Source organism: Dermochelys coriacea, chromosome 6 (assembly GCF_009764565.3).
Source record: "Dermochelys coriacea isolate rDerCor1 chromosome 6, rDerCor1.pri.v4, whole genome shotgun sequence".
Classification (NCBI taxonomy): Eukaryota; Metazoa; Chordata; order Testudines; family Dermochelyidae; genus Dermochelys; species Dermochelys coriacea.
The window spans coordinates 46,931,565-47,036,776 of record NC_050073.1 but is presented as its reverse complement, the minus strand read 5'-3'; the positions used below and the strand labels follow the sequence as shown (position 1 = coordinate 47,036,776).

Below are 105,212 nucleotides of genomic sequence, written 5' to 3'. Positions count from 1 at the left end.
CTTGTGCTCTGGTATGTGTGGAAGTTGGAACCTACTACTAAACTGGTGTCCTGGAGAGAAATTCTAAGAGGAGCAGCACAGAATTCACAAGCCAGGGGGAAGTGAAGCTAAGATGGCTTAAAGTGAATGTTGCACCATCCTGGTCCTGAGCTGCTCTGAGGGCTGGAGGGGCCCCCCAAACATAATTTAGTCTTAGAGGCCTGTCTAAGTTTTGGCACCCTCCCATGTCTGCAATCTCTACTCCCAATACACCTCTCCTGCCCCAAACCCACCCCACCATGCTCCCTATGCCAGGACTTACAAGAGGGCCACACATGGGCAGCCTTACAGCTGTCTGCCTCAGTTTCTGCACCAAACAAATTCTTCCCAGAAGGAACCAGGGCTTTTAAGTCCCCTTTACAACACACTGGCCCTTTACTTGGTATAAAGGGACCAGAGCTAGAACCAGCCTCTCATTTCTGGTGTATAGAGAGTGAATAAATGATAATAGATCAATTTTATCAAGGTGTTATTCCATGGTCCATTATTTCAGCATGAACTCTGAACATGCCTGGTATTGTAATCTTATTTTACCTTAGACCCTTAAAGCTACACAGGGCAGGAGAGCTTAGTTCCTTCTTTACAGCAGTGTTAGCGATAGGTAAACCGAATAAGGAAGAAATTAGATGCCCCATTCCATCAGCAGTTCATACACACCTGTCCAGTTCCACAACTAAGCTCAATGTGAACTATTTTTTTCAGAATCTGCTTAAATCTCTTCACTTAAAGCTAAGCAAATGTTTACATATCTTCCTGAATCAAGGCCTAAATGAGATCAGAATTTGGCCTTTTTACGGGAAAAAATAATACATTTTATTTTGAGCAATCCAAAAGAAACAAACTGCTAAAATATGTACAAAAATATATATGGTTTTTAACTTCACAATTCTATGTTAAAATTGCTAAAACATTATTTTCCCCTCAAAAGGTTATGGGGGAATAAGCAAAACTTCTAATCGTTTCTGGATTTCTTTTCAGCAAGTTTCTGTCTGAAACAAATTTTTATGGTTGAACTAGAAATAGGGATTAGTGAACATTATGGAGTGTAGTTTTGTGAAATTTTAAACAACTGTACTGAGCTTTACAAGGTACTCAAAACCAATTTTAATTCACAGGTCTTATTTCCCTGAAAGTTAAAATACATGCTGTTTTCCAGAGATGCTGCAATTATTTGAAAACATTTGTTTCCTAGGTAGAGGAAGGCCTGTGCTATGTAAAAGTAATAGAGGAACTTTCCAAAAATATAGTCTGGCACAATGAGGTTCCTATATATGGCATTAAAACTATGTCTACTTTTTATGAGAATTTTTTTCACTCCCCTCTTTGTTCCTTATGTCCTAAATTTTTCACTTTCATTTTATCATTGGATTTTCTTCTCTGTTCCTTTTTTTCTAAGCAGAACTCAGTGATGTTTAAGTCAAACTTTCAAACCTCCATGTTCCAGTGGGTTCAAAATTAGATAAAAGGGATTCACTTGTCCGCAGAAAATTTGAGAAAAGGTTATAATATAAAATGGTGACTTCCCTTTAAGCAGTGCAAATACCACTGTTAGATATTCTCCAGGTCAACATGGAATACACACTGACTGTAAGGGCAAAAGTAGAACTTCATTGACTTCAATTGCCTTTCCCCTTGAAAAAACAATCAGCGTTCTTGAGGACAGAAGGCCACCTCTGACTGAGGACACTTTTGATAAACAGCAACTTTTTATCATCACTACTTTCCAAAAATCGCAGTACCGGAAAATATTCAATATTCACAGCTGACTTGAAAGTGAGCAATGTACATGCATACAAAAGTGGATTTTCATTCCATGTTAACTGGTAAAACTCCATAATTCCTCCATGAAAAGGGAAAAACCAACAACCACAACCTGCCTTAGCCTGCATAAACTTTAAAAACATAATAATAGGTGCCAATAGGACAGTTCCAGAAGCCTTGTGTTAAGCACTGGGAAAGTACATCTTTAACAATAGCTTTAAATAGAGATAATGAAGACAAAAGTATAATCTGAACCATATTTAATGGGCATCATTATTCGTCTTTGCCAAATTCACACTCTGGTTTTCTTTACTTTCAGTAGGGAAAGCAGTTGTTCTTAACAGCAGACGTGTACTGGGTATGTCCTACTTGCCACCTGGCATAGTAGTAACTAGATGAGCTGTGAGTGGGAGAGATTTCACATTCAGCTTACAAACAGGGGGAGGAAAGCTCATTGGGAAAGATCAGTTCAGTTTTTTTTGCCTAGAATTACAGCATGTTCAAATATCAAATGCTAAGTACCAGTTATGGGGAAGGGACTTTCCTAGTGAGTAACACAGAGATTTCACTCTCACTGCACCGCTTCTCTTAACTCTCTCACAAACTTCTTGCTGCCTAAAGCATTCTCTCTCCCATCTTAATCACGTTAAGCTCTGTTCCCCAAAACACCTTACTCCATTAAAGTGAATGGGAGACTTGTCACTGACTTCAATGGAGGTATGATTTCACCCCGGGCAACTTCAGGTTTCAACATCTTCCCTACATCAGAAAGCTAATCAGTATCCAGATCTATTCCTGTGTCTATATTTATCTAAATATAAAGTATCAAATTTAATTCAATCTAATCGCCTTCAACTAGAGTAGTAGGAGCCATTAGTAGCTTACTAAGATGAAGTAAAAGCTTTTGGCTGCAATATTGAATAACTTCCTCCAAGAAACCAATTTAAGTCAAAATAGTCCCCACAACTGCTGGCTCAATTAAGTTCTTTGAGGCTGTCTACACTACAGGGGAAAGACGATCTAAGCTATGCAATTTGAGTTATGTTAGTAGTGTAACTCAAGTTGACATAGCTTAGATACTGCTGGGTCCACACTACGCTATGTCGACGGGAGAGCCCCTTACTCTTCTTCTTCCGATGGAGTACTGGCATCAATGGGAGAGCAATCTGCGGTCAATTTAACGGGTCTTCACTACGAACACCACAGCGTTGATCTCCAGTAAGCCCTAAGTCTCCTGGGTCCCACAGCTAATTCTGAGAGGGAAATAGTTACTTTCCTGAAGCCATAGAAAGGCTAATTAGGCACTCCCCTAACCAAGGGGCAAGACTCTGTCTCTGCACAGCTCCATTACTCTGTAGTAATCAGGGCCCTGGTAATGATCTCCTTGGAAGTCTCCATCAGCATGCTAAATCCTTCCAAACTACTTAATACAGGGGTAGGTTCGTGTTACTGTCAAATTACACACACAAAACATCCCTGAGATGCCAGAAAAACCATAGAAATATCATACTGGAATTCCAATTGCCACTGACTTTGTGGAAAATATTTAAAACACTCCCTTGCCATAAAGCTTTTTAACATAATGTAACCCTTCTCACTTCTCTGCTTCAATAAACCGTTCTTTATAAATCATCTGGAAAACATGGGTGAAGTCATTGATCAGAAAGAGAGAGATTACAGCCACCTCTCACTCTTAATACACTCGGTGTTTTAGATATTTCCATGAAATTCAAGTATTGGCTATATTTCTTATATTCAGCATTGTCTGAGGTAATTTAACACCATATGCTGCTTACAAGGCTGCCCTACCCTTGCTTTTTCTGAGTTAAACCTGCCCCACTGGAAAATTAAGTAGTGCCAGCAAAAAATATCAGGCCCATGCACACACCAAATCTGTCTAAGTTAGTTGAATTTCACTGGTGTGACAAAGATGTAAGGGCTTGATTCCATTAGGTGCTAAGCCCCCTCAATTGCCACTGACTTCAATGGGAGGTCAGCATCTTACAGGATTCAGCTCTAGGTAAGATGAGAATTAGACTCATCATCTAATTTCTAGAGAAGCCAAACCACCCATTTCAAACTGGCAAGCTGACTTTTTTCCCCCAGATGAATGAATGCTTGGAAACCCCACACATAATGTTAGTAAAGCATGCAAGAGTACAGCTGGGTGTAGCCTAGCATTTACAACCAGGTAAATAGACTTGTGGCTCATTGGGACAAAGCAAAAAAAACAAAAAAAACCCCTAGTTAATAATAATACCAATCTTATCTTTTCCCTTAATTTAGAATCAAATTTATTTTTGGAAGCTCAATTTACTTTTCCCCCCATGTTTCTGATTACAATTTAGAGATGATTCTTTCTTCCTTCTAATTAATCTGTTAATAAATATACAAATATACCGAGGGTGCTCTGTAGTAAACAAAAAAAGTCCCCAAACAATAAAACCTCACCTCAGTACAAACAATTGTTATATGCATGAAACTATAATACAAATTAATTACACGTGACACATGACATCTAATATGAATCACTTTTGCATATATAAAATAATGGCACTGCTTCTGTAAGGGAAATTGCATGCCACCCTATCAAAAAAAAAAAAACAAAAAACAAAAAACCCCCTCCAAAGAAGTCAAATCATGATGTCCTTGCCATACTAGATACTGAAATTGAGTAATCTGGGAAGGAGATGGCAAATTTCCCCATTAAATATCTGAATACGTATACTCCTGTTTAGAGTAAGAATTCTAATGTGTAACATGCCAAAGCCTGTACTTAAAGAGGTCTTTTCAGAGACCCCCTATGTTCAGCTAGGACTCAAGAGGTGAAGAGGCCTTGTTCTGAACCTCTGCTTTGATCAAATTTTATGCACAGTGCCCATTTAAATGCATCCTTCAGGAGACTGACCATTCTGATTTACAATGGCTGATGGAAAACACTGTCAAAAACTACTTCAGGAATGAAAAATGCCTGAAGGAAACAAATCTCCCACAGCATAACTGAGTTATGTATGTTCATTACAGGATGAGAATGTTGACATTGGACCATATTTACTGATGATGTAAACAGGTATAACTCCATTGACTTCAAAGCGTATGATCATATACAGCCCACGAACGTGTGACTTTCTATGTGTGAAACATCCCTGTTCAGTGGGCCAGCACATATGCCACTTAAGCAGTCAAAATGAGTCATGCTTTGCTGGCCCTCTTGCACAATTTCACCTATGGCAATCTGCCTGAGAAATCTTACCATGTTACAATATGTCATTAAACAAACACTTATGGTGAGCTGCTAAAGATCTACTTTGAGAAACACAACCTCAGCAATCTCATGCATAGTGGTACGAATAAAGCACAATATTAGACAATTCTAGCTGAAATTTTAAATTGCTTACGTTTCTTTAAAAATGAAATTAAAATAAATGATTTTAGTGGGCTCGTCTCAGTTCATTAAGGATCCATGCTCAGTGAATGGGACTATTTTGCTTAACTGACTAACCATTTAACAATTCCCATCCCCTGGTGCATAGGGTCCTCATTGATTATAGTTACATAATGAATTGTTTTTACTTAGATTTTTCCTTGAAGTGAAGTTAGATAGACTATTGCTGGTAATTCGATTTCTTGCTGATAATATGCACAATCAATTCAGTGTACCTTACTGCACGCCATCTTAGTTTACACAAATACTTTACATAAATACTGTACAAAGGAGACGGAAACATGAGGCAATGCAGCTGCAGCTATTTTATGTTGTTTGAATAGTTTTCTTTCATTTTCTTTGATCTTTATATAGTTTTCCAACTTCTTGTTTCAACAAGTAAACAATATTTCTCTTGGCATTTTTAATAAGCAGAGTTTAAACGAAAAGATGGATGAAATGGAATCCAAAAGAGAACATCACATAATTTTAATTAGACAGTTAAAATATCAGCAAGATAATGTAACATGCAATAATTATTGGGAAAAACAGGTTGTGCTAACCTCACATCTTATGATAATATCTGAGAGCAGGGATAGATAGAGCCCTATTCTGCAAGAAACAAAATATTGCCATCTTTTTGATCATTTCCTACTTTTAGGTTTTGAAATATGTGTTTGAGTTGTGGTCACTGCATTTATTTGTCAACTTAAATAACAAGGTTCGCTAGGGAACATACTCAAAATATGATTGATGGGGGAACAGCAACAGACAGTTTTGAAACTGAAGGGTAACTGCACAGATTGTTAAGATAATAAAGAACAGACATTTATTATGTATCAGCTCAAGTTTTCGTGTCTTTTCCCACTCGCCCCAATAAAAATTATTGGCATTATATATCCATGGGCGTTTAAAAAAAATAGAGATAAATAGTTTTGTCCTTTTGGGGTTCTCTCATTGTAGTCCTAGTTGTAATCATTCTAAACTGTCACAGTTTGCCTATACCTGCAGATCCTGAATGCACCTGACAAACTCCTCAGGGCTGGAAGGTGATTTTAAAAGATTCTGGTGTAATACAGACTCTACCAAAGCCCTTTTTTTCTTTAACTCTATTTTTCTCTAGACATTTATTACCATAAATGTCTTTGAGATGAAGTGACTAGATATTTCTGTATTTCCACTTAGTGAAGGTGCTGCAACTGGAGAAAATATGATTTCAATTAGCATCCCTCCTTACATGTAAGTGTCTTCCAGGTAGGAAATGGGAACTGCCAAATTTATGCAAGTCTTACGTGCTTATATCAGAAAGCAATGCCAATTTTTAAAAATTTGGACCTGACTTTTAAAAATATTAAAAAGAAGAATAAAATGTACGCTTAATTATGCTCAAAAGACATCAGTAGCACATTGCATCTGTGAGTTCCAGGCCCAGTTCCATGTGATTTTGATTTTCCCAACTCTCGATCTACAAGGTGGCCCAACACTACTACATCCCAGTCTTCATGTTAGCTTCTTGCTGATTTTGTGTTTCATCTGTGGTCAGGAATTCATCACATGGTCCTGTTCGATTATCTGACTGTTCTTTATGTACCAAGTGCACCATTTCTTGAGATTTGCTGGCTTCTCCATTCAGTCCACCCATCTTCTTGTCTGACACTGACCCTTTGCCATTGTTAATCACTAGCTTTTTCTTCTGCCCACATCTAGAAAAAATAAGCAATACAAATGGAGATTATGGAACTGGGAAGCACAACATACAGAGTAGATATTCTAGAAAGGGGGCAAAGGAAATAAAACTTGAGTTTGTCAATGGAGAAAAGCTAAAATATAATACATAAAGCTTTTGTCTTTAATGGATATATTAAGTTTTTCTGGTGGGATATCCAAAAGTATCCACCACTGTCCTTATTCTGCTCCCATTGACTTAAGTGGGAAGACAGTTCTTTTGAAAATCCCATCCTTCATATATTGCTCAATTATTTTTAGAACTAGGTCTGAAGGTTCAACATTTGGAACTGGTAATATTTCAGTCCAGGGTTCCAGCCTATCTACAGTTATCTCAGAGGATCATTTTTCTCTTCTGTTCTCTTTTTAGTGTGTCTGGACTGGAATCATGCTGACCATGCTATAGAAGGGGTCACAATGCTATCATCAACAGTTTAGCTTGTTAAAGGCTATATTGAGGATGGAAAATAAAGACTGGGCTTAGATATTATGCCTCAGATTCTTAGCTACATCGTGGATGCAGCTAAGGGTGAGGTCATACATAAGTCATTTGAGGCTTTCTGATCCTGGTTCTATGCTGACCAATCCCTCATGTACTTCTGAGCAGCCTTAGTACAGCTACAAACTATATCTGCAGTATTGCCCCAAGGGGTTGATATGTCAGCTGACATTCATTATAATGCATCAGAACTCTGGAAAAAGGGGGTGGGAACAGTCACTGCTTCCCCCTAACACATCCCTGTGTTATGCTGTAGGAGGAGTGGCATAGAAGCTAGCTGTGCTGGTTCTGTACCATTCAGGGATATCTCATGGAGCTGGTTAAACTGGCTTTCTGGTTATGTTGCACAGTTAAATATAAGATGTGCACAGTTAAATATAATTAATTAAAGACATAGACATGCAGCACTATTCTTTGAAAACAACTACAATGTTTATGCAAACATCTTTTAAAATGCTTCCTGCTTTGGCTAAGTGAATTCCATTTGAACTACTAATTTGGCAGTTAAATTATTTCTCCATCTTTAGTCTGAATCAAGTATATATGTATATATATATTTTTGTCAGACAGACATACGACAGCTGTTTTAGCCAAGGTGACAGAGAGCAAATCCGCCTTGTCTCAATTTCACTATGTTTACTTTATGCAACACATGTGAGCAAATTCAGCCCTGAATTACACTCACACAACACCAATACAGAAAATAGTATACAGTAATGGGATTCCATGGGATGTCAGGCAGAGCATAATTTCTTTCCAAAATGATATCTAAACTGTGCTGCATTCTATCACGGATTGTGGAGGAAAGGACCCTCCACATGAATATTGTGGAGGGGTTATTCGGACTAGAAAGGTGGATTCTTTACATAAAATATTCATTCATTTTGTTGGGGCTCCACAACCCAGGTAGGAATTGTGAAAAAAGGAAAATTTAAATAAGATCAAGCTATTCCCTATTCAACAAAATGATCTACTTCTTTGGTTGGAATTTCTAAGACATTCTGTGTCACATAAACCTCCAAGCTAGAGAGGCTCAGTTTCTTGAGCAATGAATCAAACATTTCAGTGCTTAGGCAAGTCAAAGATTTCTTGTGAAAATTGGATTCTGAAGCATTAAAATATATACTTCCTGGACCCATCCTGACCAGTGTGTATGAGGAGGAGACTGAAAATATATGTGATTGGTTGGTTAAAGTTCAATTAAGTATTGGAAACACATCATAATTTAGCTGGTCATTAAAAAATATATGTGTGAAAGCCTTCCAAATTCTATTTTCTAACTCTGAAACAACCCACTCACAAAACCTTCAGTTTACTCCATCCTGCTTTTCAGCAAAGATCTCACAATAAAGTTGCTATTGTGAGATCATAAATTACTATATTCATATTTCTAAGACTTATAATTTTTGGAAAATAGTCTACAGTATACTTATCAGGTAGTATAAATTACTGTAAGTAATTAAAACTAACTTACACTTGTCAAATAGATGAGCAAAAAGTTACCCATGCTTTTTTTTTTTTAATAAAAACCCTGTATTTATTAACGTAAGGCCTGATCCAGTGCCCCTTAAAGTCAATGGAAAGATTCCCCTTCACTTCAATGTATGTTGGAGCAGACCCCTACTTTCTACTTCACAAAATTTTCCTCCCAGTCAGTACAAATTAGCAGGGGGCTGTGCACGTGTGTACCCACCTAGCGTTACACTGTACATATCATTTAAGTCCCTGAATTTCAAAGTAAAAAAATATGTTTTTAATCAATAAAAGCAGTTCATAATTTATAGCTTCCTGATAGAATCTGTCCAGAAATGAAACAAACAATCAATTTGTATTTGATCATGGACGGACCTGTCTGTTTCTATGGTGATTTGCGGGGGAAGGGGAGGGGGAGAAGGCAGTCTCAGTTTTGTAGACATACCAGAGTGACACAAATCAATAAACCATAACATTCACCTATAAATTTCTAGATCAACTAACAAGAGGGAGGTTGTAGATTCTTGTGTGTTTTACCATGTGACATAGCCTAAAGAAATTGCTACTCTAAACTATCCAAGGAGCACATTTAATGTGGATATAGTCATAGGACCATAACCTCAGCTGGTGTAAATCGGCACCACCTCTGTTGACGTGAACAGAACTATATCATTTTACACCAGCTGAGGACCTGACCCTCAAATCACAGTCTGAGTTCACCCAATTTGTACTTCCCTGCCTCATATAAGCCTGCTTTAGTCTGGTGCAGGGTCTAATCAAAGGTTCCCTCCCTCCAGCTTTAATTTACACTATGGTATCCTGCTAGTGGAGATCGCATTTCAATATCTCCTCCCTATTAAGCATCACTCACTTTCTTGGGCATACAGGCCCCAGAGGTGAGATAATCACTGCTTTCGAGGAGGGCCAGTGTAAACCAGGAACAAATTTAGCTCCCTTTGTACTATGACAAAAGTGTATGAGAATATTTGCACTGATCGAAAGTTCAGGTTTAATATAAAAGTGGTAATTTATTACCAACAAATATTAGTAACTGTTCTGAGGTTTACTAAGAGAAGAAAGACAGTCTTGTGTTTAGGACTTAGAGTAGGGAGACCTGGTTTCCACAGACTTCCTGGTTAAACTTGGGTAAGTCATGTCACCTTTCTGTGCCTCGAAAGGCACAGTTTCTCCATCTGTAAAATGGGGCAAATAGCATTTATCTATCTCACAATGGTGTTGTGAGGGTCTTTTCACTAATGTTTGTAAAAACATTCTGAGATCCTCATATGGAAGGTGCTGTAGAAATGACAGTATAAGCTAAAAGAACAAGGAAGAAAAGTAGTGAACTTGACACTGCCAAGGAATATTCTGAATACTTAAAAGATTTCTCCTAAATTGTTAGACCCTTTGCTTACTACAGGGTTTCCCTCAACCACTCTTAAAACAAAGGTCAAAACTGTGGCTCATGTCAGCCAAGATCCAAAGGACCTCCTTCTCCCTCCTCCCATTCAATTCTTCTCCCAGTTCCAGCCTTCTAACAAAAGAACCTTTCCTCCAGGTCTCAGCACCAGCTTCAAATTCCCCACAGCAGAACCCCTTCATAGTATGCTGGAGGGGCTAGGGAATTGATTCTTTGCAGCTGATCCAGCACGGCAAACTCCTGCAATCGGGATTGGCAGTTGTGACCTTTCCTTTAGCTAGTGGGAGCAGGTGAATCCTGTCTCTAGAGTCCTCTGGATGGGGTATATACAGCTTATCACACAGAGTAACTGTACTCTTGTGGCCTATGCAATGCACATCATCGGCTTATGTTTAGTTAATCTGGGGACCAGCTTGTTATTTACTGTACATGCTTCTGTTCACATTCATCTAGCATATTATTAACTTTCATTAACTTCAGAAGAAGCAGGATCAGGCCATTAGTATGTAAGACACAGAGAGAAATTATTACCTTACTCTGCCATGCATAAGTTCAGTTTTTGTCACTGTGAAAACGAACAACAATAATGACCCACTGATTTCAATAGTGCTCCACCTAAGTGCAAGGATTTACTTCACAGTGCTCAGCACAGGACCAGAGCCTCAAACTTCAGCAATGTCTGATAACTACTGTTTATTACAAAAGAAGAGGTGTGCTGTTCACAGAGATTGCCATTTTGGCAGAAACTCTTCTCTGTACTTTTCCAAAGCTACCAGAAACTTCACAGATCTCCCAATAATAAAGACAGCAAGGCAGCATGTTCTCCAACAATGACCTCCTCTAACCAAAGCTTGAAACGGGCTTCCTTACCTTCTCCGACTGTTGACAGCAATGCAGACTGCCAGAATCAATGTCAGTGCCAGAAGAGAAGCCACTATGATCAACCATTCTGTGGGTGGAATTGGGAAATAATTTATCTTCTATTCTAATTTGCAATTTGACACAATAGCAGGAACTTGGACACTTTTGCATTCGTTTACAATACACCTCTCCCATTATTGTCAGGGTTTTTTCTAATATGCAAGGATGTAAATATAATACGGTACTAACACAAGAGTGTAAGTAATACTGTGCCAAGATATTACTGATAGTTACCGAGCATGTGAATGAGAAATATATTTAATTATGCGCATGTCAAATTAAATGAAACTGTCACTGACTGTTAACTTCTGGAAACTCTATACTGTGAGTCAGTGATTGGGCCAATAGAGAGGGAAAGGATTTGCATTAGTCATTTACTTCTTCAGCGGGAGAGAGGGGCCTGGTTTTGAGATATCTGAAACAATATGCAAATAGAGATGACTTAAAAGCAGAGTGGAAGGTCTACACTTTTCTTCATTTTGCCATTTAAAGTGAGATCCTAAACTTTGCCCTCCATTTTTGGTTTCAGAAAAAATGGACCATACCAGCAGCAATATGGAAATATGGAAACAGAAGAGAAAGGCTTTTTTGTTTGTTTCCAGTAAATAAATTCCCTTACACTGTTTACAATCCAAACATTGCATCATAGAGCTACTACATGAGAACCTGACAATGACTGTAAATTCTGAGCTTGATTCTGAATTCATTTACCCCAGTGTAAATTGAGAGTAAATCCACTACATCAATGGAGATATACCAATGTAAGTGAGATCAAAATTAGGCCCAGCAGTGATCCTTTTATGGGATCACTTCCATTGATATTGTGTTAGGCATGATACAATGGGAGTAGAATCTGGTATGATATCTTTCTAACACATAATCATACACATCGTAGACAATACATTAGAAAGAGCATCTGTGGCATATGCAGAATCTCCCAGTGCTCTAGATCTCTATTTTCACCTTTCCATCTGTCCTGAATATTTTGCTTCAGAGCTGAAGAACTGAATGCATTGACAGGAGTGTGGATTAGCTATGATCTCCTGTAATAACCTCTTCATCTCCATTTCTTTAATTCTGTGATCAGCTTGCCAAAGGCAATCGCTTCAGATACTAACCTGGTATTTGGGCTGATCTCGGCTGTGAAGCTATTTTTGGTGATGTGACCTGTCCAGATGGATTTGCTCTTCTGCCACCATGTTTGTTAGGTATAGAACCTAGACAACAAAAACATCCATTATGACCAACAAGCCTAGAGGATATTTAACAGGAAGCTATACATTATAGACATGCCCTTTCACAATTAAAAGGATGATATGACTACAAAGTTCACCTTGAGTCCAGAAAGAAAGAGTTTACACTGCAAAATCTCAGACTAAAGTAGCATAGAAAAACATTGCACAGCCCACAGCTCACCAAAATACGTTCATAATCAGTATAACTAGGGCTGGCCTCATTATCTTGAATTATATGATTCATTTTTCTCAACAATAACATGTTGTTGTTTTTGGGCGGTTTTCACTTTTCATCATGCTACTGTTTCATGGGTTAAAATGTGAAGCTGGTCAGGAAATTTCCACAGAAAAAATGCTGTTTCATTGAAATAAAAATGTTTTGCAGAAATGTATTGATTTTGATGAAATTTCTGACAGTAAGGTTTCTGAGGTCCAGGAAGGACTGTCTGGTCAATTCGAGAGAGACAGAGACAGAGAGAAACTGAAATCCTGACCTTTTTGATCCAAAAATGAAGGTTTCAACACAAATCTGTTTCATGAAAACTTTCTAAAGGTTTTGTTTTCATTCCAATATGCAACAAAAACAAATTTGAAAACCTCAAATGTTCATGAAACAGAATTGTCATTTACTGGCCAGCTCTGATAGCTACTATCATGAAGAGGTCTCAAACTTCAGAATGTTGTTTCTAATGAAAGGATTGTCCTCTACCACTTGCAAATAGATCCCTTTGTCTTTTTATCACCATCATGCAGCTACAACTATTTTCTGGCCTTATATTGGATGGGACTCTGCCCTTAAACAACCAGTGGATATGCTGTTGAGCAAGGTGTGAGGTACTCTCTCCAAATCGGGCCAAGCACGCGGTCCTCTCAGCATTCTCAAAGCCTTCTGTCTGGGGAGCAAAAGAAGAACTGGATGTACTAGGACCCAAGTGATTCCATGATTTCATGAATCAAGTGGAGTCAGCCACACAGACTGACCAGAGTAAGTTTATAATCCATGCTATATGTGGATTTTACATTGGTATTGGTTAGCCAAATCAATCTGTAAGGTCACAAACATTGCTATATTGACATCAACTGATCACACTATAGAGATAGATACAGTGGATTAAGCTTGGAGCAGGTATCTCTTTCATGCTGAACCACAACATCACTGTGTCAGTTGGTGTTGGTTTTATAAAATGGTCCTTCTAGACCCTCGGCACTCTGTTTAGGTATTGGTATGGTTACAGTTCTCAGAGGTTTCATGTTCCAGAAGTGAAGCCCTCTGGAAGACAAGTTGTCTTGACATTGAGTTGTGAAGTTGGATTAGGTCTGCAATTCAACCATATACCCCCACTCTGACCTATTTCTCATAAAATAACATTTGCTGGGCCATGCACCGATCAACTTAATTCTTGAGTATGGTAACATCTTGGCCTTCTCTATCCCCACGTTGGTGCCAATTTCCAGTCAAGCCACCCCGCCACATACACCTATAAACCCTTTGAATTCCTCATAGATTCTCCCTTGTCCTGTTTAAACTTTCTCTCACCTTCAAGGCACTTCACGACTCCTCTCTGGCCAGAATCTCTGACCTCATTTCCTAATAATAGCTGGCAAACACAGAACTAAGAAGCACATTTTTTTTTCTGCTGTTAACAGGCTATTCATGAAACCTCCAGATGTTTTTACTTATGTCTGATGGGCTACTTCGTGCTATCTCATGGGAAATTCATAGCTCAGCACCAAGAACTGAGCACTGAATTTAGCATCTGGGAGAGCTGACCTGGTCTCCAAGAAAACAGACAAAGATGGTTAGACTATTACTGCGGATTGTGTACCCACAGACTTCAAGAGACATAGTTACCTGATCAGGGGCCCTAGCATGATATTCCAACCCCTTTGAACTGAACAGCTAACTTTTGTTTAGCAATAAAGCCCAGATAGTAACTAAAGATTTTAGCTGTCTAGAACTATATAATCAATACCACAGAAATAGTCACAATATCTAGGATTCAACTACGCAACTTAACATCACAGGCCCAGATTATCCCCTCCATAGGAGACACTTGCAGGAAGTAGATAGACGGGGCTCTAGAGACCTCTGTGAGGTTCACCTTATGACTTCTTAATCACATTCTTTCTTTGTGAAGAATCAAATATGTATTTGGATTTCTTCAGTGCATGGTTTCACTATCCCACTGTGGCTTTTGGGCAAAAGATCAGTCATATGTATGATGTCAGACCACAGCTGAACATGACTATAGAGGGAAAGCAAGTCAAAACATGAGGTATAGCAGACTGAGCAAAGAATTTCTTCAGAATGAGCCTTTAAATATGTTCTATTAACACATGAAGTGAACTTTCTTTGTCATCCCATTCATGCTTCGCAGGGCCCATCTTATGAAAAAAAAACCCTTCCTTCCCTACCTCAATGTGTGCACACATTTTCCACTGTGGTAGAGTTGTGACCTAGCATTCGCTCTGCTTTGTTATGATGCCACAGCACTAAAAGAAACAGACGCACAGCATGCCATGCCGGAAAAATGTTGGGAAAACGTGGGCCTCATGAACTCTGTTGCTCCGTTAATGTCACGTCCTTGATTCTGCTAAGAATCTAAGCAGATGATCCTAGAAAGTTACCTCTGCACCAGCTCTGTCTGATTTTACATAATTAAAAAAGGAAAGGAACCAAACACTTCTACACAGTGTTGAATGTATACACAGTAAATTAGGGAGACGGTCTAATAAAACGGGGGACTGGAAGTCAGGAGACATGAGTTCGCCTTTGCAAGTTACACATTTAAATATTACAAAAAAAAATAGCAGTTTCAAAAATATATTTATTAAATTTATAATACTTGAGGCATCTATACTGTGCAAAATTTAGCCTCTAAAGGCAGTTTTTTTATCTGGTTTATTTTGCTGAGTTTGTATCATGTTGTTCATTAAGATCTGAAAAGACTGAGGGCTGGGTTCTGATCTCACTTAAACCAATGTAAATAACACTTCCTCCACCAAAGCCAATGGAATTATGCCAGTGTAAAACTGGTGTGAGATGAGAGTAACATCTACAACCTTTAATATAACCCAGCTAGAGTCCAGAAACTATAGAAATCAAATCAGTGTGTCTCTACCATAGAACCAACTCATTTTTCATATTCCAAGCTCCTTTCAAAATCAAATTAAAAAGTTCATTTGATGAAAATTCTAACTCTTTTAAACTATTAATGTTTCATGACTCTCTTCTAAAATACTTTGATGAGAGATGTGGTATTAATACAAGTTCATATTCTTGGTTGTGTGCAACAAATGGCTGTAGGTTGTTGGACATAGTCTCTGCTGGCAAGTCTGTATTAACTTCTATGGAATTATACCAGCAGGTAATTTGGTGCAGCATGAGTAAGAAGGTGTAGCATTTAGGAAAACCTTAGCCTCTGGGTTGATAATTTAAATGAAAAGTACATTTGGGCATACAGCCTCTTAATTTAAAAAAATAATTACTTGCATGTTGCAACATGGAACAACAAAATTTACAGTGTGATCAATGCATGTTATTTCTTTATGCGAACTAGTTCTATCAGAAACAAGCTTTTAAAACTGAAGCAGCTGAGAAATGAAAAGCCTGTTGCTTCCTAGCACCCATAGATGTCAATAATCACTGATGGGTTACTTAACAGCAAAAATTACTGGGGAGGGGGGGGAACCCATACTGGAAATTATCTTCCATGGTACATGTCCATAATATCAGGAGGGTGGGGTGAAGGCTGGTTGGAAAAAATGCTACTTTGCTAGCATTCAAAATAACTGCCGTTAGATGACAGAAAATAAAATAAATAAAATGATCAGGAAGATGGAACAAAAATGTTCTATGGTTTGAGCCTTTAGTATAGAAAATACTATCTCCACAGCTTGACAATAGAACACTAGCAATTGCAATCAGATGTTTTGTTATGCATTTATTTCTCTAAAAAAAGAAAAGGAGTACCCGTGGCACCTTAGAGACTAACAAATTTATCAGAGCATAAGCTTTCGTGAAGTGAGCTGTAGCTCACGAAAGCTTATGCTCTAATAAATTTGTTAGTCTCTAAGGTGCCACGGGTACTCCTTTTCTTTTTGCGAATACAGACTAACACGGCTGCTACTCTGAAACCATTTATTTCTCTGATATTCTAGAGAGGTTTCCCAGAGTTGGTGAAAGGAAGAAATGCTACTTATCTTCTCTGAGAAGAAAGATTGCTGGAAACACGAGTGTTAAATCATCCCACTCCACATAGTTCTACAATTAAAACACTTTCTCTTTCATGCACATTGGTAGGAGGCTATTTTCTAGCTTTCAAAACTCCAATTAAAAGAAAAAACTTTTGGATCATAACATTTCCCCCAATACTTTACAAATTTACCTTTATATCCGGAGACATTAAAAAAGGGGTGAAGGATTAGATACAATTATTGTAATTCATTGTTCTTACTGGTGGCTGTAGAAGCTGGTCCTCTGCCATGTCCACTTTCAATGTCAGAAAAAACTCCAGGTATCAAATTATCAATGGGATTGTTTGTGGGATATTTGTCTTCATTATCCCCTCCAGGTTGAATGCTCGGTGCCAGTGGATCTTTAGTTGAGTCTTCATGTTTGATACCATCATTGGAGACCACTGCTGTTATGATGATGCTTGAATCAATTTTAAACTTAATCTTTGTAGAACCACCACCATTATTTTCCTCTATAACAGGCCTTGATCTTTTACATTTTTATTGTATTTAGAGCTTAAGAAGAGAAAAGAAGAGCGGGTATGCCGCTTTCTTTCACATTGTCACTGGTTTCTCAACTTTTTAACTGACACCCCCTTGCTCTTCCTCAGGGTTCTGATTTAATTTAGAAGAGTCTCAGTGACAATGGACACAGAATCAAGACCACCAAAAAAATACAGCCCAAAACAAACAAACCCAAGAGCAAGAAGCAGCCAGGAGTGATTACAGATGCTGAGCATTGGAACTATGTCCAATAAATATGGCAATTATTTTTTCTTTAGAAATTTCACTAATTTCTTTTATGTTCTTGTCCTTAAGTGATACTGCTTAGAACAGGCTTCAGTGACATAAAAGGCGCATGCAACATAAGAAGGTCTGATGGAATGGCCTGGAGAATTTATGATATTGCAATTATTTTGTAAAATCCTGTCCCTGATCCTCTAAACAGTGCTCTTCTATAAAGAGGTTACTGGTGAGCCACAGGAGCAAGCCATCAGAAAATCTCACCAAAAACACCATCACCGCACCAGATTTATATCCCCCAATTACAAGCACACCAGAATATAAACTCAGAGATGGTAATCTAAAGGTTAACAGGAATGCAAGATCAAAAATGAGACTGCTTGGCATAACCAAGTTGTACAACTTGCAAAATGATAGAGTAGTAAGAAGAATGATTATTAGAACACCTAGCATTACCTAAGGAGACAAGGAGAATAGCCCTCATGCAAGCTCATTATGTACCAATCCAACAACACAAAGAGGAAACTCTTAACACAAAAAGAAACAAGTCAAGAATAAACTCAAACAAAAAATAATTTCACAATATTACAGAAATTTTTGATTAGCTGATTTCCTGTAATCAGGTACAACAACATGCCACAACTTATTAAGAGTTATCAATAGACTTTTAGCATATTATAAATAGTGAAATAACAATTAAAACTATCTCATCCAAAAAAGAAGTAACAAGACTATAATTTATTATTCTTACTGGTACCTGTATGAGAAGATTCATTTTTATGCTCAGTTTCACTTGGAGGAATAATTCCAGGTAGCACATCATCCCTAGAGGTAGCTATGAGATACTTGTCTTCATTGCCCCAGCCAGGATGAGCACCGTGCAACAATGGATCTTGGGTTGAGCCTTTATGTGTGGCACCATCACTGGAGACCACAGCTGTTGTAATGATGGTGAAGCAATTGGGAACTTAATATTTGCAAAAGCAATAGCCACGTTAGCCTCATCTTCAGTGTTTGCCTCTATGCCTGGCCTTGCTCTAAAATTTCTGCTGTATTTAGAGTATCAGAGGATAGAAGCACAGAAGGCTTTTGATCCACATTTCTCACCTTTTCAACCAAAACTGTTGGATTACTATGGTTTAACAGAACCCTAATGATAACGGACATAGAAGCCTGAGCAGGGAAAGCAGAAGTATCTACTTGTCTCTGGAACTCAGGTCTGATCTCAGCCAATGGGAGAAGCCATCAGATAAGCTCACAAATACAGCAGTACTCATCAAATTTATTTCCGTAAATCAGAATGTCATTAAAGCACAACGAGACAGAAAATATTTAGGCTGCTGGTAGTATAGGATTAAAAAAATGGGATTTGGGAATTACCAGGCTCTATGTTCAACATATGTCTAGCAACCTGACCTGCCAAGACATTTAGGGTTTTCCCTGGTTTAGGTGAATCCCTGGTTGTCATAGAATAAGGAGAAAGCAAAATATACGATCAAATTCAATTCAAGTCTTAGATTCACAAATACATTTTTTAATCTTATTTTCACTATTCAATATGGTCTAGTCAGCACACAGAAAAAGCTAGAGGAAAGTCCAATATACAGACCCAGAAAAAAACAGAGAGAAGAACATTTAAAAAATAAAAATTGTTGTTCACCTGATTCCATGCAATAAGGTCAAAAAGATATACCAATACACCTCTTTGCTGAGAATTTAGATTTCCCACAAGGTATGATAGTGAATAAATCATATGCAGAAGAAATAATGTCTCATTACACACAGGGTGGTAAAATAAATATAATTCAGTATTCTTACTGGCACCTGTATAAGACTCATCTTCATTTTCAGGTATGACATAATCCCTGGAGGTATTTATGGGATATTTGTCCTCACTGCCCAATCCTGGTTGATTATCTGGAGGCAGTGATTCCGTTTTATATTTCTACTGTATTAAATTTGTAGGAGAAGGAAAGCAGAGACCCTCTATTTTGCTCCACATTATAATTGGTTTTCTCAACTTTTAACCAACACCATCTTGCTGTTGGGCACTATGATTTGGCTGAACTTATCCATGCTGATAACATAGATAGATGTCATAGCAAGAAAAGATATCGCAGCAGCAAGTTGCCTCTGTAATCCAAGTCTTATCTCAGTTACTGAGTTTGAGGACTGACCATTAATATGACAGTGACCAATAATTTTCTCATTTGAGATTTCACTTTTACCTACAAGTTATGTGTGAATCTTATTTTTCATTATTCAGCAAGCTTTAATCAGCATAGGCAGAGAAAACCCCAATCCATCAACTCGGAAAAATGCAAACAAGAAATCACAACCTAGGAAATTTTAGACAGCTGATTCCATGCTAATGATTATCACAGTACCACTCTAAACCAAATTTTATCAATAGACTTTCAATAGAGTATCATAATGAAATTACACAGATGTAGAAGTAGTGTTATTCCTTCCAAATAGGGAGTAAATGGACAATAGGGTGGGATTTTGAAAAGAATTCAGCATTGGTCAAACTCTTCTCTTGTCAAAATAAATAGTAAAATGCCTACTGATTTCAATGAGAGCAGATTTAGGACAATGCAGAGTGCTTTTGAAATTCTCACGCATAATTAATTATTCTTTCTGGTACCTGTATGAGAAGATTCCTTTTCCTGATCATTTTCACTTGCAGGAATAATTCCATGCAGTACATCATCCCTAGTAACATTCGTGGGATACTTGTCTGCATTGCCCCAACCAGGATGAACAGTACGCAGTAGTGGATCTTGGGTTGAGTCTTCATGTTTGGTCCCGCCATTGGAGACCATAGCTATTATAAAGCAATTGTGAAATTAATACACACAGAACCACTCTTTATATTATTCTCCTCTTCAGTTCTTCTCTGTAAAACAGGCCTCGTCCTTTTATATATCTACTACACTTAGTAGTATAGAAGGAGTATAAAGCTTTTGCTCCTCTTTATTATCTCAGTTCAGAAAACTGTCCCACTGACATCAACAGGACTTAAATTCACACTTAAATGCTCTTCTGACGCAAGATACATCAGTAGTTTTCTAAACCTTTTTACCAGCACCATAATATTTTTCAAGACTGTGTCTTGGCTGACCATAAACGCAGTGGAAATGGGCACAGAAGCAAGAACAACAAAGAAGAAGTAGCTCCAAGAATTTGGTCCCATAATTCAGGTTTGATCAGACACTCAGAATCAGGATTATGTCTCATTAACAACAACTATTAATTTTCTCTTTCAAGATTTCACTGTTTTATTTAGTTACACTCCCTCCAGACAAGTAGAGTCTGACCATGGGTGGGAGAAAACCTGCTTCTGTAATATAAAGGGCACATAACAACATGTAAGAAAATGATGGTATGAAATGGCCAATATTTAATTTGATATTCCTGCTGTGTTTAGGCGATGTTGTAGCAAACATGTCATCATGTGCTTACTTGATTTCAGTGAGAGACTACTCACATATTCAAAGTTAAGAATTTTGTTAAGTGTTTCCTGAATTGGGGCTTTAGAGCATAAGAACAGAAAAGCAGAGAGGACTTTCTATTTTCGATAACATTATCAACATCACTGGCCATGCTCCTGTTCAGGGGCAATGTTTTCAACAGAAATCCTCTGACAACAGAGGAAAAAGCAACAGTGAGAAGAGAAGAAATAGCAGCATCAGCTTGCCTTTGTAACTCAGGTTTGAGCTCAGTTACATGGCATGAAGACTGAATCACAAATATGGCAGGGAAGAATAATTTTCTTTTTTGGGGATTTCAGTGCTTTATATACATTACAGTGCTTGTCTCCAGACAGGCAGATTCTGACAATTGAGACAAGCCATTTCATTTCAATTTTCTCAAATAAATACATCCGATGAAGTGAACTGTAGCTCACGAAAGCTTATGCTCAAATAAATGTGTTAGTCTCTAAGGTGCCACAAGTACTCCTTTTCTTTTTGCGAATACAGACTAGCACGACTGCTACTCTGAAACCTGTAAAATATATGAGTTATTTTAAGTATTATCTGAATTGTTTGAACTAATCCTATTCTGATTACAAAAAGAAAATGAGTACTTGTGGCACCTTAGAGACTAACAAATTTATTAGAGCATAAGCTTTCGTGAGCTACAGCTCACTTCATCGGATGCATTTGGTGGGGTTTTTTTCCACCAAATGCATCCGATGAAGTGAGCTGTAGCTCACGAAAGCTTATGCTCTAATAAATTTGTTAGTCTCTAAGGTGCCACAAGTACTCCTTTTCTTTTTGCGAATACAGACTAACACGGCTGCTACTCTGAAATTCTGATTACAGTTTGTCTCGTTGATATGCTCAGGGTTTAACTGATCACCATATTTGGGGTCAGGAAGAAATTTTCCCCCAGATCCGTTTGGCAGAGACTCTGAGGGTTTTTCACCTTCCTTTGCAGCATAGGGCACGGGTCACTTTTGGTTTAAACTAGAGTAAACAGTGTATTCTCAATAACTTTAAGTATTTAAATCATGATCTGATGACTTCAGTAATTTAGCCAGAGGTTATGGGTCTATTACAGGATTGGGTGAGTGAGGTTCCGTGGCCTGAGATATCCAGAAGGTCAGACAAGATGATCATGATGGTCTTTTCTGGCCTTAAAGTCTATGAATCTATGAAATGTTTGTGAATATCAAACCACATGACACAAAAAATAGTCAATAATCAATGACTCTAAGTCACATGGTGTTCTTTCTGTTTCAGGGGTGGATCACAGAATCTTTCAAATGATGGGTCAAATGAATAGCAAATAATAAATGTCCAGTGGGAATTTTCAGGTGAATAATTATTCGTGCTAACATTTGTTAATCCTGGTTTATTCTATTCAGCAAGCACGGAGAAGCCAAAGAAAATATCAACACCTTTAAAAAACCAAAAGAAAACACAACAAAATAATAAACTGAATAATCAAAATAAGCCAAAAAACAGGAAGTTTTGACCTGATGATTCCATGCAACCAGGTCATATTGACATACTAAACTGAGCTTTATCAATAGATTTTAAACTAGGTATTATAGTGCTTATAGGGCCAATCTCTGGAGGGATTGGGGGCTCTAAGTGCTACAACAATACAAGTAACAAGCTTTAAGCTTGCTGGAGATTGTCCTAATGAAAGTTGGCAATAGCAGAAAAGGTCAGAGTTGCAGCAGTGGCAGAACAAGTAACAACAACAACTTGTACCTCTCTCACTCATCTTTGATAGGTGCCAGTTAATATGCAGAGTCTGTGGCTTCTGGATTCATATAAGTGGAAATTATCATTTTTTTAGATAGTATCTCTAAGGCCAGAAGGAACCATCATGATGACCTCCTGCACATCAGCAGTGGATCTTGGGTCGGGTCTTCATTTTTGGCACCTTCATTGGAGACCACAACTGTTATAAAATGGTTGAATCAATTTTGAACTTAATATCTGCACAACCACTTACACCATTACCGTTACTTTCAGTTCTTGTCTCTTTAATGCACCTTTTAGGAGTAAAGTCCTATTTAGTGATCTGCCATATCAACGTCATCTCAAACATCCATGTCCAGGACCCTGATAAGGATCCGTAAAAGTGGATGTTGCCCACAACCTTTTGATTTTTCATTGTACCGGTTTCACTACCGTGAAGGTGCTTATATTTGTGCTACACAGAGAGGTTATTTTGCTGAGGCATTGTGGGAAAAGAGGGAAGATTTGAAAATTAACATCATAGTTTTATTCGTAGTTGATGACACAGACAAATAAACCAATCATTGAGGGAATACAGAATGTGTCCTACAACTTCTTAAATAAGCCATTCTTGAACCACAGAGAAAAACAGCCAGAAAAGTCCACGAGTACCACTACCATATCAAAAGTATAAACCACCAACCATTTCACCAGATAACACGATTGCAAGGGCAAGTTAAATGTGATTGCAGAGTAAAGGGAGAAGGCACTTTACAAATCCATTTTGTAAATGATTTCCACTGATAAAATAAAAGTCTGCTGCACCGGATGCAGTTAGGTACCCAAGCAGCAGCAGAAAGAAATAAGTAGGAAAATCACACCAGAGAAATTCAGACAACAAAACATCCCACCAAGCATAACCTTGAGTCAAGAAAGCAGCACACAAACAAATCACACAGTAAAGTGTGTATTTTGGTTATTTTAGATTTTTTTTCTCCCTTCACTCTCTAAGCCAGCACAATGTTGTCAGCAATCAAGACACCATAGAGGAGGCATTTTCCAAACACACAACCTTCACTAAAAAAATTTAACTGTAATAATACAGTAAAAATATATCACACAACTCCATATTTAAAGTATTATGAACTGTTTCACTTGATATCATCCATATGATGTTGACCTTCTCACAGGCTAGAACAAGCTATCAGATGACAGACATTTCATGTGTAATTAGCCAAAGAAACTGTTTCTAAGGAAAAAGAACACGTACATAGATGCAGGAAGTGCCTCCATTTTGCTGATCTTTGAGATTCATTTGGTTATTGCTTCCAACTATTAGTAGTGGTGAGAGAATCAGGTATACGCTCACAACATAGGACCTGGTGGTTACTTTTCTGTTCAGAGTGAAGCTGGGATTTTGGGATTGAATGATCTTGAGGATTAGCTTTTTGAAATTCATCAATCAAATTTTTGAAAAAGTGTACAAAAGCCACAACCCAAATAAAGGTTCAGTAGTATCTAACAACACAGAACGTGGAGCTTTTTCAGATACTCAGGTAGTAACATTTCCCTCTACTCTCCTTTCTGAACACCTGTAAGAAAGCTCAGATTCTGAAGTTACTCTTACTGAAAGACATATGCCAAGGGTTGGCATAGCACCATCAGTAACACCATATAGGCCAAATCAAAATATGATTCTAAAGGCCGAAACTCTGCTAATGAAATCTGAGCACTTCCCTCATCCAAATATAGCAATAAGCTTTAAATATCATCTTATAGTATAATGACTTGGATGTGAAAGTAACAGTATCTCTGCTACTACTGGACGAAAGTCCTAAAGTCTTTATGCTCTTGATAGTCAGTCCATAGTCTGGCAAAAGTCTCTTTCACAAAAAAGTTCACTTTGCAATAATGGACATTAGGGACTAGACCCTCAACTGGTTTAAACTTGCATAACTCCATCATGGTCAATGAAGCCATGCCAATGAGCACAGGCTGAGTATCTGGGCCCAGAGTTTGGCCTACAAGGAGATAAAATGATTAGAATTCATTATTCTTACTGATACCTGTAGAAGTATATGTGTTGCGTCCTATTTCATTATTCACCGTCACACTTGAAGAAGAATGATCACTTTCCTTTGCAGAGAAAAGTTCAGGCTTCACACTATCCATAGTAGTGTTTGTGGCATATTTGTCCTCATCTTTGTCCCCTCCAAGATAAACATTATGCAAGAAAGGATCTTGGGTTGCATCTTCATTTTTGGCACCTTCATTGGAGACCACAACTGCTATAAAAATGGTTGAATCAATTTTGAATTTAATATCTGTAAAACCACTTACACCGTTAACCTTACTTTCAGTTCTTGTCTGTTTAATGTACCTCATAGGAGTAAAGCCCTATTTATTGTTCTACCATATCACCAAAATCTCAATCATCCATTTCCAGGACCCTGATAAGGATCCCTAAGAGTGGATGTGGCCAACAACTTTCTGGTTTTGTGTTGTACCGGTTTCACTATTATACAGGTGCTCATATTTATGTTACACAAAGAGGTTATTTTGATAAGGCATTGTGGGAAAGAGGGAAGACTTGAAAATCTACATCATAGTTTTATTCGTAGTTGATGATACAGACAAATAAACCAATCATTGAGGCAATATAGAATGTGTCCTACACCTTCTTAAACATGCCATTCTTGAACCACAGAGAAAAGCAGCCAGAAAAGTCCATGAGTACCACCACCATATCAACTTTATCCTCCAAAAGTATAAACCGCCAACCATTTCACCAGAAAACACGATTGCAAGGGCAAGTTAAATGTGATTGCAGAGTAAAGGGAGAAGGCACTTTACAAAGCCATTTTGTAAATCATTTCCACTGAAAAATAAAAGTCCGCTGCACCGGATGCAGTTAGGTACCCACGTACCAGCAGAAAGAAATAAGCAGGAAAATCACACCAGAGAAATTCAGACAACAAAACATCCCACCAAGCATAACCTTGAGTCAAGAAAGCAGCACACAAACAATTCACATAGTAAAGTGTGTATTTTGGTTATTTTAGATTTTTTTTCTCCCTTCACCCTCTAACCCGGCACAATGTTGTCAGCAATCAAGACATCACAGAGGCGGCATTAACCAAACACACAACCTTAACTAACTAACATTAACTGTAATAATACAGTAAAAATATTTCATACAACTCCTTATTTATAATACTTTGAAATGCACACTGTTTCACTTGATGCCATCGATATGATGTTGACCTTCTCACAACCTAGAACAAGCTCTCAGATGACAGGCAGTTCATGGATAATTAGCCAAAGAAACTGTTTCTAAGGAAGAGGAACATGTGGATAGATGCAGGAAGTGCCTCCATTTTGCTGATCTTTGAGATTCACATGGTTATTGCTTCCAAGCTAATAGTAGTGGTAATAGAATCAGGTATACGCTCACAACATAGGACCTGGTGGTTAATTTTCTGATCAGAGTGAAGCTGAGATTTTGAAACTGAATGATCTTGAGAATTAGCTTTTTGAAATTCATCAATCAACTATTTGAAAAAGTGTACAAAAGCTACAACCCAAATAGGTTCAGTTGTATCTAAGAACACAGAATGCAGAGATTTGTCAGACTCTCAGGTACTAACATTTCCCTCTACTCTCCTTTCTGAACACCTGTAAGAATGCTCAGATTCTGAAGTTACGGTTCCTGAAAGACATTTGCCAAGGGTTGGCATAGAACCATCAGTAACACCAAATAGACCAATTCAAAATACAATTCTAGGGGCCGTAACTCTGCTAATGAAATCTAAGCACTTCCTTCACCCAAATTTAGTAATAAACTTTAAATTACATCTTGTAGTATGATGACTTGGCTGTGAAAGTAACAGTATCTCTGCTACTACTGGACGAAAGTCCTAAAGTTTTTATTCTCTTGATAGTCAGTCCTTAGTCTGGCAAAAGTCTCTTTCACAAAAAAGTTCACTTTGCAATAATGGACATTAGGGACTAGACCCTCAACTGGTTTAAACTTGCATAACTCCATTATGGTCAATGAAGCTATGCCAATGAGCACAGGCTGAGTATCTGGGCCCAGAGTTTGGCCTACAAGGAGATAAAATGATTAGAATTCATTATTCTTACTGATACCTGTAGAAGTATATGTGTTGCGTCCTATTTCATTATTCACCGTCACACTTGAAGAAGAATGATCACTTTCCTTTGCAGAGAAAAGTTCAGGCTTCACACTATCCATAGTAGTGTTTGTGGCATATTTGTCCTCATCTTTGTCCCCTCCAAGATAAACATTATGCAAGAAAGGATCTTGGGTTGCACCTTCATTTTTGGCACCTTCATTGGAGACAACAACTGCTATAAAAATGGTTGAATCAATTTTGAATTTAATATCTGTACAACCACTTACACCGTTAACCTTACTTTCAGTTCTTGTCTCTTTAATGTACCTCATAGGAGTAAAGCCCTATTTATTGTTCTACCATATCACCGTCATCTCAATCATCCATTTCCAGGACCCTGATAAGGATCCCTAAGAGTGGATGTGGCCAACAACTTTCTGGTTTTGTGTTGTACCGGTTCACTGTTATACAGGTGCTCATATTTGTGTTACACAAAGAGGTTATTTTGATAAGGCATTATGGGAAAGAGGGAAGACTTGAAAATCTGCATCATAGTTTTATTCGTAGTTGATTGGCATAGCACCATCAGTAACACCAAATATGCCAATTCAAAATACGATTCTAGAGGCCGAAACTCTGCTAATGAAATCTGAGCACTTCCCTCACCCAAATTTATTTATAAACTTTAAATAACATCTTGTAGTACAATGACTTGGATGTGAGAGTATCTCTGCTACTACTGGACGAAAGTCCTAAAGTCTTTATGCTCTTGATAGTCAGTCCTTAGTCTGGCAAAAGTCTCTTTCACAAAAAGTTCACTTTGCAATAATGGACATTAGGGACTAGACCCTCAACTGGTTTAAACTTGCATAACTCCATCATGGTCAATGAAGCCATGCCAATGAGCACAGGCTGAGTATCTGGGCCCAGAGTTTGGCCTACAAGGAGATAAAATGATTAGAATTCATTATTCTTACTGATACCTGTAGAAGTATATGTGTTGCGTCCTATTTCATTATTCACCGTCACACTTGAAGAAGAATGATCTCTTTCCTTTTCAGGGAAAAGTTCAGGCTTCACACTATCCACATTAGTGTTTGTGGCATATTTGTCCTCATCTTTGTCCCCTCCAAGATAAACATTATGCAAGAAAGGATCTTGGGTTGAATCTTCATTTTTGGCACCTTCATTGGAGACCACAACTGCTATAAAAATGGTTGAATCAATTTTGAATTTAATATCTGTACAACCACTTACACAGTTAACCTTACTTTCAGTTCTTGTATCTTTAATGTACCTCATAGGAGTAAAGCCCTATTTATTGTTCTACCATATCACCGTCATCTCAATCATCCATTTCCAGGAACCTGATAAGGATCCGTAAAAGTGGATGTGGCCAACAACTTTCTAGTTTTGTGTTGTACCAGTTTCAGTATTGTACAGGTGCTCATATTTGTGCTACACAAAGAGGTTATTTTGCTGAGGCATTGTGGGAAAAGAGGGAAGACTTGAAAATCTACATCATAGTTTTATTCGTAGTTGATGATACAGACAAATAAACCAATCATTGAGGCAATACAGAATGTGTCCTACACCTTTTTAAACATGTCATTCTTGAACCACAGAGAAAAGCAGCCAGAAAAGTCCAAGAGTACCACTACCATATCAAAAGTATAAACCACCAACCATTTCACCAGAAAACACGATTGCAAGGGCAAGTTAAATGTGATTGCAGAGTAAAGGGAGAAGGTACTTTACAAAGCCATTTTGTAAATCATTTCCACTGAAAAATAAAAGTCAGCTGCACCGGATGCAGTTAGGTATCCAAGCAGCAGCAGAAAGAAATAAGCAGGAAAATCACACCAGAGAAATTCAGAGAACAAAACATCCCACCAAGCATAACCTTGAGTCAAGAAAGCAGCACACAAACAAATCACACAGTAACGTGTGTATTTTGGTTATTTTAGATTTTTTTTCTCCCTTCACTCTCTAAGCCGGCACAATGTTGTCAGCAATCAAGACACCATAGAGGAGGCATTTTCCAAACACACAACCTTCACTAAAAAAAAGTAACTGTAATAATACAAAAAGAAAAGGAGGACTTGTGGCCCCTTTGCGACTAACAAATTTATTTGAGCATAAGCTTTCGTGAGCTACAGCTCACTTCATTGGATGCATTCAGTGGAAAATACAGTGGGGAGATTTATATTCACAGAGAACGTGAAACAATGGGTGTTACCATACACACTATAACTAGAGTGATCACTTAAGGTGAGCTATTACCAGCAGGAGGGGGGGGGAGCGAAAAACCTTTTGTAATGATAATCAAGGTGGGCCATGTTCCTCAGACATTCTTGTCAACTGCTGGAAATGGCCCATCTTGATTATCACTACAAAAGGTTTCCACCCACTCCCCCTCCCCCGCTCTCCTGCTGGTAATAACTCACCTTAAGTGATCACTCTGGTTACAGTGCGTATGGTAACACCCATTGTTTCATGTTCTCTGTGTATATAAATCTCCCAACTGTATTATCCATTGAATGCATCCAATAAAGTGAGCTGTAGCTCACGAAAGCTTAAGCTCAAATAAATTTGTTAGTCTCTAAGTCCTCCTTTTGTTTTTGCGAATATAGACTAACACGGCTGCTACTCCTAAACCTCTAATAATACAGTAAAAATTTATCACACAACTTCATATTTAATTATTATCAAATGCACACTGTTTCACTTGATGCCATGCATATGATGCCGACTTTCTCACAGCCTAGAACAAGCTATCAGATGACAGGCATTTAATGGATAATTAGCTCAAGAAACTGTTTCTGAGGAAGAGGAACATGTGGATAGATGCAGAAAGTGTCTCCTTTTTGATGATCTTTGAGATTCATTTGGTTATTGCTTCCAAGCTAATAGTAGTGGTGATAGAATAAGGGACTAGGTATACACTCACAACATAGGACCTGGTGGTAACTTTTCTATTCAGAGTGAAGCTGGGATTTTGAGACTGAATGATTTTGAGAATTAGCTTTTTGAAATTCATCAATCAAATTTTTGAAAAAGTGTACAAAAGCCACAACCCAAATAGGTTCAGTCGTATCTAAGAACACAGAACGTGGAGATTTTTCAGACTCTCAGGTACTAACATTTCCCTCTACTCTCCTTTCTGAACACCTGTAAGAAAGCTCAGATTCTGAAGTTACTGTACTGAAAGACATATGCCATATGTTTGCATAGCACCATCAGTAACACCAAATAGGCCATTGAAAATACGATTCTAGAGGCCAAAATTCTGCTAAAGAAATCTGAGTACCTCACCCAAATTTCGCAATAAGCTTTAAATAACTTCTTATAGTATAATGACTTGGGTGTGAAAGTAACAGTATCTCTGTAACTAGTGGACGAAAGCCCTAAATTCTTTATTCTGTTGATAGTCAGTCCTTAGTCTGGCAAAAGTCTCTTTCACAAAAAAGTCCACCTTGCAATAATGGACATTAGGGACTAGACCCTCAACTGGTTTAAACTTGCATAATTCCATCATGGTCAACGAAGCTATGCCAATTATCACCAGCTGAGAATCTGGGCCCAGAGTTTGGCCTACAAGGAGATAAAATTATGACAGTTCATTATTCTTACTGATACCTGTAGGAGTATATGTGTTGCGTCCTATTTCATTATTCACCGTCACACTTGAAGAAGAATGATCTCTTTCCTTTTCAGGGAAAAGTTCAGGCTTCACACTATCCACAGTAGCGTTTGTGGGATACTTGTCCTCATCTTTGTCCCCTCCAAGAGAAACATTACGCAACAAAGGCTCTTCGGTTGATTCTATACGCTTGGGATCACCATGGGAATCCACATCTGTTTAGGGTATGTTTGAAATAGATTGTGAACTTAAAATTTGCTGAACTGCCACTCACATTATTCTCAACTCCTGTCACAGTTATTTCTGCAAGAAGCTGGGAAGTTATATATGTGTAATGTGCAATGGATAGGAGAAAAGAGTAAAAGGTGCCCTCTGGTTTAATCCTAACCAACAAGATCTTCTTTTGTTCAGGAAGTATGATTTGGCTGAGAAGAATATCAATGGTAATAGACCACCCATATTTGTTTGATAATTGCAAATATTTTGTTTTCTGAGTCACCAACCACATTTTCTCACTATTTGTTTATATTGATTTTATAACAGACATTTGATAATGGAAATGTTCAAGGATTTTTTTCAGCAGGGTAGCTGATATTTTACATGTGGAAATTCACTTAGGGAATTACAGATGTGTTCAAGAGGCATGATTTTAAAGTATGCCAGTGATATGGGGAAAGATAGATAGATTAGATTAGATTAGATTAGATGCTAACCCAAATGGATATAATCCACATGATATAGAGGTGCTTAAATCCATTCGAAGTAGACAGTAGGAAAATACCAGGCACTCCGGTAAGCATTGGGAATGTTGATTGGCTGCCCCATAACATCAGTGTAGTTCTTGTACTTCCAGGAATTCCATCAGAAAACTGAGTTTTGTATGAAATTATTTAAATATTTTACCCCTGCTGGCACTGTTGGGACCCTGCTTCTTTTGATCTGTATTGGACCACAAAGAGTTAAATGAAGAATTCCAGGTATATGGTGTGGAGGTTTCCAGAACTGCAGCATGTCAGGAATCCAGAGGTGCTAGGACAATGGATGTCTCAATGGAGATATGTATATTTGCTGAGCCACCACACACACTCGATTAGCCATTTGCTTTTCTTTCCTTTACATCAGTAATATATTATTAATATACATAGTGTAGAAGAAAAGCATTAAAGACGGATGCATAGCTTTTACTGTAGTATCACTAGTTTTCTCATCCATCCATTTGCATCATACCACTGTTCAGGAGCTGTTGTCTTTCTATGAAGTTTCCCAGTGATATGGGGAAAAACAATAGCAACAGAAGAATAAACCATAGCCAAAACAGTGGCAAAACTAATGCAGTAGTTGTAACAACTTGCCCCTCTAACTCAAGTTTGAAGGATAATGCTGCATCAAATAACATGAAGGATCTGAATTTGGATAATGCATCGTCGCCAAGTGCTAATACTAAGCTCAGAGATTAGTGTGAAATGTTCTGTGGTTGAGCCAGAGAGCTATGCAGTCAACAAAAAGTCTGTAAGTAATATGCCACCACCAACTTTAGCCAAAAGAGTTAAAATCTACCAATAGTTCAATACCAAAATTAGGAGGAATCTGAGCACAAGATAAGGATAGAGACCTCTGGTATTAATGCAGTTTATAAATGGTCAGTGCAAGGTGATCAGAGACTAAATACAGCTCTTAGTTGCAATGGGACACAATTTTTCAACCATCACTGAAATCACAGAAGGCAGAAGGCGTAGTAAGGATATAATAAATAGTCAGCACAGAGAGAGATGAAGCAATAGATCAATAAATAAATAACACCAGAAACTCCCAAAACTCAGGCCAATGAAGAGAACAAAAATCCCAAAGCAAACTGAGTTTTTCATTAGGCATTCTTTATTGAATGCCTAATGAAATCCCCTGCTGAAAAAAGAACCCACTGAAAGTCTCTTCACACACCTAAACCAAGTTTACAAACATAAATATCGATAAGATCTTTAAAATGAACAACAAAACTTTTTACTGATAACCATAATTGAGCTTTTTATTTTCAACACCTATATTTTCCTGTCTTCTCCCAGTAAAAAATAAGCTTCATCTCCTAGTTCGTGGCATAAAGTACTGAGAGTACAGGAGAACTAATTATTCGATAGATGATCATTACACTGTTGTAAATATTGCACAGTAGATAACTGAATACACAGATTTACAGCAAGGATGTTTCATCTCTTTATTCCATAAACACTGATAGACTATAGCTGCATTTCTGGTGGCACCTGACAGATTTCTGAGCTATCTGGGCTATGTGACTTATTAGCTTACTTGTGCAAATGACACCAGATGCCACTCTTTACTGAGGTATGTCATTTTGCTTTAACTATAGTAAGTTAGATAAAACTATTAGAATTCATTACCCTTATTGGTAACTGGAGGGTGCTGTTCCGTGTCATCATTTGTGTCCCATCCAGAGTGTAATGGATCTTGCAGTGAATCTTCATCATCTGTTTCATTTTCTTGTGAATCCTCATCTGTTGCAATGATGTTAAACCTCCTGTAAACTTTTCATTTGCTGACCCACCACCATCATCACTCAAATAATTCTCATCTTTATTCTTTCTTGCCTTTATAATAGGCTGTACTTTTTTAGAGATTTATTTAGCAAAGAAGAAAGAATGTGATACAGGTGCATTCTTTGTGGAAGAAAATCTATTGCTGTTTATGATTATTATTATTATTATTATTATCTTATTTATACCACTTATGTTTGAGCACCCCAAAATGTGCCAAAAACTCATAAAACAATTAGAGACATGCTCCCTTCCCTGAAGAACCCACAATGTAATTCTGACATGACACAATAAGTGAAAGTCATCTCACCCTCAGCCAGCTCTGGGTTTTCAGGTCATTATGACATCTGTTGACATCATGATTCTATTTAGCAGGCATGAGATTTCTGTATTTTTTCCCATCTATAACGGACCAAGGGGCCATTAAGGCAAAAAATATTGTGTGCTGCTAACAATGGGGGTCAAAATAAAAAGGAGCATAGAATCAGGGTTAAGTGAACACATAAACCTTGCAGAGTTTCTGGGAGTGAACAAGTGATGTGCCAAAGAGAGATTTCTAAATCTAGAGCACGGGAATAGCAGCGGGCATGTGCCTCATCAGGAAGAGTCTACTTAGGTGTTCTCATTGGGGAATGTCACTTCACTCTTTTCCAGTGTGGACTTGTGCCTTCCAGACACAGTCCTGCTCTAAGAGAGTAGACTTTGAAGGAAAATATATTATTCTCCCTTATGGAGCATTAAGAAGGCTGTTTAACAGCCACCAGACATCAATAGGCCATTATTTGAATTGTAAAGTGGCTTATTACTTAACTTATTAGATGTTCTTAATCAAACTCTAGTAGTTAAAAAGACATATGATTTACCCTTAGTTGCTGTGGTTGGATGCTGCTCCTTGTGATCTGTATTGGACCACCACCAAATGTCAGGGGACGGATTCCCCTCGTGTTGGGTGGAGGTTTCCTCATGTGCACCATGATGCGGGTTCACAGCTGTTAGGACAATGGTTCAATCATTTGTGATTTTTTTACTGGCTCAGCCACTACCCAAAATATATTCAGCTTCTGTTCTTTTCTTTTCTATACCCAATATATCTCTTTTACAAATATACAGATTGCAAGGAAACTGGAGCAGAGTCAAGTGGGACTCTGGTTTGTTGACAGGTTAGTTGATTTTCTAATCCACTTCTTCCACATCATCCTGGTATTGGAAGGTAGGTTCTTGCTACAGAATACCACAGTCTTCATGGCAAAGCAGCAGCAGTAACTGAACAGGCAGAAGCAACAACTTGCACTTTTAATTGAGGTTTGACTATAGCCAATGAACTTACAGGATTTTCTTACACTAATCCATATACCTGTAGGTGGGGCAATTAATTTAATTTTGTAATTGTAGCCTTTTTTTGCTATATTAGAGAATTAGGTAGTTAGCCAATTCAGGAACATAGAGAGGGAAAATGTAATTTGATCTCATTCCAGTGCTTAGTAAAATACTTTGTAAGTATGGCACATCCCACGTTTCCTGTTAAAGGTGCAGTTATTGAACCACAAAGAGATAATGCTAAAAAAATCTAGTAACAACACCAAAACCATACTACAAAGCTGAAATCTATAAACACCTTCACCTGAAAGTAGAATCATGCCAATAATAAAATGAATGTGTGTGCAGAATTGGCATCAATTCATGTGTAAAGACTAGTACAAGAAAAGAAAATAGTCTGTCCAGAAAAAGATATAATGACCTAAATTTTCAAAAGTTTCTAGTGAGTTTGGGTATCAATTTACAGGGGTCTGATTTGTATGGGCAAGTGCTCAGCACTTTCTAAAAATCAGGTTGCTTTAAGGTATCTAAAAATGGAGAAACCTCACATCACCAGTCACTTTTGAAATTTAAGGCCAAAATGCTCAATTTCAATAGCCCAGATTACTTACATGCCTGTGAAATCACCATAGAACACCAAAGAAGTCCACACAAATTGCATGGGTGAGAGTGAGAGCAGAGTTGGCCAAGCATGTGGAATGTACACTAAACATGGGAACAGAGAGATATGAAGCAAAAGGAAATTCCAGACCTTAAGGAAAGAAAAATCCCAAAGGAAACTGAGTTTGTGTTAGTTTACAATTTTTTTCCCTTCATGGGACAGAAGTTCACCATACTAAACTTCAAGAGGGTGACTACTCCCACTGAATTCCATGGGACTTAAGCACATATTAAAAGTTAAGCATGTGCATAAATGCTTTGCTGATTTGTGGCCTAAATTTGTGATATTATTTCATTATCCTTACTGCTACTTGGAGGGTGCTGTTCCTTGTCATCACTGTTGTCCCCTCCGAGGGAAATTACCGGTATTAAGGGATCCTGTGTTGAGTCTTCACCATCTGCACCATCATCATGTGAGCTGAGATCTGTTATAATGATGTTAAATGTACTATGAAGTTTCCATTTGCTGAGCCATCATCCACATCATTTTCAAATTTATTTTTTTTTCCTGTCTTTACTAATGTCAGCTCTTTCATCTTAAAGAAATGTAGCAAAGTGGACATGGTTTTCTTTCTCATGCACAAAACATCAATTTTTCAATCTGGCAAACTGCTCAGTAACATCAGACTTTCTCTTAGCAGCTACAATGTTCTGAATATAGATTATTACCCCCTACAATTGGCCAAACAGCCACAACAGCAGAAGGAAATGTGTTCTACAAGAAATGGGATTATGGGAGTAAAAACTAATCAAGAGCATTTAAATGCTCCTCTAAAATCAGGGATAATTGATGACATAAAACCAACACAACCAGTTGTTTCTGGAGCTATGAATGAATATTCCAAGATGTTAATAGAAGTTAAAGGGATGTAGTTAGTGTTGTTTTTAGCAAAGTCTAAATCTCTTGGATTACAGTGGAGATGATAGGACAAGAGAGTTTTGTCTTGAATAACAAAGGGTCACAGAAAAGTACAGTTTCAAGTACATTTAGTTTAGTATAAATGTTCTCTTCTTTCCAAATCATCTTCACGGTGAAAGTCTACATATAAAAACACATTAAATCCTTTACTGCAATGTACATTTTAAAAAAGACTATTTCTGTTTCTTTGTTCATGCAATGAACAAAACATTTATCCTGTCAGCTAGAAAGAAGCTAAAAAAATCATCACAGGCATGTCACAAACAATGAAAAGAAGAGAACTTCTGAAGTCCAAATAGCATTTTAATTTATATAGAATTCTTCCTTTTAAGATATGACTACTTCATAGCCAAGACCAAGTCTTCGAGGGTTATCTGGGTAATATCACAGGTGATAGCCAAGGGCAGGGTGTATATTTTCTCATTCAAAACACAATTTAAGAATAAAGAGAGAACTCATATGGCATCAGAAATACAAATTCATGGTGACTGGATATTTTTGCGAAGCTGGTATTTCTGTGCTGCTATTTATTCAGACTGTAGACAAAGTACATGATTTAATATTTAAGATCTTTACCCCCTGTTGCCTGAGTAGGGAGCTGTTCCTTGTGGTCAGGATGGGACCACCACCACCACAAATCAGCAAATTGATTCCAATGAGGTTGAGTGGAGGTTTCCTCTTAAATGGGCTTCACAGTTGCTAGGACTATGGTTAAATCACTGGTGATCTTTTTTATGTGCTGAGCCACCTTTTCCTTGCAAAGTTAAAATCCATCAACACTTTCACACATAAATATGCTCATGCCAATAAGCTGAATATGAGTGCAGGTTAAAGACATGAAACTCTGGTATCAGTGTGTTTGCTAACTGATTAGTTGCAAGAAAAAACAATAGTCACAGTCCCAACAATATACACAGTGCTCAGCTATAGTGGCCCAGATAAATTACATGTCCTTGCAAACACCACAGAAGTCCATGTAGTCTGCATTGGGCTGACTAAAAGCACAGTTGAAACTGGCATCCAAACACCGGCACAAGAACAGATGAAGCAACAGAGACAAAAACAAAAAAACCCAACCAACCAACCAAGCAAACAAAAAACCATCCAGATAAGAGAAAGCGAATAAATGTCCCACAAGAAAACTGAGTGTTAATTTAGCTTCTTTCTCCATGGAGATCCTCATTAAGCTGATGTTACCAAAGACCAGGCCTATAGCAAGAGCCACGTTGCAAACAAACAAGCACCAGCAAAATCCTCTTCAGAAACAAACACTTTTTAGTAAAAGTTTTTGAACTTTTCCTCTAGCTGATGCCATGCATAAAATGTTGTCCTCCAATAGCAAGACATAAACTATCATTATTCCATGCAGATCTCATGAACATTTTAAAAAGGAAATACTTTTTCATACAGAGCATCATGTAAATTACTGGAAATCACTCCTCTCCCATTTGATCTATAATGCCAGTCAAGTATGCACATCTGTAGAAATCATATAATTCTACAGTAACTGTGCAGATTTCAGGACCTCTTCAGAATATTTGTACTTCTCTGGACAAAGTATTATTTTTATGAAATCCATATGTAGAATGCAGATGTTCCATCTTGTTCCCAATTCTGAACAACGATGGCTACTATTCATTCTACAAATAGTCATTTGTCCTGAATATGCAGCACTAGAAATTCTTTTCAGGTGGATTCCTTCCAAAGGACATCTTTCCAGAGTTGGATTCTACTGAAAACATTACCACTCTTTCTTCAATATAGCTATAAAGAATAGGACACATAGAGTAAAACAGATATATATTTCAGTTTCCTTACTAGTACTTGCAGGATACTCGTTCTTGACATCATTTACGTCCCATCCAGGAAGTACTGTTGGTTTTAAAGTCTCTTCAGTTGAATCTTCATCATCTGCACTACCGTCATGTGAGTTCACATCTGTTGTGATGATGTTAAATGTACTGTGAACTTTTCATTTGCCAAACTATTACCCATATCAGTTTCATTTGTATTTCTCCTGCCATTTACAATGGTCTCATTTTTAATGGTACATGTCTAATAAGAGGAGAAGAAAAGTTGGGGACCTTTCTTTTTATGCACAGAAATAGCTTCTGCACAGAAATAGCTTCTGAAAGTATAGGATTATGGTGACTTCAGTGTAGGATCAAGCCAATGGAGAATCCAGGCTTAGAGGAAGAATACCTTCATTTAAAAAATTAACTTAGGAAACCAAGGAAAATAATGGTCAAGTACATTTAATATATACATTCTCTATTTCAATGTGACAGTTCCAATTAAGAAATCTTAAGAAATCCCTTTCACATAATTTGTAGTTGTAAACATAATCATATTTGTTATTCTATTCCTGTGATGCTACCAACAAAATATATTCTTTCTCAGTAAGAAACAAGGGTATATGTTGCTACAGATATGCCACATATGTATTTAAAATAAGGTATGGTCTAAAGCCAAGATATTTATTATTATGCACATTTTAAATGTTTTTATCACTCCAGCAGCTAGCTATCTAGTATTCACATTTTCACTTGTGTTTTTCCAATAAACTTTGCCCTTTGCACATGCTATATAAAAGTGCACTAGATTAGGACTTCAAGACTCAACAGATTAGTTCTAGTGAATACATAGTGATGATAAAAGAATGAGTTATTCTTACTGGAAACAGAAACAGGAAAAATACATAAGAAGCCAACACAGTATCAGAAAGGCTGTTTGGCTGCCACTTCATATATACTACCATGCTGCCTTCTACTCAGCTTTATCAACAGACTTTAAGCAAAGCTGCTTAGGTGAAATTATATAATTTTTTTACCTTTACTGGCAGTTGTCAGGTGCTGTTCCTTGGAATTTACAGAATGCCACCATGGGGGAAAAAATGGTTTTGCCTGGGTGGTGGTTTCATGATGTGTGTAATGGTGGCGATCCACAGCTGTTAGGACGATAGTTATATCAATGTAGAGCACTTCACTGATGAGCCTTAACTTACATGATTCCCATTCGTTGTTCTCTACACCTGGTCTTTGTTTTTTACTCGTGTATATAGTGGAGAAAGAAGAGGTAAATAGAGATGACCCTCTGCTTTGTTCAGCTGTATCACTGGTTTTCTCATCCATCCACTCACATAATCCTGGTACCAGGAAATGTGAATTTTCTGGAATTTCTTCCAGTAATACAGAGCAAAGTAGTAAGAACAAAGGAAGTTACAGAAGCAGCAGTGGCAGACCAAATAGCAGCAACCTTTCTGTTATTTGATTGTTCCTCTAACTCATCTTTTGTTAATGACATTGAAACTGTACTGCTTTCAAAAACTAAATCGCTATAAGTCACAGTGGTATTTCACTTACTGTTTTGTAATTACAACTAACCAATTCTAACAAGCAGACAAAAGAGTGTTTATTCTGCCATGCAAAAAAATTCAAAATATAGCCCATATTTTTTTCTAGTTAGTTTGTCACCTAATGAAATGAAAACCTTCCAAGTATAGCAGAAACACTGCACCATCACTACTGGATGACAGAGATATGCTTATCAGGAAAAAGTCCAAAAATACTACCAATATATCAGCCTTACATATAGAAGCTAAAAATTTGTGCACACTTCCATCAAAAAACAAAGGGTTTAATCCTGCTCCCTTTGAAATCAATAGAAATCAATAAAAGTTCAGCCACTGAATTAAATGGGAAGAGGAATTGGCCAATAAACATGACAATATTGAAATGAATATGAGTACAAGATAAAGGTTGGAGCATCTGGCATCAATGCATGTTATAAAAGATTAGTGCAAGAAAACCCAGAGAATATACAGTATGTGCAAAGAGTGGGGTACACAAACCCATCAGCTCAAAGATAGATGAAGACACAAAGATTCCCACCACAAAACAGCAAGAAACCCCAAAGTTACACTTTTTAAAGCCAAATACCGCAGTCTTTATGCAAGCGAGATGCCCGTGACTTTGATAGGACTGCAAGATCTGGCCTTTAGTTCTTTTAGATAATTTTCTCCCTTTAAGTTACGTTGTCAAAGACCAGATTGCAAAATTGGACATACACATCTCCATACACATAACTATATGCCAGTAAAATCAAACTCAGTAATTTAAAAACAATTTTAAAAAAAATTTTGAACAGCATCTGACTTTAAACATTACAGATTTTTGTATGCATTCCATCCCACTCATAATATTAAGCAGTGGACTCATGGCATTCCCACCTCTGCTATGTAAACTTGACCTATATCACGTGACTGAGGCCAGAAAATAAAAACAGTCTCTTACAAACACACTTGTGTGCTGTAGCTCATGAAAGCTTATGCTCAAATAAATTTGTTAGTCTCTAAGGTGCCACAAGTACTCCTTTTCTTTTTGCGAATACAGACTAACACGGCTGCTACTCTGAAACTTGTGTGCTAGACACTGATTACAGCATTCACCTGCTATTCACTGATTACTGCATTCACCTCTAGCTCACAGCTAGAAATGAGTTAAACACAGTGTCAAGGACTTTCTCAGCAACACTCAGCAAAAGACATAGCTTCTGAAGCAGGGCATGTCACTGATTTCAATGGAGACACTCACGTTCCTCAGACATCATTTAATTACAGTTGAGATTTATACCACCAAGCTAATCACATTACTCAGAAAATATGGCACTAATAAAGATCAACTGTTAAAATAAATACCTCCTACATCTGTGGACACGTGGCAAATTTAACTCTCTTCTACAGAAATACTTTCTCAAAAAATGGTGACAGTGTTTTACACAAAAAATCATTTTATAGTTTCATCGTTAAAATGTTACAAATGGTGTATGACAGAGATGGACGAAACAAGTTCAGAAAAGCTATGGAACTCTGAACACAGGGCTTTTAAAATGCCAACCCAGGTAAAAAGCAGAGAAGTTTACTCCCTGCTTGCCAATATAAATAACCCTAAATGTCATTGTGTTGCCATTGATACTTCTGGACTAAGCACAGCACAAAGTCATCTCTCTAGGAATGACACCTCTGCACCAGAAGTACTTTGCAAGAGGCCTTTGACATCTTGCCAAGGGTGGGGACTTATAAAAATCAGTCAATTTTTGCCCAAGTAAGGTCTGAGAAAAAATAGACTAAGATCCTTAGGATTTGGTCCTATGCTTATTATAGAAAAATGTGGTGCTCAGTGCTATTTTTATGAGTCTAAAGCTGATTTGGTCCATAAGAGTTATATAAAATCAATTAACAAAGTGGATTATAATTCAATATCCTTACAGGTGCTTGTGAGATGTCCTTCCATCACCTCATTGTTGTCTCCTTCAGGAAGAGAGCCACAGTTTAGGTGACTTTGCCTAGAATCTTTACCACATGTAATATTCTCCTGTGAGTCCTCATCTGCTGTGATGAAGTTAAACCTGATATGAACTTTTGGATAATGAGCCAGACAATTCTTCATCTCTTCTTGTTTTTATAACAGATTTTACACTTTTACTGGAAGAAATTGTGATTTGCTGGAAATTATCCCTGAATAATGGTCAAGCATTCACAGTAACAGCAATTACTGCATTCTACTAGCAAAGAAAGTCAAAATAATGCCTCCTTGGATTTGATCCTTCTCTGAAATAAAGATGAATTTGTGACATGATTATGTTTTTTATGTCAAGAGATAGTCATGACAGCTGTCATATGTATAGGATTATGAAGATTTAATTGTAGGATCAAGAAGGAGGAGAGGGTAGCTTGGAAGGGACAAATCCATGACTAAAATATCTTCAATGACAGAGAATTAAAAAAAAACAAAAAACACCATGCAGACCAAGTACAAATTTTCCTCTCTTTTTGTCTGTATGATTCAGAAGGATAAATATAATAAATACCTTACTATAACTTGAAAAAAATGACTAAATCTGTTCACTTATTCAAGTCATCCACTAACAAAATATTTCTTCACTCAGCCAGAAACAAACTAATAAAGAAAATTGCTTATGGTATCGAGATACCACTATCATCTATGAGTTATCCCCCTTTGAGTATTCCCTTTAATGGTGAACTCCAAATTCACCATATTAATTCGGATGGGTGATAGCATAAAAGTATAGATAAAGTTTGGGTTGCTTGTACTGGGCTAAATCCTGAGAGACGCTGAGGACCTACATTAAGGAGTTACAAGCATTCAGCATCCTCTCAGGATCTGAACATAGAATACAGAATCATAGAATCATAAAAATGTAGGCTTGGAAGGGACCTCAAGAAGTCATCTAGACCAGTGCTTCTCAAGCTATTTGATGTGGGGGACCAGCAATTTTTTTTTCCAGTGTGCAAGCAGACCGGCAGCCGATGGCTCGTGGATGGGCACTGGTCCGTGGACCACCACTTTGAGTAGCCCTGATCTAGTCCATCCCCATGTGCTTGGGCAAGACTAAATACACCTCGCCCATCCCTGACAGGTGTTTGTCTAGGCTTTGTCTAGGTTTGTCTAAGTTTGTTCTTAAAAACCTCCAACAAGAGGGGATTCCATATAGAGTTAGTAATAAATAAAAAACACAAATAGGATGAGAAAAGCTGATTAATTGCCATTTGTCATCAAGGAGTTTGCCCTTTGGAGTTCCTCTTTTGCTCAGGTTTCTCAACAGGCAGTAGATGGAGCACATAAGATAAAATGATTATAATGGATTACCCTGGCCAGGAGTGGAGGTGTAGAGATGCTTTTCCTTGTGATCTGCAGAGTGCTGCCGTGAAGGAATAAATCCAGGCATCTGTTGGCCTTGAGTAGAGCTTCCATTATGAGAGTTCTCGTATGCTGCAATGTTGGATGAATCAATCATTGAACGTCTTATTTACTGACCCATCACTTCCAATACTTTTTTCACTTTTTGATCTTCTTATACAACATCTTTGTCTTTTCCCTTTCTACATAGTAGAGAAAGAGGATGACAGCCAGAAGCACCTTCTGTTTTGTTCATTTTTTTTCTCATCAATTCAGTCACATCATCCTGAGATCAGGAGGAGTGAGATTGATGGAGCACATCCCAGCACTAATGGGCAAAGCAGCTGCAACAACAGAAAAGGAAGTCGATGCAGCAAAAGGACTAGCAATAATGGCAGATCAAGTAGCAAGAATAGCATGCCATATCTATGAGAGCAGGATGAAGACATGAGCTAGGGTACAATAGACTACCAGTGCAAGGAAAACAAAAGTCCCTGCCAAAGAATATATACCATGCTGAACTAGAGTATAGGCAATGGGCATAAAGCCATCTGCTAGAACTGAGGTTTAGCCAGAGAAAATATCACCACAAACACCAATAAATTCAAGAAAACAACAATATCTGAAATACCCTACTGTATTTAAAATATATTTTCCATCTTCTAATCCTAAACATTTGTGTTGCCAGAGATCTGTACACAGAGTGAGAGTTTATAGTTTCCACAAAACCCTACCTCAGCAAAAGCCACATTGTTAATGTATTAACATAACAATAAAGAAAAATCATGTTTGCCTTACCAGATATATTACTGAGTTTTTGCTCCAAGAGTATATTGCTCCTCTCAGAGCCAGAAAATCTAATATGGTATCATAGTCTTTTCATGGATATTGAGTCAAAATGTGATTGATTTCAGATCTGACCTCCAGTAAAGTCTGGGGAAGTTTGGAACACAGCTTCTGGGTAAGCTGATGATACAGATAAAAGTCAGCCATGAAGCTCAGATTTAAAACCCACTCTGAAATCAAATTTCACCAAACAGAGGTCTTCAGATTTGAGGGTTTGGATGGTTCCCACCTCTCTTAACTACATTAGTCATGAAATCAAGTGGTCATAACCTCAGAGATAAAGGAAATGCCTGCTGTGTCTGTAGAAATCTAGTGAACCCTGTCTCCCACTTCAGGTCACACTAAGGAACCACAATGAGGATTTATGAGAAATATTTTTCAGAGTTTCTTTAAAATGTTGTTAATGGTGCACCAGTAACGCTAGATGCCACAAGTTCAGAAAAGTTTTGGAACTCTGAATACAGGGTTTTTCCAAAATGAAAACTCCACAGTAGAGCAGAGAAATCTCTTCCCTGTTCCCTATTCCGAGCAACCATATATGTCATCATGCTGCTTAATCCATTTCTGGAATCAATGGCAAACATAATCACTTGATCCAGAATGACAAACCATTAGTTGAAAGGCTGACCAGCTGACATACGTCATCCTTCCAAGGATAGTGCCCTAATTCCAGTGTGGCTCTTTACTGAGCTATATCTATAGACTTAAAATAAAACTCATTATACAGAAGGATTATCCATTATTATCGTTACTACTATGAGGCGGTTGCTTTTCCTTATCATCATAGTTATCCCCTGCAGGAAAAAATCCAGGTTTTAATAAATCTTGCACCGAGTCTTCACCAGCCGCACCATCTTTGTGTGAGTCTATATCTGTCATAGTGAAGTTAAATACACTAAGAACTTTTTATTTATTGAGCCACCAAAGGTATAATTCTTATCTATTGTTTTTACAGTAAGCCTAACCGTCCTGCTGGGACTTAGTTAATTTAGGTGTGAGAAAGTGGGACTAACAGAATATGGAGGGAGAAAAATGATGAAGAATGTATTCAGTGGGATGTTACATGTGCTCAACACCTCTCATGATCTCACCTATTGGAAACAGAATTTGGAAATAAATGGACAATTCAGATAACATGAGAAAAGGTGATGAGCTGCCAGATCCTATCAATGGAGAGTTTATTCTTATGTGCTGCTGTTTATCAGTGTTAGCAAGTTACTCTGTATGAAGGACATTAGCTATAATTGTTGTAAGGTTTTACCCTTGCTGGCAGAGGTGGGACGCTCTTCCTTGTGATCTGTAGAGTGCCATGTCCAAGGAATAAATCCAAGAATCCAATGATCTTGAGCTGAGTTTTCACGATTTGCCCCATTGTGTGAATCTTCATCTGCTATGATGATAAGTTAATGAATTATTTGCTATGAGACTACCCCGTTATTATTTTCAACTTTTCCTCCTTTGACACTCAGAGCTTCTCTACGAGGGAGACTCGGGAAAATTAAGACAAATTAATCAAAGGTGTGAATTTAAGGTGAATTAAGTACATTGCATTAAACTGCTGTGCAGACACTCATTCAGAATTAAAGTGCATTAATTGGGTTTAGTTTAATTCTCTTTAAATAAATTAAACTAAACCAAATTAAGGCCACATTAATTCTGAATGAGTATCCACACAGGGGTTTAATGCAATTTAACTAATCCACTTTCAATTCACTCCTTTAGTTAACTTGGATTAACCTTCCTGATTGTCCCCTATGGTTAAACCCACAGTCTTTGTCCTTCTTTGGTGAATATTGTGAAGAAAGAGGAGGATAGTAGAGAAGACCATTGGGTTTGTTTACCATTACCACTGTTCTTTTATCATTCATCGATACACATCGTCTTGGGATCAGAAGATGTAAATTTGATGGAGAGCATCCCAATGATAATAAGCAAAGCAGCAGCAGTAACAGAAGAGGAAGTAGATTCAGCAATAGATCAAGCAGCAGCATAAACTTGTCATTTCCATCACATTGTAAAGAGTCACTTGGGAGTGCAGGAGGGTAATTGTTTATTCTACATATGACAAGGGGCAAATTAGTGAAGTGCATATATAGTTATTGTGGAGTTCCCTATCCATGTGTCTTTAAGCTTTCTAGCCATGTGCGTCTTTCTTATGCACTTGCAATGGAACATGTGCTACCCAGACGACAAATTCCTCAATCCCTATCTCAAAGATGTGTGCTCGAAATAAATGTCTCTGTGTGAGCTTCTAAAGGGAAAATACAATGAGCACTGTGACTGACTTGCTTATGGTTCCAAATCATAGTTAAGGAATGACACTGAATCTGCAGAGATTGCATGATCTGGTTGCAATGTAATGAGATGTGACCATTAGTTTTCTCACTTGTGACATTCTCTCTCTACATCACATAATTATCTGGGAAAAGATTGTTCAGAACAATTTGGAATTGGAGTCAACTTCTTTATCTAGTTTATGATGCAGCAAAATAAAATATTTCATCTGATGTAAAAAAGACAGAACCCTGCTCTACATTAAAGGAACCATTGTTGTTACTCCTTGTTTTAATTCTCCATTTGTTGTTTCTTCTTGTTCTTTCCCTCTTTTTGAACTGCAGACAAGTTCTAAAAAAAAGTGATAAGAAGCACCGCCACCACCATAGCTTTTCAACTGAAGTTTTGATTTTAATTGAATCAGTATTGGCCTATAATAATGTCAGTATTACACGAATGTTAAAAGGACATGAGCCTTTGGTGTTAATTTATTATATAAACAATAAGTGTAAGAAGAACAAAAGCCCCTGGCCAGAAGATGATTTAGAGGTTGACTAGGATATTGGCAATGGGCTTGCCAAAAGAGAGATGAAGCAGGGGAATTCCCACCAGAAACACCCAGCTGTTATGCAAACAAACTGCAAAGCAAAGTAAGATTTTAGGGTCAAATCCTGCATTCATTTCCTCAGGGAAAAATATATCAGCGGACTTGTTAATAACTGAGAAAGGAGAGCGGAATTTGGTCTCTAGTAATATTAGATGTTTGTCTCCTATCATGTCCTGATTAAGTCTTATGATGCCAAAGACAGAGAGAAAACCTTTCTGCACACCTCTAATCCAGCAAAATCAACTTTAATAATGCAATCAACATTAAAAAAAACCACACACATCTTATTTTATAAGTTATTGGCCTTCCTTTCATGTAATGCTATCCACACGGACACTGAGCAACCGATAGTCTCTTAAGTAAGAGATCACATTCATTTATATAGAAATGCTTATCTTTCCAGATGCTCTTCATTATCAGTGCTAAGGATTATCACCCAAATAGCCATGAGATACAGGCTTGAGTGGCAATGTTTAGCTACAGATCCCTACTTCCTCAAATGGCAGGGGTGTTGAGGTACGCAGTGTTTGATTCATCCCAGTATTGAGAGAGGGGAAAACCAGGGCATTCATATTTGGATCTGTTCTTGGAATCATGTGTCACCAATGTACAGGGGGTTGCGATCTGGAGTTTGTCCCAAAGCCCATTTCTACTAATTACTAACTCTATTCATAGGGCTTCTGGTTATCATGGTTTAATTATTTTCTTTTTGGGGCCCTTTTTAGAAAATTTTTGAGTTTCATGTAGATGTCCAAAAATTAGGATGTTTTGGGGCTCTTTCTTTGTATATACTGTAATGAGTAATCTCTTTGTAAGGTTTTCCGTAGTGCACTTTAATGTGGTACTGTTTCAAACAGCATTATGTTAAAGTACCTAGGGAACCTTTACTGAGCACCAGCAGGGTCTACATGGACCAATTAATGTGCAACTGTGACAGGGCAAGGCCAGATGGCTATAGAAAAGTAGTGGGAGATAGATATATTAGCTCCAGGCTAAACAAATCCCTGGTACCAGGATAAGTGAAATGGCAGCTGCTCCAGGTCAATTAAGACACCTGGGGCCAATTAAGAATTTTCCATAAGGCAGGGGGAAGGCTAGGTTGATTGGGACACCTGAAGCCAATCAGGGCTGGCTGAAACTAGTTAAAAGCCTCCCAGTTAGTCAGGTGGGGGTGCAGGTCAGGAGCTGTGGGAGGAAGTTGCGCTGTTGGAGAGGCTGAGTAGTACACACCATATCAGGCACAAGGAAGGAGGCCCTGAGGTAAAGGGTGAAGTGGAGCTTGAGGAAGTGAGGGCTGCTGTGGGGGAAGTAGCCCAGGGAATTGTACATTCATGTTTCTAAAAGGTCAGCTACCATAGCTGATACTATTAGGGTCCCTGGGCTGGAGCCCGGAGTAGAGGGTGAGCCCGGGCTCCCCTCCCATCTTTGCCCCCTGATTAATCACTGAGACTGGGAAACAACAGAGACTGTGCAAGAAAGGATAAATTCTCCTCATGTCCCTCGCTGGCTTATGATGAAAATGGCTCAGTAGATTGTGACCCTTGTCTCTAGAGAGAGAAGGGTTATGTGCAGGGTCACAGTGAGCCTCTGAGGCTAGCGAAATCCGCCAGGAAATGCGGAACCCACGGAGGCAAGGACAGAGCTGCACAACACATTCGTGCAGTTTAGAAATCAGACCCCTGTAGGACGCATTACAGCTCCGTGTAGATAAGCTCTGAGATTCAAGTAACCATTTCTGGTGTTTTTCCCATGTTCATTGGATAAACACTTATTGATTGATTGCGTTGGGCATGTTTTATCAGCATTTATCAGTGAAATCCTAAAATCATAAGCCCTAATTATTCATTAAATCTGGTGTCCATAACCTCAGACAATAAGAAAATATAAGAAAATATATAAAGATCTGTAGAGATCTAGTGAACACCCCATCTCCCATTTCAAGTTCGGATGAGGAACACATAATTTCATAGAGGAGATAATTACTTGATATATTTCTCTTAAATGACGTAAATGGTGCACTATAGTAGGTGACCCAGCAAATTCAGAAAAATTACAGAACTCTGAATATAATGCTTTTTAAAATCTGAAAACCAGGTATAGAGCAGGGATGTTCATTCCCTGTTCCCATTCCTGAGCAATCATAGGGGTCAATATGTTGCTAATGCCCTTCCTGAAATTAGTGCCACACAAATTCATCACCAGAAATGCCATCATCCATCACATGTCATCTTTCCAAATATGGTTAATTTTGTGAATGGCATCCCAATGCTACTCTTCACTAAGTTATATCTATAGGGCTTAAATGAAGTATAGGAGATAAATGGACAATTAATCACTATCCTCACTAATAATCATCATCCTCATTGTTGTCCCATTCAGGAAAGAACCTAGGTTTTAGTGGCTCTTGTACTGAGTGTTCAGCATCATCATCATTGTCATATGAGTCTCATCTGTTGTAATATGCTAATTTCCTTTTAACTTTTCCTCTGAGTTAGTACCAACACAAAGCATAATTCTCACCTTTACTCTGTAATTTAACAACAGACCTCAATGATTTATTTAGCTTAGCAATCAGTTGATATTTAGGAGTTTCTTTTATATACAAGAGAGCCTACCATCATATCAGCACTTGATAAGCTGCTTTTATTCAGTGACATGATTTTGTGGGAAATACTGTGAACAAAGAAGAAGGAAGAAGCTACAGGAGCACAAAATGGTCTACTTAAAGTGGAAGCAAAAAATCAGTAGCAGCAATCAATGGATTCTCTAACTTGGAAATCAGTGAAGGCACTGAATCTGCAGAGCCTGGCTATCCTGATACCCTGGCTGCACAGGGAGAGTATGACTTCCCTAAAGGATCCAGCAAAAGGCATAGTTGGGCTTGGAGAGAGAAAATGATGGGAGAATGTCTTCAGTAAAGTGCTGTGGATGCTTTGTTCCTTTCAGAGTCTGTCAATGGGAAATAAAACCTGGGAATAGATGGTAAACTCAGTGAGCAGGAGAAAAGCTGGTTGTCTGCCAAGTTCCTTTCCACCGGTTACTTAACAGATCTTACAGGAAGTACATTAGATAAAATTATTATAATATATTACCCTTTATATCAGTGCTGGGATGCTCTTCTTTGTGATCTGTCGAGGGCCACTGCAAAGGAATAAATCCAGGAATTTGTTGACCTTGAGTAGAGTTTTCAAGATGTGCCCCACGTAGGGAGTCCTCATCTGCTGTGATGATGGCTGGATGAATTATCAACATTTTATTTAATGAGCCACTATTCACAATATGTTCACCTCTTTGTTCCTCTTACACCAGATCATTTTCTTTCTCTTGTGCAAAGGGCAAAGAAAGGGGACAGTAGACAGAGCCCTCTGCTCTATTCAACACTATCACTGTTTTTTCCCTCATCCATTCATTCACGACATCCTGAGGTCAGGGTTGTGAAACTGATGGAGGACATCCCAGTGATAATGTGCAATGCAGCTGCAGCAATAGACGAGGAAATAGCAGCAATAATGGCAGCAGCAACTTGCCATTTCAGATGCATTGTAAAGATCCACTTGGAAAAGCTAGAGTGTAACTTGTTACCCATATATAACTGTATGGGTTTGAGCCTTCAGATTAGCTAAACTGATGCAGTATTGTTGGCTAGCCCTGTGATGTTCTCTGTCTCTTTTTCTCGTGTATCTATACAGCTACTGTGATATCTAGGCTACGATTTTCCCATCCTACCTAAGAACTATATTTTGGTTCTCTCTGGGGCTAAACTCCTAATAGGAGTAAAGCTGATCCCATTTTGTTTACCCTAAGTCGTGTAATTTACTTACCAATCAGTGAGATCCTACCCTGGGACCCTAAATCGTGGTTATGGAATAAGCCTCAGTGTCTGCGTGATCTGAAAACTACATAATGGGAGCCAATCCTTAGATTTCTCTTCTGGAACTGTCATTTTTCCCAGGTCACATAATTATCTGGGAGAAGATTGTTCAGGGAGATAGATAGCATAAATGTAACAATTTATTTTGAAATTGGTTTTGCTAGTTTGTAATGCAGTAAAATGAAATCCCTGCTGGTATAATTCACACAATGCCTTGCTCTGAGTTAAAAAAGATGCTGCTGAACAATGGATAATAGTTCCTGTCAGGAAAATCCACAAGTGGCATCCCCACAGCAGATTTACCTGAAGAATTACTGCATCACCATATATTACTAGGCAATCCTGCCAATATTTTCACAGTACAGCTGATCAAGAAATAGCAACATCTTTTCACACACATATGCACAAACTTGTTGAATTTTTTTTATCATTTTTTTCATTGAAACTTCACTCCACTCTAACTTTCACCCCAAAACTTTGTCATGCCAGTGAAGGAGGAGTGTGAGAACATGAGCAAGACATCAGCCTTGAGGAAACAATTAAGGAAAAGAAAACCAAACGTTCATCACGAAGCCCCTGTCCAAGATTATACACAGATTTTGCAACAGCACAAAACTGTTCATGCAAAGAAAGAGGAAACCAAGACGAAAAAAATCCCAGTAGAAACAACCAGACAACAAAATTGGAAAACAAGGCAAGATTTTATGCCATTTTGGAACTGTTTTTCTCCCTACTAGGCTCTAGCAAGACTAAGGTTTCCAGAAGCCACGCTGTAGAGAAAGTCTTGCTCCACCATCCAAACCTACAACTAGAAAATTAACTGTCATGTTTCTTATTTTGAATATTATTGATCTTTTATGTCTCCATCTGAGGATGTACATAAGGTGTTAACCTCTTTCACATTTTCTCAGGCAGAAGGTCACATTTGTTTACAAAAGAAGCCTCTCCATCTTCATAAAGCTTTTAATACCACTATAAGGAATCTTATTCTTCTAACTCTGCTATATTACCTGTGTGATTGGGGAAATATCTGCCACACCTATGATTATCAGGGCCTCCTTCATCCATTTATCTCTGTCCAGCAAAGCTCTTAAGCATATGCTTAAATTTAGGTACATGCTTACATTCCATTGGCATCAATGTGAAGCAAGAGATGGTAGAAAGAAATCATTCTATTATTTTCTTTCTCCACCAGTCCAATGTTTACCACAAAAAGCCATTAGAAATGTAGGCCTTCATGAACAATGCAAGAAGAAATGAAGAAAGAGAGATAAGGAAACAGAGATTAACAATGGACAAAGCATAAATTCACAAGTGGCCTTGTCAATAATATATCGGTAGTTGATAAAGAAATTGTAAGAAGAGTAACATGTGATAAGCTTGTAGCTGCAGCTTTGCTTACTAGCATACTTTGCAACTCTTGGACAACTCATGATCTGTACCAGGATCAATTATAAAAATTAGTGCATCAATCATAAAATATATGATACAATGTATTAAGAAATAGTATTCAGTGTAAGTATGTTGATAAGCTAATTCATATTTATGTATCTTGGGTTTGTGGTATACCCTGTACCCGCCCTCTACTCTCGAGCTTGATCAACTGAAGTGTAGTTTAACTGTATGCGAATAAAGAAACCTTAGTGATGAGTCCAGAGTTGAATTGATTTCTTCTATTCCATAAAACTGGATAAAGTGTTCTCCCAGAACTGGACACGGTGTTCTGGTTGAGCCAAGTGGAAAAAATCTTTGGAAATTTCAGCAAGAAACTCAGAGGGTTTGAACAGCACAGAGGGAATGAACAGCACAGGCCAATTATCGAATGATCCATCCCCTGTCATCCAGTCCCAACATCTGGCAGTCAGACATTTATGAACACCCAGAGCATGGGTTGTATCGCTGACCATCTTGGCTAATAGCCATTGATGGACCTATCCTCCATGAATTTATTTTTTTCTGAACCCACATATACTTCTGGCATTCACAGCATCTCCTGGCAATGAGTTCCAGAGGTGTAGGATGACCAGATCGCAAGAATAAAATATCGGGACACATGGGGAGGCATGAATGGTGGGTGGACTTCCCCCCTTCGGGGATGCTACCCCCATGGCCCTGCCCCTGCCTACTCAAGGTCCCGCCTCCCATGGCAGGAGCCCTGAGCTCCCCCACCTCCTCCATGGCTAGAACCCCAAACCACCCGCCCCCCAGCACCAGAGGAACCCCAGGCCAGCTGGCCTGAGCAGCTACAGCCCCATGTCAGAGGTGCACATCCCCAGCTCCAGCCCCCGGGGGGAGGGGGTGCAGGCTCCAGGTAGGCTTACCTTGGGTGGCTCCCCAGAAGTGGTGACATCTCCCTCTGGGTCCTAGGCGGAGGCAAGGTCAGACAGCTCCATGCGCTACTGTTGCCTCCGCCTGCAGGTACAGCCCCCGCAGTGCCCATTGGTCACAGTTCCTGGCCAATGGGAGTTGCAGGGCCTGTGCTCATGGTGGGGGCAGCATGCAGAGACTCCCAGGCCTTCCCTCTAACTAGGAGCCAGAGTGAGATGTTGCCGCTTCCGGGGAGCTGCGCAGAGCCAGGTAGGGAGCCTGCCACCCCTGCACCAACCGGATGCCTGGCAACCCTACAATATTGGGACAAATGGCGTCCCGATCGTACATTGGTCGGGATATAGGACAAAGAGTTAAATATTGGGACAGTCCCAATTTTATCAGGACATGCTGGTCACCCTATATAGGTTTGACCATGTGTTGTGTGAAATAGTACTTCCTTTTGTTGGTTTTAAACCTGCTGCCTTTAATTTCATTGGGTTCTTGTGTTATGTGAAGGGGTAAATAACACTTCCCTATTCACTTTCACCACACCTTTTTTGATTTTATCTGTCATATCCCCCCTGAGTCATCTCTTTTCCAAGCTCAACAGTCCCAGTCTTTTTAATCTCTCCTCAAACGGAAGCTGTTCCATACCTCTTATCATTTCTCTTCCCCTTCTCTGTGCCTTTTCCCATTCTAATATACCTTTTTTGAGAAGGGGCAACCAAAACTGCATGCAGTATTCAAGATGTGGGCATACCATTGCTTTATATAGTGGCATTATGGCATTTACTGTCTTATTATCTATCCTTTTCCTAATGATTCCTAGCTTTCTTAACACAAAAGAAAAACTCAAAACTTTAAAATGAAGAATTCCATCAAATATATTTAAAGACCCATTTAAAATAATTAAGTTGATTTTACTTAATGTTGCTGTCCCACTACTCATAAGGTCCTACCCCATGATGCACAGGTGCACTGGATGCTGGAGGAAGATATCACAGGAAGTTGCTTTTTACACACCTTAGCACAGTTATTCAGGAAGAGGGCAGGAAACAGTGCTAGAGTTCTACTGAATACTAGAGGAAAGGTCACCACCTAATGTCTCTTCAAGTATCCCAAAGCCCAAGAAGCCTGGTAAGCACAGTACCCCTGTGGTCATGCTGCAAATGACAACAAGCACTTGGAAATACAATCTATTCCTATATGCAGTGCACAAGCAGGATGGCATCTCCAACCTTAACTCTGTCACTGCCTCAAAGTACCTCCTTAGTGAGTTAAGTTAGGATTTTGATCTGTGCTGCCTACTTCACAGCCATGAGTGAGTTAAAACCACACATTGATTAATCAAGTATCAAAGCACACATATTCTGCATAAAGGGGCAGAAATTGCACTTCTAATTCTCATATATAGTGTCTTCAAGTGATGATGCACACAGGTACTTTAGCCCAAAACAAATTAAATTATGTTGCTTGGTATAGGGTGAATAGGTGTGATGAAATGGAACATGAGAGATATACACCAGAGTCCACGAATCACTTCTTAACTTTAAACGCAGGTTACAAGGCAATCCTTGTCTCCACTTGTCCCTTCTGATCACCAGTGACTGCCATCATACCGTAGATCTCATTTCTGATTTAACTACCCCAGAAAGCTGTGTTCTGAAATGTTGTTCCAATGCTGAAGATAAGTACCTGGCTACTTACCATAATATCCTGCCAGAATAAGAGAGTAGGTTAAATACAGTCTGCAGTTGGCAAAGTTATTACAATTCATTAGCCTTACTAGTACTTGTGGGATGCTGTCCTTTGCTAGGATGATCACTGTTTTTTCCAGGAACACCATCAGTTATCAGTGAAATCATAGTTGAATCTTCACCCCGCTTGTCATCGAAAGATATTGCAATATCATCTGTGTGATGAAGGTTGAATCAATTGTAACTTTTCATTTGCTGAGCCACCACTCCTGCTGTTCTCATTGTTAGTGCTTTCATACTATAGGAAGCCTAGGTCTTTCATTTGTTGGTCCAGTGGAAGGATAAAAGGACAGGAGACTGGGGTCTTTGTGTAGTTCGTCATTAAATATAATTGATTTTCTAATCTTGGTATCTAATCACTAACACTGATTGTTCATGGGAGTGTGAATTTGCAGCAGCCCAATGATAATAAGCATGGCAGCTAAGGTGGCAAAGACAACAACTTGCTCACCGAAGCCTGGATTTATGTTCTTGGAACCCACAAAAGTGCTTGAGGCCATTTGTAATGCTGCTATTATATTTACATATTATGAGCTTTGGTCCAGGCAAAGACTACAGTTGTAAGAAGAAAAGAAGAGAATTTCCTCTTGGAAAGACAATTCATGAAATTTGAGAAGAGTGTTGTTCTAACATTAATTCCCATTACCCTGCCATAGTATTTTGATGTCACTGGTAAGCCATGTGGAGAAGCAGGCCCAAAGTCCCACAAGTACAGTACCACCAGCAAATCAAATTTATCCTCTGCTAACACTTCCACTCAAAAAACAATTAACTAAACATTTTAATAGATGGGTAGGACAATGGCATGATCTCTTGGTATCCTCTACTTGTAAATGATTAGTGAACAGTTAAATAAAACCTTGTGTCCACAGCCCAGAGGAATGCTCTCTGCTACAAGGAAGGATGGATGATCTTGTGGTTAAGTTGCTGAAACAGGACTAAGGAAACCTAGACTCAATCCACACTTCCTGTGGGATCTTGGGCAAGTCACTTAGTTTCCCTGTATCTCAGTTCCTCTTCTCTAAAATGGAGATCATACAGCACTTCCCAATTTGTGAGGGCAAATTTATTAATATTTGTGAGACCCGCACGTACTCTGAGGATGTGGGCCATGTAAGTGCTTACAAATATGAAAGCTAATAGGTACTTAACCATCAACATAAAGAGATTAAACAGAAAATCTTCTACCACATGTGCCTTGAAGTCAAAAGAAAAAGAAAACCAAGAAAATGAAACAATTTAATTCTCTTCTATTCACCTACACAAATTTTGCCCTAGGTCACACCTATACAACTCCATGGTTAACCCAGACCCAATTTTGTCTTCTCTAGGGCTTCCCGGATATAGCTCAGGGCAGAATATGATTTTTGGTCTATACAGAAAGCCCTTCTCTATCTCCTGGAAAAAGAAAAACCATAAATGGAAGGCTGACAGCACCAACATTTTTACCTTTTTTGCATATTGTGATATGCTTATCAAATATAGTTTACAACATATGGTTTGCAAAGAAGGGATTCAACTGCATTTGTACTGTAAATCTCTTCTTATTCATGTATAATTTACTATGGACTCCACAAATATGATCATACTGGAGAATAGGTAAGATTATTCCAGCTTGATCTCTAGGTATTGAAATCCTATCTTTCTTGCACTTACTTTTCCAGATTCTTCTGGTAAACTACTTAATTATGTTCATCCCTTGCACCTGTGATATTTCTTTGTTATAGAAATAATGTTTTGCTAGATTTCATTGAGCCTGATCCTTCTGCCAGTGAAATCAACCATAATATTCCCATTGATTGCAGTAGGTGCAACCCCAGGCTCTTAGAAAGATCTATCATCACACCATACTGTGAAATTATTCCCGGAGGAAGAAAACCAGAACTTTTTTGGTGTGTGATTGCTTTACACTCTCATGTTATTATGAAATGTCTCTGGAAAGTGAAAAGTTTCTACGATCACAAAGACACACAACTTTTTTTCCATCCAATTCTTTCTCAAGAGCGCCAGGAATATGGGGCAGAGATTGTGCTCTCTCTTTTCCATGGCTATAGTGGTTATAAAGCCTTGCAGATTTTGATGCCCTAAGACACACTGTGTCCGCCAGTGATGCCTCTTAGCATTCTAAGAATGGAATCACAGTGCAATGTTTTCATCCAGTTATTTTAAGAGGACATGTTAAGCTACAATAGTATATAATCCATTATTCTTACTGGTACTTGTGGAATGATATTCCTTTCTGTCCGACACAGAAGAATAATCTGTTGAGAGTGCATCTGGGGTTGTATCTTCATAATATGGGGCACCAGGTGTATGAATTCTGATGCTGGTGGGGTTTGTTGTATCTCCGTCATATGTTGAACCACTACCCACATGATTATCATCTGTAACTGGAGTTGGTTCGGGGTGTTTCACACCATTAGTGTAACGTGAGCCATCCGCATTATCTATGACTGTTGGAAGGAGAAAGAGATCAGTTGAAATATCTGAGGCATCATGAATGTTGGAGTTGTGGGGCGAGGCTAAAGGGCTATGGCCACAGTTGTAGTCAGACCTGATATCAACCAATTTGTTTTCTGTCTGTCTGTTTTATCCTTCATTGATCTATCTATTGTAGTTCTAATTTGTGTATGCATCACCATAATGGGCCCAGCCTGGTAAATGGGCCAAAGTCTGGATTAACTTTCAGGGTGAAATCCTGGTACCACTGAAGTCAAGGATAAAACTCCCATTGACTCCAATGAGGCCAGGATTTCATCCTGAGAGCCCGGTTCCATCCCTAGTTCCTTGCCTGGCTAGCAGGCTTCGGCATGATGTGGAAGGTACATAATAACTATAGGACATAGAAGGCTTAAACAAAGCTCTCTCATCAAAGAAGCAACGTCAGTCCTCAATTTATCAAAAACAATCTAGTGTCAATATGGAAAATTTACTACGCTAGAACCACCTCAAGATAAATGCTGTCAGATATAGCCTAATTCTAGGTGGCAGATGGAGGTATGATTGCTTCACTTTCAGTATATTACCATCTCTGGAGTTGCTTCTCTTATGTTTTGCATGATATTGAACATTTGCATTACTTACATACAGAAGAGAAACCTGGTAGCTGAAAATGGAATCAATGTTAAATCATTCACTTATGCAATACATTACCTATTCGGCTTTGATTATCATGCCAAGAATCATTTAGTTTTATGATTGGTTCACATACCATATCCCTGGTTTCTGAAAAGAGAAGAAAATAATTAGTTAATTTGACAAAAGGTGGCGACAAAAATTCACTCTTTTCTGCCCTATTTATTAGATTCAGAGTGTTATCAACAACTTCTTAGAAAATTTATTGGGGTCTCATCTGAAAGTGGCTTTGAGAAAACTAAGAATTTTATAAACATTTTTAAAGGGACAAAATTGGTGTATTTTAATCAAATTTCACAAAATTACTCTCAGTGTTCTCAATTTGAGTCAGATCCTCAACCCAGGACAAGTCCCCATTTTGCCACTCCAGCTGCCCCCAAAGGGAGGGACTGTATGATTCCTCTGTACTGAGGGCATTTTGGGGTAGAGCACTTAGGCAACATTACGGAATACAAAGCTAATCCTTGGCTGGCAGAACAGTCCTTTAGGGACCATTCCAATCAATATAAATTAGAACTCCTCTATGGTCCGGTTTGACTCCCTCCGACAGCTCCAGTATCAGAGCTGGTAGCTCAGAGTCCTTTGCCTCTCTCTTAATCCCAACCCAGGATTAAGCCCCTTGAGTTCCAGAGAATGAAGTTTCAGATATTCTATGTCAAAGCAAATTGTAATTTCAAAATGTCACCTCTATTTAAATCACCATTGAATTTGGCCTAAGGATTTTTGTGGGGTTGCCTCTATCTATACCAGCTCTGAATATGACCAATTAATTTAACAAAATCTAGGCAACTCAATCAAGCCAGTCTCTTATTCTTCACACATTTCCTGTGCAGCACAAACATTGAGCAAAATTATCCACGACTCCCTGACAATTTGACTCTGAAAATTTTAATTTTGCAGGGGTCCTTTTTGGCCCTCATGTGGCACAGAAAAATAAACAAAATCAGAAACATTTAAAATTATTATTAAGAACTGTAACTCCATATAATGGAAGAATTCCAAAAAAGAAGTGGCCTGCCTTTGAACCAACAATGCTAATGTAGCTAAGCAACACCTGAATTTATGCTTGCCAGAGGCCTCATGCAAGCAGAGAAAGCAAGCTAAGAGTCTTCAGGGTCCCTGATCTTTCAGCGCTTGTAAACTTCACTATTATTAGCTCTAAAAACATGCGAGTAAAAGAACGTGAGGAGTGGAAATCATCACATTCAACAATTCTGTGTTCTTTGGATCCATACTTGTGGCACTTCCCTACTAAAATGACAATTCTTGAGGTTAGAATCATGAGTTAAATATGAACTCAGACATTTTTTTAGTTCAAAATACAATGGGCCAAAGTCACTGATAGCATCAGCAGGTGCAGCTCCAGTGACTGGCAAAATGTGTTCTATCTTCAAATGCGAAAACAAGACCACAATGCACATACAATTTAATATGGAAGCTCTGGTTCGAGTAATCTAAAGGAGAGAGAGCATATGTTATTGTTAAATATGTTAATTCTCACTTACACAGTACAGCAAATACCTACCTGATGCGTTATAACAATATGTATCATACCGGTCTGTTATATTTGAAGTGAGTACATAAATTCCAGTGTTATTTGCTGCACAAAGATAATATGGCTTGATTCGTGGGATTACAATTCTGTCTTCTATGTAACCATACCTGTGAAGAATAGAGAGTGAACAACACTGTCAGGAATGAAGGCGTGCAGCTGAGCGTGCAAGCTCCATCTCCAGGCTGACTAATGACCACAACTCAAGCAGAACTGGCTGATTGATCATCCTGCCTGACTAGCTGAGGGGAACCAGCGGGCATGTTCTTAAACCCAGCTGCACCAGAAGGTCGCTGGCTGCTCAACAGCTTGTGCCCACAGCTGCAATCACTCCTGTGCCAGACTTGTTCCTCCTTGCTCTGGCCCTGCTCCCCTGCTTGTTTCCTGACTCTGGCTTTGACCCTTGCTATGTCTACCCCCAGATCTGACCCCCATGTGTGGCGGCTGACGAACACCATGTTATGTATCACAGCATACAACAGATACTTTCCTTAAGATTTCCAATACCTCCAAATAGGCCAAATAGGAGACAGAGCATTTCATATCATGAAATAAGAATAATCCCAAATCTAGTCATGGAGATTACTCCTTTTTTACATCCACATTAACATCACCAGCAACCACCTCCAAAATCATTCTGCATGTAATCTCTAATCTAATAACCATTGCAATGCACTGTGAATTATTAGATAAGACAACTGGTCTGCATGGGGATGCAATGAAAATGAAGGATAAAAAGGGTAAACACTCTCATTCAATTGGGTTGTGTATTATAAAACACAGAGGATCAAGGCTCTGATTTTCTTTCATTGAGCTAAATTTTCACTACTTGTAGCCTAATGAATTGCACAGTACCATTCTGCACTAGAATTTCATGCCACAAATCTGAAGAATGGATAGAGATCATGAACAAAGATGTGCAGCAATGATTTATAACATGTCAGTCTCTGCGAAGTGCAAAACTTTAATAAAGTGTTTAAATGTAGCAATATTTCACCTACAGAATGTTAGCTAAAATACTTAATATCTCCCTGGATAATATGTGTTGCAAATAATACTGCCATTGAGTATGGGGCGCATAAATCAGACTGAAATTTCAAGTGAGCTTGTGGTTAACAAAATTATGTAACAAGTTATTACTATTTTGCAATCTCATATCAAATGACTAATTCCTGTGAAGGTACTGGTTTCCCTGAAATCTATTAGATGAGAGTGGTGATTAAATGTTAAAAAGCCCTAGGGTTTGGGGATTGTTTTAAGAGCTGCTACTTGTCAGGGAGGGGCAGGCGTGGTATGTTAGCTGCTTGGACTCTGTCTCAGTTGTGGTTCCCCAAGCCCTGTTACAGTCCACATCCATGATTCACATCCATCTGGATCAAATCATGGCAATGATATTTATAATTCTAAATCTCTAATGTGGGCAGAACAATAGATTACTTCACTGGCACAGCCATATTTTTTATTAGTCCTAGATCCTGTATCCTAATGCTAAGACTATCATATTGGCGGTGCTATAATAAAAATCTTTCTGACTCATTCATATTCACTCTCTACTCCTTGTGTGCTTTGACTATTATATATAATGTATTAGTTCTTCTTTTTGTCTCCCACTCAAGCCCATACAGTTGGATTTATGGTACTGTGCCAGAGGAATACAAATACACAGCACCAACAAATTATTAAAAAAATCTCAAATTCCATATCTGTCCTCTTCTAGGTTCATGGATAAGGGGAGAATGTGCAGTGAAAGCAAAACCACAGCTCTCCTCCAATGTGAAAAATAGTTCTCTCTATTTCATTTACCCTTTAAGTTCTTTTCCATTTTCTTCTCATCTTACCTATAAGAGACTCTATCCAGTGCATGAGATGCAAAAGTTAGAGATAGAAAATGCCTATTTGGTCATTCAATACTTTTCCCACCACTGCAGGACTGTCCCAGTCCAGTCTTCCATTTGGCAGCATTTTAAATCATCCCTGCACTTCACTTGGGAGACTGTTATGTAACATTCACCATCGGGAATTTTTGCCTGATATTCCCTGGCAATATGGCTAGCATCATTTTCCCACTGCAGAGGCACAATATTATTCTGATTTATACCAGTGAATGAGCACAGGGCACAGTCCTGGAGTAAGGGCAACTAGGGCTGCAGGAGATCTTTAAAGATTATCTGCCCATGCATTTTCAATTAATAGTAGCAGTGCATGCCATTTATATGCATCACACTAAACATTTTCAAAGCACTGCACAAACATGAACGAATTTAATTATTTTGATACTAATTAAACTAATCGCTTTCCATAGATATGATTTTGTCGATACCACACTAACATGAAAGCAATTTTACCGATTTCTCATGAATTTGCAGACTAATGCAAAGGGAAGGAAATTAAAACAGTTAAAAGACTGAGAAAAATAAGTTTTAGAGTAGCAGCCGAGTTAGTCTGTATCCGCAAAAAGAAAAGGAGTACTTGTGGCACCTTAGAGACTAACAAATTTATTTGAGCATAAGCTTTCGTGAGCTACAGCTCACTTCATCGGATGCACACAGTGGAAAATACAGTGGGGAGATTTATATACACAGAGAACATGAAACAATGGGTGTTACCATACAGACTGTAACAAGAGTGATCAGGAAAGGTGAGCTATTACCAGCAGGAGAGCAGGGGGCAGGGGACACCTTTTGTAGTGATAATCAAGATGGGACATTTCCAGCAGTTGACAAGAACAGTGTGGGGGGGGGGGAGGGGAATAAATAAGGGGAAATAGTTTTACTTTGTGTAATGACACATCCACTTCCAGTCTTTATTCAAGTCTAAGTTAATTGTATCCAGTTTGCAAATTAATTCCAATTGAGCAGTCTCTCGTTAGAGTCTGTTTCTGAAGATTTTTTGTTGAAGAATTGCCACTTTTAGGTCTGTAATAGAGTGACCAAAGAGATTAAAGTGTTCTCCGACTGGTTTTTGAAAAACAAAACAGCCTTGAGTCAAATTTACAACAGACAATTCCACCTTTGCATATAATAACTTTAAACAAAAGTGTTGTTTGGTTTAATTTTTCCGGTAGTAAATATTAGGACTCTCTTTAGAGGACTGATAAAAAGTACAAGCTGGCAAAATTTAAAGAGTTGAAGAGTTGCCCACTGAGCTTTCTACCCCAATAAACTACAGGATGAATCCTGAAATCCCTACTCACTTCCTACTATAGTTGAAATCCCACTGAAGTTAGTTGATCCATTTGACTTAAATAAGAGTTTTATTGCTGTGAGTCTATATTGCTTGACAATGAATCCCCTCTGTGCCTGCTTCACTTGAATCTTGTCTCCTTTCTACAGCTGCTTGTTTGGGATAACCTGCATAATTCATAGAGTCATAGATTATATGGCCAGGAAGAACAACTGTGTTCAGCTAGTCAGTCCTCCTGCATAATACAGACCATACATAGGACTTCCCTGAATTAATTCCTGTTTGAACTAGAGCATATCTTTTAGAAAAGCATCCAATCTTGATTTTTAAATTTCCAGTGATGGAGAATCCACCACAACTGTTGGTCCATTGTCCCAATGGTTAATTACCTTCAGTGTTAAAACCTTGTACCTTATTTCCCATCTGAATTTGTCTAGATTCAACATCCAGCCATTTCCTCTTGTTATATCTTTGTCTGCTAGACTGAAGAGTCCTGTATTATCAAATATTTGTTCCCCATATAGGTCCTTATAGACTAATCAATTCACCCCTTAACCTTCTCATGATAAGCTAAATAGATCGAGTTCCTAGTGTCTATCACTATAAGGCATGTTTTCCAATCCTTTAATCATTCATGCAATTTTTCACTGAACACTCTGCAATTCTTCAACCTCCTTCTTGAACTGTCCACATCAGAACTGGACAGCGTATTCCAGTGGAACTCACACCAGTGTCAAATACAGAGGTAATATCATCTATTACTCAATATCTCACCCTTTTATATGTCCAAGGATCGCATTAGCCCTTTTCACCACAGTGCCACACTTGGAGATCAAGTTCAACTGATTATCCACTATGATCCACTGCTTCCCAAAACAGAGTTCCCCATCCTATAAGTATGGCCTGCATTCTTTATTTCTAGATGTAGGACTTTACATTTGGCTGTATTGAAACACGTATTGTTTGTTTGCACCCAACTTACCAAGTAATCCATATCACTCTGAATCAATGACTTGCCCACTTCATTATTTACTACTTCCCAAATCCTTGTGTCATCTGCAAATTTTATCAATAAATTTTATGTTTTCTTCCAGGACATTGATAAAAATTTAATTAGTGTAGGGCCAAGAGCCAATCTCTGAAGGATCCCACTAGAAATACACCTGATTGATTATGATACTTCATTTACAACTACAATTCAGTCATCCTTTTCCACTCATAGACCATCTAATTAACAGCTATTTAAAAGTAATTGCAGTTGGCACACCACATCGTCATGGATGGACAGACAGATAGCTATACATATTCACTATATATTATCTTCTTTAGAATTTCCTTACCTGCAAGTTTCAAATCCTAATTCATGAGCTTTCTTCATCTGGTCCATTGTTGGCAGGGTACTATTGAGAGCTCTGCAGAGTTCGACTGCCTCACTTCGTGTGAGATTGTAGCGACGATTTTTCTCAACATGGAAAACGCCTGCATATCTGCAACTTATATTAAATTCTGTTGATTGAAAATAAAATACAGAAATTATTACAATGATAATACATGCTGTTTCACTGAAACACTAGCAAGATTTCATTTCCAAGTACAATGAAGTTACAGAGAACCATCAACATCCGCCAGTTCATTAGGGGAGAAGGCTTGCACAATAAATCTGGTTTTCCAAACTACACTTAGATCCTTTTTGCTCAAACATCACATTAATGTCCAAGAACAGTAGCATAGTGTTTCTGTGAAGTGCCTAGCGCTTTTGGGAACATGCAAAAAAACCCCATCATCAACAACAACAACAATTTGGTGCAGAAGATCTAATGGGACAGATTGCCAAGATATTTTAGGTTTCAGAGTAGCAGCCGTGTTAGTCTGTATTCGCAAAAAGAAAAGGAGTACTTGTGGCACCTTAGAGACTAACAAATTTATTAGAGCATAAGCTTTCGTGAGCTACAGCTCACTTCATCGGATGCATTTGGTGGAAAAGTTTTTTTCCACCAAATGCATCCGATGAAGTGAGCTGTAGCTCACGAAAGCTTATGCTCTAATAAATTTGTTAGTCTCTAAGGTGCCACAAGTACTCCTTTTCTTTTTGCAAGATATTTTAGAAACACATCTGTCTGGAAAAGTTTTGGCTTCACTGTAAACATTTGTCAATGAAATTTTCCAAACTGCTGTAGTTAGCAACTAACCTGGTAATAAATATGTACCACATTCAAAACTGCAGTCTTGCAGATTTCCCTAGTTTTTATACAATGTGCGCCAGATTCACATAAATAAGTGGTGCCCCATTGACATTGGTATAAAATATATAGAAAGCACACTGTTTGAGTCTTTGCAGCCATAGTCCTATATCTAAGGAAATAGTGTCCAACCATCCAGGTCCATCTAAGTACCTCATTCATAAAGGGAATAAACAAGAAAAGGTGAAAATGGTTATAATCTTACCATTTCTGAAATATACAGTCCCTGTATTAAATGATCTCATTCTGTTTGTTTCAGGGTTTAAAATTTCTCATGAAAAACATACATCAAAGCAGAACTAACATCTGAAACTATTTTAGCATCAGCACAAGCAATAGGTTCCTTTTGGCATCTATTAGGTCAGGGCAGACTCGTTAAACTAGTTTGATATCAGATGCCACAGCTGATGTAGAAAGCAAGTAAGCAGTGTGCAACAGTATTTCTAACTATAAAAGTGCTGGGCTGTTAAATATACCCTCGCAGACAAGCTCTAAGGAACCATACAGCCAGTTGGAATACACCTAACTCACTTTCATTTGGAAGCACATTATGGACATTGGTTTCAGAGATACTGTCTACATCTCTGTGGTTTTCTACTGTGAACCACTATATCAATGTCAGCATACAACACAACAATGTAACTAATATTGTAAAGAATGCTGGATGTTAAAAATTTAATAATATCATAAACCGCTTTGCCCATGAAAAGCACTATATGTGGCTAGAACTAAGTAATTTTATCAACAGCAATTATGTATTATTTAAAAATCTAGGTGCCACTGTTATGTGACAACTCAAATGGGCCAAAGTCAGGAGTGAGTTCTGATGCAATGTAAGTCTTCTTCCAGACTCTCAGCACTTAAGTTATATCAACCTAGTCTGAAGGGAGGGTCATTGTTTTATGTTTGTTTGAATTTTTTAAATTTTGCACATTCAGCTCCTAAGGGAGGGAAGTGCCTCAAATTGTGCTGTAGAGACTGCATCAGATGGTGAAAGGCATAAAACTAGAGAGGCTCCAAAGAGAACACCTCTCCATTCCTCTTTGGCTTGGCAAGTTAGAGGCTTCGAGGTATGGATGGTAAAGTGCGAAAAAGACTGTATGATCCGAAGAATACCCATAGACAACAAGAAAAAGAGTGAGGGGAAGAAGAAAGTAAACATACACAATGAACTGCTTTTTTGACAGTGTGGAAAAAAAGTAACAGCTCTGGAAGGTGGGGAAAGACTCGATATACTTCAAAGCAAAAAATAATTAACTCAGCTCTGACCCCACCCTTCCTTCAAGAGGAAACTTGACTGCAGCCCCAGACTAAAATGACAATCCCAGATCATGCAAAAACTCAGTTTATTCTTCCCAGCGAAATGCAGGGCATGATTCATATTAACATTAGTGAGAGTTCCAACATGCATAAGGAAGAAAACAATCCAATCTCCTGCACACATTGCAATGTTGTTTCTCTCCGGTGCCTACAAAACTAAAAGGTACCACATAATAATCTCTCCCCTATGAGCTCCAGAATGCAAGCCCTAAACATTTGTATAGACACCTCTTCTGGTTATAGTGGCAATCACTCTCCTTTAACTCCTGTCTTTTGCCATGAGCTAGACAGCCGATGTTATTCTATAAACACACACATCAAAATAAATGATAGTAACCAAAGGGTACTGCATAATCACCACTGTTGTAATGTCCCTGACCTAAAGAGTTTAGAATCTATGGGCTCAATCCTGCAAACACTTACTACCAGGGCAGTGGGACTAAATCATGATAGCAAACATTGCACCAGGTAGTATATGTTTCATCTCATGTATAAATTTAGGGCCAAATCCTGGAGATGGGGGGGTGGAGAAAGGGAGGATGTGGTTTTTAATAAGAAGGCACTGGGGTTTCTTCAGTTAGACCTGAAGCAGGATGGGGTGACTGGACGAATGTCAGACTAGCCAGGAAGCAGCTGATTTCAGGGGCCCACCAGAAGGAGGCACAACAATCAGAGTGGGAGAAGGAAACAAAGATGGTGGTTTGTTATTCAGCTTGGCTAGAGCAGAAGGACTTGAAAGGAGATGAGATCAGAGCAAAATGGCAGCTAGAGCTGTGTGGAGAACTGCAATTCCATTTGGTGAAGGATTTTGAGATTTTGACACCTGTCTTGGTTCCAATTCCCCCCAACAGAAAAAATTCCGAAAAAAATGCATTTCAGTTCAATCTCAGTATTTCATTTCAATTCTCTCTTTTTTAATTTTTATATTATATGTGATTCAAAGTTGTAAATATTCAAAACAAAAAGTTGTTTGAAAACAAAAATTCAAAATTTCTTTACTGAAACCATCAGAACAAGAGATTTTGACACTGTCGGAACATTTTGATCAGTTTTTCTCATATATGAAATAATGGCAAAATAGACATGATTTTGCATTATTTCAACTTTGACAGACTGCATTCTCTGACAGAAAATGATTCCATGTAAGTTTCTGTAATCAGCTTTAATGGTAGCCATGATGTGTGGGCCTTTGATGGCAAGAATGAGAGCTTGTAAACGATGCAGACTGGGAGAAGAAGCAAGTACGTTTTCCCAGTATGGCTCAAGGCACCTGAATTGTGATGGGAAGGGAGAAGCTGGGGGGCTGCCTTAGAAGTGGTAGTCAGAGGCATTACTCCCACAGAGTGCAGAAATAGCCATAAAGCCTCCCCAGGTGCTCTGCAGCGCTGATTCCTGAGGCTAGCTGAAAATAAGAGATGTGGCCATAGCCATTCATAGATTCATAGATACTAAGGTCAGAAGGGACCACTCTGATCATCTAGTCCGACCTCCTGCACAGCGCAGGCCACAGAATGTCACCCACCACTCCTATGAAAAACCTCACCCATGTCTGAGCTATTGAAGTCCTCAAATCATGGTTCAAAACTTCAAGGAGCAGAGAAGCCTCCCTCCAGTCAACCATGCCCCATGCTACAGAGGAAGGCAAAAAAAACCTCCAGGGCCTCTCCAATCTGCCCTGGAGGAAAACTCCCTCCCGACCCCAAACATGGCAATCAGCCAAACCCTGAGCACATGGGCAAGATTCACCAGCCAGATACCCAGGAAAGAATTTTCAATAGTAAATCAGATCCCATCCATCTAATATCCCATCTCAGGGGATTTGGCCTATTTACCCTGAATATTTAAAGATCAATTACTTACCAAAATCCCATTATCCCATCATACCATCTCCTCCATAAACTTATCGAGTAGAATCTTAAAACCAGATAGATCTTTTGCCCCAACTGCTTCCCTTGGAAGGTTATTCCAAAACTTCACTCCTCTGATGGTTAAAAACCTTCGTCTGATTTCAAGTCTAAACTTCCTGGTGGCCAGTTTATACCCATTTGTTCTTGTGTCCACATTGGTGCTGAGCTTAAATAATTCCTCTCCCTCTCCTATATTTATCCCTCTGATATATTTATAGAGAGCAATCATATCTCCCCTCAACCTTCTTTTAGTTAGGCTAAATAAGCCAAGCTCCTTAAGTCTCCTTTCATAAGACAAGTTTTCCATTCCTCGGATCATCCTAGTAGCCCTTCTCTGTACCTGCTCCAGTTTGAATTCATCCTTTTTAAACATGGGAGACCAGAACTGCACACAGTATTCTAGGTGAGGTCTCACCAGTGCCTTGTATAACGGTACTAAAACCTCCTTATCCCTACTGGAAATGCCTCTCCTGATGCATCCCAAAACCGCATTAGCTTTTTTCACAGCCATATCACATTGGCAGCTCATAGTCATCCTATGATCAACCAATACTCCAAGGTCCTTCTCCTCTTCCGTTACTTCTAATTGATGCGTCCCCAACTTATAACTAAAATTCTTGTTATTAATCCCTAAATGCATAACCTTACACTTCTCACTATTAAATTTCATCCTATTACTATTACTCCAGTTTACAAGGTCATCCAGATCCTCCTGTATAATATCCCGATCCTTCTCCGAATTGGCAATACCTCCCAGCTTTGTATCATCTGCAAACTTTATTAGCACACTCCCACTTTTTGTGCCAAGGTCAGTAACAAAAAGATTAAATAAGATTGGTCCCAAAACCGATCCCTGAGGAACTCCACTGGTAACCTCCCTCCAACCTGACAGTTCGCCTTTCAGTAGGACCCGTTGCAGTCTCCCCTTTAACCAATTCCTTATCACTACACTCAGTTGAAAAATGCCTCTTACAGTGTGATCCGGGGAAATGGCATTGCTTGCCACTCTACCCCTTGAACTCTTAGGATGTAGGCGTAACACAAAGTGTGTGTTTCATCCCCCTTTAGTGACTGGCCCACATAGAGGGCAACAGCCTACTATCGCAGTCAGCTAATGGAGCTTTGGATCTGAGAGTTCCGGATTCAAAACTTGATAACGCATTTGGGGAGTTGTCACACAAGCCGCCGAATTATATTTGCAAAAAGAAAAGGAGTACTTGTGGCACCTTAGAGACTAACAAATTTATTAGAGCATAAGCTTTCGTGAGCTACAGCTCACTTCATCGGATGCATTTGGTGGAAAATACAGAGGGGAGATTGATATACACACACAGAGAACATGAAACAATGGGTTTTATCATACACACTATAAGGAGAGTGATCACTTAAGATAAGCCATCACCAGCAGCAGGGAGGGGAAAGGAGGAAAACCTTTCATGGTGACAAGCAAGGTAGGCTATTTCCAGCAGTTAACAAGAATATCTGAGGAACAGTGGGGGGTGGGGTGGGAGGGGAGAAATAACATGGGGAAATAGTTTTACTTTTTGTAATGACTCATCCATTCCCAGTCTCTATTCAAGCCTAAGTTAATTGTATCCAGTTTGCAAATTAATTCCAATTCAGCAGTCTCTCGTTGGAGTCTGTTTTTGAAGTTTTTTTGTTGAAGGATAGCCACCCTCAGGTCTGTAATCGAGTGACCAGAGAGATTGAAGTGTTCTCCAACTGGTTTTTGAATGTTATGATTCTTGACATCTGATTTGTGTCCATTCATTCTTTTTCGTAGAGACTGTCCAGTTTGACCAATGTACATGGAACAGGGGCATTGCTGGCACATGATGGCATATATCACATTGGTAGATGTGCAGGGGAACGAGCCTCTGATAGTGTGGCTGATCTGAGTAGGCCCTATAATGGTGTCCCCTGAATAGATATGTGGACAGAGTTGGCAACGGGCTTTGTTGCAAGGATAGGTTCCTGGGTTAGTGGTTCTGTTGTGTGGTGTGTGGTTGCTGGTGAGTATTTGCTTCAGATTGGGGGGCTGTCTGTAAGCAAGGACTGGCCTGTCTCCCAAGATCTGTGAGAGTGATGGGTCGTCCTTCAGGATAGGTTGTAGATCCTTGATGATGCGTTGGAGAGGTTTTAATTGGGGGCTGAAGGTGATGGCTAGTGGTGTTCTGTTATTTTCTTTGTTGGGCCTGTTCTGTAGTAGGTGACTTCTGGGTACTCTTCTGGCTCTTTCAATCTGTTTCTTCACTTCAGCAGGTGGGTATTGTAGTTGTAAGAATGCATGATAGAGATCTTGTAGGTGACAGCAACATCTTGTAGGTGTTTGTCTCTGTCTGAGGGGTTGGAGCAAATGCGGTTATATCGTAGAGCTTGGCTGTAGACAATGGATCATGTGGTATGATCTGGATGAAAGCTAGAGGCATGTAGGTAGGAATAGCGGTCAGTAGGTTTCCGATATAGGGTGGTGTTTATGTGACCATCGCTTATTAGCACCGTAGTGTCGAGGAAGTGGATCTCTTGTGTGGACTGATCCAGGCTGAGGTTGATGGTGGGATGGAAATTGTTGAAATCATGGTGGAATTCCTCAAGGGCTTCTTTTCCATGGTCCAGATGATGAAAATGTCATCAATGTAGCACAAGTAGAGTAGGGGCATTAGGAGACGAGAGCTGAGGAAGCGTTGTTCTAAGTCAGCCATAAAAATGTTGGCATACTGTGGGGCCATGTGGGTACCCATCGCAGTGCCGCTGATTTGAAGGTATACATTGTCCCCAAATGTGAAATAGTTATGGGTGAGGACAAAGTTACAAAGTTCAGCCACCAGGTTCGCCATGACATTATCGGGGATACTGTTCCTGATGGCTTGTAGCCCATCTTTGTGTGGAATGTTGGTGTAGAGGGCTTCTACATCCATAGTGGCTAGGATGGTGTTTTTAGGAAGATCACCAATGGAATTATAGTTGTCTCCTCCACAAATGAGCTAGCTAAATCTGTGAATAATACATATTCCATCAAGTCTAAGATTCATTAATAAATTGGGCTATTATATCCTAGAGAACTATTAGGGAGATTTTGGAACTAGTTATTAATTTTGGATTCATTTCTGAGGCTATAGGAAACTTTCACTAAGAAATCACATAAAACTTGCCTGGTTTTGGGTTGTGCTACAAACCTGAAACAGCTTAGCTTCACGGAAATGTTGGATAAAACTCACAGCTCTTTGGTGTGAACCTTGGCCCAGATGTGAGCAAATTTGGGCTAATTTATTGTTTCAGATCATTATTATTTACATTATAGTAGCACCCAGAAGCCCCAGTTATGTTTGGAACCTCATTTTGCTAAACACTCTACTCATTTCATTCTGATTGGAAACCCTTTGACCCTGATCCTGCAAACAACTACCCAGTTCAACTCAGCGGGACTATTCACATGCCTAAAGTTACTCGTGTGTGTATTTGCAGGACTGTTTTCAACCCTATTAACTTCTAAAGAACTTTCCCATAATGGAATCCATATTACTTTTGCTATATCTCTTTTATATGCTGTTACAGCAGCTGGGAAGACCAACTTTACTTAGCATTGCAGACATCTCTCCCCAGGAGACACTATGCATGAAACAAACAATATTTAACACTCACAGAATGCTTTACATTTGCAGTGTTGTACAAGCATTAACTTATCTTAACACCTTTGTGAAGTCAATATTATTATCCCCATTTTACAAATGGAAAAATGGAGACACCAAAGCTTGCCCAAAGCTACACAGAAAGTCAGTGGTTGGATCAGAAATAGAGCTCAGCAGGTCCTGTTCTACAATCCTAAACCCTAATCTCTAGACAATGCTATCCTTTATGTAGTGAATAATTGATTTAATAAAAATGCTTCTATTCATACTAGACTATGTAAAACCCTATTGAAAATAAAATGTAGGCTCTAAACTAAACCAACACAATGGCCTTATCTTTCTTTAATGGTGAGAAAGATTCCAGTCTACTTGTGAACTAAAGAAGAGCCTGGACTGCCAAGTCCAGACCCAAATCTAGATCCAGATTCCACCTTCTCCAAAGTTCAGGGCTGTTCAGATCCAGAGTTTTGGAGTCAAATTCTTTGTTAGTAAAACTCTACTGACTTTACCAGTGTTGCGCCAAGAGAGATTTTGCCCTCAGTGCTGGCCCACTTCCACCCAATCAACATGTAATTCATGCTGTGCATCAAACTACTTTTAACACTTTCAACTTGCCTGAAGTCTCAAAGGGTCTGATTCTAAATCCACTTACATTGGGATCAGAATCAAAACCAAAATATTTCCTTCCACTCTGCCCTTCAGAGCTGGCATGGCCATGTTCTTTCCGTGACACCCATGTGATGTGCTATAGCTGAAAGACGATATTGTTTAAAAATCATTCTTAAAAGAGGCAAAAATTACACAACATGCCTTAATTGTCATCATCATTAATCTTACCCAGACCACGAGACTTTGGTGACTCAACTTGAAGACATGGAATGCCCCAAGGATTTTTCTGATTTAATGAGCATGGAAAACATTAACATACACACACACACACACACACACACACACACACTCTTGGAAGTGGGTATTCACCCACGAAAGCTCATGCTCCAATACATTTGTTAAGCCATAGGACTCTTTGCCACTTTTACAGATCCAGACTAATACGGCTACCCCTCAGATACTCTTCTCCCTGCCTTTCCTGGCAGCCTTTGTCTTCTGTTTCTCTTCCCTTTTTGCTTGTCATCCACAGGCATTGAGAAAGCAGCTGTAAATTCTTCCCTGATCAGCCCTCCTCTCCTAATCTTACCCCCATCCCATCCCCCTAAACCGCTCCTGTCTCTCCGTATTTCAGCACACCTTGTCAAGAAGACTTATATCTGATTCAGCCTTGTTCCTTTCACTTAGCAGCTGCCTTGCTTGCTTATCTCTGGGACCAATTGCCCGTAGTGAGAGCTGAACCTCTTTAGCCAAAGCCATAAGACCACACTGTTATCCAGTGCCCACAACAGTGATCTAAGGGGCTGAGCTAGGCTAAGGAGCTTTTCATGGTTTGATATACCTCCAAGTCATTGTTTTTTTAGCAGCAGTCAACCATCAAACCAAGTTCAATCTTACATTCTAGCCCGTTTTCGCAACCCTTACTGACAGTGAGTAGCACTTCCTCATGCAAGTGAGCTGATGTAATCTCTTTTCCATAAGGACTATTGATCACCCTGTAGGAGTTTTATTTTTTCTCTGCTTTTACTATTCAAGATACATTTCCTATCAGTGTAATAGTCAGTTAGGATATTGTTTAATACTGTAAAACATTGTGCTGATAATTTCAGACACATGGAAGCAACTAGGAGCAGCAAGCCATTTGCAGGAACTTTGCCTCATTTCACAGAAAACCTTGAAGTGAAACGGTGTTTAGACACTCAAGGTCTTCAGGAAGTCTGCTCACTAAAACCACAATGTTTGTTGCCATGGAGAATGAGGAAGTGCTCAGCTCGCTGTTCTCTTGGGGATTTTCTTTTTTGGGTTTGTGGTTCAAGATGATTGATAGGTAACCAAGATGTGATGAATGAAGACTGTGAGAAGACATGAAGCAAGGGTTTTGATAGAACGAATGATTTTCTTTCTACACACTTCAAGAGGATTTAGGTTTTATTGCTACAAATGTTGATCTTGGTTATTAAACAGGCCTTGTGTTGATTGTGTTTTTTCATTGCTTTCAGCTCTGCACATGTTCAGATATCATCTCTTTATTTAAAAAAATACAAAATTCTTATGAGAATAATTGTTTTTATTTCTGTCATAGTACCCTACATTATTTTGTTTTGTTCTCATATTCTAGGAGGAAGATGCACGGGGTCAGCTTTCGCATTTGTATTTCAAGTATTTGTGTTTATTTGCACTAGTGGAGGACTTAAAGTGCAAAATGGGATTTTGAATCCATATTCAGACTTCCTCAAAGGTCAATTTTTTTGTAACCAGGGTTTCTCTCCAGCCAATTATAGAAATGGGGCCAGATAAGATTCATACTTCCCCAGAGTTTTCAGGATTCAGAGCGGAGCTCCCAGTTCAATCCCATCTCTAATTTGTGTTTATATTTTTCAAGGATATATACAATGTCAGAATACACCAGGGAACCATTTATGGAACCAAATTAAAATGGTTATTTCACACCTACCTGGTAGAAATGCCATTGGAAGTCAGGATCTCATGTTATTTGGATGCATTAGATGTTTAAGGAAAAAAATCAAAAAATTATTAGAACACACACACTAAGATATTCTAAAGTCAGCTAGTTTTGTCTTCCTGCAGAATCTGAATGAACAACTCCATCACTCAGTGATTATTAACACAGTAGGATGCAGAAAGACTGAGATGTGGAGTTAAGGCAAGGCCTCATCATGACATTTCAGCTACCTTTTACTTTATTATTTCCTGAGTAACCAGTATTTCTTTAAATTATATTATCAAAACATATGCACTAGAGGAATGTATGGCTCAGCCAACTGGTAATAGAATACAGAGGCGTCCACCTCTATGTCAGAGGCTAGAATAAAGCCCAAGTCAGTAGTGCCTGAAAAATATCTGATAACTGTCAGGTTATGCAAAATGAGTCATTAGTCTAAGTAGTTAGTAGCAGACAAGAGTCCATGTTTTTAAACCACACCAACCTTGACACTCTTTGAGGCTTTGCGGCCAAAGAAAGTGGGAACACTACAGTCTTTAGTGGGATGAATGAAATAATTTACTAGGATGAATAAATTCTGATCAACATTAAAAAGTCAAATTCTGCAAAACCTACAATAATTTAACAAGGACATGTCAAAGAAGTAGATTTCCTTTATCAGTCACTAAAAATGTAACAAATATAATCTGCTTTGTTTGCGTGAACAGTTTGGCATTCATATCTATGATCAGTAATTAAACTGTCATTCAGGACAGCAACAGAAAAAAACCCCAGTGTTTCCCAGTATCCCAATTGCCCATCTACAATGTGGCAGAGCGGAATTAAAAGGGGAACAAATTCAAAGAACTTTTTTTTACAGAGAAACCCTTCATAGATTCAGTACCTGACTTCAGTTCAACTAATTAAAGGTGCCTTGGGGTAGGCCTAAGGAGGCTTCCATCTCTAGGTCACTGGTTCAGTTCATTGTAGGACTCAGAGGAGCCTATATGAAGTGAGTTGGCATTCTACATCTAGCGACTGGTGGACTGGTGTCCACGTAAGAATTCAGCTTCACCACAAGTGACACCCTTCTCATTACGCACTACGAGGCTGATACAAAATTGAAACACCAACTGACTCCGAGAGATGCCTTCCAGAAGACAACACAGGCACATTAGCAGGGTAATATGTGGGAAGCTTCACTGTTGTTACCTATGCTGCACCTAGTCTGTAGCTATTCTGTTCTGTTTAGATCTTTATATTGCTCCCATCACTGTGATATTTGAAGAGAAACAGAGATCTTCAACTCCAGGACCATACATCTGTCAACTTTCACCAGCATTACACTCACTTAAAACCCCATGAAAAGTAATAATAATATTTACATATTATTGCCAAAAACAAAATGTACCTAGAGGACAGTGAAGATGACTTGGAGGTAGGAGCTGTATGTTCTATTCCCATACCTCTGCTGTTAACTTACTGTGTGTTTGATAAGTCATTTAACTTCTCTCCCAGTTTTCCCATCCAAAAATCGGGGATAATAATATTAACATAATTCAAAGGAATGTTGTAAGGCTTAATGTTAATAAAGGGACTATATCAGTGCAGTGTTGTTATTATGATAAAATACACCTTTCACAAATATTTGTGACTCAGTTAATGACTGGCATAGTACAGTACTGGTATCACCAAAAGAGTACAAGAGTGTCAAATTTACCTAAGACCATGGGCTGAGTTAGGATCTGATCAAAGCACTTAAAGCACATGGTTAAACCACTTGCATAAATCCTAATAAATTTTAAGCACGCACTAAAATGCATTGCTAAAGAGGGATGAGAAAGGATTACTTGTCTGTTTAAAGTTAAGTAGGTGCATAAGTGCTTTGCTAAATCAGCACTCTAAAGTGGTGAAATATGTGCACCAAGACACAAGAAGTTCTGTCCTTTGTGTGATCAGAAAGACCATCTTTTAACAACACTAGCAGTGATATACTAACCCAAGAAGACTGCAAGATTACACTTAAATTGCAACTCATTAGGGCAGGGACCATGTCTTCATACTTGCCTGTAGAGCAAAAGTGTGGGAGCTACCTAGGTAAAGTCAAAATACTAAAATAAAAATATTATGGAAAAATAATAAATAGGAAAGAGCTGGGCAGAAGGTCAGACAATAGAGAATGGGAGACAGACAGAAAAACCAGTCTGATATCATAGAGCAACATAAAAGACTCTTTCAAAGAAGCAGAAGTTATATGATTTTCAAGCTCTAAAAGGGAGCCCAGCAGAGTTTAGCTTTTTCCTTAGGGAGTGGCCCTACTAAAGTACTGTTAAGCAGTCCAAGAGCTCCCTGCAAAGATTTTGTACAGTAGGTGCCAATTCAGCCATATTTTACTCATGAGATGCTCTCCATTTGTTGGACTTCTAAGTGGTACCAGATTTACTGGGTTTCAGTACATTGTTCCTTGTTAGATGTACAGCCAAGATAAGATGAGGCACGGAAATCTTTGAAAAGCATGCAACCTACATTCAAAAGAAAATGAAAAACTCCTAAGCTTTAAAAATAACAATAAAAAATAAGCCTGAGAATTTTCCATTCTGGGATAGACACATAACAGAGTGGCTTCCTTAGATGGCTGAGGGATTATATAAGTTTGATATTTTTGTTCTGAATGATTGGTTCAAATCCAAACCAAGTCAGTATTAAGGACTGAATGTTGTTAGGCATGTTGATGACAACTTGCATAGCTACTATGTAAATCATACGTATAAACCTGGGGAGCCAACTCTAGAACTCTGTCCCTTTAGTTCCAAAATCACTGAATTCTACCGCTTAGACTTACGGAGATCTCCTTTAGCAGATAACAAATGTAGGTCCCTTATCCTCTCCACAGGTCTAGAAACAGATAGACAACATCAGTTAGACAATCCAGCATATTTCATAGTGATTCAGCATAATGAGTTGGTAAGTTTCAGTTTAGTACCTACTAGAAAAAACCACCACAAGAGTCTTGCCAGAAGGGTCCAGGCTTAAGAAGCCTGTAAAATGATCTACCTTTCTACCCTGAAGATGGTCTTGCCAGGACAGAGTTGGGTCCACTAGTGTGATGAGTTTAAGGAAGTCTGTACTAGACCTGGTCACAGATTTTTCAGAAGAAAATGCTGATTTGTCAAAACTGAAATTGTGGGAAAGGGTTGATTCAAAACATTTTGGAAAAAAAGTTCCAAAATTGAAAAAACATCCTGTTCTGACATTTCAGAAGTAAACAGTTAAGTTTTTCAGTTCAAAACTACTTTTCAATTAGAAATTTTTGTTACTGCATACTAACAAAAGGTTTAAAAATAAAGGTCAAAAATCAAAACAAAAACATTGTAATTGATCTGAGCTGAAATTGTTATCAGATAATTTTTTTGTGAAATTTTTTAGATTTCAACTTTTTGTCCCATTTCTGATGGGAAAATGTTTCAATATCTCAAAAATTCTCCAGGGACAGGAAAACCATTTCCCATGCAGCCCTGCCTGTACCATACTGGTACTGATCCTGGAGTACATGCATGCATGGGACTGTAAGTGGAGCACTGGGTCTGGTCCAAGAAGTGAACACAGCTGAACCACTCAATAACAGGGACTATAATGTAATTAAATTTAACATCCTGGTAGCAGGGGAGGGGAATACCAAAGAAACCCAACACAATACCATTTAACTACACAAAAATGAGGAAGCTAGTTAAATGGAAATTAAAAGGAAACAGTCACAAGAGTGAAATGCTTGTAAGCTGCATGAAAACTATTTGAAGACACCATAATAGAGCCTCAAACTATATGTATACACCAAATTAAAAAAAAATCAGTAAAAGCACCAAAAAATGCCAGCATGGCTAAACAGAAGCATAAAAGAGGCAGTTAGAGACAAAAAAGGCCTCCTTTAAAAATTGCAAGTCAAATCCTAGTGAGGAAAATAGAAAGAAGCATAAACTCTGGCCAACTCAAGTGTAAAAGTATAATTAGGCAGACCAAAAAAGAATATGAAGAGCAAGTAGTAAAAGACGCAAAAACTAACAGCAAATTATTTATCAAAAGCTTGCCAAACCATCAGTGGGTCCACAGTACTGGACAATCAACGTGCTAAAGGAGCATTCAAGGAAAACAAAACCATTGCAAAGAAACTAAATGAATTCTTGTATTTGAGGATGTGAGGGAGATTCCCACACCTGAGCCATTCTTCTTAGGTGACAGATCTGAGGAACTGAGGTGTAAATACAGGAGGTTTTGGAATAAATTGATAAATTAAATAAATAAATAGCTCACCGGGACCAGATGATATTCACTCAAGAGTTCTGAAGGAACTCATATATGAAATTGCAGAACTACTAACTGTGGTATGCAACCTATCATTAAATCAGCCTCTTTACCAGATGACTGAAGGACAGCTAATATAATGTTGATTTTTAAAAAGCTCCAGAACGATCCTGGTACTTACAGACCAGTAAGCCTTCAGTACCAGGCAAATTAGTGAAATTGTAGTAAAGGACAGAATTATCAGAGACATAGACAATCACGATATGTTGGGGAAAAGTGAACATGGCTTTTGCGAAGGGAAATTATGCTTCACCAATCTATTAGAATTCTTTGAAGGGGTCAACAATCATGTGGACAAGCATGATCCGGTTGATATAATCTACCTGGACTTTCAGAAAGCCTTTGATAGGGTACCACATCAAAGGCTCTTAAGAAAGTAGGCAGTCTTGGAATAGGAGGGAAGGTTCTCTCATGGATCAGAAACTGGTTCAAAGATAGGAAACAAAGGGTAGAAATAAATTGTCAATTTTCACACTAGAAAGAGGTAAATAGGGGGTTCCCCAAAGATTTGTACTGGGACCTATGTTGTTCAACATAATCAGAAGTGATCTGGAAGGGATAAGTGAGATGGCAAAGTTTGCAGATTATTCATTCAAGATAGTGAAGTCCAAAACTGACTGCAAAGAGTTACTAACGGTTCTCTCAAAATGGGGAGACTAGGGAACAAAAGGGCAGATGAAATTCACTGTTGAGAAGTGCAAAGTAATGCACATTAGAAAAGATAATCCCAACTATACTTACAAAATGATGGGGTCAAGAAGCAGATCTTCGAGTCATATTGGATAGTTTTCTGATAACATCTGCTCAGTGTGCCGGCAGTCAAAAAAGCTAACAGAATTTTAGGAGCCATTGGGAAAGTGCTAGATAGTAAGACAGAAAGTATAATAATGCCACTATATAAATGCATGGTATATGCCCACACCTTGAATATTGCTTACAATTCTGGTTGTCCCATCTCAGAAACAATATATTAGAATTGAAAAAGGTACAGAGAAGGGCAACAAAAATGATGGGAGTATGCAAGAGCTTCCATATGAGGAGAGATTAAAAAGACTGGCAAAGAGATGACTAAGGGGAGATGATAGAGATCTGTAAAATCATGAATGTTGTGGAGCAAGTGAATAGGGAAGTGTTATTTACCCCTTCACATAACACAATCAGTGGTCACCCAATTTAATTAGAGGCAACAGGCTTAAAACAAACATAAGGAAGTACTTCTTCATACAATGTACAGTCAGCCTGTGGAACTCATTGCCAGGGGATGTTGTGAAGGCCAAAACTATAACAGGGTTCAAAAAAGAATTAAATACATTCATGGAGGATAGGTCCATCAGTGGCTATTAACCAAGATGGTCAGGGACTCTACCCTACCGTCCAGGTGTCCTAAACTGCAAATTCCAAAAGCTGGCACTGAATGACAGTGGATGGATCATTAAATAATTGCCGTGTTCTGTTCATTTCCTCTGAAGGATCTGGCACTGGCCACTGTCAGAAGACAGGATACTAAGCTAGATGGACCCAGTATGGCAGTGGGTTCCCAAACTAGGGGCGCCTCTTGTTCAGAGAAAGCCCCTGGTGGGCCGGGCCGGTTTGTTTACCTGCCATGTCTGCAGGTTCAGCCGATAGCAGCTCCCACTGACCGCGGTTCGCCACTCCAGGCTAATGGGGGCTGCAGGAAGGGCAGCCAGCACATCCCTCGGCCTGTGCTGCTTCCCACAGCCCCCATTGGTCAAAAATGGCGAACCGCAGCCACTGGAAGCTGCAATCGGCTGAACCTGAGGACACAGCAGGTAAACAAACCGGCCCGGCCCAGCAGGGGCTTTTCCTGAATAAGCGGCACCCCTAGTTTGGGAACCCGCTGCAGTATGGCCATTCTCATGTTCTTATCTCTGCATCCTGGCCTGGCCCTTTAAAACTGAGGGGACTGAATTCAGGGAGCATGTGATATTGGTCATGTGACTGAACGTTGCAAGCAGCACCTGCTATAAATAAAGCTGTCTTTTAAATAGTAGCAGGGGAAGGCAGGAGCAGGAATGGTCCTAGATGGGGTGTTAGCGAGGAAGGTCTACGTAGTAGGGGAAGGATTTGTCCAGCTGAAAGAAAGCAAAAAAGTATTTCTCATTGTTTTGCATTATTTTGAGCCTTTTGTCTATTCTGTTTTTTAATAAGCCCACCTCGAGGAAGGGAATGTGGAGTGAGACTTGAGCATGTGACTGTATGATCTGCCCTCATTGGGGAATCTGCCCACCAGCTTCCAAAGCCATTGTTGTGCATCTGTTCTGCAGGTAGATAGAAAGCTTCAACCTCTTAGTTTGGCAACTTTTATGACTAGTAAATTAATTTTATTAAAAATAGGAATAAATTGAATATTGTTGAACCAAGCAGGCTGGACTCACTGTGAAAGTATAAGTCAGAACAAGCCATTTATTTCATTCCTCAGCAGCTGTTGCAGAAAAAAAAGCTGCTAATGGAACTTCCAACCATCGTTTATCTGCTTGGCAACAGTTGTTGTGGTAAACATCCGGAGCGAGTCTATACACTGTCATAACTCATGTTTAACTTCCTTGCTCTCTACAGTAAATATTATATTATTTTCAATTGCTTCACCCAAAAGCAGAATGACAATCTTCAGCCTGCATCAGAATGTGGTACAGCTGTGCAGCAGAGCCAAATACTTCAATGGAAAACCAAAAAAGCTCAGGCAGAGAAATCATTGTTCTGGAATTAGACAACTATGCGATATGCCACCTTGAGGTGAGCAAAACATAATCACTAATGTTGACACTAGAAAAACTCAACGGCGTGAGGAAAGAAACATAATTGTAATCCCAAAGGTAGAATAAGGGAGGTCACATTTGTTGGTGTTAATTGCATGCAGTCCTGGTGAAGATATTTACATAAAACTAGAGTGGGGTGAATAGCTGGGAGGGAATGGCAGGGGGATGCAAAACATGTCAGTGTTTGTTTGAACTTTAAAACAAATCCTCTTTTAGTGTGTTCTCCCCACTTTCCATGCAAATCATAAGTTGATCACATGAGAAACCAAAGAGTTATGCTCATTCAGTCAGATAAGAGAATCATGCCATGTAAGATATGTGATACACATGTCCAATTAAAATGGCACAGATTATGAATTCCAAATACTTGTAGTGTGCTTCCAGTTGATGAGACTAAGAATTATTTCCAGTAATTTGACACAATAAATTTAAAATAATCATGATCTGTTAATGGATAATTTCCAAACTAGAATCAATAAAATACATTAGTTACTACATTTTTTCTCCCAGTATTACATGAAACTCTCATAACCATTCTCCCTGTTTTAAACTGGCTTAAGTGGAAAGTTTATTAAGAAAAACCAGGCAATGCTCAACAGGAAAAAAAAAAAGTTGAATACAAAAGCATCTGTTGACTATAACGGTAGAGCCATTTTACCACAAATAACAACAGAAAAAGGAAACCACAAGAAGCTTTTTAAACATTCTGAAAACCAGCAAAGTAAAATAGACTAACACAACATTAAGGTAACAACTATACTAAGCATAGGCGCCGACTCCATGGGATGGAAACAAATTAGTGGGTTCTCAGCACTCACCAGCAGCCCCACTGATCAACCCTCCTCCCCACCAGTGCCTTCCGCCTGCCGATGATCAGCTGTTCAGCAGCGTGCAGGAGGCACTGGGGTGGGGAGAGGGAGGAGTGGGTCAGCATGGGCAGGAAGAGATGGGGAGGGGATAGAACGGGGTGGAAAGAAATGGGGCATAGCAGGGGTGGGAAGAGGTGAGGTGGAGCAGGGGCAGGAAGAGGTGGAGGTGGGGGTTTGGGGGAAGGCGTGGAGTGGGGGTGGGGCCTGGGGCTGAGCGAAGGTCAAGCACCCCCCCGGGAACTCAGGAAGTCGGCGCCTCTGATACTAAGTGGAGCAAGACAGCTTAGACTACGCCTGACAAAGGAAGACATGCCAAAAGACAAGCAACCCATTCCGACCTCCTACCAACAAGTAATGGCAGGAAGAGAGATAATCCCCCAAAACAATAGATCTATTTTGAAATTTTTCATTCCAAACACAGTTTGTCCACCATGGACAGACTAATTCTCTCTCACTCCTATTTTCAAGTGTCTGGAAAATAAAGACATGAACTCAAAACCCATTTTGTACTATTTTCTTGTAATCTACTACAGAATTATCCACTGAAATTAAGAATCTGGTTCTTCATCTGTGTGCTCATCTGAGCACTTAGGTGCCCAGTGATCTAATTTAGTTGCCAAAGGATCAATTGGAGCTCCCAAGTTCACAACTGGAAGCCCAGATTTAGGACCTGCTACAGCTCTCATAGAAGTCACCAAATGATTTCACTGGGAGCTGGATTGAACTGCCAAGTTTAATAATTAGATTCAACATTGAATTTGTTGGGTGTGAAAGATACAGTCTAGATTCTGATCCAAACATTCCTGAAGTTGAAATGTGTTGGGGTCTGGAGTTCTTGTGAATTTTCACCCTTATTTTTTTAATATGATGGAAAAAATTCACTTGAGAATCAAATAATCATTTATCATTCAAAAATATTAAATTGTATACTAAACTATCTATGCCATTAGGGTTTATGGTCACCTACTAGGACCAGAAAAAAATTATTCTTCTCTGTTGTATAATATTGTACAACTGGCCTGCTGAATATGTGTAGTGGTCAGGAGATTCAGAGGTGTCAGAGGCAAAATACTAGGTTGAATGTGCCTTTGATATAGGTATGGCAACATTTGCATTCCGGTCTCGTACAGAACACACAGGAGGAATAAGCATGGCTCTATTTGTGTACTTGAGAAACTACAAGTCCAATAAATTACTGGATCAATTTATGGCCAGGTACCTCAGCACTACAACCTTTAATGGTTTAAACCCTGGCTTCCCCGAAATGAATGTTATCAAAACCTGAGGAAGGGAAAAAATATCATCTGGATACCATGTCTTAAAATGAGACACAAGCAAGTTATCAGCAAATCTTTAAAAGACATTTTCCGCCTACATCTTCCTGTTAATTTTGCTCCTTCAAAGCTTGAAATGTAAAATCACTACGTTTCTTCTTACCAAAACATTTACCCTTCTTGCCATGCGCACACAGATTTGTTACTGTAAGGTTGCTCATCGCCACAGATCTTTACAAGCTTGTTTATTACCCCACAGATACTCAAGACTGCTGGGATGCACAAACTGGTTTGTTATTGTGAGGATACTGCCTTGTGACTGAGCACTGGGCAACATACACTGGTCGAAGAAGAAGTCGAAGAAGGGAGTTGTTAGGCGAGAGGTTTAGATGGACTCAAGAGATTTGGTGGCGAAGGAGGAACTGAGCAGAGATGCAGTCAAGCACAGTTATAAAGAGCTTCAAAGGTGAGGACAAGAAGTTTCATGTTAATGCTGAAGGGGAGAGAAATTCAGTGAAGGAGTTTGAAAAGGGAAGTGACGAGATCCTATCAGATTCTTGCAAAGCAAGGGCAAGTTCTTCACAGAAACCAGAGAGACATCTTGTCGGAACTACAGAAACAGTTGATTCAGAGTACAACAATCAATCCAGAGGATCCAAGATCAGTAACTGTAAATGTGAACAATGGTATATGCACCCTGATTAGTTATTGTAGGTTTTCTCATATTTGCTGATTTGTTATTAAAGGCTACTTGTGAATGCTGGACTGTGCACACTGTGTTGTTGTTGTTGTTGTAGGGACTCTCATGAGTGTTATGTGGCTATGGGGTGCAGGATTCAGCTTGCATCAGCTCAGTTCTGATCCGGAACTAAAGGGATCTGCCTATCAGCAGCAGGCAGTTAGCTGTCTGTGTAGCATAACGCTGAGAAGCTCTGCTTACTTTGAGTCCTTTGATTTTGGGAAATAAATTCTGCTAACAAGTTAGCAGTCTGGTTGTTGTTAACAACACGTTACCAGGAATGGCAACTTTGCAGAGATCAGGAATGCTGGACATAGAAGAGAAAATAAGCAAATGGAATACTAGAGGGAAGACAGCATTTTCCCAAGGTGCAGATCATGGAAAAAGTCAGAAGTCCCCTCAGAGCGCAAGCTCACAGACAGTCTTAAAGGAATATGGCGAAAAGCGAAGATTCATTTCCAGATGTACCTACAAGCCATTGCAGTCACAAAAACGAAGCCTGGGCTGAAAGTCAAGCTGCTTCTCACCACAGCAAGCCAAGATATTTGAGGTGCTGAGTCATGTGAACATTTCCAATTTGGGGAAGGAAACAATATTTCTTTAGGACAACTGGAAGTACACTGCATACCACTTAAAATTGAAACATGTGAAATACACGTGTCAGTGTTGCCTGCTGATAGAGCATAAACTAACTATAGAAGTGCTTAAAGACAAACTTGATTTTCAGCAGCTTAAAAGACTTGATTTGAATTCAGCTGGTGTTGATGGACCTAAAATTATAGAAAGTCACAGAAAAAGGCATTGCGGGGTAAACAAACTCACATAATGTGTATTAGCTCAATTTGATGAATAAAGGCCTCATCCAGAGTTCACTAAGGTCAATGGAAAAATTCTTGTGGGACCCTACACCAGTACAGGTTTGCTGTAGTAGTACAGAGCCCCGTCTCACCGTCTGCCCATCTACAATATGCAGGCATAATTATACAATGCTGGGTTGTTGGTTTTTTTCAGGGTTTTTTTTTCTCATTTTTTAAACTTTATTAGTTTTTCCAATATTTTAAGTTAAATTGACTTCTTGACAACTGAAGGGGAAATTAAGTCAAGATTCTCAACTAATGTGGAAGTGAAAAAAGAGAACTAAGACTGCTGCAATCCATGTTTTAAACATGGATCAAACTAATCAGGAATTGCTGTAGAAACAAAGTGCTACCCTCCCTGACTCTTCATATTCTGAAGAATTATCTAGGATGACAATATTCTTCTTAAATCTTGGGAAATGCTTGTCCATGAAGGACATTGGCATTAAAATATCCAGGAGAGCACAGAAATTTTGTTTTGGCCATGTACAAATGGAAACAAACACTGAAACTATTGCAAGAGTATGTACTATTTGCTTCAAATATAGGAATCGGCAAACAGAGAATCACTGTTGTCCCTTGGAAGTGCTAGGATCAACCAATTTCATCTAAAAACAATGAGGAGTCCTTGTGGCATGTTAGAGACTAACAAATTTATTTGGGCATAAGCTTTCGTTGGCTATAACTCACTTCATCAGATGCATGGAGTGGAAAATATAGTAAGCAGGTATAAATATACAGCACATGAAAAGATGGGAGCTGCCTTACCAAATGGCGGGGGTCAGTGCTAACGAGGCTAATTCAGCTAGGGTGGATGTTAGCCATTCCCAACAGTTGACAAGTCTGTGAATATCTGTTGAGAATGGGCCACTGTTGGGCGTGTGCCACATCCACCATGGCCTTGTTAGCACTACAAAAAGTAATTTTCCCTCTGTTGATATTCACCCCTTCTTGTCAACTGTTGGGAATGGGCCACATCCACCAGAAGTAAAGGAGGATGAAACAGGAAAAAAGCATAAAGTTAAAAGTAAGTCGAAGAAGGGAGTTGTTAGAAGAGAGGTTTAGATGGACTCAAGAGATTTGGGGGGGAGGAGGAACTGAGCAGAGATGCAGTCAAGCACAGTTATAAAGAGCTTCAAAGGTGAGGACAAGAAGTTTCATGTTGATGCTGAAGGGAAGAGAAATTCAGTGAAGGAGTTTGAAAAGGGAAGTGACGAGATCCTATCAGGTTCTTGCAAAGCAAGGGCAAGTTCTTCACAGAAACCAGAGACATCTTGTCGGAACTACAGAAACAGCTGATTCAGAGTACAACAATCAATCCAGAGGATCCAAGATCAGTAACTGTAAATGGGAAAGATTTGCCTATCCACCAGGAAATGACACATGTTGAAAGTCTGTCTCAGACAATTGCTTATTAGTGAAGATGCCTGAAAAAATTCCTAATCAAGGTGACTAACTCTATTCTGCAAGGTTGGAAGATACTAAATGGTCATTCATCAACTTCATGCACCAAACCAGTATGTTAAAGAGTGAAGGAAGGACTTTGTGTAAGCTTGAAAGCTTGTCTCTTTCGCCCACAGAAGTAGGTCAGAAAAGACATATTACTTCACCCACCCCACCTTGTCTCACCTTGGCATAGTCATGTGTTACCATGGTTATTGTTGTTTGTAGGGGGTTGTTTGTCTTGAGTATATTCCTTTCTCTTGGGAAAAAAAAGGGTGGTTCGGGGTTAATGAGTCATCTTGCAGAAGTTCAACCTGAACTTCCTGTGTGAGTCAGTGGGAAGATGATAGTGTGCTGTAATGCTGATAAACTGAGCTTAATCTGAACTCCCACAGTGTAAGTGATAAAGTCTGTTAATAACTTAGCTGGCTGATATTGCTAACACTTAAAGTGCTGGTCTGCAACCAGTAGCTTGTTATTGTAGAGTTGCTTCTGAATGTCGGCTTGCACTTCCCTTGCTTTTGAAAAAAAAATTACTTACATTGGTGGACACTTACTCACCCGAGTAGTTCCACTGAAATCAGCAAGGGTTGCATAATCAGGCCAATGACATAGGTTATATAGATCTATTTAATACAGATCTTTTTCCTGGATTCCTTCCTAGTTCGAATTTTTTTAAGACACATGCATCCGATGAAGTGAGCTGTAGCTCACAAAAGCTTATGCTGAAATAAATTTGTTAGTCTCTAAGGTGCCACAAGTACTCCTTTTCTTTTTATAATGATATGTGTATACTTAAATGATGAAATTCCAAGCTCCTTGCTACTTTATTCACCTACAGCATGGTTCCAACCCTGCTATTGTGTCAGTTTCCCTTCTAGCTCAAATGATGTAACAGTTACACAGAACCACTTATAATGCTAGAAAAAAGAGGAAACATCCAAATGCTGACTTCAGATTGGATCATATCAGGAAAATTGCATCCTATACTCCAGCCATTTCTGAGGAGATATCATATTGTGTCTGTTGAGAAAGTATAGGCATCTGAGTTTTTCCTTCAGATGTATGGTTCCAGGGAGGATCAAGACAGGTGAGGCTAAGTACATATCATGCACGATGTAGTGTAGGGTACAGTTTACATTTTCTGGGTGTAACAGGGTATACTGAGGGTGTGTTAGTTCACCATCAGCTCTGTTATTACCACACTGCTAGAGCTCTCCGGCCCATTTACCTTGGGAGATATGATTAGATTACATCTTTTGGCAATATCAGCAAATATTGTTGTTTGAAGTAAATATTAACTTATCCCTTGTTGAGCCCAAAGCATCCCCATATCAACACAACAGTGTCTTGGATCTTGGATTGTGTGTGGCCATTCTATATGTTTGAAGCAAGTGTGTGCCCACTTAGCAGCAGCGGGAAAGCCACTCTTGCTTATATTCTATATTAACAGGCACTGTAATAATGTATAAGTAGACAGAAAGATGGATTCCAGTTTCCAAGTTTACTAATTGCTTGCACAGTGAGGGAAGGTTGCTGTGAGATGCAATGATTTGCTCAATTGTAGTATATGTATTTACGGTACACTCTCATCGACAATTACCACTACAGTGCTGACTCGAAGTGAATACTCATTGAATGTAATAAAGACTTTGTTCAAAAAGGAAACCCCAGCCCCCTGAGGTATGAACTGTACAGGAAAAACTGTACTCTCCGTCAAAGGTTAATAGAGAACAAAACCCCTAATGTGCTGCAAACTAGACACAGTCTCTCTCATTCTGTTATAAACATATTGAATGTGGACAACCTCTAAGTTGTGGAGCATGCCTCTTTATGAACAGAAGGGGACCAGGCCTTCTGCCTCAATCCATATACTGAATAGTTTCAGACTAGAAAAAGAGAATGGCCTGCTACATTCAGTAGCCCTGGGATGCTGTAAAGAGACTTAATAGCAGTGATACTCAACCTGTGCCCAACAGCTGCATGAGTCTCGGTAGGGCCCTTCATACAGCTCTCCTAAAATCCTTAGATCTGTGTGGCATTCCTCTGTGTCTGCCTGGTCTCATGGAGAACACTACTCATAGTACTGCTACACAATGTGTCTGAAGCTTGTTGGGTGGGGAACACATTAAGAAAATAGATTAGTGATGCTAAGATTATCTCCCATCCCACCAAGCTTAGAGGGAATGGGGCTACAGGGAAAAGAAAGAACTGCAGGGAGATACAAAAATCAGCGTGGTGCAACATGCTGACAAAGGATTCCACTATTGTCATCATGATGCTGGATTCAGCATAGGATGATGCTGTCACAACACACACATCACAAAAGCACAAAGGATATTTTGCTGTGATTGTTTCTCCACTCAGTGAGAAAGTGGCTCTCCAGCTCATTAAGTCTGAGCATCACCGCTCTAGAGGGCAAGGATTTCTTCTTCAACAGCATTGGATGTCTTTTCACCTGAAAGGTCACTGCACTCCTCTGGTGGTTAATTGTAACTTCCAGAAAGTTATTCCCTGTAGGCTAGAAAATGAAATGTCTGCACCCTGGCTATGAAGAGAGGCACCATTACAGTTTGGTAGCACATATAAAGTCAGAGATTGAAGAATTTATTTCACGCAAGGATCTTTTTTCCTGCACTAAAAACTGAAAGTGTTCAGATTTCACTTATCTCCAAAGGTGTCCAAAACAACTCTGATCTTTCTTGCCCTGGCAGACAGAGACATTTCATTAATACCATTCTCATGAAAGCACTGGGAGCCAGAATGACATCGGTATGGTTAAAAACACAGGGACGCAAGTCAGAGCTACATGGACAGGATGGCTGAAATTAAAAGGAACAGAAATATTTGTTGTGAGGGACAAAAATATAGTCCAGAACCAGAACAGAACTCCTGTAAACTTTCATTCAGGTGTTCCCCAAGGCCCATTTCTTGAGAGCAATTGGTGGGGTAGATTTTTATTTCTTCTGTAGATGATCAGAGTGCTGACCAAATTTAGACAAATTGGATTTAACCTTCTGTTACCTATTTAAACAGATAGGAACCTACAGAGTCTGTCAGATTGCTTCAGCCAGATACCAGAGAGAGGGAAAATGAACAAAAGAGGAAAACATAATGACAATGATGGAAATAAGAAATGTAAAAGAAGCAGACTTCTGGGATCATCACATACAAAGGAATTAGTTAAACGGAATACTAACAGCAGCTGCAAGTTACTCTGAAGAAGCACAGAAAATTAAAGATAGATGTTTCTGCATACTGAGAATAATGAGGCCCTGTAATGGTGGTCTGCAGTCTAAGAAGGACAAGGTTTGCAATTTTTAATTTGCTTGGGGAGGCAGGGATATTTTAATGTCATTTACCCATAAAAATCCATGAGTACCAAACAATATAAGTAGCCGCTACATTGTAACATTCTAGGAATTGTCATCTGGACTAGAAAATGAAAAATAAAAAAAATATACGATTTTAAAATTAAATTAAATCAATTTTAAGACTGATTTTTTAACATCAATTTGGGGCAAAGGTTTGGGTCAGCTCTTATTTTGTTCAAATAGTTTTGAACATCCCTATTTTAAAAAAATGACAAATCTGAATCAAAATCTTGGCTTTAAACACTTTTAGGAAACTGCAACCTGGGTCCACTTCTACTTAAGAAAAATCAAATGACAGCGAATGGTAAGAGCTGAAAGGTTTTAGGATTATGTGTAGGTATCATTTATGCAATGAAACAGGAAATTGGACAGCAATGTCAACAAAAGGGACAAAAGCTTCATTCAAAGTGTGTTTTTTTACAAATTTGCTGCAGAGGATGTTAATCTGAATTGACTTCACAATATATATAGTTTCTCTTTCCCTGTTAAAAATATTTTGTTTATTCCTATCATTACATTTTATGCATAAAAACATTAATGAAGGGTGAATAACAAAAACGGTTATTGAAAATTTGAAGAAACTTCAGCAAAACAGAGGAACATTAAAGTACTCTATACATTCTATAACTGGTCAGATAAATCACGAGAAAGGGAAGGGACAGAAAAATTAACAGTAGCTATCTAATGGGAAGAGTGAAACAGGAAAGTGAGTGAAAGTGAAATGGGAAAGGAAGATGAAAGGGAGAGGCAACCAGGCCACACCTTAGCTGTGTTCACTATTAATGAATCATTTCCCTCTACAGTTTGCATAATGACACTTTCCCTTAAACCCTCCCTGCTAACTATTCATATTTCCAATATGGCAACTTCATCTAGCAGGTGGAGGCCTGGAATGTGAGTAAGGAGACTTGAGCTCTGTTCCTGACTGACACTGAGTTGCCATGTCACTTCACATCTCTGTAATCACAATGTTCCCAATGGCAAATGATGGCTATTAAGTCTTACCCATCTGTGTAAAGTGGTTTGAGATCAGATGAAAAGCCCTAAACATTATTATCATTAAATTCACAAAAAGGATATCAGAGTTCTATTCAAATACAGGTCACATTCTAAGCATCCCCAAGTGCCTGGAAATATCTCACTGCTGAATGTGAACTGAAAGATGCTGAAAGAACATACTTAGCACATCTACCCACACATGCCACACCCTATTGATTTAAAGGCACCCTTCAAATAACACAAAAATACTCCATGGAAATCCAGTACCAAGAATGCATTTCCCATTTGGGGCCCACTCAATTCAGCAGCTCCCCAAAGTGAAACATATACCTGTCTCCAAAAACAATGTTATAACAGGCACTTGACTGTAATTTATTCTGCATCTGAGGCAATTTTAATATTTACAAAACCAGACATTAATGGTGTAGTTCAGTGTTTCTCAACCTTTCCAGACTACTGTAAACCTTTCAGGAGTCTGAAGCCCGAGCCCTGCCACCCAGGGTTGAAGCATGTATCTTAGCTTCACAGGGCCCCCTGAGGCTTGGCACCACACACAATTGCCCTGCTTTCCACCCCCTAATGCCAGCCTGCACTTGCAACCCTCCCCTTGCCCCCCCAACCAGTCCCACAACCTTCCCAGGTTGAGAAACACTGATCTAGATGAGTTGACATACCCCCCGGAAGACCTCTGCATACCAACCAGGGTACACACACCTCTGGTTGAGAATCACTGGTGTAGTTGATTATCACTGCTTAATATTCTTTTCCAAGTCAGTTATCAACCTGCACAGTGGTATCCTCTAATATATACCCATCATAAGCTGCTTTTCAAACAGCTTTATTTGCAGCAACAGAGATGGAAGTTTTACCACAGTCTGATATTATTTTTGCAAACACACAGCACAGTGTATCAGTGTACAAACGTAGTTTGATAGTGCATGGAGTTCCAACGATCACAGAGATTCCAAGCCTACTGAGATGAGTTCAGTCATGAGTAAAAAAAGCCAACCTCTATACTTTCCAGCTATGGATATATTTAAAATTCAGGTCTTCCCTGTGAGTTTTATTTTGAATTGGTGTGATTGCTTCAGCTTCAGAATGAATAATAAAATTACAGCCTGCCCTTTAACTTGTTTTAATTCCAACTTTTTTGCTTTGTGACACAGTGGACAATGGATGTTGTACACAAATAAGTTAAACTGCATTGTACAACATAACTGGCATTGTAACGAAGACTGACTGGAAAACCCCAGAGACATGATCTGCATCTCTTAGGTGCATAAGAGAGTTCAATTCCCTTGTTAATACTACCCACAGACTCTAAATACTGATGCAGACATCATTAGAAAGGAAACCAAGTCATGGAACTACTCATCAACCAAATGCTCTGGAATTAGTTGGAGTTTCAATTTGAGAGAAGCTCCTCTAAGAAACCTCCTTCTCTGTGTCATTTCTTGTTATTCTTCTCCAATTCATTCATATGCGGAAATTCCCCTTTCATACTTTGGATGGGGTCTGCTTCAGCCGGCACAGGAAAATCACAGCCAACTGCTACTGTTCTAGCTGATACCACTGCAAGGGAGACTGTGGTTTGAAGGGTAAGGAAGTGACAAGAAATCAAATCTGACCCTCACTGCTTTGTGTAAAGGGACTGTTGTCCCCTACTGACATTCAGTGGGGTTTTTTTGGTTGGCTAGCTCCCAGTACTAAAAGGGGAAGGGTCGATGGGTAATCAGGACCCTGAGACTGACAGTCCCCAGGAACAATGGGGACAGGCCAACGCTCCAGGTCAGCCTGATTGACAGGGCAGGCAGGCTAATCAGGGAGTCAGGAGGCCAGGGTGGGGTGGGTCCCGTCCTCCATGTGAGCTGGATTTGCCTGGGTCAGACAGGGTGGGGCCGAGCTAAGGAGAAAGCAGGGGCCTGAGCTTAGCTGGAGATCAGAGCTGGGCCAGATCCAGAGGGGCCAGAAAAACAACCCAGAGAGAGCAGACTCTGTGCTGGGAGCAGGTCTGCAGCCACAGAGCCAGAGATACAGCCCAGAGAGAGCAGACCTGCCCTGGGAGCAGAGCTGTAGCAACCAGAGCCAGAGGGGCCAGAGAAGCAGCAGTGCTGAGTTAGAGTGGAGCTGGAGCTGGAGCTGAGACAGAGTGGTGGAACTGGGGCTGGAGCAGTCCGGAGCCAGGTGCTGTGTGCAGCTGGGGAGAGCCAAGGAGGGACCCTGGGCAAAAGGCCCAGCGCAGAAAGACACCCCCAGCCAAAGGTCCTTGCATGCCAGACTGTGAGAGGGATCTTAACCCGACGGGGGGCTGACGCTGGGAAGAAGGGTCCCACCCAAAGCCCGGAGGTGTGTGGCCACCACCAGAGCAAGTGTCCAACCTGCAGCATCCCTGCAGCACAGCTAGGGCCTGAGAAGAAGGCCTGGGACCTACAAGGAACAGACTGTGAACTGCCCTGACGTTACAGAGACACTGTTCGTAATGTTCCCTGCCACAGAGCAGGGTGATGTGTTTTCCTTTAACCTTTCCCATTTTTCCTTATTCCCTTTTAAACTAATTGCTGATTAAATAAATTGTATTTGCTTTAAATCATATGTAATGATCAGTGGGTCAGAGAAGTATCGACTGCAGAGAGAGTACCCCGGAGTGGGGACACACTAGCCCCTGTCCTAGGTGACCACAGTAAGGTTGGGGGTCGAGCCTTGTTGGGGTTACAAGGACTCTGCCAGACAGAAGAGTGGAAGGGGAGTCCTCGAGGGCAAGGAGGCCTCTGGGTAAAGGAAGTGGGAGCAAGGACTCAGATCCTTCTGCTAGCCCATTTCACCGGGGTAGTGCAGAAGTCAGAAAGTTCCCGACAATAGCGCGACCATTCCCCCACTTACAATTGCTACCGGGATTGTAACAACAGCCACAGTGGCCATTATAAATTACATACCAACTTACTGGAGGTGGTAAGGCTTGCTTTGGAGGGATTATTGCTTCTTTATGGGTGATGGACAATTGTGATTTAACAGCCCAGTGAAGTGCTGGATTTGCCTGAGAAATGATTATCAATTACACCAAAAAGATTGGTGATGTCAGTTGCCAGTAATCCATAGAGAATGGCCTGAAAACCATCAAATGTATTAGGGAAGAAGGATGGTTTTGTGATTAAAGGCAAAAAATTAGTGGACAGGAGACTGAGTTATACCAAGTACCAATGATGGCCTCTTTTAAAATAGAGATAGTGATGAAAAACTCCATATCCTCTCTCCAATTCCCATTAATAATCCAACTCTGACTTTTGCTGACTTTCAAGATGAAATTTAAACTTCAGTGGATCTACTACATGAATTCCAGTGTTAAAATTGACACTAGTACTTGATTAAGGCTAGTAGTATGTTCTTGTTTACTAACTGGTGTTAAGAGATTTGCAGCGCTTATATCAGAACTATTTTTCAGACCGGCAGTACTGATCTTTGCTGCCATTAAAGTTGCCATTAAAGGCACTATATAGATAATAAAAGGAGTACTTGTGGCACCTTAGAGACTAACAAGTACTCCTTTTCTTTTTGCGAATACAGACTAACACGGCTGCTACTAGGAAACCTATATAGATAATGTGACTGCTTGATCAGGGCCACAGTAGGGAACTCCACTGTTCTTGTATCCAATCCAAATTTTGACTGGTATTGATTTCTCGGGCCAATGCACTGTTGCATTCTTTTTAAATTAGGAAAGAATATTACAGTGGGCAGTGCCTGTTCCATTATTATCGTCTCTGTGAAATTACATTACACAGTAGGTAATTATGCAGATTTAATTATGGTCTGTATAAAGCAATTAAAATGGAAGTCTAGGTTAAATATAGATAGATAGATATACATATAGATATAGGAAATGGAAACGCAAGTGTTTAAGGTATAGATTTCCTTTCCCCAATTCTGACTCTGTATTTTGAAAGAATCATTCACTATCACAGCCAGAAACACAGAATATACAAGAGTACAGTAGTTGGAATGGAAAAGGGTTGCTAAAAACCTGTCAGAATCCCCCAGAGTCCTTGTCCCTGTAGATTCCATCTTTTTCAAAGCCATGGGCATCACTTCTCTGCTGACGATTACTTTTCCCCATGTTGTTTAGTCTGCCGCTTTCTCTGATGTTTTCTGAACTTAACATGTTCAAAATGAATTATGTTTCCATCAAACCATCTCTTCTCTGGCAACAACACTACCATTTTCTACTACCTAGTTTTTGCCTGTGAATCTGCTCATATCCAGACCTTCACCAAATCCACAGTGTCTACAAAAATTATTTTTCTCTTTAACCCAACTGTCAAATCTGTAGACTATCCTCTAGCTATATCCCAGCTGTATTACTGCAACCTCTCTTCTCTCTGGACTCTGCTTCTCATCCCTCTTATCCATCTTATTTTACTGCTAAGGACAACAACCCACTTCCCTTTGCTCCTTGAAAATAGGCCTGAGAACTGATCTGTTCCACAAAGCAAACTTGCTGGAATGGCCGCATGTTGGTGTACACCTTATTGTTCTGTATGGTCTCAAAGCTCTTCTGCACAAGGATTCTGAGCAATTTTTGGCACATTCTAAATGACTGAAGCATGCTGTGTCCATTTGTGGTGCAATAGCAGCAGCAATAATAATAATGTTTCAAGTCCAGGTCCTTAAGAATGCAGGGCATCGTCCCACAGAGGAGAACATATCTCAGATATAGAAAAGGAGTACTTATGGCACCTTAGAGATTAAACTCCTTTTCTTTTTTGCGAATACAGACTAACACGGCTGCTACTCTGAAACATATCTCAGATATGGTTCTGATCCTTCACTTAATCTTAACTGAAACGATGAGTTGCTTCAACAACATACACACAACAACACACCATGTGTGTAAGAGAGCTTAGCTTAAAGGGTTTTCAGCACTGTGATGCCATTTCCCTCCCCTTCATTTAAGCCTCACTCCCGCTCCTTCTGTACATGCTACCACTGCGGAAGCCACCACTGACCAAAGAACTAACAACATCCACTCCAGACAATGCAATACCATCCCCAACTGCAGTCTGTTGGCTTGGCACAGAGAGCCTAAGGGCAGATTTGTACCTTTCCATTAAATGACTATGGCAGTTCAAGCCAATCTTTATTAAAATCTAGTTACTGAGAGCTTTGGGAGAATAGCCAATGTATACAATGTTATATCCTTTCTGAAATAAACTAGCACAAAAGGCTTATTCAAATTGTTTTACGTACATAAGGTTTGCATAAGAGATATATAGCCTAAAAGGCAGGTAGGATCCCTTTCTCTCTTTGACTGATTGATAAATTATAGTATCCCTTTCTTTTCACCTCCTCTTCTGGTGCAACTTTGACCACCACTTCTACGCCGATGGGCACTCTGCCTCTCTCTCTCAATGGCATTCCCAGCTCTCATTTTTCTTTGCATCTTAGATCTCTGGCACCACTCCATCTTCTTCCAGTTTAGGGTCAAATTCTGCCACCAGTCATACTTGTGCTATCCAACTAGATGCAAAGAGTTTGAAGGCAACCTTACACAGGTCTTGTTGTGGTGGGGGGGAGGGATTTGTGCCATAGAGCAGCGGTGTCCAATACGTTCGCCACTAGCCACATGTGGCTAATAGGCTATTAAATTGTGGCTAATGCATGTGTCTTTTTTATAATGTGTCTTTTTTATAATGTGGCTAATAAGAAAAATTCAAAACCACAAGTGTGGCTAGCATCGAATTTCTATTGGGCACTGCTGCCATAGAGTCTCCAGATAGGATGTCCTCTTCCCTACCTCCTGGGCTCTAGAACTTGGGGTCTAATCTGAAGACAGCAATCTGTGTCCATTGATTCTGATCTTTCCATTAGACACCATATTTGCAGGCCCCATGCCTTGACTCTAAGAGCTTGTCTACACTTAAAAGTTGATATTGAATATGGTAATTTAAAGTGCAGCAGCTTTTCCTGAATAACTGCATGTGTGGACACTGTTGTTCCAGAATAAGAGTATCCATGCATGGAGTTAATTGGGATTTCTTAAGCAGGAACAACTTTGTTTAAACAAGTCCTAACTCTGCTTAAATATTAATTATTGTCATCATCACTTCCCAACTGAACGAGTGAAACCTACCCAGCCTGAACTGAGACCAGGTAAGCAAACTAGAGTGTCAGAGATTGGTTTGAACAAAAATTTCAAATTCAAACATTTCCAAACTTTAGAAGAATTCAAAATTGGGACCAAATCTGAATTTTGCACTTCAGGCCCTTTCTTTTAAATCATGTTCCAAGTATAACTGCTAGTATTTTGTGATGCACTGTAAGAAGGATGCTATTAAAAAATCAGCTGCAGTTTTAAAGTCATTAATGACTACAAAGGCAGGTTGGAATGCACTGCATACCAAGTAAAATATACTGTAGCTATAAACTAATACCCTGCTGAGCCTCTAAAGAAACTTTCCTGTGGGGCATACGTGAAGCTTGACATGTTTTTCCTAACTGCACTGAGGACTAGATTATGGGGTTTTCTTCTCTCTCTCTCTCTCTCTCTCTCTCTCACAGCAAAAGTGTTATCCCCAGAGTAAGGACAGACAGTGATTATTTATGGCACTTTTGGCCATTCATAAAAGGATAAATTAATTGAGGATAACGAAATCTTAATCATTATACAGTATATACACACGCTAAATCAAAGTCAGAGTTCTAATCACACCTCAGATATACTTCAGACAAGCCTCCAGTCCTTCTACCTGAGCCTAAATGAATTATCCAAGTATTTGATTTTAGAATGAAATGTACACTTAGTATAATAGGAAAAATATTTCAGAATGCAATGCATAAGACTTCTCCAGCTATCACTGATGTGTCTGGAATTGTTCATTCCGACACACCCATTCACAGATCTCCACAATTGGAGCCATGTATTGGTGCTCGAGTAAACAAGAGGTAAACATAAAAGCTCTGAGGTGACAGTGTCCATGACAAATGGATTTTGTTAGATTCCCAAGAACTGGCTAGTAGAAAACCGAAATGGAAGGATAATCGTTTCCCTCCAAAGCAACTCAAGGCAATTTCTGTTACAATGAGACTCTGTTAAAAGCACAGCTATTTTCCCCAAACACTGTTGTGCCTGCACCACATCAAATTTTAAGGTCATTTTGTCATCCTGGGCATCTGATTTTCAGATTTTTAACAGGTTTCAGAGTAGCAGCCGTGTTAGTCTGTATTCGCAAAAAGAAAAGGAGTACTTGTGGCACCTTAGAGACTAACAAATTTATTAGAGCATAAGCTTTCGTGAGCTACAGCTCACTTCATCGGATGCATTTGGTGGAAAAAAAAAATTTCCACCAAATGCATCTGATGAAGTGAGCTGTAGCTCACGAAAGCTTATGCTCTAATAAATTTGTTAGTCTCTAAGGTGCCACAAGTACTCCTTTTCTTTTTTTCAGATTTTTAAAAATCTAGTGCTTCTATTTCTGAAAATAAGTTATTTATTCTGGTATTGGTATTTACACTATAAAAGTATAGAAAGCAGGTTGCTCATCTCCAACTCCTTTGTTTGTTCTAAAACCTCACCAGTTAACCCCAAAAGAAAGCTTTAAAGATAGGTCAGAAAAATTCACCATTGCACCATTGCCATAAAGCTCTTCCAGATTTCAGTCAGATTTCATAGCAGTTAAGTTTCCTTTCAGCATGCCTGTCCTAGTTTTTGCATCCCAACCCTGTATTCATTAGCCTTTAGTTCAGCTTGTGTGAACCTAATAATACAGCGATTGTATGCCAGGAAGGTTGGGTCCTTCCCCACCACAACCAACTGTCTGTTTTACAGCATTGGTACAGCAAAATAAATAAGTAACAGCAGTTTCTACAGTTTAATTTAGAACGGCTCTGCTGAAGATCAGTTGCCTATTGTACTTCAGTTCTTAGTTTAAACTTAACTTTGATGATCTACAGTTAACCTCTTGAGTATTTGTAGCTGTACTTAACATACACTTTTTTTCCTTGCATGTTAAAAAGAAAAACAGCACAAGTATATTTTGGTATGATTTTCGCTGGAAAAAAATGTACAGATAATAAAACTTTACTCAGAAATGCGCTGGTGTGACAAGCAGGCTGCTAGTTGGCTGGCTGGATAGCAGCTGCTGTTTGAAGCATAAACTTATTAGCAAATATTAGACTTTTCATTCATACACTACTTACGTGTCTCTGCTATACAAAGCTGCAGCAAGCATAATCCAAAAGTTGCACACAACAAAAACTTGCTCATTGTTTCTTAGAGTTACTTTGCCAAAACTAAGGAGATCCTTTGAAGGGTGCACAAATCAAAAAAGCCTTGTTCAGCCTGCAGTCAATGAGCTCTGAAGTTTGCTGCAGTTTTTATTCCAATTCTAAAGAAATTGAAGCAGTGACATAACAGGGAGGGGGAGCTGAATCAAAAGTCACACCCATGTTGAAACAAAAGTAGAAGAAGAAAGGGGCGGGGGTGGGGGGAAGCTACTACTTCTGAATAAGTAGCTACAACAGGGTTTTAAAGAGGCACCAAGACTCTTTTACTCATGAGTGTAATATTACTGCTTCTTCATTGGAAAGTTTCTGCAATGTCTCACAAGTTAGCTTAGAAAGGAACTGACTGTAATCAGCATCCACTCTCTTAGCCTGTTTAAAAGCCTCTTTATTATAAGAGACAGGAGAACATAAAATATCTTGAGTTTTAGAAACCCACCAAAGCATCTACAACTCTCCAAAAACATTTCTAAATTATATTTTTCTCTTTCCATTTTCTCTCCCTCATTTTCCAATTTAGCACTGGTGAAAAAGCACTACAGTGACAGCACAGGTAAATTAGATTTCCTTCACACTTACCTTCTGCCAACATGCCTCTGTTCTCATCTGGAGAGACCATCACTGCAGTAAGTATGACGGTACAGCTCAGTCTCCATGGCCCATTCAATTTGTGGCCTCTCTGCAGACATCGCCAATAAGAGAGGTAAATAGCGCCAGTTATAATGGTGGGTTGTTTTGTGTCAGAGACATCAAATGCTCACGGGGAGCTGGGATGAAACCAATGATTCCTTATTTTTATAGCGTAAGAGGGGAAGGACTTATTTACTTTATTCCAAAAAGACAACGGAAGAGTCAGTGAAAGTATGACACTTTCTGTTTTCTATATGTACATATATTCATTGCAGTGTTGGGTTTTATGTTAATTTAATGCTGTTGAAAGGTGCCAATGAAAAGACTTGGACACTGTTTATGCATGGGCAGGTACAACATGGGCACTAAAAGTGTAAGCTCCCACCATCCTGCCCTGTCCTGTTCATGCTGCACAGTCCATCCATACCTCGACATCCCAGCTGATGTCAGTTATAGTGGTGGTTTACATGAAGTAGATATCGCTTCACTCGGCACTGGGCAGAGACCACAATGCTCATTACACATCAACCTTTAACAACGAGGAGATGGCAATGGCTTTCAGTCACTATTGATAATATTTAGTCCTGCCTTGAGTGCAGGGGACTTGACTAGGAGACCTCCTGGGATCCCTTCCTGTCCTACGATTCTATGATTGATCAGGGCTAAATTTCAGTGAGCAACCTACAGATTAAAGTTTCTTTATAATTTTACTATTGATACTGTTGAACCATCCATTCCACACATTAAAGATCTTTTATATACATTTTTAGTTTTGCATAAGATAAACACTGGAAAAGTAGAGAGCACAGGTTCTCCCAGCCACAGGCACTAAATCTTTACACAACTAAGGAAATTTCAGGACTTTCACTTTTGAATGTGATTTGGGAAATAACACATAGTGTTTCAGGATGTGCCTGTAAAACTTAGCAGGAGACCCAGTGCTTTCACATAGAGGGGAACAGCAAGTTCTCAACTGGCGAATAGAGGTGGGTTCAAGGACACTTTTAGTCTCTAAAGGAAAGTGATGGAAGATCCCAATCTGGGGCACCTTTCAAACTTGATTGGACAAATCCCTAGGAAATGTATTATAAAGCACTGGATTAGGCCAGGATGGTGAGAGACAATGGATGAACTGGATCATCTAATAGGTCTTTCCAGTATCTAATTCCATTATATGAAATAGAAAATCCAGAGTGAAGTTAGGTTCTGTGAGTATTTACAATGCAGACATAATAAATCTACTGAGAGCAGTGATTGCTTTTGTAAACATTTCTAATAAATCATACTTAAAGATGGCTGGCTCCCCCTTCCTCAGCTAGCCCCAATTTTAGCAGCAGCTCTAGAATATCTAATGGAACATGGTCAAAGTGGAAGCCTTTCCTCAAATCATGCAGAGCTTTGTTTCTTATGTAGCTTACAACTTCAAAGTCACACTTAAAACATATTTCACTGTGTGGATATAATGATTTCTCTTCATTTAGGCATGTTTTCTAATCTTTTAATCATTCCCGTGGCTCTTTTCTAAGCACTCTCCAATTTATCAACATCCTTTTTGAATGGGGACACCAGAACTGGTCACAGTATTCCAGCAGTTGTTGCACTACTATTAAATGCAGAGGTAAAATAACCTCTCTACTCCTTATTGTTTCAAAAGAAAATTTGTATTGTTCATAGGCTTATAGCCTATTGTGAGTGTATTATATCCTATATTTCTCCACTTGTAAAGCTAGACTGCCTTTGGACTATGGGCCTGATTATGAAAGGTTTAGGTGTTCTAGGATGTGTATAGGCACCTACTGGGATTTTCAAAAATCTATCCATATGTGTCTATTAGACTTCACTCATTGGAAGGAAAACATATAACCAATGTTGTAAAAACTCTAAAAAACTACATGAAATAGCTGTTTTTACACATAAGACATCACCGTTTTAAGGCCCAACCAGCTTTAGAAACAAAAAGCCAGCTCTTCAGCTGATGTAAATTGGAGAGTTCCATTGACTTCAAAGAAACTATGCCCATTTACAGCGGTTGAGGATCTTTTTCAAAAGCCTTTCCCCTCTGGAAATGGGAATTTTGGCTTTCTACTGGAATAAAGCTTCCACTTCTAGCCTCTATGGGTCCCAAGACAACAGATCATAAACCCATCACTCATCCAGGACTGAATATAATCCTGCATCTCAGAATAGTGTAATTTTGGGAAAAATTCCACATTGGGGTGGGGTTTGGTTAGAAAATATTTCTTTGGTAGATTGTTGTATGGGACTGTACAGGGATTTGGAATGTTAGAAGTAGTCCAGGTGCATAGATGGATTAGTGCATAGTTCAAGAGAGGCAGTCAGAGGTACATGATAAGCACAATTTATCACATGGATGTCACCCCATGTGATAAACTGCAGAGCCAGGTGATAAATTGCATTTAGTATGTATTTTTTTCTACCTCACCTGCCCTCTGCCCACTAATTCATCTCCCTGGGACTTATTCTAACATTCCAAACTATTAAGCAGCTTCAAACAGTTGTCTTTAAACAATACCTGACACAAAACTATTTCCTCCTTTTCCACCCAAATGTGGAATTTCTCCCCTCAAAATACATTGGCCTGAGGGGTAGGTTGATCATAATTTAGGTCAGATTTAGGGTCCACAATGCTAGACAGCTAGAAAAGGGAGCTTTATGACATTGGAGAAAGGAATTGCCTACTGTTTTAGTGGAACATGCAGCACTTACGTTTAACCTGAGACAGCACCATGACAAAGGCACATAAAAACCCTGGGCCAGATTCTCAACTGATGTAAATCAGCACAATGCCATTGATTTACCAGAATTGAGGATTTGGACCCATGAAATTATTAGGTACCAAAAGGATATTTCTATAGGAAAATATTAGAAGTTTCTAAAATATATTTCTTCGAGTTTTTTTACTCCCTCAGTCCTCTGTACAGTTGGATTCATGGAACTAAAAGAACTTGGCTACAAAGTCAGAAAAACATCAAAAATAACACAACTAAAAATGTTAAACTCTCTCAAACCTTTTCTAAAATGGCTTTTCTGTAAAACATCTGGAATATGGTATAGAATGGTATCAAGTACTATAGAAGTTTTACCATTCATTTGAGCACCTGAATAACTCATTCTTTGTTTCATTATTCATGGTAATGTAGCCATCACCAATTCATACTGATAAAACCATTACTATGGATTCTGCATATATTTTTGACCTCCAGTGAATGTGTTTATGTGACTTACAGCAGTGTAAAAAGATATTTGCACTGGGATCCTCTTATAGAGTGATACAGTTATACAGTGGTTCCACTGTAGTTAATGGCAAAACTCCCATTGACTTCAATGGGGCTAGGATTTTACACATGGTATTTGTGTTTATATGCATATACAGATATATACCTTAATGGATATATTAGAGTTTGTCAAAAAAATTCAGTCAAAGTGGACTTTATTTATGGGAAATAATTTCCCCATTGAACAAATGTTTGCAACAAAAATTCCCTTTCTGTTAAAAAAAAATAGAGATTTTGTTGAAAAAATTAAATCTTGAAAGCCAAAAATCTTAAGTTTTAATATAAAATTTTCCACTTAGCACCAAAACCTAAACATATTTAAAAGAAAAAAAAATTTGTTGACATTTTTGTGGGAATAAAAATTATTTCCCAACCAGTTGTAACACACATTCAATAGAACTCTCTTTGAGTGACTCTGAATACAGTGAAATTTATTCAAAGTAGAATAATAACATTGTTTAAGTGGGTTGCAGTGCGCAGTTTGTTACTGAACCTTAGCTTATAGTAAGATGTCCTGTGATTCAGAGTAAGATGATTTCATTTTCAAAACCTTTTTTTACCCTTACCTATAATGAGGGGGGAGGGAGGTTAATCTGTTTTGCTCCTCTGTTCCCACTCTGAAATCTTGTTTGCTAAATTTCAGCCTAGCTCTAATTGTTATGGCTAATCCTGAAACAAGGTTTTGTAATGGAAATGGTCCTAAAGTTTCATTGTAGCAAACACTGCTGGAGTGCACCTTTTCTTGGGCTCCAGGAGCTGACGGGGAGGGGATAACAGAGTCTGTGCTGAGTAGCTGGAGAAGCTGCTTCTTTGGCTTGAGGGCAAAGCTCTCCCTTGGGAATTTGGGCACCTGATTCTATTCCCATCAACCTTTTGTTCCCAGATGTAATTTACAACCCATGTCCTGCACAGCATTAGGAAGATGAACAATGGCCCCCAGCCGTTTACTTCTAAAAAGAAAAGCAACCCAGAATGGTACCTTCATATTCAGCCTCCTCAGCTCTCAGTCTGTGTTGCTGCTTTGCCTCAGTTCTCCCAACCACGAGCTAGACCAATACAGAGCAAAAACTGCAATGGCTTCAGATATTCAAATTTATGGTCAAGGACACTTTACAAACACCCTTCTACTTTAGAACACATGCCTCCACCAGTTTCCTTAAGCTAATGTTTGTTTAATCAAAGTATTTGGTCCCTGGCCAGCCCATAGAGCTTGCAGCACTGCACAGAGAACTAGTCAGATTGCCCATCCCACTTTATAATCTCCCCACCATCTACCGCTTCCTACATGTGTGTTTGAGACAGGGGTGCATAGTGGGAGATCCACACAGAGCACACAAGAGATGCAGTCACAAGCCAGATGTGTGTGCTAGCATGCAGCAGAGTCATACTGAATGCATTAGTTATTAACCAAGTCAACATTATGTGGAGTTTCGGGGGAAGGGGGGAAATAAGCTCTCTCTGAAGGTGGTTGGAATCATTCCCTCTGCTACCTCAGGAAAGCCTGATGTGCAGTAATGAAAACCTGAAAATATATGTCTCAGGGTATAAACTGCCATAATTCTCTCGTCCCTCTTTCCTTTCCAGCTTAGCAATAGGTGGAACATGCACATATGGATCTCTTTCTCAATGTGTCTTATTCCGTCCCTCGTCTCTCTCTCTCTCTCTCTCTCTCTCTCTCTCTCCTTCCCTCTCTGCCTTTTCTTCCCTTTCTATTCCTCTCCTCTGAGACCCTCCTCTCTCCCTCATCCATAGTTTCTCCAGCCCCCACCTATTTACCTCTCCTTCTCTTTTTTCCCCCCATCTCATTCTCTTTCCCCTCTCCCAGACCTCTCTGTCCTGTCTCTCATCTACCCTTCCTCCTTTGTACACTGTGTATTTGAATGGTTGGGCCAAAATTATACAGTCCTAGCACAACGGATGAGCCAAACAAAATGCACACATTCCTGCTGCATGGATAAAACTCTACATTTGCATATGCAAAATGTTAGCTGCATGTGCAAATAGGTGTTTTTTGTCCTCAGTTGCCCAGTATGGGCCTGATCCAAAGCCCTTGGAAGTCAAAGGGAGTCTTTCCATTGATTTAAATGGGATTTAGATCAGGCCATATGTCCATCCAGGTTTTGGCGCAAATGTGGGTTTTTGTCCAGTCACATGCATTGTGCGTGGCTCACCTGTTGCATGAACATTTTTCTCTGTCTGTGTGGAGAGTAGGGGTGGCATTGCATGGTTAGATTCACAGCCAGTGATAAACACAAAATACGTTACTCCTTTAAAAAAGCAGAAGCCAAAATTATGTTGGATTCATCTGTGTGACAGTTACTGTTTGCACAGTAACACTGCTGAATGTGTGCGGCCCCTGTTACTGATACAGCAACATTTATGTTGTATACCAAATACAAGCATGCGGGAATGAATTTTCAAGTCTTTCCATTAACAAACAACCTACTAAACCAGGGGTCGGCAACCTTTCAGAAGTGGTGTGTCAAGTCTTCATTTATTCACTCTAATTTAAGGTTTTGCGTGCCAGAAATACATTTTAACATTTTTT

The 105,212-nt window shown here is 39.1% G+C and overlaps 1 protein-coding gene across 12 annotated transcripts; it reads right to left on the bottom strand.

The window, feature by feature from the left end:
• Positions 1 to 1,253: 1,253 nt before the first annotated feature.
• CD44 (CD44 molecule (Indian blood group)) lies at positions 1,254 to 103,777 on the bottom strand. Of its 12 annotated transcripts, none has more exons than XM_043515877.1 (20): positions 103,644 to 103,777; positions 99,318 to 99,417; positions 63,470 to 63,635; positions 58,920 to 59,056; positions 57,413 to 57,484; positions 56,473 to 56,712; positions 54,289 to 54,414; positions 35,283 to 35,402; positions 33,864 to 33,989; positions 32,848 to 32,961; positions 30,451 to 30,669; positions 27,795 to 28,016; positions 26,825 to 27,046; positions 24,742 to 24,963; positions 20,125 to 20,304; positions 18,235 to 18,414; positions 16,955 to 17,140; positions 12,381 to 12,479; positions 11,212 to 11,290; positions 1,254 to 6,927 (listed from the first exon to the last, which is right to left on the bottom strand). In XM_043515877.1, exons 1-20 carry the CDS (start codon positions 103,647 to 103,649, stop codon positions 6,711 to 6,713), a joined length of 3,033 nt encoding a protein of 1,010 aa, XP_043371812.1. In that variant the 5' UTR covers positions 103,650 to 103,777; the 3' UTR covers positions 1,254 to 6,710. The 12 variants fall into 12 exon arrangements, with proteins under 12 accessions (XP_043371812.1, XP_043371813.1, XP_043371815.1 ...); XM_043515878.1 differs by having other exon boundaries at positions 16,955 to 17,137; XM_043515880.1 differs by having other exon boundaries at positions 24,742 to 24,960.
• Between the last annotated feature and the right edge of the window lie 1,435 nt (positions 103,778 to 105,212).

Excerpts from the sequence above, each read along its gene's own strand:
- CD44 (XM_043515877.1), bottom strand. Across the intron at positions 32,962-33,863 it reads TCCAACCACAGCAACTAAGG|ATGAGGATTCACAAGAAAAT; the intron begins GTAAATCATATG and ends TCATTGCAACAG. Across the intron at positions 30,670-32,847 it reads CCCTCCAGTTACCAATAAGG|ATGTGGATTCCCATGGTGAT; the intron begins GTAATGAATTCT and ends TACCCTAAACAG.